Below are 135,830 nucleotides of genomic sequence, written 5' to 3'. Positions count from 1 at the left end.
TATGCATCCATGGTAACCCTGTGCAGTTCTGACATCTCTCTGTGCTCAGCCTAATCATTCTCTCCACTGAGCCTGCACACATCTCTAACCTTGTGTCTTCTCGAGACCCATTTCAGATGGACATGTTTCAGTCCACAATTTCCATTCAAATTTCTTAGTTCACACTCTGAGAACTGAGAAGACTTAAAACTTAAAAACTTAAACGAGAAAACTTCCCAACCATATATTGTTTCGGATATGTGTTTTCTAGCTCTCTCTCACGGTCCCAGATAATGTTCCTACTGTTTACCTATGCTTTGTTTTCATACCCCTTCCAGGTATCCTGGACATTTGCTCCATTTTAAAAAAATGAAGGGAAAAGTGTTTTGAGTTATTAAGGAGGTGTTTTAATACAAATTAAGAATTTGTATTAAAAGGGAGAGAGAGATGTACTTAAGATTCTTTTTTTTCCCTGTCACTCAGGTTTCTCACAAAAAGATAGTACCGTTTCCTTCTTATTTTTTAATCTTTTGGTTTTGGAAGACCAAGCTCATGATATCTGCAGCCACATACAGTCCACCAATATGCTGACCAAAGGCTTTTATATTCTATATGCTGCCCCCTCAAACACAGTATTTTTTCTATTCTATTTCAAAATGTCTGTGTCTCTGGTTACATTATCCCGGTGTTGTGTTGTCTATTTTTCTCCCAAAATGCTTCTAGCATAAGTGTTGTTGTTAAAGTTACTAGTGTGATGATTGCTGTGTCCTACATATCTACCTCTGCCTATGCTGTTTCCTTCAGCCTCTTCGCACCAGAGTGTTTGTTGTTTCTTTTAATTTCCAGTACTTGACCTTGTAAATTTTTTGTTGAGGGACAGACATGATTGGCTGAATATGAGGACTGGCAAATGAAATAATGAGGCTGGAGTAGGGGTGAGAGGCAAGAGGAATGTGGAGTGTGGTAAACACCCTTCAGGCTCCGGTGATGTAGAATAGTCCTAGTCAAAGATGATGAGAAGCAGGTCGCAGACCTTAAATCAGATCTCAGCCTTCATGTAAGACCTATGTTCGCTTAGATTTTATACTTCATTGTATACTTCTCAATTTCCAGTCTTCCCTGTGAGATGGAACAGGGTGGCAAGAGGGGATGCAATTAATATTTCCCTTTTCTATATAAAGACTTAGGGAGGCTCAAGTTAGTTAACCACCTCTGTTCTCCCCAAGGAGGGAAAAAAAACAAAAACAAAACACAACAAACAAAATCAAACAAACAAAACCTAGGGACAAATATCTCTGTAGTAAGATATGGATACCTTTGGGGTATATGCCCTATGGTGGAATAGCAGAATAATACGGTAGAGCTCTTTCCAGCCATTTGAGAAACACTCCAACTGATTTCCACAGTAGCTGTACCAGTTTGCACTCTCACCAGCAACTAAGAGAATGCTTCCCTCTCCCCACAGTCAACCCCTAACTGCTGACATTGGGTGTTTGTCTGTCTGTCTGTTTGTATGTATCTTATCTTATCCATTCTGATTTGGATAAGATGAAATCTCAAAATTATTTCAAGTTGTACTTCTCTTATGGGTAAAGATGTTGGACAATTAAAATAATATTTCTCAGCCATTTGTCTTTTATCTTTTGAGAATGCTTTGTTTAGTTCTGTGGCCTAGTTTTTAAAATTAGGGTTTTTTTTTTTTTTTGATGTTTAGTTAAATATATATATATATATATATATATATTCCAGACACAGAAATCTCTGTGAGATGTATATCTGGTAAAGATTTCATTCATTTGACAATTATTAGTATGAATGTCTGTGCAATGCCCGCCTTTTCTAGTTCGTTTGCTGCTCTATTCACAATAGCGCTGAAATGGAGAAGTCTACATGTCCACCAGCCTCTGGAATGGAATGAGCATGTGATAGATACATTTCCACAATGTAGTCTTTCAGCTCCTTTGGAAAAATGAAGTTAGAGGGTTCTCGGGCCAACGAATGGAACAGGACCATCCTGTGAGTGAGGTAGCAGGAATCCAAAAGGATAAGCATGGCTTGTCTCCCACCGCGGAGTCACTGTGAATCTTCAGCTTCGTTTGCAATTCTCAGAGGGCACTGGTAAGAACCCACTGCTAGAGACAGGGTCTTCCCATGGGAGAGGAAGATACAGTGACATAAAAGAGGAAAAGGAAAAGGTGAATAAGGAAGGATAAAATGGAGTAGGGCTTGGAGGAGGACAGGGTAAAGGGAAATGCCAAAAGTGATAACTGACATACAAGGCATCTCGGGTGGTGCTGCAGACGACTCACGTCTGTGCGACCGCTCACGTCTGTGCGACCGCTCACGCCTGTGCGGACCACTCACGTCTATGCAGACTGACTACTCACGTCTGTGCGACCGCTCACGTCTACTCACGTCTGTGCGACCACTCACGCCTGTACGGACTGACCACTCACGCCTGTGCGGACCGCTCACGTCTACTCACGTCTGTGCGACCACTCACGCCTGTACGGACTGACCACTCACGCCTGTGCGGACCACTCACGTCTACTCACGTCTGTGCGACCGCTCACGTCTAGCTAGCTGTTCTTCGCTACCCCCCAGTCGCCTGCCAGTTTTGCCTCCATTCGTGGTGCTCCAGGATTTTGCTTCTTTTTCTCTCCCATCTCTCTACCCCATCCTTGCATAAGGCAGTAGCTTCTTCAGCAGGCAGGCCACAGGACAGGCCGGCTTCTGGGGGGTCTTCCCATGAAATCTCAAATTATTTTAAGAAGAGAAATTTCATATGGAACTACTACTATAAGCATTCTTAAACATTTACATATATATATAGCTATAAACATATACATACCATATGCATACATAAATATACATATACATACAAACATGTACAAATACATAGATATATGCATGTATGTCATATGCATATTTATACATATACTTATAATCACATACATATACATATACAAACAAATGCATACACATACATACATAAATACATACTTATACACAAATACAAGTACATCATATACATACACATACATACAGCAAAACTTTTAAATGGAATTACACATTTGTGACTACTCTAAAACTGGAGCTAAAGCCTATCTTTTCTCTCCTCAGTATTTTTGCTACTCACAGTGGTACACATGCCAGCACACAGTATGGGTTCAATAATTTCTATTATTAAATTGCAAATGTAAATCAGAGAGGCTTTTTTTCTCTAAAGCCCTCTAAATATATCTCTGGCCTGCTGTGAGCACACAGACCTTTATCCCCAGGGTGAAGAAGGCAGAGGAAGGACAGTCAGCTCTGTGAATTCTAGGCTTGCCTGGTCTACATGGAAAGTTCCCAGCCAGCTAGAATTATATAGCGGAAACCCCATCTCTCTCTCCCTCCCTCTAAAGAACACCTCTCTCACTCCCTGTCTCCCTCCCTCCCTCCCTCTCTCCCTCTAAAGAATACCTCTCTCTCCCTCCTTCCCTCCCTCCCTCCTTTCTTCTCCCTCTCTCCCTCTAAAGAACACCTCTCTCTTCTTCCCTCCCCCTCTTCCTCTCTTCCTCCCTCCCTCCCTCCATTTGTGTGTGTATGTGTGTGTGTGTGTGTGTGTTCTTCATTATTTCCCTTCGGTAGAAACATTACTAAAGTTTTGATTCATTCTGTTTTTGATCCTGCTACTTTATCCTCTGATATTCTTTTAATACAGGGGGGAGGAAGACAGCAATTTCTTCTTTTTTTAAGATTTATTTATTTATTGAGTACACTGTAGCTGTCTTCAGACACACCAGAAGAGGGCATCAGATCCCATTATAGATGGTTGTGAGCCACCATGTTGTTGCTGAGAATTTAACTTAGGACCTCTGGAAGAGCAGTCAGTGCTCTTAACCGCTGAGCCATCTCTCCAGGCCCCTAGCAATTTCTTCTTATCTTGCTGATAGGTGAAGTTTTCCATCGGGGAGTTGAGAGAGATGTCCAGTCCCTCAATGTGATGCATAAGCAGTGCCATTGATTGTCATTACTTCTTGATAATGCAACAGAGCCATCAAAATGTACATTAGCGATAGTTTACTGTTTGCTCTGTACACTTCACTGAAATTCTCTTTGAAACCCTCGAAAATCACACTGAAAAATGGTATGCCCCATAAATTCAGGAAAACAGAGACTCTTTTTTGATTGGGCACTCGGATGAGATTAAAAAGTAATAAACTGATTAAAATAATATGCTATGTCAAATTCTGTGTAACGTACATCTAAAACAGAAAGCAACTGCTTTATTTTATTCTTTTCTTACTTCTTAGATAATTATGAAGAAGAGGAGGAGGTGGAGAAGGAGGAAGCAATTGCCAAAGTGGGCTGGTTTGACATAAAGCTGGAGGTGTCTTTCTTCTGTGAAGTAAAGTAGTCTAGAGTCTCCCCTTTGCAGTACAGCTAGAGCGGTGACTGAGGAAACAAGCTTTTTAAACCACCTGCATCCCCAGTACACACCATAAAGAATCCATGGAGCAAGGTGAGCTGGATTATCACATGTTCTTGCCTAGCATAATTCTCTTAAATAGTTTTACTGGTTTGCTAAGCTTTTGAGGAGAATTATTTATATAATTTCTTATAAACTGTTGGCGAGCAATGGTGCAAGTGTAATCCATATGCTGAGATTCATGGCCTAGATTCTAATATCTGTGGAGCTGGGCTAGAAACGTCTGAGCTTCTTCAAAATGCAATTAAACTTTAAGTAGTCTTGGGACTGGGCTCTTTGCCTCCAGTGTGAACAGAGACGGTGGGATGGACAGACAGCTTAACCATTCAGTGTGCATTCAGCTCCCAATCCAAAGCATCTAAACACAATTAACTGTCACGAGTTTGGCAAGTGCCCTCCCATGGGAAACTAATCTCTACCTGCCAATGAAGACAGAAAATGAATCACCAGCACTGACAGGCTCATCTGATTTTGTTTTAAAGTTTAATGACATTTTTTAACATGTTAACCCTTGATTCATTGATTAGCTTGAACTCGTTGACCATCGTATGTCATCATCTCTCGTGCCCTTGCATAGCTGGAACACAGTAGCTATGAGTTTTCAGTAATGGAACTGATAAGTAAAGGCCAGTGAACAGTTAGTGTGTTGGGCTGCTGAGTAGCCAGAGTGTACTCGAGGGTTGGTCACGGCCGCTTCCAGTGTCCATTTCACCCCTGGCCATGCTGTCTGATCCCATATCTAAGTGCAAAGTTTGAAGTTTAGACAGAGCAGTGCAGGCCACTGACTTGACATCCTTCCTGTCTTTCTATCTCTTTCTTTCTCATCACCTACTAACTTAACCTTCCTTTTAGCAGCTTCGGTGTTAGACACATTTTGGAAAAATGCAAACTGTGTGTCATCTAACAAGGACATAAGACTAAATAAAGACTGTGCCATTAGAAAAGGTTCAAGGTAGAAAATCCACACAAAAGTGCAAAGCTGTGTACTATTGATGGGAAGGGGGGGCAGTCCGGTCACTGGAAACAGAGAGAGTTTGTCCAACAACTAAAAATAGAAGTGCACAGACTCCAATATTCACCTCCACACTTATCAGTGTCTCCTCTGAAATTTCAAGCTATGAGAGTCTCAAATAAATAATTATAGACATAAAAATGATATGACCTGATTACATACGAACTTTCTTCTTTTTTTGATATGGGTTTCAGGACCCTGTTTTATTTTTCTCTTGAGGGAGGGACTTGTGTGTCACAGTGCAGTGCACACGTGGAAGTCAGAAGGCAACTTGCAAAAATGGTTCTATGCTTCCATGTGTGCATGCATGTCAGACAAAAGGCAAGTTATCAGGCTTGGAGGCAAGGACGTTTACCCACTGAACCATCTCATTCACATGAAGATGTCTTTAGAGTGATATACTCAATTGAAGTTTTAAATGACAGCCTTCTAGCCTGGACTCTCAGGGATTCGGTGAATATAATCCCAAGAGCTTTAGACCCACATTTTTGCCTGGTCAGTCATTCTCCATCTGTATAATCTGTATTTTCTTTGTAAATATCCTTTGAAAAATGTAGATTAATATCTCAGATCAACTTATGTCATTGCTAACATATTAAATATACTTTAAGGTATTTTCCCTGGTGATCATTACTGCTTCAAAATTGGCTCCTTCCATAATTTTCTCTTTATTGTATCTCTCTATCCCTGATACCTTACATAAGAAACAATACAAGGGTGTCCAAACACAGAGAACCACTCCACACCCTACATACCTAAACACGAATACATCCAAACACCGACACACATATATGTAACTATATTTAGTTGGTACAGAACTATAAATCTATGTATTGCATACACAGATAAAATGATAGTTTATTTATAATATTCTCTAAATGCCTAAAGCAATGAAAAATGTAGCCTAATACAATATATTTTCTGCTGAGGGAGAGTTACACCAAACAACTATGGGTATAACTGTTCCAAAAGGCTGATTGCAGTTTTTATTTTTTATATTTATTATTTTTTAACAAATACCACCTCTTACAATTGCATTTGTATTTCTTCTTCTTATTTAATTGAACAACTTTATTTTAAAAAACAAAGCCTTGTGCTATGCAGGCCACTCCAGCCAAGGAAGCAAGCAACCTAATCTTCCCCCCTCCTGTCTCTCCTCCAAATACAACCCCTCAGTCTTACCCCATCTTTGTAACAGACCACCTGGTGAGCATCCCCCTCCTCTGTGCCTCCATCCCCAGTGGATAACAAAGACCTTCTCCAACCTTACATTCCTCTTATTATTTCAGCCCCCAACTTCAGCAGGCTTTCTCGGGGCACCTGCCCAGCAAGCCTGGCAAAGAAGAAGCCAGCAGGTATGGGAGCTTTAGATCTTCATTCCTCCTCACTTTATTCATGAGTAGTTTCCACCTTCCACTAGTACTCTGTCCATCTTATTTAGATAACTTATATAACTTGTGTAGCATTCATGTTTGTTTTACTCTCTAGTTCAGTTCTTTACTGTTCATATCCATATGGGTCAGAATTTTTTTTAATGCTTAATAAAAAAAAAACCATCAACTTCTGACTAAAAGTTTATTTTAAAACATCCCCCAAAGTGATTGAGATTGTGTCTGTGTGTGATTATGTGCAGTTTTGTCCCCAGTAAGTCATCTAATCACAGAACTGTAAAAAAAAAAAAAAAAAAAAAAACAATAGAACAAAATGAATACTAAATTACATAGTGCAACAAGGTCATTTTGATTGATGAAGGGGCTTCCTCATCCAGAATATGGCTATGCTGAAATTGTTTCTAAATAAGGCAATGAAGTAATATATAAAAGATAATGATTTGACCCAATAGAAAAAGTTATTAGAGTTTGCATCAAAAATAATACTCCTCATTGAAAAACTAATTAAAAAAACTAATTCATGTGCTAAGGGCTTGATCTCCAAATGTAATGTTTAGTTTTAAAATGTGGAACTTTATAAGAAGTTCTTGGGCCATGAATTGTCTAACGTAATTAATTGAGGAATTCAAAAGTCAATGGTGCTATTGGGTGCTGAAAACCAAGAAGTGGGTCTATTTAAAGACATCAGGTTCAAATTTAAGCAAGAACAACAAAAGGTCATTGTCAGGGCTCTTTAGAGTCAATAGGAAACTGTCTATCCAGAGTAGTTTTGGAAAAGGTCTCTACACAAGCCAGGAGAAAGAGGAATGGGAAGGAGAGAAGAGAGGAGAAAATACCTTCTCAAATAGCACAGTATAATTAGCCCCTTCCAATTCTGCACACAGTTCTACCGAGCACACACTCTCAAACCTTGCACTTCATCCTTTAGACTTTTTAATCTATTGGGTTTTCTTCTGTCGTTGTTGCTTTAGTTTGCTTGCTTGCTTGATTTTCCTTGTGTTTCAGAGCTGGTATAGAACCTTGTCTTAAGCATGCTAGGCCAGCTGCTTCCCTAGGAAGCATCTGTTTAATAAATGATGAAATTAAACTAGGTAAGTCACTTCTAGCCTATATTGCAAATGTTGTCTTTTAGTCAGATGACCCCAATATAACCAACCTCCTCTAATATACTGGTAAAATTGAATTTTGAATATTTTCATATTCTCTTATACCTAATTGTTATTTCATGAGAGTTTTTTTAATTTTCAAAATTGAACTTCCTTAAGACCATCATTCCACACTCAGCAAATGCCCAAATGCACAGCACTTACAGGATGCCCAGACAAAGTGCCTCCCCCAAGAACGGCACTTGTCAGCTTCTAGACCAGGGATCCACCATGTTTAGCAGAATCCCAACAGAATTCTGTTCCCCTCGGCCGAAACCTGAATAAGCCTCTTTTTTTCCCCCTGAACTTCTGCCTGAAGCTCCAGACCGTCTGTGGAAATAATGACTGTGCCTCTCTCTTGTGTGGGGCTTGCTCTTAATGAGAGGGTAGGCTGTTCATTGGCACCCACACTCTCCATGACGCTTACTGACATCTGCAGTTCATCCTTCCTGGAGAACTGCTCCACAGCTCACAGTTCTTCCTAGTAAAACCATCCTGCAGCCACTAATAATCAATTAGCATTGGCATTCCAGATGGCACTTGCCATCCTAAGCCAGAGTGTCTGCTTCTTGTACCCTTCATCTAAAAGGACCCAAAAATAATCAGAAACCAGCATTTCTATTACCAGAGAACATGCAGTAAGTCCACAAGTATGTAGAAAAGACCATCTATCTTGAGTTAGCTGTCCTGTTTTCATTAAATAAATACAATTAGAGAGAATAAGATATTTTTTAAGTTAAGACTATTTTGTCTTCATGTTCAAACCTAGATTGTGCTCTAAAGGCATTTTTAAAGGTCCTGCTTCATTTTGTCACCTCTTTATCTAAATTATTATTAACTGTATAATCAGTTGTAAGTCCATAAATCAAAATTCTGATGCCTAATATTTAGCAGTAACTCAGGAAGGACTGGGCATGTTTCTGATGTCCGTTAAGATCCTACAAGAAATACTGCATTACCTGATCATAGCCATGTAGGGTACAGACAAAGACACAAGCATCTAAAACACACTGCATGTTGGTTGTCCTAGCTTTGTATTTCACATTGATTTTAATAATCACTTCGGTAAATGTTGTTAATAAATAGAGATCAGAAGTTGAAGGTAGGTAGCCCTCACGCTCAGGAGAGCTTCTGAACATGACTGTTTCCTACCATTGCTCACTAGTGCATGATTCCTCATAGGAAAGGCCATGAACAAAACTGTGTATTGATCAAGGTTTTTGTTTTGTTTAATCACTATAGTTGATCATCTAAGATAAAACAACACATGTTTACACCACCATCTGACAGTGTAAATCTGACATCACAAGGATTCCTGGATTTGGAAGTTCTGAGTATGTGAAACAAGAAAGATGAAAATGGTCGCTATTAAGAGAGAGTGAGAGAGTCAGAGATGCTGCTCTGTTCTTCCTCCAGGTAGGCACGCATGGCTCTACATCGGCCCTGTCCAATAACATGGTCAAGAGGCAACAGTGGTTCTTTGGTACTAGAAATGTGATTATCAAAACTGAAATGTTTTGTTAGTTTACATACTGTGTTTGGAAGGCTCATCACCAAAATATAAACAGTGCATTTCTTAGAACACAGGGTTTTTTTGTATCATATGTTAGGCACCTATAAGCTTTTCTGAACTCTGATCTTGGATAATTAGTGGTAATTATCAAACTCTGACTAGAGAGTTGTTGAGGCCCAGGAGTTTTAGCATGTAAACTTTAAATGGGTAGGATAAGGCAGCACAGGAGAGCATTCTACTTATACATCAAATATTATGTGAGGTTTTGTTTTTTGCCATTTTATAATGTAAAAGGGACTCAGTAACTTTTGCAAATTCACACTACAAGAAAGAAGACAAAGAATTCAGCCTGTCTAGTCTATGTTCTTGAACAGTTGACTGTGCTCTGTTCACACTAGAGAAGAATACTTTACTGTGATTGACACACAATTATGACATATGACATACTGTGTCATTTTAGAGCCTGGAAAGAACAATATCAAGGATGCACATGCATTTGCTTTTAGAATCCTCATCCTATGAAATAGGTACTACAGTTTCTCTTTACATGCTGATAAACCAGAGCACAGGTAAGCGAGGCATCTATCTCATGGAAACAAACTCTCAGCAAACAGATGTAACAAAGACAGACTGCTTCGGAGCCTGTGTTGCTATGGGAGCTCTTCTAAAGAAGATGCCATCAAACGCTGCAAATTCCACAGAAATTAGTAAGTTTAGCCCAGTGCATTTAATGCGGGTCCTCAGCATGTACACATATGGAGAGGAGTTTTCGTTTTCTTGAGTATAGACAACTTACCAGCGGCTACACCACTGAGAATTTTGACTTTGTCTACCAGCAACAACTAACTGTTTACAGCTTCTCAGAATGGGGTGAAGACATACAAGCTACCTCCTTACCCAAGATAGAAAGCTGACCCGCCCCATCTTGTTCAGGTAGCCATTCCGGCTGTGAGTTAATGGGTACCACAGCCACGTCACATCCAGAACAGAGCATCTCACAGCAGTCTTTCCGGATTCTGGTTCTTAACATTCTTTCTGCCTACTTCCTCCATGGTGTTCCCCCATCCTTGAAGGGGGCGGATATAAGATGTCCCATCTAAAGTTGCACACTGAAGAGTCCTGGATTCTGAGGCATTTGGATCAGTTATGAACCTCTGAATTAACACCAACCAGCTCCAAACAGATGTTTCTCTGACCAAGGCTAAGAGCTGCGCTCCTGCATGGATATTCACAGACATACTTAGAAGGTAAGTTGATACCGTGTGCCTTCAGCAAATCAAAGCAACAGTATTAGGTTCCCCTGGACAGTCTGGGACCTTCCTAGCCTTTTGATCAGACATGAGGGCTTAAATCCAATTAGAAGGCAGCATGGCAGGTTGGAATTGTGTCTCACGGGGTTCTCAGCTGAGGAGATCCACGGATTTCACAGTACCTTCTGGTGCTATGAAAGTTTTTTACTCTGTTCCAGTTTGATTTCTCTATGTCCTGTACCCAGCATGTGCAGATTCTTCAGCAATAGAGTTTTATCGTCTCCTTCCGGTGGACAAACAGCAACAATGGATATGGCCTCTATCTGAGAGTCTCCCAAGCTTCTTGTAGCCCAGAACATTTATATCAAGCACTTTTGGGATTAAGGCTCTGGACAATACCTCAAGAGTATGCAGTTTTGAGATTGACTTTCTCTTTGTGAAATCTCCTATCTGTGATCTTTCTCTGCACCTGTTTTACTGGTGAGCCTTTTGCTCTGCACACTAAGAAAGTTACTCATTACTCAAATTATAAATTCTACTTTAGTATCATTAAATTTCTTATGCATTCCATGTTGAGTTCTGATCTAGATAATTTTTCTTCCTTATAATCCCCTTTTATTCTGTGAATCTCCTTTTTAATTTTACTCTATTGTCAATCCGGCAGCTACAGCCTCCTTGTCCTTTCTAAAATGCAGCATAGGAGATATCACTTTTTTTTTTCTTTGTAAAATAGTATTCTTGGTACTAGCTTCCCTAAATTTTTCATAGACACCATGATTAATTCCTGTCCAGGTTGTGAACTCTTGTTGATAACAGTCATTTAGAAAATGAACTTATTAGCTTCACCTCTCACCCTCAGTCAGTCTTAATGATCTATAGTGGTGTAGCTAATAAGCATGTTCTTAGCTCCAGTCTAAATAAATAGCATTTAACCCACACAGTTCCTCCTCACTAAAGTGTGGCCTTCAACTGCCACCTTCTCTCTGGCTCTCCAGTACTTTTTTTTTTTTTTTTAAATGCTGGAGCTGAAAACAATGGAAACCACAAAAACAAATAAACAAGCCAAAAAACTAATGCCCTCAACTCTAGGAATCTCCATGAACTTAACCTGTGAGTACCGTAATTTTCTGTTTCTTCCTGATGTCCTTGCAAACGCTACAACTTCTGTACTCCTCTCTCTCTCTCTCTCTCTCTCTCTCTCATTTGTGTGTGTGTGTGTGTGTGTGTGTGTGTGTGTGTGTGTGTGTACATATGCCCAATGTGCAGCAGGTGTTAAAGAAAAGCTGTCAAAACATGTCGGTTGTCCCCACATGTCTGTTGGTTCAGTTTTTGTATTGTGCATGTCTTCAGGGCAAGGGTGACAAAAAGACTTGACATAGAAACAAAGCCATTTCTCTACTCTTTCAAATACACGAAGCAGCATGAGGTTAGGAGTCTGTCCCCTGTACTTAGAAGCTCTCCCCCATGAGTCTTTGAGTTACTGATAATTCCTCTCAGATTTTAGCACTAGGTTGAATGTCAGCCTCAGATTGTGACAATTCCCTTCTCTTTGTTCATATGAACAGAGAAAGTCAGTAGAGGCTGCAGTGAAAACTAGTTAGAGACCTTTTAAGCAAGAGTCTGCTAGCTCAACCAGTGCTAGATGGCTGATACTGTTAAAGGCCTGCAGGAATTGAATATAAAATACTTTTCACTTCACGTCATGATTTTTGATGTCTTTGAAGTTCAATAGAATAACAATTCACAGTGCTTTTGATCTATGATGTTGCTGCACAGTAACTCTCTGAACATGCTGGGTGAGATAATTTACATATCAACCCAAATAGCTCCAAATAGTCACGCAGCACTTTGAGGGCTGTTGGAGGCAGGTTGTCATTCAGTTCAGATCTGTGCTTCCTTTTGGCATCTCTGCTGAGTCACCTCATCTGCAATTGGGTTACCTGAAAATCTTAGCAATGGCATTTGGTTCCCCTGGTGGCTTTAATAGGACACTCAAATTGAAATAGCCTCTGTATTAAAGCATATTTCCCCGGTCATTATTAAGTTGGACCAAACAATATCACAGCACTATGAACAAGGGCATCCTGTGCTGATGGCCGCAGTCTGAATTTGCATTAGTAGGAGATACACAGGTGTGGCGCTTCCACTGCTGCCATGACAAATCAAGCATTTGCATTAGTAATGTTATATATTTGGATTCAAAAACAAATCTACTTCGAGGTTGTCATAATAGGAGGCTCGGGGCTACAAACTACTGCTATTCACTTGACAATTGCTGCATTTCAGTCCTTAAAACTACCTCCAAAAGCCTGGACTTTCTTGGAACTTACCTGCATCTACAACACTGTCATTCTAATGGTTCTTTAGTGGAACCTTCCCAGAAGAATCACATTCAAACATGGAACTGAATGGCAAGGCACAGGGTTTAAAGACCTGTGTTTCCCAAATCCACCCATGTGAGATCTCACCCCAAGGACAAGAACATTAAATTCCAGTTGAATGCTTTCTTAATACTTCAACTAGTAATATGACGTAAATGCACATGAATACATGAAAAAGACTTTAATTATTTTCACTCTTCATTACACTGACAGGTATAAAGGGAAAGACAGCAGAAAAGTACAAGCACGCAGACGCACTGATCAGCAGAGCGATGATCTTGCAGAGAAAGAAGCACAATAAAAAGCCAAGTTCGTTTTGTAATATATTTATTTACTGAAGATCGACTGTAAGTAAAATTATTGTGAACATCATAAGTCCTGCATTCTTCTAGCTACACTTTAGAAAACTGGCATGTTTTATGTGCGTAGTATGACACTAAACAGCTCGAGAGACTGAATAGATGAATTTTAAGCATCATATACATAGTAACTGTCGTTAGTTCAAAAAAAAAAAAAAAAAAAAAAAAAAAAAAAAAAACGTATTCCTTTCCAGCATTTCTCAGACTGTGTCTGCAGTTCATAGGAGGCATTATGTGCTATTTAGGAAAACTGGGAAAGAGAAGTAATGTCAAAATGAAAAATAAAGTCATTGAAGACAGTAACTTATGTAAATTGGGAAATAAAATAAAGCAGTAAAACCTGGTTCCCATTATACTAATGTGGCCATTCCTTTAGTCCCACATTTTACTTTAATTATGAATATATACTGTTGTATCTGCATGAAGATATACATCTTCCATTTACCATTTTTTCCTTATTATGTTTTAAGCTCTGCAGAGATGAAATGGAAGACATTTGTAACTTGACAAGCTTCCTCCTCCTTCACGGTGCTCTTTCTTGACATCTCAGATGCCCAGTTGGTGGGTATTTAAGAAATAAAAGCTCACTTTGAAACTCACTTTGGCACAGCAACCTTGGAAAAAGGAAAAGGCCGGGAAAATCCCAGTGTGTGTTCATCTCGGTTTTAAATCACGTGCTGCTACTTTGAATTATACATTCCAATTTGGGTGTAAAAGATATTATTCATATCATGAAACAGCTGGTGCCTCAGCAAGAGTCGGGCATAATGTTTTGTGCTGAAGTGGTTCTTTCTATCAGCAAATCAGGACTTTTTTCCTTACTAGTCAATTAAAAAAAAAAGGTATTTTACAGTTTGTAGAATTCTCATCACAACTTTACAAGCACTGTTTTCCATTTCAACATGCGTATTTTCAAAGCTTGTGAATTGGGTTTGTCTGCATTTTATTTTCCAGTATATTTGATGGAGTGATTGCTTTTCATATACACTGTACAAAAAAAAAATAATGTTGACAAGAGTAATGAATTTTAGATTAATCGTGCCTTTTTAGTTTTCTGAATTTCCTATACCTGGACATCTGAGGTCTTGCTGACAACAGAAGGGCAATGGGCTCACCAGTTAATAGGCCACACCCACCAGCCTCCTTTACTTAGGTGGGCCTTTATCTTCAGTACTCCCCTCTGCTTCCTGCGCTGTCACAAGGGGAGAATCTAGCTCTATCCTCCACCATTCAGAGCCCAAGGAGAGTGCCCACACTGCTGTTTCTCAGCCTGCTTGCCCTGCCTTACCTGGTCTTTCACAGAGAGACACAAAGGAAGGTTACTTCCTTTATTTTTCCATCACTATGCTTCCTGGCTAGCCCTGTGGGAACTGTGAATAATGAAGCATCCTTGTGATGTCAACTAGCATCCAATCTGGGGTCTTTGTCACACTTGAGTGTGATTGAAATTAAGGTGAGGGCAGGCACAAGATAAGGCATGGCCTGTGACTGGCGATGCAAAAGTAAGGTGGGGACACAGTTTTGGAAAGGAGAGAGAAGCCAAGAGAGGAGAAGACAAGATGGAGGAAGACTAGGAGGATCAATCTCCCTGTGCCTTTAATTAGCTTCAGGTAGCTATGAATATCTTATAAGGGATAGATCATTATAGGACAGTTTGTCTTATCTAGGTGATCGAATTATATCATATCAGTTGGATCTGAATTTATTGTGTGGATGTTTTATGGAGTGAGAATTTACTGAGATAAATCTGATTATTAAGTTAAAAGCCTCTACAGTCTTGATTTTACCAGGTTGCAAGGAATATAAACAGAGAGAGCCAGGAGGGCGGCCTCTGCAGGGGACAGAGTAGCAGTAAGTAGTATGGTGTAGCACCATAGAACCATTGGGCTACTGGGAATGTGAACTGGGTCCACAGCAGAGAGACCGCTGTGGGCAGAGACTAGCCAAGAGAGCAGCTGCTGCTAGAACCAGAGAGTTGCTGGCTGCAGACTGGGATGGAAATTGGGAACTTTGAGAGTCTGCAGAGTCTGGTTAACTGAGATGAATACACCACGCCGAAGCCATATGGCTCCACGATGCCAGCCATAGTGAGGGTTAAGTGATTCCCTTTTTAAAATAATCACCACAACACCTGAGTATAACAAAATCTACATTTTAAAACATAACTCAGCAAAGTCCAAACTGTTGTTTACAACAACTCCCTAGCCGCTAAGCAGTTCACAGTACAAAATTGGTAAAAGAATTTAAGGAATCAAGCTTTTCCCAGCTTAAGACACTGCCACCCATAAGACTCTGGCTGCCCTCTGTCAAAACAAGTACTAATATGCAGAGAGAGATTCACACTTCCCTGAGAGTTCAGACCTGAAGCCTGGAGTCTCCCAATTAACCTAACAAATGACTGTGGATGAACACACACCAAACACCTCTACCATAAAGATGAGGTGTTTGGCCAGAGCCACGATGCTAGAAATGTTTTCCTGGTACTATCATCATTTTCTGTATAAACACTAATTTCTTGCCCATAAAAAAAAAAAAAAAAAGGAGAAAGAAAAACAAAAAGAAAAAAGTCTAGACAGAAGCCATTGAAGAAAACTCTTAAAAGTAAAAAATTGTGATAGGAATGCTGAAGTGTAGCTCTTCATAGTTGATGGCTTCTGGCGGTGATGGGTATGGGGAAAGTGTAGGCTTAGATTTTTTTAAATCTACTTTTAATAAGGGTTCTCTCACCTCCTTCTAGCCCACTGCCCAAAGATAGAAAAAATGGTAAATAGGACAAGGGGATATGGACTTGCTTACAAGAAGTTCCTAGGGGCTATTCCAATCTATCTGTCAGGATACCGGCAGTGGCATAATCCAGCAGAAACTGCCAGGCATGCGCCTCAGTGGGAGTGACCAGCGGGGACACCAGGAGAAGTTCTGTGCCTTGCATCGATCAACGAAGTGAAGGTCAGGGAAGACAAAGATTCGAGACCAATAAAGCCATTCAATGCCAACTATGAGAGCCCTTGTCACTGTGCCTTGATTCCTATTTATAATCTCCAAGCATCACATGTCCTCCCATGGGTCTTGCCTCAGAAAAACACCACGTGAGTCTGTGTCACATGACATAGCCAGAAACTTCCACTTCAGAAAGGACTCAAGTTTTCTTTCAGAGGCTGGCCACTGGGAGTTTGACTGTACTCAGTGACTACATGAGCAACACAAATTAGACTCACTTTTTATTTTCCTTCTTTTGTCATGGTGACAGTCACAAGGGTTAGGAGTGGACCTGAGAGAACTGGGAAGTGAATGTGATTGGGGTACATAATATGAAATTTCAAATTAATTTTAAAAAAAGGTGTTTAAAGAGCTCACTAATTTCTCAAAGTAATTCTGAGTGTCTTAAAAACCAAAAAGAGCATTATGCTAAGCACCCCTTAAATGTTTGGAACAGGCTTACCATCCTGCCCCCCGGGGTTATCCCAGAAATGTACAAAATGCTGGCAACAGCAGAAGTTCCAGAAGATTTTCAGTTTCCAGCTTAATTCTTGACCCAAAATGGTGTTTACTTATCAATACAAGTGCTCCGCTAGGTTTTCATATTTGTTTTAAAGTGTCTTACAATGCCTTTTCACATTCAACATGAATTGAAACTGATTTTTACTGTCCAAAGTACCCTTTGTGTCTTTTCCAGTGTGTCCCAGCAAGCCTCTCTATCTATCCTTTAACTGACCTACTTGTCTTTCTAACGATGCACCACAGTCAAGGAGCTGTTTGCCTAGACAAATGATCCCTTAGTTGATGCTGCAGACATGAGACACTCGATGCCAGCACCGAATCACTGCGCTCACTTCCTTGCAAACAAGGCCATGTGCCACTGTGTACATTTCCTCACATCTCCCTATGCCTAAAGAAGTTGGTGCACCTTTTTCTTTGACCTTCAAGAACCAGGTAAAAACTGTACTGGAGGATCAGTTTACCGATCTGCGGTTGCCAGGGAAGGGTGTTTCCTTCTGTGCTGCCAGGGAGCCCTCAGTTACCATTCTTTCTTTCTGTTCCTTCTTTTTGTTTGTGTTAAAGGACTTAGCCAGCAGTGGGGTGATGGGCTCTTTCATTTCGTTTATCCCTTGCATTTGTCCTTTCACTCAGCGACGTGTTCTTCCCCCTCACTCTTCCTCCCTTGAACATCCACAGCCATCATTTCTTTTCATTCTCCTACTCTTCTGGCCTTGCTGTTTGCTATTCCAGTAGACACAGTCACCTCAGATTGCTTTCCTGTTTCTTTCCTCAAACAGCAACATGGTAGATGAGAGGCCTTTCTGTTGGCCTAAATTAGAAAGATATGATCCAGGAGACCATTGCAAGCCCTGGGAAAAATTGCAGTGATGAACTAATTTCATAAAGCTGAAGTGTCAGCTGTGCTGCACAAACATGGTTCATGTCACAACAGCCCAGGAAAATAATAGCTTTAGAAGATGGACCATTATAGGTGACTAAGAAGAGCATCTCGTGACACTTCAGGTTGGTGGCTCTCAACCTTCCTAATAGAGTTCCTCATGTTGTCACTACAACATGACCCACAATCATAAAGTTATTCCATTGCTACTTTATAAATATAATTTTGCTACTGTTACGAATTGTGAATATCTGGTATGCAGGATACCTGATATGTCACCCCGAAATGAGATTGTATCTACAGGTTGAGAACCAATGCTCCAGGCCCCAGAGAGTACTTATGTCAGTACTATGGGCAAATCCATTTTTGGTTTACAGTAACTCAAGTTAGAGTTCCGTTGTTACCCAAATACTATAACAGAGAAAGAGAGAAATCTACAAAAGCTAAAGGGACAAACATTAAAAATATATATATATCTTTGGAAATCTTTTATTCAAAATGATTTTATTAGCAAACATCAGTTACATATAATATTTCATTGTGACATTTCTATATCTGTGTATAATGTATCTATCCTATTACCCTCTTGTTTACCCTCTCACTCCTCTACTCCAATTAGCTCCTCATCTATACTCACCATTTTAAATGACCCATGATTTTTACTGGGGCTTACTATAGGAATATAGATGAGGGCTTGTTGACAGGATGGTGGACAACTTACCAATGGCTACAACACTGAAAACAATGTCTCCTTGTCTTATTTAGCCTTTCATTGCTACAAAGATACACCGTGATCAAGACAACACTTACTTAAAAAAAAAATGGGTCTGGTTCAGCCCATTGTCATCATGGTGGGAAGCATGGCCTCCTGCTTAGTGTTCCACATTCTGATCCAAAGGAAGCCAGAAGGAGACTCTTCCATAGTAGGTGAAGCTTGAGCATAGGATCCCAAAGCCCACCTACACAGTGACACACTTCCTCCAACAAGGCCACACCAACTAATGGGCCAAGCATATTCAAACCACCACACACTGCTTCTCCCATCGGTGACACAGACAATCCCATTTAGGATTGCTCATTCCAGAGTCACTTATTGTCAGCACTTTGACCCGAGTCTTGGCAGTTACTGCAGGGCACAGAAAAATGCAGCTTCTCTGACCAAATCTGGCAGCAGCACTGATCTATGGTTATGGACACAGTTGTGTAGAAAGGCGATTTGACTAGCACATCACATACATTTAGCAGAGCAATGAAAGCAGCTTCCCCACTAGGGCTTACACAACCTCTCCAGCTATGCTCTTTTAACTAGGTTTTATAGCACAACGTGTGAACACGCTCCTGTATAGTCAGCCTCAAGACCAAACCAAAAGTATTTGGTTACCCTCATAGTATACCAGAATTACTGAAGCAGTCGCCACATCCTGACTAACCAGTCAGGATCCATGTATTGAATAAGAACAATTTCTTTCAGTAGCCTGCCAAGCAACTCCTGGCACCTTGAAGGCTTGCCAGAAAGCAGTGCCATCTTTATTTCAGTGGCCAGATCATATGGTATCTTCAACAACTGGGTCTTAACAACTAGTTCTGGTGGACAACCAATAGGGTGTCATTTGTCCGTAGGATCTTAGGGATCTCAAATTAAAACCTGGCACTGTAGTATAATAAACTACAGCACATGTGAGTACATTTATCTAGCATATAGAGTACTTCCTCTTAAACTTTCTATTTCATTAGCTTACCCATCATCAACCTTTTCTGATGGCTCTCTCATATATTGTTAATTTTGGTTGATTTCCCTCCCATCCCTCTACCTCTCTTCTATCCCTGTCTTCAAGCTTAAACCTTCCAACCCCACTCTTGTCTCTTCTGCATTGTATCACATGCCCTTAAAAATCTTTTCAAATGAACACCATTTTAACAACGCTAACCATATGCAAGCATTCAGAACGTCAGCAGTTTCTAATCAAATGATTGCTGTTGACTGTCAACCGCATGTCAGGCTTGCAGAGGCAAAGTCAATACTTAAAAACTGCGTGTACAGAGCACAAGGTTTTGCTATGCAAATCACAAAAAAAATAATTGGTAGAGAATTTAGAGCTTCTTATAAAAATAATTTTAAGATATACCATAATTGTAGCTTTTTGGAACTTAAACAAAAGAGGGGAGAGGAAGAAAGCACTTGGTCATTGGCTTCCAAAAAGTCTGTGTCAAGAAAATCAAGGCAAATTACAAAGTTGGCTCTGAATTGGCCAACACTTTAAAATGTTAATGCCAAAAACTCTTAGAGCCTAAGGATAATTTGTAGTTCTGAAAGCAATAACTAGACTATATTGATTCTTGAAATTTTAAGGTCTGGCATATCCTCTCTAGATTTATATACAAATAGTAAAAGTTGTCTACAACTTGATTTTTAAAATTACATTCTTTGCATGTTATTCCTTCACGTGGATAGCCCACTGCAGCTTTTCATTAGGTAAGGTAACCTGCTCTTAAAGCAACAGACTGCATGCTCACTGGAAGTTGCAGATCCTATGTAATTTTTCAAATGGAAATTAATTCAGCAGTCTAGGGAAATACTATTACAAACAATGTCCTCCTGGATCTCATTAAATCAGTTTGGAAAGGCATATGGGTAGGGAGGTAAAAATAAATCAATAAGATTAAAAAGGAAGTATATTGCTTTGCAGGGGGGGGGTATAGTACATGGTTGCTAAGTAATAGGTTTTAAGTAAAAATTATCTCTCTTCCTTGTAGGAGAAAGCAGTTTTAAAGGCTGGAACTAAATGATGTTTGCATATGGTTCAATTTGATACAAACTATATTTCCCTCAGCAAAACCTAACTCCATCTTTAGAGAAAGAGAGAGAGAGAGAGAGAGAGAGAGAGAGAGAGAGAGAGAGAGAGAGAGAGAGAGAGAGAGAGAGAGAGAGATGAGCTTTCGCAGAGGAGCCGTTGCCTAGCAACAAGATGCTAAGAAGGCTAGCAGCAAGCCGAGTCTTCTCTAGAAACAGCTCCCCCTCTCCCCACCGTGCTGGGTGCAGCAGTGACCTTGAGAGAATCACCTTAACAACCAGAGAGCTTTCACGGAGGAGGTTCTGCTGAGATTCCCTCCAAGGTCGATGCTCTGTTTGTTCTGCAACACAGACACCGTGTTCATACCCTCTGCACTTCGCAGTTCACAAAATTGTGTTTTAAGCCTCTGGCTCGCATCAGCACTGAGCCCTATTGCTAACCCTTCCCCCCACTAACCACGGACCCAACCACTACCTACTCATCTAACACAAGTCTCTTGAGATATGAGATGTGCCCTGAGAAATTATTTTTGCTCTGGCCCAAAATGGTTAACTCCCACCCACGTCTTAAAACAGACAGGGTAGCAAATCCTTTAACCTTGTCACAGGTTACAAAAATAAACAAACAAACAAACAAACAAACAAACAAATACATAAATAAATCTGTTGATAATTCCTACCCAAATTACTGAAAAGAGATTCTAAGTACTCTTTTGTTTTATTTGGGTCTTTACTGAGTAGCTAGTACTCGGTGCTGGAAATCAAATCAAGGACATAGTTTCCATAGGAGCCAATAGGACATTACAGAAGTAAATAAGAGAATCTTCGAATGGCCAGAAAAACCAGGAAGCCTGTGTGGAGGTGCCTCCTCCACTCTGAGATCAGAGCGGCTTGGGATATTCCTCAGGCAAAAGAGTGGGTGGGGCTGAAAAGTGAGCTGGAGGCTGATGGGGGCGGGGCTCAGGAGACTTAAGGGTGAGAGAACAAAGGGCCCCCAAAGGACAGAAAGCCTGAGGCCTGAGGTACACAGAGCCTCCAGCCTTTGCAGTGCCCTAACACATTTTGTTCACAATATTCAAATTAACTTGGTATTTTTATTGCATCCTAAGATTGAACCCCAAAATATTGAAAGCTTTTTCATCAATCTTTTATTAAAACTGTATATAATAAAAGCTTGATTCCTTTCTATGGATCAAAAATGAAGCACCGTTACTTGGACTATGCTCGGAATAACTGTCTTTAAAGGGCTAGGAAAAAACATAATGGAGTGACTCCTAAGTACTCATTTATCAAACTGTGACCTCCCAAGGAAAATCAGGGAACGTGTTCTGGGCAAAGCAGACAGCACTGACAAAATCCGCATTGAGAGACACTCCCTTATAAGACGTAGGTCTGAGTTTTCTTTTGAAGAGATACGGGAATTTGAACTGACTGATGTTATTTTAAAAAGATATGATGTGATTCAATTTTTGAACCACGGCTTTGAAAACACTACGCCCAAAATTAAAGCTTTAGGAACCTCAGATCTGCTTCTCAGAGGGTCTTCTCTGCCTTTCTGCTGCCCTCTTGTGCAAGGATGGCGTATAACACTACAGAAGATCCTACCTACAAACCCATTGAATGGAAGGAAGACAGCAAACTCTGGCCTTCCCTGCAGATTCCAGGAATCTGCCTGTGCTCTGACTTAATCACTGTGCAGACGAGTTTCTATTAAATAATGTTACTAATCGAGGGGAACTTTTTCCTCCTCCGAAGACAGCTCAAGAATATTTTTAGAAATGGGAAAGACAAGGAGGCAGGATTTAATTGGCTAATTAAAGTTGCACGCTGGACAGTTAGAGAGCAGTAATATATCAAGCAAGGATTAAACCTTACTTTGTGCACATGTATTTCCATGTTAGGTGTGTCGATCACCCTTCCCCCGTGACATTTCAGACATCACGGATCTCTTCCTAGGATACAGGGACAAAATATAAATTGGAGACATACTCTCCTTGCCCAAGTTGCATAACATACAAAATGTGGAAGAAATATTTCTGATCTGAGTGTTCCTACTGTGCTTTTCAAATATGCTAATCTTTAACTTTCTGTTTTATTTTGTTTTGTTCTCATTCTATCTTGTGCCTTGGAGCTGTTACGTGATCTCCTGGTTCTGTAAGGCACTTCTGCAAATGATTTACCAATGGTTATCTAGATAGCTCACGTTCTGCGCATTAGTCTTTGAATGGCTCACTGTAATCTCAGAATAAGAAATGTTTTCCCTTTCTTCCCATCTTAACTCTTTTGTTGTTAAGAATAGTCTCCTTGTTTTTACTAACTTAGTACCCAAACATTATTTTTCATTTCTTTTATCTCATCCTTACATTCATTAGCCAGCTAGTTCAGATTAGAAACTCAGGGCATACGAGCTATTGGAGCTTCCTGAGGAAAAGAATTCATAAAGATTTACAGACTGAAAGAGGTCAAAAATGGATGGATAAAAAGAGTGGGTAGGCAGAGAGAGAAAAGTTTATATCTGACCATTAAAAAGCTGAACAGAAGATAAATGACAAGGTGAGCCTTAACCGGGAAATAGAATCTATGCGTAGCAAGACAACAAGGCGGTAATCAGGTATAAAAGCAAAAGCAAGTCAGACACAGAGAATGTCCTCCTTTGTGTAGGGAGGAGCCACTTATGTTCATAAAGCCACAGAATGTGCATGGGAGAAAACTGCAGGACCATGAAGAAGAGGTCACTTCGCAAGAGTCTCAGTTTTTCCTTCTCATTGCCATATATGTGCCCCCCCACCCTCTGTGTGTGTGTGTGTGTGTGTGTGTGTGTGTGTTTGTTAGAGATTGCCTATGGAGGCCACAGGAAGGCATCAGATTCACTGGAGTTGGAGTGATGATTATTGAGTTGCCCAATTTGGTTGCTGGAAACTGAATTCAGTTCCTCTGTCTGGAAAATGCAGCAACTGTGCTTTGATCTCTGAGCCACCACTCTGGCCCTCTTTTCAACTAAAAATTAATCTAAATGCCAATGCCTTTCAGAAGGACATGCAAATGTCCCTAGTTCCACAAAACACTGTAGAATGTCAAGGAAGTGGATAGATCATGCAACTATGTCAACTGCCTGTTCTACAGGTTTTGAGGTTGAAACTACATTTTACAGCCAATGTGATTAGAAAGCATATGCCAAGGGCAAAGATAATAGTAGAGGGATTTAACCAGTGAAGTTACATATGGGTATTTATGTTTAAAAAATACAGTGAGAACTTTTCTGTAACACAGCCTGACCCCAAAACATTTCATGATCATTATATAGTAAGTAAATGAAGTCACCATATAGACCTACCTAGGGTAGCAGAGTTTAGGGTGGGTTATCCAGAAGAGGTATCAAATTTCAGTAGGTAGGGTCTTGGATTTTGATTCAGTCCAGCCCTGCCTGTTTGTAGTTATTCACGAGCCATTAATGTTCACAGAGATGACTGAGCAGTGCGGGTGGGATTTCCCAGATGTGTTTTGTGTACATCAAAGAACACTGGACTGGAAAACACTGTAGAAGAACATTGCTAAAATTTGGATCCCCTTAACACAAAAAGCTCACCCTCACTCAAGAAGAGGGGCAGAGTGGGAAACAGCAGCCATTCACGAATCATGTTACAGCTCAACCTCTTAATTAGCACTGGCTCTTGTGCTGTTCAGGTAATACTCCAGCTCTCAGGTGGAAAACAGGCTGTAGGTGGAAGATGCTCTTCAGATATCAGATCATGATGAAGCAGCAACTGCAACAGCTCAGATAAGGGAAGGTGTGTTTTAGTCTGAAGGTCACAGCAGTAGATCAAAAGGGAACAGGGAGATTTAAGGGAAGAAGGAAATCACCTTCATCCAGTGATTGATGGGGTGTCAGGAATGCAGCAGAGAAGCACCTAAGGACACCTATGATTGCTTGGGTGCCTACCGGGGAAAATGGGCACCTGATATCTCAGTGTGCTCAATAGCCGAGAAGAGATTTTGAGAAGAACACGTTTAGTATTAAACATGTGGCATTTGCAATCCTATGAGAGGCTGGCAGAGACTCGCCACTCATATGAATAAACATGCATGCTCAGAGCTAAGGCAACATCAACTAAGTAGGTTAGAACCTTTGCTCATGGAGATTGCAAAGTGAGAGCTCAGGGGGAAGCCATCTTAGAAGTATGAAAAAACAGTAGATGAGGATACAGGGAGGATTGGGACTTACATGAGGAGAGTATGGTATTGACACCAAAGCTGTGCTGAAAGCTGTTTATAACTCAGCCCATTCAAGGTGAATAACTGTACGACACAGACTTGGGAAGCAATGGACCTCCGTGAGCACAAACTGTAAGGTTCAAGTAGAAGTGGGTCCCAGGTTGGAACAACTGCTTACCTTGTCTAAATATCTAACCCTGTATTGATAAAGAAATGTAAGCAGAAATTCTAGACTTCTCTTTCAAAATGTCTGGGACTGGGCTATTATTATGCAAGGAAATTTTGTTCCTTAAGACGGAAGATTTAAGAATGATTGATGAATGGCCCCACAAAGAGACCAACGGATGACAGAAGGCAGTACAGAATGTAAAGTTCTTAACAATCTGGAAATGACGCCATCTAGAGAACACAGGAGAGGCTGGCCTTCATGAGGTCTTCTGTTGTGAGTGGTGGGAGGGTTCAGACAGTGTTTCAGCTTTTGTGGTTCAGAGCATTCCTGTGTGATGGTTTCTGCTGATAATTTGTAAAGTCATCCATACTCACTGTTCTCAGTGTTCTGGAATTAGATGATCATCCTTCCCTCCTGTCTGGTACCTACCTCTGGCCTGCTGTCCTACTGTATGGCATTTAGCACAGTTAGTGCATGACTTTTATCATGAAGAAAGACTTCAAAACCATCCATTGTGTCTTTGTTTGTGCATCCTTAGCCACTTCAGAGAAGAATGCTAAAGTGAGAAGGGTAAACCATGAGTCAGAGGCAGGCGTGGTGGCTCACACTGGAATCCCAGCAGTTAAAAAACAAAACAGAATTTCTACCATTCAAGACCAACCTTGGCTACAGAGCAAGATACAAGTCTAGTAAACCAGAAGAGAAGAATGAGGAGAAGGAAAAAAATACTAAGAGTAATAAGCTAGACATGATGGTGCATGTCTTAGTCATACAGGCTTATGCCTATTATTACTCAGCAAGCTAGAGCATGATTGACACAAGTCTCAGCCAGGAGGCTAGGCTGTGATACTATGAGCACAAAGCTAGTCTGAACTGTAGATTAAGACCACATGTATGTATGTATGTATGTATGTATGTATGTATGTATGTATGTATGTATGTACATGTTAGAGACAGAAAGAAATGGAGGCCTTGCCCATACAATCAACTAAATGTCTTCACCCTCCTTCTCCTTCCCTGCCCACTAACTTTGGTCATATATTCTAGGCTCTCTGAACTGCCTCATGTCATGGCATATCATCCATAATCAAGATTTGATAGTGTCTTAGTTTCTAGTTGCATTTGACTTATTATGTGTATGGGGTAGTCCTGGAGCCCTGGAGGTTCTACCATGCTCTTTTCAAACAGTAACTCCTACTTGAAATTTCCACTGCTTTAGCCAAAGCTTCGAGTGACAGTCATAATGTTTTTACAGGGTATCATAACTGGGTACCTCTTATATACACCTTAGAATACACAGACTGTGTCCTAATAGTGACAGAGAAAACAGAAGGAAAAAGTCATTATACAAAGGTGTTGTGCTAAGATGGTCACTTAGGATGGTCTTTTTAAATTCTCTTTACATTCCTCAAACATCTTTAGGAACAATTGTGGATGAATAAGCATTTTGTGTCAATGGCTACCAATAGATAATGATCTTTAAATACATAGTCTGTTCCTTATATTTACTATAGAAGTAGGAGGGGGGAGAAAATTCTACAAGGCCTTTTCATTCTTTGCCTTGGGCAACACTGTCTTTTTGAGGCAAATCCATGGTCCCCTTCAAAAGATTTAACACAAAGTGGCTTATTAAGACATATCCTGACTGTATAGCTCAAGTTGTCATCAAACCCAGAATCCTGCTTTCTCTCTGTTCCCAGAGCTGAGATTACAACTGTGTGCCAACCATGTACAGCTTGGTACTTAAACTCTGTGAATTTTTTTATCCACCTAACTCAGAGAACAGAGTCTGAATGATCAATATTACAGGTCATTAGAGTATCATTAAGGCAAATGGTTTCAAGTTTTCACTTATTCTGACAGGCTGTCAAGCAAGTATCTTCTCATTTGAGAAAGTTATTCTGCATGGTAATGGAGAAAAAAAAAAAAGCAGTAGGTGTCATTTTCCAAAGCTTGTCATTCCGGTCTTTTCTCTCTGAGAGAGGATGGCACAATAGACACTCGGGGAAAAAATATTTCAAAACAAGCAGTGTTCGAAAAGGTAAATATAACTTCAGAACAGCTTTCATGTGTTTGTTAAAAGTAATCCTCAAAGCAGCTGGTATTAGAAGTTTCTACTTTCTGTCATCCAACAGTGTTATTTCATAATCATTAATAATTAATCATAGGTCTCTGATTCACTCTTGAGCACTCTAAAAATAGGATGCCATGAAGAGGGTTAGATCCTTAGCAACAGAATATTAAATTCCACCAGCTTAACCTGGCCACCTATTCACATTCCGGAAACAGATCCATCTCAAGACCGTGAGGCTGGAGCCGAAGTTCTTCCTGTCTGCAGTTGTTCATGGAGGTCGCACTGAAAGCCTCGATGTTGGGATGTTGGGGGGGGGTGGGAATCTGTACAATCTTCTCAATTGCCAGAGATACATACCCTCAGGTGTAAGACAGACAGACCAGCACCAGTCTGGTTAACCGATGGATTTGTGCTGTCTGTCATGTGACGGGCATTCTTGTAAGAAAATGGATGGCATGGACGCTGGAATTAACTGGAAACTTCTGTACCCTTCATTTTCATTTAACATATCAACAGACGGCACAAAGCACTGTGGCAACTTGGGGTCACTTAAACTTTTATAACAACACTAATGGGAAACTGATGCACAAGGCTCTATCCAAGAGTTCCACCCCTAATAAGTGGAGAAGGTGGAGCACAAACTTAAGTCAGTCTGGGTTCTAGATCTTAGCCTAAACTCTAGGCAACCCTCCAAATCAGTGAGGCACAGATAAAGCTAATAAGTCTATGCACAGCTTTAGGTTATGGCAGAACAAATATAAAGATGCGCTAAGGTGATAATGGGGTCAGTGTGAATTTATGCTTCTAGGTACTCAAAATATTTAATTTGCCAAGTTCTATGAATGCATTTAACTAGTATGATGTGTTTATCAGGGAATTGAAATGAACACAGATCTATGTATCATCGCTCAGTATGAAGTAGCAGAAACAACAAATGAAGGTCTTTTGTAGTTTATAAGAGACTAGACCTGAGCTTACCAAAGAATGCAAAGCAGCACTTTCTTCCTTTTCCAGCGGAACTAGACAGATGGAAGAAGATGACAGACAGGCAAACAGACAGACAGACCGATAGAAGATTAACAGATGATAGAAAATAGATGAATAGATGATGAATGGATAAATAGGTATGTAGGTATATAGATTGATGATAGATAAATAGATAGATAGATAGATAGATAGAGAGACAGACAGATAGATAGAATGATAGATAGAATGATAATGCATAATAGAACATTTACTTTCACCTTATTCTTTTTAATGTTTACTCTCTCCAGAACTAAACCCCACAATGTCTCCTTTGTGTCTAATATAATAGTCATGAAATACATTGACTATATAATTTAATTATGATAAAGAATTATAAATGCAGTTCCTCCGTTCATTTACCTCTGGTGGTTTTCCTTAGAAAGCTCAGACCCATCCATCACCACAGCAAATTTTGCTCTATAAAAACATGGTGGCCACTGTAAGTTGCATTTCCTAGAATTCATGCTGACTCATGTTCTCCGAGTTATTCTGTTTTGTGTCATCATATCGCTACACGATTAAGCAGAAGCAAAACGTCTGTTATAAACACCGGATTTGGCGAGTTTTCTCTTATCAGATATGGCCTTCACTCTGCCAGCTTTGCTTCGTCACATCACTGGCATGAGCCTCTGGATTTTTTCCAAGTGTCTTTTATATGACATCCTTCCAAGAAGCTTCAAGAAGACAGCTTGACATATGTGATTTTTTAAAGTTAAATATAATTACATAATGTATTTTTAACTGTAATAAAGACTTAACCTCACTCCACATGTTATTAAGTAAAAAAAAAAAAAAAAAAAAAAAAAAACTTTACCACATTATTTTCTATACTAACATGAATTCATATGAATTTCAGGATTTTTCCAAATGAAAAGAGCAATTTATGTATTTAAGTTCACTAATATATTATCAGTGACAGGAAGGTTAGGCCGCTGAATCAACAACTAAATAAATTTAGACAAAAAAAGACCCCATTGATGGTGAATATAAGAATAGATCACCCTTAGCTTCTGTTAGGAGACATTTCTGTGCTCCACAACACTGCTAAAACAAAAGCATGCTGGCTGTCACTGGTTGAGTTCATGGGTTGTTGGTGATTCCCTAAAATTAAATTTCTGCTCAGATTCTCCAAAACTTATACAGGTACAAAAAGGCAATGAATAAAATTCTTTATAACTTGTGTTCACAGAATAGTGAGAGACAGAGAATTCAAGAGATTTCAACCTTAAAACAAACAAACAAAAAGAACAAAAAACCAAAATTAAACAAAAAACAAAAAAAAGAAACACTATATGATTCAGCATTGCCACCACTGGGGATCAAGCCCAAGGAAAGGAAATCAGCATGAAAGAGACATGTCTGTTCTTGAATGTTTGCCCCTGAATGTTTACTTTAGTAGTGTTCACAATCACCTAGATAGTGTAGCAACGTAAGTATTTACCACTGGCTGCATGAATAAAGAAAACACATTAGAAAAGAATCATAAGTTCCAGCAACAAGAAGGTAGCTATAGTTAGCAATAATTCCTTGAATATTTCAGGATACCTGAAGGAAAAAAATATTCAGTTCTCTTCCGTAAAGAAATAACAAGCATTCTATGTGATAGATATGTTAGTTATTCTAACTTAATCACTGCAGCTGGATCTATGCTAACAAATATGTGATCAGTAAGTACTGTGATCTACCAACTACATTTCTAGAAATAAAATAAGTGAGAGTGGAAATGGAAGAGGATAAAACACTTCTAGAAGAGAAAAGCTCCCCCAGGAGTAAGCCAGCTCTGAGAGCAGGGATGAGTCACAGTGACCCTGAGCACTCACTCCTGGAGGAGTGGCCGACTGGTACTGGGAACAGGCAGTGAGCTGGGGAAACCGGGGGCTTCTGCAGAAGAGGAAGGACAGCAGCTGGGGGGCAGGCTGCACACATGCTCTGAACATCAGTGGCAACAAAAAGTAAGAAGGCAGGTTAAACATTTTTAAAGAAAGACAGAAAAAGAAAGAGAAAAAAGAAAGAGGAAGGAAGGGAGGGAAGAAAAAGAATATTAGGAGCAGAAAAAAAAAAAAAACCAGCTGCCCTTTCAAGAGCACTGTCTGTTTTAACAGCTGGACTTCACTGTTGTATCACGAAACCATCTGTAACCCCGAAAACCACACAGATGCTACCAGTGCACACACCCTCAAAGACAAAAGACATACAACAGGCTCGGGGTATTGGACACATCAGCTCTCCCTCAGGGATGGACAGACTGGAGGTTTTCTTAACAGAGAGGGATTGAGACATTTCAGGGCAGGTGCTGAACCACAGAGACAACATATGTTCTCCATGAGTTCATTAGTTATATACGTATGTATAACTCATGAGTTCATTAGTTATATACGTATGTATAACTCATTATGTATGCCTAATTGTAGATCAGAAACTGAAGAGGAAAAGATACACAAACTAACATGAGGCTGATGTAATTATGACAACATTAAAAATATACAACTGACAAATTGGAATATAAAAGACAAATGGAAAGAAAAATTATATATACTGAGGCTGGAGAGATGGCACAGTAGTTAAGAGCACTGGCTGCTCTTCCAGAGGTCATGAGTTCATTTCCCAGCAACCACATGGTGGCTCAGAACCATCTATAGGGGGATCTGATGCCTCTTCAGGCAGGCAGATATATATGCAACAAAACCCTCATGCATTAAATACATAAACTTTTTTAAAGAAATATACTCATCGATCATCATGGAGTGGTAGTGCTCATGAGTTTTAACAGACAAGCTAAATGGCAGAGGCCTACGTAAGAAGTAGAGGAATTACTTTAAATGCAACCACTAGGAAAATTACAAATATCCCTGCATATACAATACGCTGCCCCTCACTTCAAAAAGCAAGGAAACAGCAACTTGGCAAAATGCAACTATGAAAATATATCAGATCAGATAGAACAATGACCTCGAGGAAGCCAGCCATGCAGTAGTCAGCAATGTGCAGACAGGTTTCATGCTTATTAAAGAGACCCAACCCAAGGTGCTATACTATACCCCCCTTAAAACAAATTTAGGGACGATAAAAACGAAATGATGGAAAATGCTCCCCTGGATCAAGAGGCAGTGTTGACAATTTTAAAACTGGACTTAGCTGTAAGTCAAGGCAAAACAATAAGTAAGTAAAACAATAACTTGAGCGATGGAAATGGTGTTTTTAAATAATACAAACCATAGGAACTCTGGGAAATGCCAGAAGAAATGGCCAGAAACATGCTAACAACTTGGTCCTTGGAACAGCAGCCCTAGGCAGAGAAAAGCAAGCAAGCAAGCAAACAAACAAACAAACAAAAAAAAACAAACAAAAAACCAACCCAGAAAAGATATTAATACTACACAGAAAATAAAAAGTGCTTCTGAGTATACTGTAAATGTGTCATCAAAACTTACACATCCTCACACTGGCAAAATGGCTCACAGGGTAAAGGCATTTGCTGCCAAGTCTGACAGCTTGAGTTGGATTCCCAAGTCCAGTGTGGTAGAGAAAAACCAACTGCTGCACATAAGCACTGTAGCATGCATGCGCACCCCTCACATACACATACACACACACACACATACATACATACACAGAGAGAGAAGGAGAAATATGATATAAAAATTTAATTACCAGAGTATATTTATATAAACTGACTCCACATTATGTCAAATTGAAATTCTCAATATCCATAAAGTAGAAATATTCAAGACCACATAAACATAAAGTAATAAGGAGAATGAAAGTGTTTTCTCCAATTGAGAATGTGAAAACTCCCTACTTAGCACCTGGTACAAAGAGAAACCTACACAGAAGTGCAGATTTTCTATTAAAATAATAATCGCAAAATCATAAAAGAATGTCGTGCTTACAGGGAAATTCAAAGCCATGAGCATTTATACCAATAAAAAAATGGAAGAACAAAAATATAGGAATTGAAATAGCAACCCCAAATCAGACAAACAGACAATATAAACCACAAGCAAGAACAAGAAAGAAAGATGGCAAATAAAACTGAAAATGAATTACAGAAACATGGCTTTCCTCTGGGAAGGATGGCTGCTGCCACCACCACACCACCACCATCAACATCATCATCATCATCAACAACATCATCAACATCATCATCATCATCAACAACAAGGACATCATCATCATCAACAACATTATCATCAACAACAATGACATCATCATCATCAACATTATCATCAACAACAACAATGACATCATCATCAACAACATCATCATCAATAACAACAATGACATCATCACCAACAACATTAACAACAACAATGACATCATCATCATCAACAACAACATCATCAACATCATCAACAACAACAACATCATCATCAACATCACCAGGATTTTGTGGCTCAAGGCCTTAGAGGCCTTTGCACTAACCACTGATCCTCAAAGGGTACAAATTGATGTATGACAGAATTAGAGCTGTGACCACACTGAAATCCCAACATGCTGACAGGCACCAGAGTACAGTTGCAGAAGGCCATTTTGTCACACAATGCTGGGATCTCAGAGAGCGGTAGCTGAAATCCTGCTCAACTTGGGCTGGATACCCTGCTTCACTGAGACGGGGCTGTGTGTATGTTTGATATGGAGTATAGCATCATCCCTGTGCTGAATTTCTCGGGGTTCGCACATGCCTGCCTGTCTGTTTGTGCGTCTCTGAACCAGGCAGAATGGTTTAAGGCGTCTGCAGCCCATGAGGACCTCACCAGGTGATCTGACAAGTGCAGGTGGGACCCGCCACCTGTGCTCACGACACTGCTGTGCTTTGAGGGTAAGAGAGATCTGGAACTTGTCTGCAGTCTTCTGTCCCAACCATCCTGACTTGAGAGAGACCCTGGCAGGTTAGGACATGGACGGGCATCCTTCCTGTAAAGACATTTGTTGGCTTTTTTTTTTTTTTTTTAGTTCACCATGAAGATGAGATTGAGTAACTACTGGTTGAGGCAGCGGAGTTGGGTCAAGTTTGATCTGAACTCCAACCAACCCATGGCCACAAAGGCTTCCTTAACCTTCATCTGCCTATGCTCTCCACGGTCTCAAGCTTCCAACAGGAAGCAGCATGCTCTACATGAAGTAGCTACAGGAAATACAGATGCACTCAAAAACATTGCTGGTCTAGAACCGAGGGTCATGTACATAAATGCCTGTTCCGATTTACAGGGAAATGCAAAACCATCAATGTTTCTATTGACAGAGGGGAAATTATAAAAATACAGGAACTGCAATGTCAAGCCAAAATCCTAGGGAAAGGAAACAAAGTAAACAACAGGCAAAGGAGATTGAAGAGGGGGGGGGGGGGACGGGGGGGATAAAATGAGAGGAATCGGACGGGAGGGAGGAAAAGAATTATTAGAGGAAATAGAAAAATAAATTAAAATGCTTTGTTTTGGGGGAAATCACTAATTTACTTGGACATAAATTACCTACATGTGCAGAAAAGAAACAACCACTAAAGGATGCTTTAGAGACTAATTTAAGACTATTTTATACAACTCTATAAAACAACATAGAGATGAAATGATAGTAAATTTGATTGGTCAGATTTCATCCATTAATTATAATTAGTTCAACTCAACAAAATTCCATAGAAGGAAGTTACCTCATCCATGAGTCAACTAATCAGTTGACCTCACATGACCTCCAACATCAAATAGCCCTAATTCCATACGAATTATTTCAGAGCATAGAAAGTAGATTTTCTTACAAAGTGGATATGACACAGGTAGCTAAATCTAATGAGGATGACGTAAGAGAACCTTAATTACTGCTCCCGACAGAAATAGAAGCGGCTGAACATCTCATCTCTGGGACATAGTGTGGACTTGGCTAGAAAATCCCATGGGTCAGTTTACAAACACGGGGCAGGGGTGCACAATGCTGGGGATACCTGAGCTTGGGTAATTCACAACACTGCCGTCATGGGGTCTGGTACTGACGTGTCCAGGCATCAATACAGATTCCAGCAAGGAAGCTCAGCTGCTCGTCTTGGAGATGGCCTTATCTCCAGACTAAGGCCATCGCCGTATTCACACAAACGGAAGCAGCTGTGCCTCCCCACTAGCCACTTGTGAGTGCTCCAGGCTCCTCCGTATTCCTTCCTCTCTTCTGAATTATATGTAGAAAGTAGAAGGGAAGCGGCTAGAGAGCCTGCTGGCTGCACTGTCTGGTGAAACACACTTCTACTGATGAAAAAGAAAAGGCTTGACTGACTTACCTTTAAAACTCAACATTATTAAAAAGGAGCCCTAAAAAGCAAGGTCATAAAGTTATTCCAGAATGAATATGGAAACGTTATTTCAGGTTAAGGGTAGCAAACTGTAACCATGGGCTTTTCCAAATGGGTCCAAGTTCTATGAGATAAAAAAAACACTTGAGACTTCTTATATATGAATAAATGCCTAGGCCAATAGCTTTGGCTCATTTCGGCTAACTCAGAGCTCAGTCATCCGGCTTAAACTAGTCTAAGCCATGCCACGTGGCTAGTACCTCTCCTTCAGTTTCACGTTCCCGACTTCCTCCGAGTTCTAGTTGAAAGCTTGAAGCATGGCTCTATCCCAGAGTTCCTCTCTCTGTGGAAACTCCCACCTACTAGCTCCTGCCTCGGCTCATTAGCCAATCAGCTTTTACTTGATGCATGAAGCTTCCATTCAGTACAAGGGAGTCTCTCTTCAGTAAATGGTTTGATTTGGGCTTTAATCTAGACTTGTCAGTTTCCTGGTGGTTTCTTGCCAAGGAAACCCCTTACTAAAGTAGTGCTGTAGAAAAAGCTCTTGATGTGTGACTTTAGAAGCTGTTGTCCTTTGCTTCAAATCCCTGCTTCCCACAGATCAAGGCATCCCAGTGACAGGAGCTTGTGAGAAGCCCTTACCTCAAGCCTGAGCGTCCAGATCTCCAGAGCCTGGGCGACCGCGTTCAGTGAGAAACAGTACTCTAGATTCAAGACACCATCCAAATGAGAACACTGGGAAGGATGAATCTGAGAGGAATTGTGTCTCATAAAAACGATAAATGGGGATGGAGAGGTGAATGGTGGTGAGAGGCTTGGTGCTCTTCTAGAGGACCCAACTTCCGTCCCTACCATTCCCATTAGGACCACACACAGATGACTAACTCCACCTCCAGGAGATCTGGAACCCTACTCTTCTCTTAGAGTACCTGCACCCCCCACCCCCTTCCTCCCTCCCTTCCCTCCTCACATACACACACAAATATACATGATATGCATGCTTAAAAATAAGAATTTTTACCTCCCTAGCAATGAGCAGAGAGACGCCTTTTTAGTAGCGTTTTTCTTATATAAGGGGCAGAGCATATGGCAATCCTTTCTTTGTTCATTCTAGCTTGAGGACTGGCTTGGTGGCCAAAGCTGTTTTATGCCTAGGACAAATGGAAATCAAATCCAGCAGGTGCGGCCCGGGAGGAAGACAGACAGAGACAGCCGTGGACCACCATTGCCACCCACAGACCCGCCTTCCAGCGGATGGCACAGGTGGCTTGCTGCTGCTTCATGGAGCACAGATGCCGTCAGCCATGTTGCCGGCTTGCAGTGGGAGTCGCCACCATACACGCTATTTGCGATGGTCAGATGGGAGAGAAGTGGAACAGCTTGCGCATCAGGAAGAGCGACGGCACTGGAGACTTGAGGGTGGCCTGTTGTGTGTGCCCAGCCCTACCACCTGGGGCCATGGCGAGGTCCCAGCCAGAGATGCTGCTGAGGGCAAATCTGGGTCCTTGGCTACACAGTGGCAGGGGTAGTTGTGGATGTCCGTTGCTCACATTACCGCTAGGCATCCCTGGTCGAGGCAGCCTCTGGGGAGCATGTGGATGCCCAGGGTTCCAAACTGTCATGGTGTGGTATGGGCACAGTTAACACCCACCACCTCTGGAAGCTGGGGAGGATGCAGCACTCGAGAAAGCCCTCAGAGCACGAGGGCTGATCCGGTCTTCTGCCAGCGCTAGCATTTGGGTGGGCTATCCTGAGCAGTGCCGGAGAGCTCTCCTGGGTGTGCAGGAAAGGGAGAGCCAGCTCCCTGACCAGTTCAGCTAGCACACACACCGGCCAAGATCCAGAGCTCCGAGGTGGCCCACCCCAAAATCGATATCATCTGCAGATGGTTGGGACAAGTAAAAGCGCCAGTCCTGCTGATCCAAAGCTGCGGAATCTCCGAGACACGGAACGCCAACAGGGTAAGCAGAAGGAAGCTCAGTGAGGATTCGATATCAAAAGCCAGAGACCTTGAGCCAGACCAGTGACTCCTGGCAACGAACATTTCCAAGTAGCGATGTGTGGACAGAGGGGTACATCGTGGCGTGCTATAGCTTCCACCATGAGATGTTCTCTGTGCTTTCATCTGGTCTGGTGGTGAGACTGCAAGGGCGAAAGGAAGACACGAGGGGCCGGGGAGATGAGCAGGACTGGAGCGCATGGGTTTTAAGAGTGGATGCCTGCCTGCAGGGTAAAAAAACTGGGCCCCAAAGCAGCTCGTGGTGACTGGCAGTAGCTAATATTTCACAGCTGCATTGCTGTGTATGGCAGAATCATTTAAATTGGTAAATCATAGTAATGTTTCAATTAGACAAAAAGAAAATCAATAGAAGTCCTACTATTATGTCTTGAACTCTCCAAGATTCTTCCTGGCTGTGCTTTTAAATGAAGCTATCCATCCGATTTTCCATTTTCTCTCTTACAGTGTGGTAGATTTAGAGTCTCTCCCCAAAGTTTCCTTTGTTGCTAACCTGGGCATTTCTCCAAGCCCAAAGATAGTAGGGAAATTATACACTCTTCCTACATGCTTTCCTTTTTTAAGCAACTAGATCTGGCTTTCATCTTAACAAGTCTCAACCTTTTGCTATGTGTAGCTATGTTTTTGTTATTTTAAATACATGCACCCCTAAGTCTTAATCAAAACAGAAAGCCTTCAGGAAAGCCTGAGCTCATCAGTGTACAAATAAGACATGTTTAAATAATCTTCTTACTGAATATAGTCAGCATTTTATAAATACGTAATACACAGACAGAATTATATAAATGAAAAATACCTTAAAATTCCAACTCCAGAGAAAGCTGCCAGTCACCAATATAGAGAGCACTGTCATCTCTGCCAATGACGGGGACATGAAAACAAAAAATAACATATTAGATATAGGTGCTATACCTGTGGTTAAAAAAAAAAAAAAAAAAAAAAAAGAGAGAGAACCCCTAGCTATACCATTCCTGGGCCTATACCCAAAAGATGCTCCAACATATAACAAGGACACATGCTCCACCATGTTCATAGCAGCCTTATTTATAATAAGCAGAAGCTGGAAAGAACCCAGATGTCCTTCAACAGAGGAGTGGATACAGAAAGTGTGGTACATTTACACAATAAAGTACTACTTGGCTATTAAAAACAATGACTTCATAAAATCCGTAGGCAAATGGATGGAACTAGAAGCTGTCATCCCAAGTGAGGTAACCCAGTCACAAAAGAACACACATGGTATGTACTCACTGATAAGTGTTTACTAGCCCAAAAAGCTCTAATACCCCAGAAACAATCCACAGACCTTATGAAACTCAAAAAGAACAAAGGCCAAAATGGGGATGCCTCAGTCCTTCTTAGAAGGGAGAACAAAACACTCACAAGAGGAAATACAGAAACAAATAGAGGAGCAGGGATTGAAGAAAAAATCATTCAGAGACTGCCTCACCTGGGGATCCATCCCACATGCAGACACCAAACCCAGTCACTATTGCTGATGCCAAGAAGTGCTTACTGACAGGAGCCTCATATAGATGCCTCCTCAAAGGCTCTGCCAGAGTCATACTGAAACAGAGGAGGATGCTTGCAGCTAACCATCAGACTGAACATGGGGACCCCAATGAAGGAGCTAGAGAAAGACCTGAAGGAGCTGAAAGGGTTTGCAACCCCATGGGAAGAACAACATTATCAACCAACCAAACCCTCCAGGGCTCCCAGGGACTAAATCAGCAACCAATGAGTACACATGACAGACTCATCTGCTACACATGCTTCAGTTGCATCTGTAGCAGAGGATGGCGTTGTCTAGCATCAATGGGAGGAGAGGCCTTTGATCCAGTGAAGGCTTGTTTTCCCAGTGTAGGGGAATGCCAAGGCACTGAGTTAGGAAAGCGTGGTTGGGAGAGGGAGCACCTTCATGGAAGCAAGGGGAGGGGGAGGAGGGATGGGAGTGGGGGGAAGGGGGATAACATTTGAAATGTAAATGCAGAGAATATCCAATTTAAAGAAGAGACACAGAGAGAGAACCCCTTTGTGCATCACAAATGTGCCCACATGACTTACAGTTAAAACTAAGAAAGTTCACTTAATGCAGTCACTAGTCTGTTCTCTCTCAACAACACAGTAAGTGAGTTACAGCCATGCTGAACATTTATATATCTGATTAAAAACAGAGTAGTAAACACAATTAGGTTTGAGAGCTCTGAAAAAAAAATTAATGCCTCTTCAAACACAGAAAATGATAAAACCTCATGGGTTTTAAATTAAGATTTCAATAATCCCCCATTGTTTTTTGCATTATTGAGCCCAAGGCCTTGTTCCTGGTAGGCAAGAATTGCCCCCCATAAATTTTTACCTTATTCTACGTTCATAATCTACATTATGCCTGTGAATACCTTTTTTATTTACAAGGTTAAATTCCAACCTTTTAACAAATGTCTGAAGCTCACATGGGGACTGTCCCTGTCTATGCAAATGGACCTGAACAACTGGCTTCATCATGGGTGTGACTAAGGTGGAAAATGTGTCCCTTTCTCTCTGCTGAACTCATTTCTGATCCATTGCTCCTGCATCTTTGATCCATTGCACCTGCATCTGTGATCCATTGCTCCTGCATCTTTGATCCATTGCTCCTGCATCTTTGATCCATTGCTCCTGCATCTTTGTTAAAGGAGCATTATGCTCATTCCTTTGGGACATGCTTATTGTGAGCTAGTTCTCTCGATACATAGAGTAGCTACTTTGTACCAGTTTTTCAGAATATATGGTGCTTTGTGAGCTACAGTGATGTGTTTGCTAAAGAAAAAAATCTTTGCTTTGTATGACACAGAATGTATTGATTTTAAACAGTTATTAAAACTAGTCTGCTTATGGAACAATTAGAAATCCTTCACAAAGTAGTTTTAAAATTGCAGTTAAATAAACATTCCCCCAGAAGGGAACTTGCTCTCAGACCATAACTGTGTAATATAAAGTCTCAGCGGATCCTGGAAACTATAATTGGCCAAAGCAAAGAAACAAAATATGGATTGGCTCAGCTTCGGGACTGGAGGGTTGGAATTGTTGGGAAATTATTAGTTTTCAGTTTGTCTTAAGGCAAAGAAGAAGCTTTGAAATGTAATAAGGTGACTAAGGCACAGTGGCCTACGTTTATTCGTATGCTTATATAAAGTACACTCTAGGAGCATAGCTCAATTAGAAGCAGGTTACTTAATACAGTGAACAACGTATATATTTAAGCCAGATAAGGTGGTGAATTCCTATAATGCCAGAACTTAGGACCGTGAGTTCTAGGTCAGTGTGGGCTGCATAGCAAGATGCTATCTACATAAAAAAAAGCAAACCCAAACAGTTCTGCTTTTGCTTTCAAGGTCAAGACCCATGGGGGAAGCAGGAATTCAGCAAACAAGCACATGCATTATGCATGTCTAAGAGGATGCTATGAAACAGGATATGCGAACACTGCTTTAGACATGCGTAGGGAAGCTTGCAGCTCCATCAGAACACTAGTTTTCATTTGTTCCCTAATGTAGGCCCCGGTGAACCAAGATATAAAGCAGGACAGAACAGTGAACCCTAGAGAGGAAAATAGTATGTCTGTATACAAAATTATAGGCGTTCCCAGAGGCCGTCAGGAAATTCACCAATTAACTTTGCAGCTGGCCTGTCTCTGCGGTATTGTTTCCTACTGTGTTGGATTCAGGAAATTTTTGTTAAGCATTTTTCCTGACCCCTCTCTTGACTACAGTAGGAGACAAAAGAAAAATGTAAAATGTAGTCTCCATCCTCATTGCAATTGTGAGTAAACTGAGGCATTATACACATTACAAGCACACAGAACCACATTAAAAATTAAAGCTATACAAACAAATGGTAAAAAAAAAAAATGGAAAAGAGATGGGCAGACAGGGCAGATAGAATCAACTGATATAGTGAGGTCTGAGGATGTTAGCATTTTGTCTAAACTCTACCCCACAGTTACCTGGCAACAGCCAGATGTACCTGACCCACTATAAAAGGGGCTGCTTGCCCCCTCTGCTCTCTCTTGCTCTCTTGCCTTCTGTTCCTGCTCTGTCCTCTTGCCCCTTCCTTCTCTCTCCCTATTTCCCCCCTTCTTTCTTCACATGCTCATGGCCTGCCCCTTCTTCTCTTCTTTTCTCTTCTCTCCCCTCTCCTCCCCTTTCTTCCCCTCCCCCCCTCCGCCTTTCTCTGTCTCTACTACCCTCTCAGCTCCCTTCCCCATGCCTTGAATAAACTCCATTCTATACTATATATGTCCCTCAGGGGGAGTGGATGCCTCAGCATTGGTGGGCAGAAGCACCCCTCCCCCACACCTTTTTTGTGTGCAATATTGCTCAATGGGAGAGAATACGGTGGTTTGAATGAGAACAGCCCCATAAGCTCATGTATTTCATTGCTTTGTCCCCAGGTAATGGGACTGTTTGGTGTTTGGGAAAGATTTGGAAGTGTGGTCTTATTGGATGAGGTGTTTCAATGGATGGAGTCCAGGCTCTCTCTGTCTGTCTGTGTGTGTGTGTCTGTCTGTCTGTCTACTGCCTGCAGATCAAGATATTAGACTCTCAGCTTCTGCCCCAGCGACATGCTTTACTGTTTCCCACAGTGTTGATCATGAACTAGCCATCTAAAACCATAGCAAGACTCCCAGTGCTTTTCTTTATGAGACTAGCTTTGGTCATGATGTCACTTCAGAGCAATAGAAAAGTAACCAAGACAAGTGCCGCTCATCTGAAAGGAGAAGTTACAGCACAGTCTGCCTAAAACATGCCAATGCAGAGCTTCAGCCGCAGTTCCTGAAGTCTGTTTTATTCAGAGTCTCACCATTCTGACAACTCCACAGCCACAAAGACTAACAACTTGGCCAAGCTACCTAATTTTCTACCCAGAACGTGGAAAATGAACCACACAGAACATTTCCTTCCTCTCACTAAGATCAAAGAATAGCAGATTTTACTGAGGATTCCCCAAGACTCCATAAAGGAAACAGGCATTTTCCAAGTGTGCATTAAATCTCAAATGAAGCGAAATGCTCCCATCTAGTGGTTGATGTGCAAAACTTACACATGCAGACACCACCCTAAGATTCTGTTACCCAAAAGCCAACTAAGCTGGGGCAGAGTCCTAATGCCTGTGTCCATGGTCTGAGTGGAGAGCACAGTACTTCTGTAAGTTCTAAACCACACTACACTGAGATGTTTCTGTTTGCTTGTTGTCTTTTGAGGCAGGATTGCTCTGTGATGTCCCGGCTGTCCTCTGCTACCTCAGGATGTCTGGGGCCAGTGGATGTCTTGAAACTGTTTTCTCCCCATTTTAGATCTGTTTCTCCAGCCAACCAAACTGACAGAGACATATGCGGAGAGACACACAATAAACACCACCAAGGATGGACACCTCATAGACTAAAATTAGGGGAGCAAGAGACAGTCTCCCAGTAATCCCAGACACCGAATTTAGGGCCACATCCAGTCTTTCCTAAGTGTTCTTTGCTGAAGATGCCATAAACTGACATACCCCTGGAGGGGACAGATTCGGGTGATTTTTCTGTAGTTTCCCCTTTAGGCTGGAGGCTTTGGAGCCTCTAGTTCAACACAACAAGGGCAGGAAAAATTCCTGAGGCACTGGAAACATCTCAGGCATGCACTCCCTAGGAGTTATCCATGTTCCTTATCATAATAAGTGTAAGTCCCCATACTATAACAAGACTCCTACAATTTGATTATATGAAAAAGATAAACTCCAAATACTTCTAAGTACAAGAAACTTCCATTGAAAGAAACCAACAGAAGATCCAATATGGGGATTGAAAACTTTCTGCTGCTGAAAGGAATGGAGCACAGCTAGAGAAGAAGAAGTTAGACAGCCAAGAATCAGGCATGCTGGTAGAGCATAGGGCATGCAGTCAAACGGTTTTTCTATAACTATAAAAAACCATAAAGGACATATAATCCATATGGTAGGAAAAGGGTAATAATATATCTCAGAAGCACAATTTCATTAGGTATGCCTTATCCAACTTTCTCACAACTTCATTATAGGGGTGATTCTGATGTTCTGATGAGAAATCTGCATATGAACCCTGAAGGTCCTGTTTCCCAACTGGCTTTTTGTTTGACCAATACACTGCTAATGAGCAGGGCAAAGAAGGCAGGACTTGAAGTTTTCCCTCAGGCTAGCAGATGCAGGGGAGAAGGAAGAGATTTCGCTATGTTTGAGATAAAGAGAAAGCCATCAGCCACGTGAGAGCCAAGGTGAAGTGTCCATTAGCTGCTTCCCTGACTGGGTCTGGGGTAGCTTCCAGGGGGATTAGAAACTAAGCTGAGTGTAGATTTAGGGGGTTGAGTTAGGACTAAAGGTATCTAAGCAACTAAAGTTGAGGCAGATTTAAGACGCTGAGCTGGGAGTAAAAGGAAGGGCACAATCGTTTAGGAGGGCTTGGAAGAGCCTGGCTTTTGAGCTAAAGCCTATCAAAATTAAGCTAGTGTGTATGTGTATCTCTCATCCACATTGGAACCTGGGCGGGGCTGGTGTCATGGAGTGTCCAGAACGTAAGTGGGGTAGTAAAATCTACATGCTAGACTTCATGTTTGACTAGGAATTAGAACTCAGATGGTCAGGCTCGGACCACTAGACAGCAAGTGCCTTTTTTCCCCTGTGTTGTCATGCCAACCTCACTATGTTAATGTTTGAAGTAAAAAAAGTGACCTCCTTTTAGTAACACCATTCAGTGCATAATTACCATAATAATTACTGTCTCTTATCACTCTCGATCTCCTGATGTTTGCCTGCCTCTCCACAACCAGTCCCCCTTTCCCTCAGTTACTTTTCTGTCGCTGTGAGAAGACAGCATGGCCAAGGGAGCTTACAGCAGAAAGAGTTTATTTGGGACTATGGGTTCAGAGGGATTAGAGTCCAGTGTGGTACAGGAAGTGTGGCTGCAAGTGGCAGGCATAGTGGCCAGGCCAAAACCGGGTCTCATCTCAGCCAGAGCAGGAAGTTCAGAGCTCATATGCTTAACCACACACTCACACACGGGGGGGGGGGGGGGGGGGGGTTGTGCAAACTCAAGTGTAACTATCAAATGTTCTTAAAAACTAACTACAAAAACCCCCTTTTTTTCTTCTGTAGAATGCAAACTCCGGGGACTGAGTCCTAGATAATTCCTAAATCAAATGTTACACATACTCTGTAAATTAAACGAGATCAGGCACCACTAATATCTTTTTGGAAGATCATAAGCATCTAACAAACTTCTCCCGAAGGTCTTTGAGATGAAGAAAACAAGGAAAAAGACAAGTACATCACTGTAACAGCCCCCAGACCTTAGCACAGCTGACACCTTGATGGAAGTACCATCCAGGCCTTAGGACCCAGCACAGAGGCAGGTCCACCAGCCAAGAGGAGACAAAAGGCCTAATCCACCACCATCCGTGGTTACAGAAACATACCCAAATGTGCTCAACTTGTTCACTGGTTTCTGAAATTCTGCTTCTGGCAAACTGTTCTTGCTAACTGGGTTGTATCATCCCAGGATGCATTGTTTTGTTCTCGTGTGTGTGTGTGTGTGTGTGTGTGTGTGTGTGTGTGTGTGTGTGTGTGTGTACTATGTAGGTATGTGTGTAGGTATGTACTAGGATCCTGAACACCAGCAGGCTAATAAATGCTTTCTATTGAGTCAAACCCAGGTCCAAGTGGTCTTCTCTGTTAGGTAGCTCGCAAGTCCAGGGCATAGTTCTAATCCCAGAACTCAGGAGGCTGAGTCAGAAGGATTATGAGTTCTAGGCCAACCTGAATACAAAATAAGACTGTCTCAAAAAATAAAATAAATTAATAAAAAGAAGACATCATCAGCTATCTAGCTTTCTTGCTAAATGTCCTATGTAAATTTGAACATGAAAACCGAAAACCTATGACTGAGAACGAGTCACTTAAAAAGGAACCATCAGAAAGGCACTGAGGAGGCCTGGCCAGCTGCTGAGACTGGCTTCCCTAACAGTGGAACCCTGAGATGAAAAATGAAAAACTCATCTTCCAAGTGTTTCCTGGAGGAACAGCCAGGCTATGGCTCACTTGGAGCAGACCCCAGAGCATTTCTTCAGTCCCCAGGGCCATTGGTGAACTCAAGTGGTCCCATTAGCTGTTGCTAGGGAACAACAGTTCCAGCGAATGCCGTACATCCTGCAGTCTGTGAATCCATGCCCAAAAGGCTCTGATAGATGTCACAATTCCCTGATAGGGTGGAACAGACCTGTGTTCCCCAAGGAGGGGTAATCTCCACAAACAGAATGCGCAAGGCTTCATGTTTGATTGGATTAAGGATGTGAGGAGACAGCCACTGAGAGCAGGCATGGCCGGGACAACGGAAATATTTAAATGTGCCAGACACTAAGTATATTTTTGTCATGGTTAAAATTTGAATGCCATAGTTTTGCTGACACAGAGAGTGTCCACACGCGTTAGAAAATACTGATTGAAGAATTTCATCTTCAATTAAAGTGTGATGGAGTCTAAACTTTCTCACAGACACTTTAGTCATAAAGACAGTGTTAGTGCACATGTGGCCACATAAATACCACACATACATGTCAGCTTGTAAACACAGATGCTCATACAATTGTGTACACACATGTATGTTGTCTTAGTTAAGGTTTTAATGCTGTGAACAGACACCATGACCAAGGCAACTCTTATAAAAGACAACATTTAAATGGGGCTGGCTTACAGGTTCAGAGATTCAGTCCATCATCATCAAGGCGGGAGCATGGCAGTGTCCAGGCAGGCATGGGTTGGAGGAGCTGAGAGTTCTGCATCTTGTTCCAAAGGCAGCTACAAGACTTTTTCCAAGAAGCTCAGATGAGGGCCTTAAAGCCCATGCCCACAATGACACACGTACTCCAACAAGGTCACACATCCTAATAGTGCCACTCCTTGCCCCAAGCATATTCAGACCATCACATATGTGTGTACAGAGAATGGAAGAGAACATAGGGAAATAGAAACAGGAGCTGGCACTAAGCGGAAAGGTGACTGTGTGTCTATCATACTATTCTTACTCCCATCCTATACTTTTGAAGTTACTCAGGATAATAGTTCAAGAAATATTTAAGGTAATAATTTTTTCAAGAAAAAATGTATTTTCTAGTTTTATCACATTGCTAAAACAACTTTTGTGAGGGGAAAAAAGGTTTTGAAAAAAATGAAATACGATAGTGAAAGGGGGCATCTTCATTATCAATATTAGCAAAGATCAGTGTAGCGGCAGGAATTGATTGGTTGCTGCCTTTCTGACAGGGAACACTCAAGTTCTCGATTGTGAAAAATGGGTTCTGATCCCTTTTAACCATCCCTTTTAACTTTGTGATTCTTAGCCCTTCCAGTTCCAATTTTTTAGTGACATTTTTAAAGGGAAAAAAAAAAAAAATAAGATACCAAAAAAAAAAAAAAAAAAAAGTCACCAGTAAATTTGGAAGCTGAGAGATCACACCTTCAAACACAAACAGAAAGCAGGGGATGGGTTTCACTTAAAGAGGGAGGAGGCAAAAACTAGTGGAGACAGGCCCCATTCAAACCACCAGGTCAGCCATGATAATCCAGGTATGATTTAATCTCTTTTTTCCCTGTCCTTCATAGCAGACACAGCATTTACACGTGACACATAAATATAAGAGCTTTATGACGAGTTAAAATAATCAACAGCAGCACAGTTTGATCTAAGGAAGTAAAGGCAGCTTTGTTTTTGTTTTTTTAAAGACATGGTATCATACATAGCCCTCCCTGGATGTTCTGGACCTAACTGCATATAGATCAGGCAGGCCTAAACTCAGTAAGATCTGCTTGCCTCTTTCTTCCTGCTTTCCTAGAACTGGGATTAAAAGTGTGTGCCACTGTGCCTGGTAGAAAAATGATATTTTAACCGATCAAGAAACATACTTGAAGTACGTTTTCTCATGAGCTCAGAGTTGTTAGTACTCTCTCTGTGGAATACTTGATTAAATATGTGTAGTATTTAAAATAAAGTATCATCTTTTAATCCTAGCTTTCCTTTTGGTTGCTTTGATATTGTGCATATAATGGATATTATGTTATATGGAATGGCTACTTATAGTCTTACAAAAGATTGGTCTTCAATTTCTAAATTTCTGTAGCCATTATTTGTGACTAATAATTTTCTTTGTCCTACTATTTTGGTATTACAGAAATCAGGTAACCCTCAAGAATCATTTCAAGACATTATCTTTTCCATGGAACAAGTACTATTAGCAGGGATGGAAGTTAGAATTGTAGAAAACAGGATTCCAGCACAGCTAACTTATTTTTTTAATTCCATAGTCAGAGGGAGAAATGGGACTCTAGTAAGTGCCATTTTGTAATATTACCTGCTGACATTTTATTTGTAAAATATAGAGACTGGTTAATCCTTTAAATCTTACCTCGCTGTGTTATAGAGCACCTTACATACTACTTCATCAAGAGATGTGGAATAAATGTATGTGGTGTTTGAAGGTATAAAATGCCATGAATGCTGTCCTTGGAGATCCATGCCTGTTACACAATTTGGATAAAAAGTTTTAACCAAAACCTTCAGGCATCTTTTACAAGATGGAGGGGAATTAAAGGAATTGGAAGTTTGAGCATGCCGAAGGGCTCCCCATTAGCATTTTTAATATAAATAACAGAACAGAGTCCAACTGGCTGCACCCAGTCAACAGTCTTCCCTTTTGTCTTAGCTTCTTTGCTTTGGCTCTGAGAGTTTGGACATAAAATGGATATGCCTACCAAATGAAGCTCCTTTTGAAAAACTTTAAGCTTTTGCCAGTTTAAACATCGGGCCTTTTCTTCATCTAGATTATATTGAATAATGAGAATCCTTCTTATGGAAATCATTAAAACAGTCCCACCCCTTTTAAACATAAAATTGTGTATCAAGTAGCACAGAAGGGCTGCACGAGCCAACAGTCAGAACGTGCTCCATATGAGAACCCAGCACCGTCCTCATTTGTACTTTACCAAAACCAAATTTAGTGCTGTTACGGTTACTTACTCAAATCCCAAAGAAAATTTCTAATAACCTCAGACAATATGGACGGTAGCTGAATCTAAAGGAATTGAGAAATAAAGTAGGAAATGGTAGAAATGGTGTAGATGTTGCTGAAGGGGTTTAGAGTGATACTTAGGGGTACTCACGCGTCAAGTAACTGAAGATAAGACCTCAGGAAACTTTTCACCAAGTTCCACATGATTTTCAGAACTTGGCACAAGGTTGAAATGAGCAATGTGAATCTAAGAACACGTTTCCTTGCGGCTGTAACAGAGGAGACAGGAGACAGACATGGCGGAACACTTTCCTTCCAGGCTGGAAGGTGTCTTCAACGTCCAACTGCTGAGGTCGCCTGGTTTGAGCTCCTATTTTCCTGGTTCTTCTCCTTTCATTGTTGAAAAATTCTGCATCTGGTTCTTATTTTTAGGTATCTATGAGCTTGAAAAAAAACCCATTAAAATAGTGTAAAGTGTCTCCTTTATCAAAGATGGCTCATAAAGCCCTTTGACTTTTTTGTTGTTTTATAAGTAAATTATGTTTTCCAAAAGGTATAGACCTTAAATGATAGACACCAAGGGCTTAGTCTTGCACCAACACACCCTAAACAATTTAGTCAATTTGTTGGTTAGTGCCATTGCACATTTAACCAACCATCTAGTTTGTACTCACAGTCACAGTGAACACTCTACAACTGGCCAAAATGTTGAAACAGATTTAAATAGTTGCTTACATACCTCCTGTCATCCCTGTGTAATTTAGTATGAACTCCACAGTCAGGATAATTCTTTTTAAATGTGTCATTTATAATGACTATGTGTGGATGAGAAGTGTGGATGAGAAGTGTGGATGGATGTGTGAACATTTTAGTGCAGGGTTGGGGACCAGAGGATCTGTTTTCCCCTCCTACTTAAAAAAAATTGGCGTGTTTTGCTTGCATGTATGTATGTGTACCACATGTGTGCTTGATGCCATCAGAAGACAGAAGGCAGCACTGGATCTCCCAAAACTGAGGGTGTGATGATTGGGAGCCAAGCTGTGGGTGCTGGGATGGAACCCAGGTCCTTGGTAAGAGCAGTAAACTTCTTAATTGCTGAATCACCCAGCCATTCTCCTCTGTACTTAGCTGGGTTTAGAGGATTGAGGTCAGGTTCATAGACTGGTATAGCAAGCCCTTAGCCTGCTGAGTCATCCCATCAGCTCAGAATAATTGTTCTTAAATAAAAATTGTTTCTACTGCTATGATGTTAGATATTTGGCAAGTGAAGGTTTTTTACACAGTGAAAAATATATAATTGTAGCATTGAGATAAAATATGATTACCATGGAGTAGTGGCCTTTTCTTTTTCATCTTTCTCTTCTTTTATGAACACATTTTTGTGCCTGTTACACATGAGGGCTGTGGTTTTGGGATGGAGCACCAGATTTTCAGTAAAGCTGAAAGAGGAATTTCCAACAATGTGAAGGAGAGATAGAAACTTGATTAGAAACTGCCAAGTAATATGTAACCATCGAGATCCTATTTGGAAGATTCAAGAGCATCAGCAGAAAGAGATGATGTCTGTTTATCAAATGTCAATACAGCAGCACTAAAGAAGGTCATTTAGCAGCATGCCTACCCCAGAGATGACCATCCTCATCCCAGGGAAAATGAGAACAAAGAGAAGAGGACAGATGATATCCCTGGGACATCAAAGGTTTGCTTGATGTCGGATGTGGGACTGTTACCAGTATGACCAAGGAGAAGAAACGCCCTGAAAAGATTTACAAATCCCTTCAGACATCAAAGATGCTTTTAGGAAAGAGGGGGAAGCTTGGGTGTGCACAGAACCAGGAGTGTGAGGAGAGGTGCATCGAGAACCACCATTACTCAAAGCACCAGATTCCACTCTCTGCTCCCCACAGGCTTGCGGCTACATCATGCAGCAAATGGATTCAGTTCAGGCTCACGGGCCCCAGGCTTTCTGTCTCTGTGTTCTTTCAAAGCCTAAGGCCCATGTTTCTCTGAGACTCAAAGCAACCTCTTCCTTCCAACCCCCTATAAAATACAAAAGCAGATTCCATGCTTCCAACACAAAATAGCACAGAATATACATCTGGCACTCCCAAAAGGAGGAAAGGGGACATAGTAAGGAAATAGTGCAACAAAGAAACACTAGAACCCAGCAGGGAAAATAACATATTCAGAAGCTCCATGTCCCTTCTTAAAGGGCTTAGACAGCGCTGCCCTTCTCTTTGCTGCCTGCAACATAGCTTTCTCTTGGGTAGTTCCACTCCCTGTCTGAAGTTCTCTTTGGCAGCTATCCCATGATTCTGGAATGTCCTAGATGGGCTTTTTTAGTTAGACCTGATGACATGTGTTGTTTATGTCTTTTTTTTTTTTTTAAACATCTCAGTTTTGAATGTGTTGCCTAGAGACTGAGTTCACTTTCTAATTCATGGTTTAAGGGAAAATTTAACTAGACAAAGTGTTATTCAATTGTCAGCTAAAACACATAGAAGTACACATACACACACACACACACACACACACACACACACACACACACACACACCAGGCATTAAGTAGTCCATTTAAATAAAAATGATAACACATAAAATCTTGTTAGTTTTTAATACATTACTGAAAGCTGTCAAATGTATAAATATCTTATTACTGAAAACAAAGAATCTGCCCCCAGTTCTACACAGAGTATTGAATTCTGACCATAAGGATTTTCTTCATTAATTTATTACTTGTGTATTTTCAATGTTTATCCTGCATGTATGATTAGGTACCACATGGATGCAGTTGCCGTGGAGGACAGAGGAGGGTGTTGGGCTCCTGGAACTGGAGTCACAGATGGCTGTGAACTGTAACGTGGGTGCTGCGACTCAAACACTCTTTCTCTGGAGGAGCAGCCAGTGCTCTTAACCTCTGAGCCATCTCTTGTCCCAAGCCCTCAGAAGCATTACTAACTCTCAATACCTCGGTTTCACCCATGCCGTCTGCCTTTAATCAGGACTGTCTTCCTTTATCTATCTCCATCTTTAGCAATACCTTTAGGACAAAATCTCATTTTATCATTAAAAATATCCTTTGTCATCTGAAATCATGTCCTATATAACCTTCTTGACAAAAAAAATTCACATCTCTTTTTCTTACTTAATGATCTCCCCTCTTTGTAAATTTCTAGAAAATGTTTTCCTCTTTATAAAACATCTCTGTCCTAAATGAAAATCCAGAAAACCTCTGAAACACTTTGCAGTAATCAGACAGCAATGATTTGGCTTTTAAACATGACCATTTTTTCCCATGTAGTCCGAGTTTTTCAGACTTGTATCATACCAAGGTTTCACTAAGGCAAACCCTTGGAAAAGGTCTGGTTTTGTAAAAAGGAAGCAAAAAAAAGGGGTTAGAGGAAGAGAGCACAGGGAGCCAGGAAATAGTTTCTTGGTCAAACATCATAACTGGAAATTTAAAAGTCACACCGGTGCTGGATGGTGGTGCACACATTTAATCCGAACACTCAGGAGGTAGAGGCAGGTGGGTCTCAATACATTTCAGGCCAGACTTGTCAACAGAGTGAGCTCCAGGAAAGCCAGGGCTACATGGAAAAACCCTCTCCTGGGGGAAAATATTCATACTAGAAAGGGAGTACACAGTCTCTCTCTCTCTCTCTCTCTCTCCATACACACACACACACAAAGACACACATATACTCATGCACACACAACACACAAAGACACACATACACTCATGCACCCACACACACACACAAAGACACACATACACTCATACACACTCACACACACACACACACACACACACACACACACACACACATTAAACTAGGTATTTTTGGAAGAGCCATTCCTGCATGAGGAATGAAGTAGCCACCGATCTTACTATTCCGTTATCTGCAGGACTCTTAGGAACTGATTTTTTTCTATATTTTAGACTCAAACTGAGACACAGTTTGTGTAAACAATCACCACATGAGACTATAACCAGACTGCAGTCAGAGGGTACTTTCAGTAGAAACAGGGTACAAAGGCCATACCCCTGTGTCTGTGACACGTGAGAAAGGCCTGTTGAGATAAGACCATCACAGGCGAAGCTTGGTGAGTAGACTATGATGAGGTCTCCCGATTAGTCAGCAGAGGAGGATACCCATGTTTGGCTTCTCCACCAGATCGCCCAGTGGCAGCTTTTCCCATGTCGTGCCATTTTATCCTCTAGCTGCCCCACTTAGGTTAATCCCAGGAGCAGTGCAAGGATTCAGCCAAGTGGTACCAGACGGTGGGTAGAAAACTTGCATTGAACAGAGGAGGAAAAGCTCCTGGGAGACGCACACAAATAAAAGTTAAATAAATCGATAAAGGAAACGAAGGAAATTCTAAGCACCAGGTGAAATTCATAGACAAGCAGAAGTCTAGGGATTGGGCAGTTAGTTCTGTTGGTGCTTAGGGGAGATTTGGGGGAAACCACAAAAGTGGTCTGACAGGGAACTTGCCTTATGAGTTTTGGGGCTGTGCTCTGGAGGGATGCCCTTGTTTTTTCTGGGAGGGAGTGGATTTGTCTTGAACTAGACATAACTTGAAAAGAGAAAATAAACAAGGGGGGACTCCATTGTGTTTCCAGCTTTGTTTACAATTTAAATGCTTTCATGCTAAATTTGACTAAAAATGAGGGGTGTGTCGGTGACATTCTTTGGAGCACTGGGCAGTTGACTGCCCCACTTTCTGAATCAGCTGTGAGGACACCTGGCAAACTAACTGTCCAACAGTCTTCGCTGGTAGTTTGTCCCACCAAAGCTTGCCCTGTGTCAGAACCACCTTGTTACCTCCTGTAGGGATTCTGTAAACCCCACCCCTCAGTAACCTAGCAACAATCAGGTATAACCCACCCCTCAGTTACCTGGCAATAGCTAGGTATGCTCCAACCCAGTGACCTGACACTATAAAGGGGGCTGTTTGCCCACTCCTCTCTCTCTCTCTCTTGCTCTCTCTTGTTCTCTTGCACCCTTACCCCTCCTCTTCCCCTTCCCTTCCCTCATGGTCCCAAGTTATGGTTCTGGGACCCAAACCAGGAAAGTGCGAGACACCCACATAAATGAGAGTGTTTAATGTTCTGTGCGGTGTCTTCTCCCTGCAGGCATTTCCCTAAAGCAGGCCATATCTTTACTGTATGATTGCGTTGTTCCTGGAGACGAAGATGGAAGTGGCGAGCCCAGGGTGGGGAGCACAGCTAAGAAGAAGAGTGAGATTCCTCAGGACCAGTCTTCCCTTCTGACACAATCTGTGGAGTTTCCTTTATTTCCTATTGACTGGAGTCTGTTTTAACTGCATGCCATTTCTGAAACTCTTTGTAAAATCAGCAGCTCTGTCATTTCTTTTCAGTAGATGCTTTCAAATCCAAGTTAAAGATGACCCCTAAGTGTTATCTTCAACCCTACTGCCTAGAACTTCCAGTTAAGAGCAGGAAAGAATGCTCCCTCACTGATGGAAACACGTGCCAAGTTATCTTTACTTAGATTTATTTCCATTTGATGGCCAAATACTTGTTGAACCGACTAAATTGTCAGGATTAAAACCAGCCAGAGTTCCAAACTGTGCTTTATTTCCAAATATGTCCTCCTGCCTTGAGTCCCCGTTTCCTATTTTCTCCCTAAAACGCACAAGCTTCTCCTTGCTCTCTACGGGGATATGTGAGTTTCAGATCACACTGTTCTGTTGCTTTTGGAAGTATTGCGGTAGGCTCTCTCCTTGAGATCGGCTCCTCTCACTGAGTCTTTGGCTTGTCCTAATCATTTACAAGAGTGTGAGCATGTTCAAGACACTGGGTGATCGACTGTTTCGTGTGTGTCCCCAGGTATACCGATAAAGTCCTTCAAACTCAGGAGTACACTGTATGGGGGCTGTCTATAGAGTGATCATGGAGTGTGGAGTATTCCTCTTAAAACTTCAGCCCTGTTGGGATGAAGGAAGAAGGAGTCCTTATTTTCAGTATCTCTGTTATGATCAACAATCAAACTTGAGGTGGCAAGGTTGAAGAAAGCAGGAGAGGTCTCAAAAACTGCAAATCTAGATATGGAAGGGGTGTCAGAAGTAAATATTCTGAGAATCAACAAAAATGAATCTAATGTTCTGAAACCAAGGGCTCAGAATACAAACAAAATAGGATAAATAACCAAAATAAGATCCAAATCCCAGCTCAGCATGAAACATGGAGTGTAGAAAGAACTCATCGATACCCATTAACAGAGCGATCACCGGGAAACTGAAGACAAGGGGCCGGGCCTTGTACCTGGTAAACATCTGTATAACTCCTCTTATATACAAGCAAAAACATTAAAATATCATAGAAAAAAATACAAGATTATTGACTCAAGCCAAATACATTGTTTTTTACTATATTTTAACAACCTAATCTGAACTTCGGAAAATGGGACAAACATTTGAGAACTGTTAAAATATTTTGAAAAACACAGAAGAACTGAAAGGCTACCTACCCTATTTGGTGAATTTGAGATGTTTCCCGACTATTTAATCATAAATTCTTGTTAATTGTCCAAATGTAAATATCTCCCTGGAGACATGCAGCAGTGTGAGACTCAGAAGGGCACAGCTCTGAGGTAACTACTCAAAGTAGGCCTGTGCCTTTATGTAACAATTAAAACCAAAGAACTTCGCCTTCAGCGTTTAGCAGTGACCTTCTGTAGGACCACAGTAAAGGTTAAATGAGCCATTTAATAAGCTGCAGTGTGTGAGCTGTGTCAGGCATAGCTCAAGACACACACTGCACTATACACACACTGCAAGGCATAGTGCCAACCAGGTACCAAGTATCCAGTGAATTAATCCTTACTTCCTGTTTTCCTCATCCAAACCACTCATGACTAAGAAAAACAGAAACATTTTAAGACCTATCCCTCAACTAATATAAAACAGTCTTTTTTGGCCACACCCATCCATCTCTCACAACAATAGCTTATTTGGCAGCTATTTTTGTGATGAGGGATACCACACTTAGACATTACTTTTTATCTCTAAATTTCAAGACAGTTGCCAAGAACTGTGATTACACTACCAAAATACAGTATCTTAGACGAATAATGAACATTGGGCTATTCTACCCAGTGATTGAAGAGGCCTGGGCTCATCACACTCTGCAATTCAAGGAAAACCAGTGTATACAAAGTAGGGTCCATACTTCTGAGTACACAGCTGAGTTAATGTACTCTGTGACCATGGAAGAAGTGAATAATGATTTAAACTTACCCCTGGAGCTAAAAAATAAAACAAAACAAAAAAACCAAATCAAATTGTTTTCCTTTTTATCCCATCTAAATAAGAACAGAAAAAAGGTATTTGTGTTTCGTTTTATTTTTGCTTATTAAAAGATTAATGATAATGACTGGATGGATGTTTACACAGGTTTAACATCTAAGGCACAGTAGTATGCCTGCTTCCTGAATGTCTTTGTTTAAATAGGATTTTGCTGCAGGCAATTTTTATCTGGACTCTGAACCTTTAGAAACCAGGAACATTCAGAAAAATGTGTTTTGCTAGCTCTTTGATTCAGCAAATCATTTAAATGTTACTAATGCCTTGGTCTGAGTTACAGAGTGTCCCAGTCCATCAATTAGATGGACATGAACAGCTCATCTGAGTCACAGATAAATGCAATAACATGGCTCAGAGCTAATCTGAATTGCACTTTTAAAAAAGGCAACTCACTTCTGAATCAGTTAACCTTTCCTTGATTATCAATTAGTAATAAGGTAGCCACAAAAGATGCTACCCAATCCTATGTCTTCACTCAGCTATCTAGAAACTGTAATTTGTTTTACTGAGGGGAAACACATTTTAAAGAATGGTTAGATTGTCATCATGAAGCTACGTTTGTTCTGTTGAAGGGGAAGAGATAACTGTGGTAAATGTAATCGAGTAAAACACAAATTCAATAGAACGACATCGAGAAATCAATGTTTGAAATTTACCCTGCGTGTAGAAGGAGAATTCAATTGAGAAGGAGGGTATGTGTATTCGTATCATGTTCTGCTCCTACCTACACTGCTCTACGAAACTTGCCTGAAGTATATTCAGTAGGCAGAAAGGAACATACACTGTTCTTTTAAATTTTTGAGACCTGTCTTTAATTCTACCCATTGATAACTTTTGCAGTACCTTAGAAGTGCTCTGGAATAATTTAAAACTAACTCCATAAATTAGCTACATCTTCTGTATCTAATCTGTATCCGTCCAAACAGTATTTGTTGAGGGTCTTCTGTATGTTGGTTACTGTGTCTAAAAGACACCTTCTAAGAGTAAACATAGGCTGCCCCTATCATAACTGGCGAGCAAAACTGAAGATAAAACCAAACTTCCACATCACCCTGTATCCTTTAGATTTTCTGATATCTTACATCTGTCAACAACCAATACTGGGAAAGACATACAGTAGATGGAACCCCGTTTCTGATGCTCGTGAGATGGGAAAATAGTGCCATGCTAGAGTTAACCATGTATCTACCCTGTCACTCAGTAGCACTCAACTGTTAGATGTCCACCAGGAGGAAACAACTGCCAGCATAAGGACTCCAACATAAATGCTTACAGAGGCTTTTTACACAGTGACAGAAGACTGGAAGCAACTCAAACGTTTGAGTAAGTTAATAAGTAATTAGGACATATTAATTGTGGTATATTATTCAACAACAAAAATAAATTTAAAAAACTTAGTGACATGGGTTGATCATAAAATAATTAAATTAATGATAGGAACCATGGATAACCACTTACTGTCCGAGTTCATCTGTGTGATGATTTATAACAGGGAACCTGAGCTACAAAGATAGATGGCTGATTAGTAGCAACTTGTGTCAGAGGTAGAGGAAGACTGGCATCTGGGAGCAATAGAAAAGTCTGTACTCTTGTGGGTGAGAGGATGACAGGCAAGTGTACCATTTCCAAAAGCAGCAGAAGATACGGTTGGCATGTGTGCTGCCACATCTCCAAGCTCTTCTAAGAGACTGGCCAACCTTAGAAAAATGACAGAAATTTGAGTTTCATTCTAAAGGCCTTGTCTATACTTCCTTCTATGAAGTATGGGTGTGACAGAGGCAAATGTTCATATTTTAAATGGTCTCATGAGTGTGCCTTGTCAAGAGAGAGAAAGGGGGGGGTGGGAGGAGGGAGGGAGAGTGGGAGGGAGAGAGGAAGGGAGAGAGAGAGAGAGAAAGAGAGAGAGAGAGAGAGAGAGAGAGAGAGAGAGAGAGAGAGAGAGAGAGAGAGAGAGAGAAATTGGTGTCTTTTAACATCAGAGTTCATTTAATAACAATCAACCCATATGTTATGTCGTTTTTTTTTTGTTTTTTTGTTTTTTTTTTCTGGCTGGGACTTTACAAACAATTCTGATATCTTTTGATAGCCAAATACAAGCTCTTTCACTCAGCTCTTAACCACTAATAATTACTTTCATATCCCACAGAAAAACATCTATATGCTTGGGTATATATGGGCTACAGGATAGCTACAAAGGGCTAAAGAGGCCATAGCAAGGCTTAGGAAGTTCCAAAGAGACCCTAACCCTAACCCCATTAGGGTCTTCTTGAGACACTGTGGCAGAGTCCAGTTGAAGATTCAGAATTAAGCCTAGCCGCAGAGTGTGTCAAGCTACGGAAGTGGGGCATGAAGGTCACAAAGACAGAGGGCAGTTCTGGGTCCAGCTGGGAAAGTAGGCAAACAGATAAATAGCAAGTCCCAAAGGACAAATGTATAGATGGGCAGGTCCCAGGTCAGGAATGGATGGACAGGTACAGATGTAGCAGTGGGTAGGCCACACCAACAACAGGGAGCAAGCTAAACTGAAGCTTCTGGGGCAATGGGTACTTCTCTGCTCATGGGTCCCTTCATGCATACACTGGGTGATCAGATAGCAGGTTTTGGGAGACAACTGGCATCTCAGTGTTTGGTGTCTGTCCTCCTCCTTATGGGGTCCAAATGAGAGTACTGCATGCCTTCTATTGTGAGGATTGGTCAAGAGGTTCTTGGGCTTAGTTTTCTTTATGATTTTTAATATGACTTTATATTGTTTTAATATGTCAATTTATTCATATGGTCTAGTTCCAATTTACTTGGATAAATTTATAGGGTGGCACAAATTCTACTTTTAGGACTAACTTGTCAGTCTGTGCATGTTGAGTTGTACTGGACAGATGGTGCTATTTGTATGCCTAACAAGGTGCAGAGTTCTCCTTTCTCCTTGTGTGTACTCAAAATAAGGTTAAATGCTGCTTATAAAATAGATCTTAAGAACAGCCTGGAAAAATAACTGGTTTACGTAATATTGTATAGCTTAGAGCAGAGTGCAGCTTGAGAAAAGTTTAAGGACAGTGTGTGTGTGTGTGTGTGTCTGTCTGTCTGTCTGTCTGTCTGTCTGTGGTACCTGAAGGAACAGTTAATGTGAAAAAGAGGCTTAGTGTAGTGACACTCAGTAGGGTGAGAAAGGTAGATCTCTGTGAGTTCTAGGCTAGCCTGGTCTACACAGTCAGTTCCAGCTAGCCAGGACTACAAAGTAAGACCCTGTCTCAACAACAACAAAGTCAGTTTTCTTCTTCATATAACAATAAGAATGCTCCATAAGAGAAAAGTGATTAGACACTACCCCACCGAAAATGAACTTGGGGCCTCTGGGAAGGAAGAATAGCTTAAGAAAATTAGTGAGGGGAAGGGTTTAAAAGGAAAATAAAACAAGACATGGACTTCTTAGGTTTCTCTCTAAGATAAACAGCATTTGGACAGACTGAGATAATAACCAAACAAAAGAACAAACACAAACACCCATTCACCACTGTCCAACGATGCTGTGTGGTCATTGGCATGTGGTCTAAAGCCACTGTAAAACTGGTTTCTGGGGCTTGGTCTTCCCATTGTTTGAATGATGAGGGCTACAGACAGCCCAAAATGTGTTGAGAACTTCACAGTTAACTAAGACCAGATTCCTGACTGTGTGCAGTTGCACCTCGAACTCACCGAGGGAGATAAGCTGCCTTGCCTAAGTGTTGTTGGTGACGTGCTAGACAATAAAGACTGATTTTATGGGGAAAGTAAGGTCAGAGAAAGGGAGAGATAAGCACGCCTGTCATGAATGGGTTCTGGGAAAATTAATTTCAGAGCTTGTTGTGAAATAGAAAATCATTTCAAAAGAAAATGTCTAAGAGGGGATGATGCTTCACATCAGAAAGGGTAAATGAGAAAAACATGTAGTTGTTTGTCCTTCCGACTGCATAAATGAGGAGTTAAATGCCTGGGAGCCACCGGCCAGCCAAGTTAAAAGGGGAATAGAAACCTCATTTGTTTTCACTGTGTGCCAAAATAGAATGTGCTCTGCAAGAGCTGGGGCATAAGAGACACTGAATTTATCAGATAGCTCCAACGTTACCCCCAAAGCTACTAAAGATCAAATGCATAGACTCTTAGTACAACACCCTTTGCGTCCCCGCACCCACACTACAGAATTTCACGGTCAGCCTGTCCTCTGAGGTTATGTTGTGCCTCTTCTCAATATTCCATATGTCCAATCTTTCCGTTCACAACCTCTCTTAAAATTTACATTTTATTTCAATAGGCTTTACATATTTCATAAGAAGGAAGATTAGCATTTTCTTCCTCTGTCGTGGGCACATGTAAAGCCAGGCCAGGAAGAAACATGAAGAGATTTTTTTCCACCCTGTCCTTCCCACATCTGGACAGACCCCTGGGAAGAGAGGTCGTGGGAGTGTGGCTGGACTGGGACATTCCTTCTCAAGCCTGTAGGGAGTTGCAAGTTCCTTTAAAGGGGCAAGCGCTGCTTATGAAGCCGGATGGAGAATAAAGAAAGTGGCGGTGCTTATTACAAATCCAAGCTGGGCCCTTCTCTGTTTAGGGTTTAGTGTGGCTTCTTCAAGTCAGGCTTAGCTCCTGGCTGCCTGCGTGGTCCCTATGATGCTGTCTTAGAAACGTCTTGGAGTCTTTGGCCAGCAGGAAATAGTTTGTAGCCGCCGTAAGACAGAAACTCAGATAAGAAGAAAAAAAGATTAAAATGGAAAATTAATGCCCCCCCCCAAAAAACAATATCACAGAAAAAAATCTTCCTTTTTAGCTTTTAATTTTTTCAATGTTTTCTTTATTTACATTTATTTGTGTGTGTGTGTGTGTGTGTGTGTATGTGTGTCTGTGTGTGTGTGTGTTGCAATGTTGCCACAATATGTGTGTGGAGGTCAAAGGACAACTTTCTGGAAGGAGTTCTTTTCTTCTCCTATGTAGGGATCGAACTCGGGTCATTAATTCGGCTTAGCAGCAAACACCTTTACCCTCTGACCCATAGGCCCTTTTCCTATATGGTTTTCAGTGGGAAGAAGTAACAATGAAGACACTTAGTACAGCATGTTAAGTTTAACGCACCACATCAGCATTTCACATTTTCAAAGGTTCTACTTATGCAAATTGGGAGCCCACACTACTTCTTTGTCTAGTCCTTTGCCCATTGGACCTTGTCAGTGAGGAAAAAAATATATGGAAAAAAAAAAAACCCCAAAAAACAGTGTTCCAAAGTGAGAATAAGAACAATCATTAAAACTGGGCAGGACTCACATTTATAGGGTTGAAGCAGCCTCTTCCTGTTCATTGCTTTTCTTGCTACAATAACCCAGGGATTTGCCATGTCCTCTGTATGTCCTTCCTGGGCTTGCTCTTAATCACTGCATGTCTATTTTAATCCTAGCCTAGAAATGGGGAGTTCTGTGGTCCAGAGGAAATGTACAGCTGTCCAGAATATCAGTTTCCTGCTCATGGTATAGCCAGGTCTCCACTTCCACTCTGCCTGCGGATTAGAGAGCAGGCTTGGTACCTTCATCAGCCCAATGGTCCATCCATCCCTTGCATAATACTGAGCTCAAGCTGTGATCACCCTTTGATGGTTTTATTAATCACTCTCCTCTTCTTCTAGATATCCAATATATCAAGAAGAATGAGGGGAAGGAGGAAGAGAGAAGTTGGCTGCTCCCATTGAAATTCCAATGGAGCAGGAGGCCAAGAAGGTAGTAACTACCTTGCTTGAAAAAAAAAAAATGCCTAAGGCTTTTAGTAGTTCCGGGATATCTGGTTCATAAAAGACTGTGTCTGCTTTAGATTCCACTATATCCAGTAATCCATGGGAAGAGGCTGCCTGCCACAACACTGAAAGTTTCTCCTGTGGCTGCCCAACTCACCAGACCTTGAATCAGCAGCTACCCACTGACTTAGAATAGCCCACAGCTATAGATCAAGGAGGATACCAGCAAAAGCAAGACTTGGCTCCTGGGGGACTGCACAGGTGTGAATTCCCCACAGCTGGCTCTTTCATTCACTGTGTCTTTGGGAGTTCCCAACAGCATTATTGAAGAAGACGTAGGCTCTGCCCCTAGAGGCATTGCAAGTGCGGCTGCTGTGTCTCATGTGCTTCAGTAGGAGGCAGAGAGGATATGTCTCTGCTCAGTGTTCTGACCTGTTCATAGCGTAGCAGTGTTCATAAACATCTGAATTATTAGGAGCCTAACATCCCCTGAGAAAAAGGGAGTCTGGGATGACCTGCAGTCAAGCACTGCAGTCTGTGTGTGTGTGTGTGTGTGTGTGTGTGTGTGTGTGTGTGTGTGTGTGTGTGTGTGTTTTGGCACCATGATGTATACGAAGGACGTAACACTCCTGAAACCACTCCTGAGACCACCCTTGATGTGATCCCGAACAATTAGAGATCCCAGATGATGCCACTAAAAGAAACAAGAAAATGTTGGGGAAATGGAAGAGAGAAAAAGTGAAGGATGTAGGCACAATGAAGAGAGACAGAACTACAGAACTGTAGCCTTCAGGGTAGCTGAGGAACAGCCTGAGTGAGAAACAGGTGATGCCAACAGGAACCATAGTGGGGTCCTGGCCTGTGCTATCATCGGGGCCCACATCTGGGTCCTTGGCCCTGAAGCAATAAGTGTCTGTTACCACCACAGGCCAGGTGGATGTCCCTGGTCTGGGCTGCTGCCTGGTAACATGTTGATGTTTGAGGGATGCGCTGAATTGTCCTCACCCTCACCTGGACATTGAGGGTTGGGGGAGAAAGTTGACACAGGGGGCATGAAATCAGAAGAGCTGACCCTGGTCCTATCCAGCTACAGTAACTCAGGAGAGTTTCCTCCACCTTAGACCCTCCCCTCCCTAAACCCCCTCCACCCCCTGTACACTGTGGGATTTGAGTGTCAGTTGGTCTCAGGACACAAATGTGAGAGACATGGCTCTACCCATGTTTCCCATGCATGGAGACACGTGCACATGTATACAGGCAGGCAGGCACATAGGCCAGTTTCCACCTTATATCTATGTGTAGGAATAGAATTTTACATCCAACATCAGGATGTTCTATTTGTCTATTCATCTTTATCTTTGCTGAGCTAGAGGAAGAGATAACCTCTTCCTCTTCACCCCTTACCACCAGCTGCAGGCAGGAGACCTGATCCGAGAACAGAAGAGCTGTCCCTGCCCCTCACCTACTACAGCACTTTGGAGAACAAGCCCTGTACCTCTCTTGGGCAGCAGAGTAGAGCTGGCCTGGGTTGCAGGAGTTTGCAGGTGAGCTGGCCCAGAGGGTGAGAGAGCAGGAAAGCAGGTGGTCTGACAAGCAGGTAGTCTCTCTCTGTGTAGGCTTAGATTATTCAAACTGTACCTTTAATAAAGGTTCACAAACAATCTGACCCTCACTCCTTATAGCCCACGGTCCAGAGGTAGGGAAGAAAAGATGTTAAGTAGGACAAGGGGATGGGACTTGTTTAGAAGTTGTTTCTTTGGGGGTAATTACAATCTCCCTTTGTCGGGATACAAGCCGTCCAATCCAGTAATGTCAGGATACTGAACACGAATCAGCAGCAGTGGCATGATCCAGCAGAAACAGCCAGGCCTCTGCAGAAGCAGCAAGAGTTAGGAGATTAGCCAGGGCCAGCAGGGAATGGCAGAAGTTCTCTGCCATGCTTCTCTCAATGAACTAAAATATCAGTAAAGATCAGCAATGATCAGAGACGACTGGAGACCAAAGAAGAGTGTCATCACTGTTGAGTCCAATTTGTAACATCGTATATCCTCCCACAAGTCTTGCCTTTAGCAAAATACTATGTGAGTCTGAATTATGTGACATATCTAGAAACTTCCATTGCACCTCCCAGGCCCAGATCCAGGACTTTGAACTGGCTCACATCAATGTTTACCTCACCAATGAACTGCTGGAACACACGAGTGAACTCGTACTACTGATCCAAGTTACAGAATCTCCATGGCAAAGGGCAACAATAGGAGATCTGAGAGGAGTCCTGTGAGGCTCCAGTATTGAAGAAGCCAGGGGGACTCGTTCCAGGCCCTGTACCACTGCAAAGGACTCATTGCAACGAACATCTGCAAGCAAAGAAATGTGGACAAAAGGATAATACACTGTGGGATGGGATGGGACATCACATGGTGACACAGCTCCACGGTGAGATCGTTTGCTCTGCTGGGGAGGATGTTACAGGTGTGGAAGGTGAGTATGGGGGATGGGAGATGAGAGGGACTGGGGTGCATGATGGGAAATCCACAAAGAGCTATTAAAAAGTAAAAAAGAAAGATTCTAAGGGAAAACAGAGAGACTGACAGACAGAGTAGGTAGTGATGTTCAGTCTAAAGGAAGACGTGCACCACCATGGTTTATATATACGTAATTCAGAGAAGGAAGCTCCAGGACCAGCTGTAGCTGCAAATGATGAGACTGCCAATGATATCCAGGCAACATCTCAGGGACTTACATCTGTGGCCTGCTGGAAAAGCCACAGTACCAAACTAGGAAAGAATCCATCACTAAATAAGGCTCCATGTACACTAATTTTCCTGTAATGATTCATTTTTTATGTATTTATATTTTTGTTAGTTTATATATGTGTGTTTTGTTAGTGTGTATATGTGTGCAGTAATGCACACATAGGTCTGTTTTCACCTTATACCTCTGTATAAGAATTGAATTTTATTTCCAATGTCAGCATATTATATTTGCCTGTTAACTTTTATCTTTGATAAGCTTGATCTTATCCTTTAAGTCTTCAGTGTCCCTGACCACCTATCCCAGGCTCTCTTGATCACATGTTTCTTTAGAATGTTCTATTTTAGTTACTTGCTATATTACTAGCAGTACTTAATACATATCAGCCTAGCCATCTCTTAATGAAGGTTGAGTCCAAAGGATAGACTAGCATACCATAATTTTAGAACCTATATCACACTATATTAGACAATATTACCTGTAATACCAGTACTCAGCTTAAGGGAGATAGGTTATGAGTTTGAGGCTGTCCTTAGCTACATAATGAGACACTTTCTTGGAGAAGAACTGTTATGGTCTGCTGAGAGCTGACAGAATTAAGAAATTCCCTTAGCTTGAGTAACTCCATTTTACATAGATCTCAGCCTAGGTTTCTATTTCCCACAGTAAAGGTCTTTTCCCAGAAATTAGGTGATCTCACTTTGGTCAGGCAGCTAGCCGAGTAGAACGGTCACCCAGACAACGGATCCTGCTTGGCAGAACATTCCCTCCTGCACCTAGGTCATCCCCCTCCTCAAGTAATTCTTCACAAAGGGTATTGTGAGAAATCCTTTAACCAGAAAGTTCCCTTAGTTCCATATCTTACTTTCCCATGCCTTATTTCCTTCTACCACCTGTATAAAACTAGCATGTGAAAAAATAAAAATTTGTCAGCTTGATCAGACCATTTGACTTGCTGGCCTTCTTCGCCCCTCTTGTTCCCCCATTCTCTCCTAGGTGATCCCACGTTCCCGTTGACTGTCCTGCGGGTCGGGACAGGGGCCAAACTTGATGGTCAACTTAATAGGATCTAAAATGAACTGGGAGTCTTGCACCTGTGTAGGTCTACAGGGTATTTCTTGAAAGAACTGACTGAGAGGAGAGAGCACTTCCCCACGTGGACAACAAACTCCATAACTGCCCAAATATAAAAAGGTCTGATTGAAAAGCAGAATTTAAGGAGAATACATGTAGGGGGCCTTGGCTCCACATACATACGTAACAGAGGACGGCCTTATCTAACACCAGTGGGAGGGGAGGCCCTTAGTCCAGTGGAGGCTTTGGTGTCCCAACGTAGGGGGATGCTAGAGCAGTGAGGTGGGAGTTGGTGGGTGAATGGGTGGAGGAGCACTCTCATAGAGGCAAAGGGAAGAGGGGGAATGGGATGGGGAGTTTGTGGAGGGGTAAATGGGAAGGGGGATATCATTTGAGATGTAAACAAATACAATGATTAATGGAAAAAAGAAAAGCGAAAAGCAGAATGTGTTTGCTTGCCTGCCCTCCCCTTCCTCCTGATGTGTGCATCTGCTTTGCTGCTGCTTCCCTTCACTGACATCAGAACCCTTCTTCAGCTCTCCAGTTCGGTCAGAAGACAAGCAGATCTTCAGAAATCTCTTGGTCCTTCTGCACCATCATATAGCAGATTGAGCAACTCATGAATCTCAACCACCATTGTCTATTACCCAGCTACATCATCTAAAATAGTCTAATCCATAGCCTGGTAATATATATCCATTCTCTTGGTTATGTTCTTCTACTAAATTTCAACTGATTCAACTATTAACTAACAATTATTTTTAAAACACCAATTTTAGATGTATCCAGGGGACCCTATGATGTTTTCCTGTCAATGGTTGGTTTTCCTAGACCTGTGACTACAGTGGGTTGGTCAAGAGGAACTATTATATTTTTCCAACTTCTTACACGGAAAACAAGTCGTTAAGACCATAGACATGTGATTTATAACTTCTGTTATAAATCATTGGGCATCATTAGTTCTTTTAAAGTATGTTTCTACTTTAAATTCTAAAAGAAATGACCTGCACAGAAGGTTGAAAAGAGCCATTGACTTCAGCTTTCAATGCCTGAAGAATTTATATCTATAGCTACACAGGATAAAATTAAAATACTGCTTATTCATAAGCAAGTCTAAATGCATGTCCCACTATACTTACTCCATATTAAGGCATTGTGAGTGAAGAAGACATTTTACCATATTCTGTAGGGAACCGAGGAAATTCTAAATGAATGTGTACTGTTTGACAAGGGTGTGGCCATATCAAAGAGCAATGCCTCAGCCCCAAGGGAGTGGCAAAGCCGTCCCCAGGTGAGGCCCAGGGATGGCAAAGATTCCAACTGTGAATGTTAACAGTGTATGCAGAAAATGTCCACCACAGTTTTCTGCTTCTAGATGGTTTACATAAAAACTGCTCTCTTACAGAGACTGCTCCTCCCAAGATTAGTTAAGCCTGCCTTTGTGCTCAGCTGTATATAATAATAACCCCACTTCCATGCGAAATGGTATATAACAAACACAGGGAGCTTCTGGTATGCTATGGCCCCTCCATCAGAGAGCACAATCTATCTAGCAGCTGATTTACTTTGTCTGTGTGTTCAGATATATCTGTCCTTTCCACACTTCCTGGACATTCACATTCCTGTCCATCTCCAGAGACATGGGAATGCAGCAATATCCTCTCGTTTTTGTTTCACTAACAATGGATTTCCATTATGTTTGAGTATGTAACATTACTCAACATTAACCTATTAGTTGGAAATATTTAAATTGTATAATTAATGATTTTATATTACCCTCTCCCAGTTTAAAAATATTTGGAGACAAAGTCTCTTGTCATAGTTGTGGTGGTTTAAATAAGAGTGCTCCCCCAGCCTCATTTATTTCAGTGTTTAGTCAAAGAACTGGACCTGTTGAAAGGGATTAGAAGGATTAGGAGGTGTGGTTTTGTTGGAGAGTTGTGGCTTTTTTGGAAGAAGTGTGTCACTAGGGATCAGCTTTGAGGTTTCAAAGTCCAAGCCAGCCCACCCAGTCTCTCTCTCTCTCTCTCTCTCTCTCTCTCTCTCGTCTCCCCCACCCCGCACCTGAAGATTAGAGTGTAAAGTTCTTAAACACATCTCCAGTGCCATGTGTGACACTGTGCTCCCCACTGTGATAATGAACTAACCACTGAACTATAAGCAGGTGTTCAATTAAGTGTTCTTCCTGTTGTTTGTTGTGTTAGTAAGAGTTGCTTGGCCATGGTGTCTCTTCACAGCAATAGAACCGTGATTAAGACAGTAGCCTGGGCTAATCTCAAATTCACAACAATCCTCCTACCTCAATCTTCCAAGTGCTGGAATTTAAGATTTTATACACTGTGTATGGATCTGTGACTTTTTCTAAAATGTATCTTTTGCACATACCTTCAGTCTCAGTACCTGTGAGGCACAGGCAAGCAGATCTTGTGAATTCTAGGTAATCCTGATTGCTGATTGCCTAGAGGGAGTTCCAAGCAAGCTAGGGCTGTATGATCAGTCCCTGTTCATCCACTCCCCAACAGAGAGAGAGAGAGAGAGAGAGAGAGAGAGAGAGAGAGAGAGAGAGAGAGAGAGAGAGAGAGAGAATAAGTTATCTTTTAATACTTGGTGTGTGTCAATAAAATAGGCATTTTTCTGCCTCTCAACAGAGACCCTAGAGGCATATGAGTTTACAGTTCTACAGTTCAAGTGTTCTCCTGGTGGTCCTTATTGCTGTCTACACTAAATTTACTGCCACTTTATGCCCACAATTTTTCCTGGATAATTCCTCAGAGAACATTTCTTCTATTTGATGTATTTTTTTAAACTCATTTATTATTTGTAAAAGGAAATTCACAAATCCAACACAGACTTGGCAAGAAAATGAAGTTGTATTACTTTTGGGTGGTTCCTAGTGGCATATGCCCTTTTTAAAAATAAGTTTTATTATTTGAGATTATACTATAATTATGTCATTTCTCCCTTTCCTTTCTTCCCATTTTCCCTCTTTATCTTGTTTAAATTTATATTTTTTTAAAGATTGTTTAAATATTTATATTTATATATATGTACATATAATTATATATATATATATATTTATAAATTTAGGATATATAAATATATACACACATATTATACATTTGAATATACCTAACCCAATTACAGATCTCTTGGTTATCACAAAGATGTGCATGCCACTACCACATTTCTAGGAATACACACACACACACACACACACACACACACACACACACCTCTTCCTCAGTCTCTATAATGCTACCTGAATATATGTTTTCAGGGATGACCATTTGGTATTGAATCAGAAATTGGTGTTCTTTTTCTTGTAGAAACTATGTTGCCGACTCCCAGCATTTTTTACTTTCTTGTACTGACTTCTGTATGTGGCCTCATGGTCTTTCCCAGTTCACTTTGGCATGTCCACTTTTGTCCGTGTTTGGATCATGTTTAAGCAGTCATGTTGATGAGACATCAAGAGTATTCCTTCTTTAAAGAAAAAGATATGCCTACAGAGGAGACTTTCAGTTCAGCTCGAACATGAGTCTTCTGGGACCTGTGTCTGAAGTGTATGGCATCTTCCATAGGAGGCAACTTGACAACAGCAGTTGATTATAATGTTTCGGGAGTCTCTTGGACATTCCTGACCAACAGCTCAAAAGAGATCTTCTCATTTCTGATGTTAGATTTGTTAGAAAGTCTATGGCTCTTGCGGGAGCATTGTCAGCCCAGATAGGAAAATTTCATCTAAATCCTCTCCCTCTCCCCCTCTCCCCCCTCTGTGTACATGTATATTCACTAAAATATATTATGGGTATTTTAGATAAATAGGTAATATGCTTTCTTATGACTTTTCCAGATATCCTTACTATTAATCTCCTTGATCCACTATTAATCTCCCTCTCTCCTCTTCTTGTTTTACCCAATTGCCACTTCAGATCATTAGTACACTGCTGTTTCCTTTCTTTGCTCTCTAACACCTCACTCTGCAATGGACATTAGTCATTTTTATTTTCCCATTTCTGCTTCTTCAGTTCCTCTACATTATATATTTATATCTGAAGATTTGGAGCTAGGAGCCTCAGATGAGAGCACAAAATATTTGTCATTCTGGATCTGGGTTGCCTCACTTAATATCTCTTCTGGTAATATTTCATTTACCTTAAAAATCTCATTATTTCATTTTTCATCACAGCTGAAAAGTATTCCATAGTGTGATGTACATTTGGTGCACTTTTTAATGAGCAACAGTCAGGATATGAATCACCACTGCGTGGATTGATGAAAACAATTATAATCTGCATTATAAATCCTTCCCTCAGTAGAATTACTATTCCCACAGACATGACCACACATACCTTTAGCATGAAGTAAAAGAATGAATTAATACAGTTCAGGAGTAAACAAAATTACTCAAATTCAGAGAGAAGAAAATTGTTTTGATTTTAGCTCCTCTGATAAAACACTGGCCAAAAGCAGCTCCAGGAACAAAAGATTTATTTCATCTTAAATTTCCACATATCAGTCCATTGCTGAGGGAAATCTAGATAGGATCTCTTCAGGAACTTGGATGTAAGAACTGAGGCAGAAGTCATGATGGAATGATGCTTACTGGCTTGCTCTGTTAGGTTCCTTATACAAGCCAGGAGCACCTGTCCAAAATTGGCAACATCCACAGTAGTCTGGGCCCACCCACATCAGTCATTAGTCAAGAAACTTCTCCACAGACATGATCCCAGGCCAGATTGATGGAGACAATTACTCAGTTAAGGTTCCCTTTTCCCAGAATTCAGTTTCTGTCAAGTTGATAAAAGCTAACAAGCACACAGATGTACACACAATTTAGAACTCTGGGGAATGCTCACCCCATATGTCTGTCCCTGGGAAGACTTGGGGTTGTAGTCACACGGTTCTTTGGCCTCTTTACTCACATCCCAGTTTTAGCTCCACTTGCCGTTCTTGATGACAAATGTGTTCTGGCAAATATCATGTATGAGAAAACAATGCTCTACTCAGAGAAGATGTAGCCACAAGTGTCCCCAATCTTCTATTCCCAGAGCCCCACAGCATACTGCCTCACTTTCATTATTTTAGCTGAAGTCTACTCTCTTGTGAATTCTTAACCATCCCATCCTAACAGGTAATAATATCCTTTTGTCTAGTCCAATACTCCTAAGACTAAAATGTCGCAAATTAAACTTTATTACATCAGAAGGAGATGTAGGGATAAGCATTCAGTTCGTGAGCTCTTAATTATTTTGGTTTAACGACCATAGAGACATTTGACTGAGAGATACTCAAAACCACACAACATCAAACTCCATTCCTTCCATCATATCATTTTGTGTGTGATGAAATAAATTATTAATGAAGAACAAAACTTAATATTTTTAAAAGCAAATTTGTTTTCTCACATATTAGTTTGTGTGTGGTAGTGTTTTAGTCAGGATTTCTATTCCTACACAAAACATAAGGACCAAAAAGCAAGTTGGAGAGGAAAGGGTTTATTCAGCTTAAACTTCCACATTGCTGTTTATCACCAAAGGAAGTCAGGACTGGAACCCAAGCAGGTCAGGAAGCAGGAGCTGACACAGAGGTCATGGAACCTTACTGGCTTTCTTCCCTGGCATGCTCAGCTTGCTTTCTTAAAGAACCCAGGTCTATCAGCTCAGGGATGGCACCACCCACAATGGGCTGGGTCCTCCTCCCTTGATCACTAGTTGAGAAAATGCCTTACAGGTGGATCTCATGGAGGCATTTCCTCAACTGAGACTTCTTTCTCTGTGATGAATCCAGCTTGTGTCAAGTTGACACAAAACCAGCCAGTACAATTGTCCCCTTGTCAAATTGACACAAAACCACATCACTATAAAGCCTCAACCCTTACTTCCTTATGCATCTCCAAAATCCAAATAACCTTAAGAGTCCCACAGTCTTTATAAAACTTACATATTAAATTTTCAATTCCTTTAAAATATCTACTCTTTTAAAATTTATAGTCTTTTTGCAATTCAAAGTTTCTTAACTGTGGGGTTTACTAAAATACTTTCTTCCTTCAAGAGGGAAAAATATCAGGGTACAATTCACAATCAAAAGCAAAATCTATCTCTAACCACCCAATGTCTAGGATTCACTCACAAACTTCTGGGCTCCTCCAAGGGCTTGAGTCACTTCTCTAGCTTTGCCCTTTGTAGCACACATCTTGTCTTCTAGGCTCCAGAGGCCTGTTCTCCACTGCTGCTGCTGTTCTTGGTGGTCATCTCATGGTACTGGCATCTCCAAAACACTGCTGTCTTCTACTGCAAGGAGGCTTCACCAATAGCTTCTCTTAGGCTCTCTTCATGGTTCCAAGCCTCAACTCCTTTTCATGACCCCCTTCAGTCCTGGAGCATTAATTGCAACTGAGGCTGTATCAATGGTCTTCCATGATCTCTCACAGTGCTGAGCTTCAACTGCTCTTCATGATCTTTTCATTCTTTCAAAACTAGTACCACCTAGGTGATTCTTATACATTACCAAGTCCAGCCACAGCACAAGGTACAACCTTGGCTATCTCTGGAACACAGCCTCTTTGTGCTCTCAGAAGACACTTCCCATAAGATTTCACCTCAGTGATGCTGGTCTCTTCTTAATCACTACTAATTTCTTAGTTCCAGCTGACCAGCATCAATAGTCTCAGTAATGCAAAGGTTTTGCTTTAGTAGTTATGGTACCTTGTTAATCACAGCTGATTCATCAGCCCCAGCTAACCAAAACCACAGAATCTTCACAATCAAAACAGCAACAACCCTGATAAGAGTCTTTAATTTTCCCTCAGATATTTCACAAGCCAGGCCTCCATCTTCTTCTGCACTGTTTTTAACATTATCTTCCAAGCTCCTACAGACATCCTACAGAGCTCTTATATCTCAATGGCTCTTCTAGCTCTAAGTTCCACAGTCCTCTCCAAAACATGGTCAGGTTGTCACAGGAATACCCCACTATGCTGGTACCAATTCGTCTTAGTTAGGGTTTCTATTCCTGCACAAAACATCTAACCAAGAAGCAAGTTGGGGAGGGAAGAGTTTATCACCAAAGGAAGTCAGGACTGGAACTCAAGCAGGTTAGGAAGCAGGAGCTGATGCAGAGGCCATGGAGGGATGTTACTTACTGGCTTGCTTCCCCCCGGCTTGCTCATCTTGATTTTTTTATAGAACCCGGGTCTGCCCGCCCAGGGATGGCACTACCCGCAATGGGCTGGGTCCCCCCCCCACCCCCCCGGCCTTTGATCATTCGTTGAGAAAATGGTACAGCTGGATCTCATGGAGGCATTTCCTCAACCGAGGCTCCTTTCTCTGTGATAACTCCAGCTTGTATCAGGTTGAACAAAACCAGTCAGTGCAGCTAGTCACCTGAGAGTGAGCCTCAAATACCAGGTATCCATCTCAACTCCTAGAGGCTAAGAAATGTTCTATCACCTTTCAATGGAAAGAATTAAACTATAACAGGAAAAATTAAATGAGTTCAGATTACCTATAGAAATACTTCACACACATAAAGCTGTAATCTCCATCTCTACAAGACAGTCATAGCAACACAGCAGCTGACACTGAGAACCCATTTGCCAGATCAGAGTTTTCAGTTTCTTCAAGTCAGACTCATATCCATAGTGTGTAATATTTCTCAGTACATCCCAATCCAAGACCTGACCAAGTTTCTCAGCTAAAAACCCACGTATGACCTGCAGATGGGGATCCAGGTGGAACCTGCAGAGAGTATTCTCCCAGCTTTGGAGGCCAGGAGTTCTTACCAGTTTGTTGGGGAGGCAAAACTACACACCTCAGAATTCCGTAGTTCACAGTTTATTACTGATGGGCCATTTGTTTTTACTAACATACACTTTAAGAAAACAAACTGAATGTTCCTGTGGCGTTTGAAAGGAATTCTATTAAGGAAACTTACCTGCTACTACACATGTAGAAATGCCCAAAGAGAAAAAAATCCTGTTTGACTGTTAGGATTATAATAATTAATATTATAATATAATAAATATATAATATAATATAAATATTATAATATAATATTAATTAGTATATTAAGAGATGAATGAACGAATGCAAATGATGGAAGGCCTCAGGTTAACTCTAGTTAAGACAATAATGAATTAATTTTTTCGAAACCTTGCATAGCTATTGAACATCCAGATAGTTACCTTATTATTTTGTTATCAACTTGGTATGGAGTTTCCAGGAGATGGCTGCATCAGAACAACACTCCCACTCTGGACATCAGTCCTGTCTCTGAACTTCACTTACGAAGAGCAGAGAGGAAAAGGTGTGAGCATCCTTCCCTTTCAGAACTCCCTTTCCACCTGCATCTCCATGTGCCCATTGCCAACTGCAGGCGAAGACAGAAATTCCAACTCCCCTGAGCGATTCTTAGAACATCTCAGAGGCACTCTTGGTGGAAGGAAAGGAATCTGATTATGCTGATTGTTTTTAGTCAACTTGGTACAAACGTAGACATAGCTGAGAAGAAAGACTCCTAACTGAGAAAATGCCTCGCTAAGTTAGGCCTGCAGAGTATTGTCTTGTAGGTATAATGTTGCTGAGGACTATGGAAGGGTGATCCTTGTATCATTCAATCACTGATCTATCTCTCTGCTCCCATTATCTGACTGCAATCAAGACATGGCATTGTAAAAACCTTATTCTAAGAATCACTGGTCAGTCTCAAAGTTGTGTAAACATTGCTCCACATTTTCTCTGATTTGTCAATAAAAGCTGATCATCCAATGGCTGAGCAGAAGAGAGAATAGGGCGGGACTTTCGATTCCAGCCAGGGGAAAGGTAGAGGAGCAAGACTGATTCTCCACGAAGAAAGAGTCCAGGTGCCGCCATGGGAACACACCTGAAGCAGAGAGAGCCAGATCAATACCAAAATGCAAGTATCTCAAGGATTTTGGCTGGGAGGTAGCAGATTATCTTAGAGGAATACAATAGATTACAGCTACTGTGCTGTAAAGCTTAATTTTAAAAAATCTTAGTCTCCGTCTCATTTACTTGGGAGCTAGTCCAGATAAAGAACAGATTATAACTTTTAAAACTGTATGAACATTCTCTTGATCGATGATTGATACAGTAGGACCGGGCCCACCGGGGCAGTGCCATATCTGGGCAGATGGTCCTAAACGGTACAAGAAAGAAGCCAGCAAGCGACTCTCCTCCTTGGCTTCTGCTTCAACTCTTGTGTCCAGTTCTCAGCTTGAATTGCTGCCCTGCCCCCCCTTCAGTGACAGATTGTTACCTGGAAGAGTAAGATGAAGTAAATCCTTTTCTCCCCAAGTTGCTGTTGCCTAGGATATTTTTTATCGCAGCCATGGGAAACCCAACTTAAGACATAGATGCTTTGAGCTAGATAACAGCTGGACAGTTTTAGCCCAACGAAGTTTTTTTTTTTTTTTTTTTTTTTTTTTTTTTTTTTTTTTTTTTTTTTTTTTTGCTTAAGTACAGCAAACATTTATGAAGGCTTTATTATAGACCAATTGACAATCCTTTCCTTACTCACACATTAATACTGTCAGAAAAGGGTCAGATTAACCATTAGGAAGAGCTTTCTACATCCAGACTTCAGCCTGGGTGGACCTTTGTCCATGATTTGTAAGAAAGCTGGGGGCCATCAGAAGTTAACTAGCCTGGCTTATAATGAAAGAAACCAGAAAAACAATATCCTACATGAGCAAAGTATATGCTTTATATAATTGCGTGATTCTATAAAAAGCTCAAATTCAGGCTTTCTATATTCCTGAAAGTCTGGCTTTCTGGCCTCAGTCTGGTGCTCCAACAGACAGACTCAATAATATTGGTGGCTGTTTTTCAGTTTGCCTGAGACTATGCACTTATCCTTCCGAGAAAGCACTATATAATCTGTCTAAACCAGAGGGTTCCGGAGCATTAGTTAGGGTTAGCTCTGTGGGGAAGGGCTGTCAGTGATTCTATGTTGACTTCAGATTCTCCTTGTGAATCTGGGACTCCTGAAATTATACTAAATAACAATAATTTTGAAATCATGGAAAGATTCATTAGAAAACGTCACTAGATATGTGTAGAAAAAAATTCAACAGTTATTTATGCATATATAAACCAATATGCATATATACATACTCTCACACATACATCTTATGTCTAGCTTATCTATTTCTTTGTAACAAACAGTTACAAAATTAGTGCTCTACCTAGAAAATTAATACACTTGTTATCTGAAATTTTCTGTGTATCAGGAATTTAGGAGCAATTCTTTTGGGCAGCCTGGCTCAGGGTTTTTCATGGAGTTACAGTTAGGTTGCTGTGAGAGACTGAGAGCTTTATGTGTCAGCCACATGACACTGTAGCATCCCTGATCACGTGAGCCTCTCTGTACACAATTAGAATTCCTAACATGACTAAAGAAACAGCAAGTGGCCACAGACACTTCTGTGACTTGGTATCTGAAATGCTGCACAATTCTGTTGTCAAAAGCTGGTGATCATAGAACGAGGTCAATGAGCCTTGTCCAGCCACAAAACTGAATGAATGAATGAATGAATGAATGAAAACTAAATGGCTTTTCGAAGGGAATATCAGAGAGAGACTTTGTGGACACATTTTAAAACTCACATACTCTATGTTCTGCAATAGAAAAATAAATAAACACACAGACAAGCACACGCAGTTTTCTTTATCTTAAGGTTATCTCTGGAGCAGAAATAAGACAAGTTGCAAAACATTCTGTGTTTTATTTTTTGTTTTCTGTTCCTTTAAAATGTTAGTTATTGGGGCGGGGAGGCAAACGCACATGCACATCAGGGGGTTCTTGGGGAGGCCAGAGAACATCCTCCTTGTCATTTCTCTCTTTCAACCAAAAATTGCAGCAATGGATTGCAGACCACCAGACTCACGTGGCAGGCACCTTTACCGACAGGAGCCATCCTGAAACCACTCCACTTTCTGACGTGGGTTTTTTAGTTAGCACAGGAAGCAACAGTGTTGTGGTACCGTGTTCTTACTTGATTTCCTTTATCCTGTTCTCCTCTGTCCTTCCCCCTCCTCCTCCCTCTGGCTCTCTGCTTTCTTTGCCCTTTAACTTTAGGCTTCTCAAAAACGAAAATTTTCTTTGTGATGGAAGAGTTAAGTTTTACAAAACGTTTCGGTTTCTAGTCTCAATTATATGTGGAGCACATGGTTGAATTAATTGTTAACTAAACTTAGAATTGATAACCTTAGAGCATCTAACCTTTCTGTTAATGAATACAGGATATCTATCTGCTTATACCTTATTTAGTGTCCCTTGAATGTCATGATAATCTCTGAAGAGATTATATACAGTTGTCTACTTTGCTGCATTAATTATAAGGATTTTTTACACTTATTACTATATTGTATACCTATTAACTGGTAGTATTATGTTCTTGTATATTGTATCTGATTGTTTATTACTGTGGTATGTAAATTAGCATATACTTAAGCTAATGTTATATTTTGTCATTGCTCTGTTTTCTTTCATCAAATCAAATATTTTCTCTAATTTTGTAAATTGAAACATTACAGTGTTGAATGTGGTTTACAACATTATAGACCATTAATGGTGTGTGTGTGTGTGTGTGTGTGTGTGTGTGTGTGTGTGTATCTTACTTATGGTTACAAATAAATACTTATGAATGACAGATGGAAAAGTATTGGAAACTTCGTGAATTGATTGACTCTACACCTGTGAGGAACAAGGAAATGAGATGTCAGTGGGGTTTCTATGGTAACACTGAGTGTTCACTTTTACAAACTAAAAGCAAGGGCAAAAGTTGAAACTTCTTAAATTAATGGTACAGAGTAGTGGATTTTTTTAAAATAACTGTAGTTTTTCTAAACTTTTATCTTTCTTTGGCATGTTGCGTAGGTATGTGTGGATGTCTACCTGTGCAAGTGTGAAGGCCCAGGGCTAAGACTGAGGTTCTTTCCGTCATGCTTGCCCCTTTTCCCGTTTAAAAGGTTCATTACCTAAATCTTTTAAAAGTATCCATCTACCTTGCCTTTCTCTTAAGGTCTCCTTTTCTGAAGTTTCCAGGGCTCATTGAACTAAGGTATGCACCGGAAACTGACTAAAGTTCCAGGAACAGTGGTTTATTTTGCTTTCTGTTTATTTCTTTATGAGGCTTCGAAATTCTACTCAATATAAAAAGTCCTAACATTTCACTGTCCTTTTCTATCCAAGAAGAGGTGTAGGGGGGAGGAACGCCAGGTAGAGAAACCTCACTCCGTGGAGAACAGTGTGGCTAAGTTGCTGGGGTCTTAGCTGGCTTCAGACTCTGGCATAGGAACAGGGAAAGTGCTGTGGGACGAACAGGTTGCACTTTCTCACAGTTACAGGGAGAGAGAGATAGGTGCTGTGTGGCGCGCCCTGAGTGAGGGGAGTCTGGGTAACAGGGTTGGAAATGTCCCCACAGCATCCTCGCCAGCAGCAGGCAGCAGGGTGTGCCCCGCCCTGAGGAGGCGGAGACCTCTGAGCTGCAGCCAAGCGCCCAGAGTACCCAGAGACCTGCTGCACCGGCTCCGTCTGTCTGTCTGGAGAACCTGATTGCAGGCAAAACGGACAGAGGAGCTTGGCCAGGTGGGAGCCTGCTTCTCAGCCCTAGAACCTTCCCTCGAGCAGACATGAGCTGCCAGCAGCCACAACTGAGGGGTCCTCTCCAGGTAAAACTGGCAACAGGGGCAGGAACCGAACGACTTCCTTAGGTTTCAGGCTGGGGTCTTGGTTTGGCCAAAAGGGGTAGATCTGACGTAATCTGACCTATGCCTACGTGGCAAACACTTTTCAGTAACCTCAGCCAACCTCTTTAATTTCATGAAACCATGTGGTTGATTCCTAACAGACCCTGGAGTTGGGTCAAAGTAGTTGGGCAGCTGTAACATGGAGACTTAAGGATAGACTTTAAGTTCTTCTGGATTACTAGCCATTCTTGTTTTCCCTTCTTACTGACGTATTATTAACACTGTAGCGTAACTTGGTGTCATTACTGTTTGAATCCTGGATTGCTTACTCTTCTGACACTTTTCATTTTCAAACTAGTGAATGTTTAATTATTATTTTAATCTATTAAAATAGAGAGAGACAGACCCAAGTGACAGAGAAAGCCTGGTCTCCGGACATGAACACAGAGGGAAATCGAGTCAGTCTACAGCTGTTTTCAATGTAGTCAATTCTGTTATAGGATCTGGGATAATAGGTAAGGCGCCTGTGTCTGCTTGGTTCTGTTTGTGAAGACCAGCTTTTCAAAGTCTTGTCACTATTTTGCTAGCATTTGCTTAAACTTCAATGGGGGAAATCGCTGGTTTTCTTCCATAAAAGCCTTTCTATTTGTTTTTCCATCATACTAATGTTCCATCCTCTTTATTTGGAAGATACACTGTTTCCCTCCATGGCAGGCAATAGCATCTGCCAGTTGGGGAGAGCGGCTGCAGAGGGGCCGGGGAAATTGACTTTTCCTAGATTGTCTGGTCAGTCCATCTTCTGAAGTAGAATCTATTACAAAAATCCTCTCAGCATCAGTGTGAAACGTGCAGATGCTTGCGTATGCTATGCGCACAAAAGTTGAATGTGAGACTTTTAAGAATCCTATGAAAATTTAACTATATAATATCTCCTTATGCACCTATATGATCTTAAATTAGGAAATATTTTTCAGTCTAGTCATTAATATAGTTCATTTGCAACAGTGCATACAATTGGTAAAGATAGTCCATGTCACTGCACTAAGTTAGAAGCAAGGGAAAGATTCTGAAAAGTAAAACCTTTTAAAGGTATGTCATTCCATGAATAGAAGCAGTATTTTTAACCAGTGTTTATTATTCTTTTTGTAGTTGGAAACATTCCTTTTCAGAAAAGGCAGGGGAAACAAAAACCTATCTACTGCAATGCCCACCAAATATGTAACCTTTTAACTTTCCAGATATATTAAAATTCCCAGATATTAATTTATTTCAGAGTGTAAGTTTAACAAATGGGTTGTTTTTAATTTTTATTTATTTATTATTTCATTTTATGTGCATGTGTAGGTGTGTTGCCTACATGTCTATATACGTATGTATGCCTGGTGCCCACAGAGGTCAGTAGAGGGTGTCGGGTAAACCTGGAACAGGAGTTCCAGGATGGCTGGGAGTCGCCATGTGATCGATGGGAAATGGGTAAGAGCAGCTGGTGCTCTTAACTGCTGAGCCACCTCTCTAGCCCCTAAGATAATTTCTTGATTTTTTTTTCACAAGGTGCTGTGATTTCTGGCTTTACATTAATCCATATACATATTTATAGATGAACAATATGAATTTGGAGGTTCCTGAGGTGAGACAGAAGCAGGCAGGGACACTTGCTTGTTTAGAAGCCTATCTCCATGTATCACGGGAGTATGGACAGGTGAAGCTGGCAGAATTCTAGAATGTATTCCTGATGTGAACACTTTCCAGGTTAATCCAGGTCGGCAATGTCAAATGTTCCCCTACACTGCCCTCAGCAAAATCATTTAAAAGAGAAATCTTTTTTTTTTTTCTTTTTTGTAAAAGAAATGTTCTGGGTAGAAATGCTTACATTATATTATTTTGGATACTTTATAGTCTAAAATTACCCATATGTATAAAACAGTAAAAAAAAAAAAAATGTTATAAACCCCATTTAGCCTGAGACAAAGTAACTTTGTTTTCCTGTTCCTCCACGTCCTCTCTAGTTTTTACATGGTTCCCCCATTTTGGCTCCTAAATCGGTCTTCCCTAAGATCATGCAACTGTTCCCTGGTGCCTTCCATGGCAGCATGGAAGGGAGAGGGAAGGGGTCTCCATCCTCCACAGAGTCCAAGGCACTGTCACCCCGAGATAGGCATTGTTTGTGTGGCATCGGTTTCTCATTTGCTGCTTTTTAATTCTTCTCCTGTCCTCTTACGTGCTTGCTTTCTTGATAGGTCCTTAACTTAATGGCATTCCACTCTGAAATAAATGCTAATATGCTGACATTTGGACTACCCTGTCCCATGTTACAACTTTTAAACTATATGTCTTTTTAATGTGAGGTTGGGGCCTTTTGTGTTTTTCCAGGATTGCCTTATTCAATGAAGCAAGCTGGATTCCCCTTGGGAATACTGCTTTTATTCTGGGTCTCATACATCACAGGTAAATAGCATACAACTAACTGCATATCCCTACAATTTAAATTGTGCAGCGACTACTTACACAAATATACCCTGCAATTGGATTTTCTACTTAATTAAAAAGCGCATCAAAGCATCCTAAGGAATTTAAGCACCACATCAGAGGAGATTTGCTTTATTTCCTAATCCTTTAAACAGATTAGTAAAAGTAGCATGTTATATCACAAGCCTAAAGCCGGTCATGTGCCTTTTTTCAAGCAGAACTTGGTGGATGAGGAAGTCATTTCCAAGACTGATTGATTGTAGCTGGGAGGTCACTGTTGCACGGTGCACGTGCTCAGTGGGGTGGTGGCTAGATGGAGGTGGGCAGCCATTGTCGGCTGTGTTTGTGTGGGTGATGCCGGGGTTTGGGTGTTCACGTGGCAAGGCTGGCCCCTTCTCTCCAGTGCTGCCGGTGTGGGCTCTGTCTGCCAGTGCCTTCCTGCCTGCACAGCTTCTAAATCGCTGTCTCTTCTGCTCCCCACTGGTGCCATATTCAGCACTCAGACCATCACTTCTTTCTGTAATCCTCAATTCAGCCCGTCCGGCTTACTTTGTGAAACTTTCCTCTGGCTTAGGATCGCTGTGAGAGAGCCAGCAATCATTAAGAGGTGCCGGAGGCTTTGTTTACGTTTTTTTTTTTTTTTTTTTTTTTTTTTTTTGTTTTGTGTTGTTGTTTTGCTCTGGTGACAGTTGTTAGCAGTTAACCTAGATAGATGCCTTGTAGCAACTAGTGCAAAACCACTCAATGGTCCCTTCTCTGAACCTGTGGCCTGGGCCTCAAGAAACACTTCCTGTAAATGTATACATTTCCCCTAATCCCTATTTTCACAGGGGATCCAGGCAATTCCTATGGACAATCCAAAAACTAGTAATGTTTGTTGCCACCATGGGGAAGGGTTAGGGCAATGGGAAGTACACTTGGAGCCCCAGAGATACACCAGCAGTCCTGGGGTGTTCCTAGTCTCTGTATATTGCTGTCTCTAAGTAGGCAAGGGCAGGTGACAGACAAGGCTAGAGCCTGCGATTGCACAGTGGAAAAGGAGGGCGGGCTGAGAGTTTTTGAGAGGTGGGAGAGATAGGAGATACTGATGAAGGAAGATGGAGGAAGAGAAGGACGACCCACATCCATGTGGCTTTAAATAGCCGCAGGTAGCTATGAATATTTTATAAGGGATATATTATTATAGGGCAATTTGTCTTATCTAGGTGGACAGTTTAGCCAATACCAATTGGCTCTGAGTTTACTGTGTGGACATTTTGTGGGGGAGGATTTACTGATATAAATCTGACTGATAAATTATAAGCCTCTAGAGTTTTGATTTTACCCAGTTACAGGGGTTTGTGACAGTTAACCACAAGATGGGTGGTCACTGTATGGGGCTATTCACAGAGGCAGTGAGATGGCTGGGGTGAGAGAGTATCCTGAATTAGCATGGCATGGTGTCCATTCTTTATTATTATTATTATTATTATTATTATTATTATTATTATTATTATTATCATTTTTTTATTTTAACACAACAAGTCTCTACCCAAGACTTGACACCTGTTTCCTTGCCCTATCCACTCATTCCATGGAGAGAGAGAGAGAGAGAGAGAGACCCATGGAGTTTATCTACAGTAGCTTGTATGAGCAGAGGCAGAGGCAGGGGTTATTAATAGAACACGGGCAACTTACCATTGGCTATACCACTTAAGGAAATGATAACCTTTCTTGCTGCCCAGGCACCATTAACTGTTCATAGGTCCACTAGGAAGGGTAGAGTCTCATGAGCCTCTCCCCAGTGGGCATGATGGAGTGCTACCGGACCCTGTCTTGTGCAGGTGGTACAGAGTTCATGAGTACATGTATCGGGTCATGTCCAGAAGACACGTTTCACAGCACCTTCCCTTCTGCTGGCTCCTACATCCTTTGGGTCTATGTTTTACAATATTTCTGAACTATGCAAGGAACAAGAAATATGCCCCCACTTAGGGTCAAGCACTCAATTGTGATTCTACGCATCAACTGTCTCCCACCGCAAAATGCAGCTCCTCTGGCCAGGCCTGAGAGGATATAAGTGTCTCTAAAGCCTGGTCATTTTTTAATTTCCTGCTTCCCAGTTAGTACTGACAAATATTTAATTTTCTCCCAGGTGTATTACCAATAGCTTTAGTGTATTGTAAAGACATAATTATAACTCAGAAGTCAGAGAAAATTATCTCACCTGTGAGTCACAATTGGAAGAAAATGAATAGTTTAGTAAATCTACATCATATTACAGGTAAATAATGGAAGTCGCATGTTCCGTTGTTGATCTACCCACGATGTACAATGTCACCAACATCATGCATTATAAGCTGACTATCAGCAGTAATGATTAATAGCATCCAAATCCTTAAATAATTTTAATAAAGCCAAGATTCCCTTTACAGAAGTCAAACAATTTATATCTCATATTCATTTTCTTTCTTATGTTTTAAGAGCAAAATCTACAAGTACAGTATATTAATTGTTTTAATTAACACTAACATTGCTTTTTAGTGGAATCAGTCTTTGTTTAAAAAGATGCAGCTCTATTGGACAACATGGTAATTCAAATCTTAAGTTTTCAAGTTAGGCTGCAGTTTAAATCCTATGTCCTTAACCCTGTGGCCCTTATTAGCCCTTTGACCCTATGGAGATTAACTTAGGAACACTACAGTTAAATGGTGAATTATCTCTAGATTTCTTTGAGACAAAAATCTCATTTCCAGGCTGGCATCAAACTTGCTGTGGGGTAAAAGCTGACCTTGAACGTCCTATTTCCTCTCCCTCCTGAGTCCTGATATTGTAGGCCCGAGGCATCGGCCTAGTCTACACGTTGCTGGCAATTACACATATGATTTATGTATGATAAACATGTGCTCTACAACTGAGCTACATCTCCGCACATCTGCGGTTTTTCTCTTGCCTGTGTCTATTTCACTAGACTTCACTGCAGTGTTCTGGCTGCCCTGAAACTTGCTATGTAGACCAGGCTGGCCTCAAACTCACAGAGATCCTCCCATCTCTGCCTTTCGAGTGCTAATGTTAAAGGTGTTCAGCATCACATCTGGCCTCTTTTGCTTTCCTGAAGCCTCTGATAAAGCATTCAGATCAACAGGTAGTAGATGTTGGTCGTTCTTCTGCCGCTAGCCTGATGGAGCCTCCTAACCTCAGTCCTCTTGGCTGCCTGGGATGAGCATGAGAGCGCATTCCCACAATTCCATTCTTGGACCATGCTCCAATGTCCCAGCATTGTAGTACAATCTCAGCACTCAGGAAGTTGAGGCAGGGAGATCAGGAGTTCACAGTCATCCTTGGGATGTATAGCGAGTCTGAGATCGGTCTGGTACACACGGATGTTACACACCGTTCTCTTGTTTCCTAAGACAAATCAGTTGAGGCTCGAAAACGATTTGTGTCAAATGCTTTCACCAAATGCATTTTAGATCAAATGATTTGTGTTTTGTTTTGTTTCACTACAGACTTTTCCCTGGTTTTATTGATAAAAGGAGGAGCCCTCTCTGGAACAGACTCCTACCAGTCTTTGGTTAACAAGACCTTTGGCTTTCCAGGGTACCTGCTGCTCTCCGCCCTCCAGTTTCTCTACCCTTTCATCGGTAAGGTGGCTGTGAGGACAAATGCTTCAATAGTTGGTACCAGCACAGACTTTTTTGAATGGTTAATAGTGGCCTTAACAGACACTTGAGGATCCTCAAAGACAATTAGTAATTCTAGTGTCCAAATGAAGTGTTTGCATATTAACTATTTTCTTCCTGATTTTCTGGTACTTTCAATCTATTCTGTGAACATTTTTTTTCTAAAAGGAGTAAGTGGGCATGCTCCCACAGAAATATAAAAATACACTCCCTTCAAAAGCCTTGCATTTCGATTGAGGGTATTTTGAGGGAGGGTGTGCCTTTAAATTTTATTATGGTCATTTGATTTCAATTTAAGCAGCACACAAGTGCTCCTGAAAAGGTGTTTGGAAACTAACCTCCAACAACAAAATAAATCACATTTTAAATGAGTGTCAAACTCAATATTTGAGAACATTCTACTATGAACCAATTGTAAAGTGAAAATCTTCCTGAAGTTCAAGTTGACACTGATGTAAATCCATCAAGTGTAGTATGAGCGATTTAAGCTTATTCCCGACTAGCTTACAAAGAAATGCGACTCCGACTGTGGTTATTTTATACAGCTTTGACAATTACTAGGTAGTCACCCTAATTTACTCTTCTAACTGCTGGCCCGGCTACCTCCCCAGTGGTGCACCCCAGATACTTGCTGGTTCTCTGGGCCCTGTGCTCATCTTTAATCTCACCTCATGGCGGCTTCCTCTCTCTGCTTCCTCCTCTTCATCTCCTTTCCCCAACCAGGTCACTCCAAACCCACCTTATTCCCGTCAGGAATTGGCTGTAGCCAATTTTCTTTAACCAATAGTTTTTGATGAAGAAACAAGGTTTGCACAACGAACCCTGGTAAACATGAGAAGTCCCTCATAGTCCTAGACCTTTGGGTATAGAATTTAGCATTACATACATAGCAACAGAACGACAGAACTCAACAACCCAGTTGTCTTTGATCTGCACAGACTAGGAAGTATGTGTAATACGTGTTAAAATATGTAAAAAAAATATTCAAAAACGAATAACTTCTGGTCTTCAGAATCTGCAAGATAAAATGTGTACAGGCTTATTAATGACCATTCTTGTCACTGTGTTTTCAGCTATGATAAGTTACAACATCATAACTGGAGATACTTTGAGCAAAGTTTTTCAGAGACTCCCAGGAGGTAGGTAAGAATAAGAAAAAGTGATGGGTTTGCGTAAGCTTGTGTGGCATAGCTGTCATATAGTTTATAAACATTTATAAATAAAATATCTGAGGAAGGGTTATAATACCTCACAGACTTCCCAGTTCCCATGACCCACAGCTATCCCAAGCCACAGGTCTATATTAGCTTTTAAGGAAATTTTTTAAGAGTCACTATTTTTCTCAGGACACAGAGGTACATGGCTTTACTAATTTCAACACTCCAAAGGCAGAGGCAGATGGAGGTCTCCAAGTCCAGGACAGCCAGGACAACACAGAGAAACCCTGTCTCGAAAATAAATACATTAATTAATTAATTAATTAGTTAATTAATTAATTAATTAGTAGCTAGTTTTCATAAGCTCATTTTTTTGTAGTTTTGATTTTTTTTTCCAGATTACCAAGTACATGCCACCAAAGAACATGTAGTTTTTGGGTCTCGCTTCTCACCCTCAGCAGGTTGTATATAGCTGAGATTTGTCACTGTCTGCAGCTCTATCAGGAGTCCGTTAATATTTCTGTTGTTAGCACTATTCCATACTATGGAAATACAAAGTAACTAGTGTGCCACTCAGCTAAGGAACGATTGTACTATTTCCATTGTGGGGCAATTGCGCATGTATCACAAACCCATTTCTTGTTCAGCACGTAAGCATGTCCGGGTTATGGGAGTGATTCCGAAGGCATGTGCATGCTTGCTGGTAGTACAGGAGCAGAGAAACTGACTTTGCGGCTATTGGGGCTGAAGACATGGCTCCCTGGTTAAGAGCATTGCTGTTCTGGCAGAAGACCAGGGTCCAATTCCCAGCACCTACATAGTGGCTCACAAGCATCTGTAACTCCAGTTCCAAGGGATCCGACACCCTCTTCTGGCCTTCCTGAGCACTAGTCATGCATACCAATCAGAGACATATATGTATGAAAACAGGCTTACACATTAAATAAATAAATACATTTTTAAAGAGGCACTTCATAGAAATGACATCATATGAAATACAGGCTCACTTTGGGGTTGTTTTGTATTTATAGTTTGTGGTATGTTTTTATTTTAACATGTTTTTTTTGTCTATTAACTCAAAATCATTTTTATATATGGTTTATGTTTTTTAATTCATTGTTTGTGATGAAAATGTTTAGGTAATATGCTAATATGTCAGCAGTGTGTTATCTATAGCTGAAAACTAAATAATATTTACTATATTTTAGTTGATCCTGGAAGTTGGTTTATTAGTCGACACTTCATTATTGTGGTTTCAACAGTGACATGTACTCTGCCATTGTCGCTGTACCGTGACATAGCAAAGCTTGGAAAGGTAATTGTTACATTTTAAGATTTAATTATTTTTGGTTTATATGTATACAAATGTTCTGCTTGCATGTTTGTATGTGCATCATGGGCTTACAGGAACCAGGAGGCAGCAACAGAGCTCCTGCAACTAGAGTGTTTACAGAGGGTTATGAGCTTCCTGTGGGTGCTGGGAATCCATCCCAGGTCCTCTATAGGAGCTACCAGAACTCAACCACTGAGCCATCTCTCCAGCCTCAGTTTTACATTTTAAATAGCTCGTAGCTTTATGAATCTACAGCCTAGATCAAGTTACAAGCATGCTTGTATACAAGTATACTAGTATACTCGAGCAAACTGATTAGCTCATTTGAAAAAACTGGTGGTTAATGTGAATAAAATAAGTTCTTCCTTTTTTCTTCACTAAAGTAGGTAACATGACATCAGACAATGGTTTTAAACTTAGAAAACATAGAGAACTATGTTTAGAGCAAGTCTACTTTATTAGGAAGTGTACCATCCCTCTCATCGATAGTTTAAACAATTAGACTAAGCATGCCAAAGCAAGGATGAGTGTTTGAAGACATAAATGCTTAATCTCAGTTAAGCATTGTCCAATCTATACATGTAGCATTGTTTCAATCTTTATATGTAACATTGTATAATATTTGCATTTAATACTGTACAGTCTATACATGTAACATTGTACTATGCATGAGCCTTGTACTGTCTATGTGTGTAACATGTACAATCTATGCATGTAACATTGCACAATCTATACCTGTAACATTGTACAATATAAGATGTAACAAACTTTGTGTGGTACCCTACATTGTTATGTTTTGTGTATCAGTCAAATTTAAAGGTAAGTCAAAATATCCCTTAAATGATATAAAGTCTTTTTATTTACAAATTACAATGTCTATTATGCACATTTTGCACTCAGTGAATTTAAGTACCAATTTTTTGATTGACCACTTGTTGAGAATTTGACCTATAATACTAAATATTTTTAAAATAAAATTGACTAAATAATTACTTTTATATACCCATAGAAGCTTATTTATATCAACTATCCATTATCTGTCTGTATATTTTTAAAATTTATTTCATGTATATGAGTACACTGTTGCTGTCTTCAGGCACAGGATAAGAGGGTATCTGATACTATTATAGATGGTTGGAACCACCATACAGTTGCTGGGAGTTGAACTCAGGACCTCTAGGACAGGAGTCAGTGCTCTTAACTACTGAGCCATCCCTCCTGCCCCATCTATCTGTATTTTATTATCTTATTGCCAAGTAATGTTTCTATTCTACCCAAAATATAATTATTACTATAGCTACATGATTAAACATTCTGATAATGATTAATTATGAGATACTTTTACAATCTGTTTTGGAAACTGCAACCATTAAGCATATCATATGCCTTGCTTTCATGTTTGACATAGTGTAACCAGTGAGGAAGCCTCTTCTTCCAGGCAGATCTGCACAGAGTCACACTCCAGAGTGTTTTTACCACCAGGCTTCCCATCCCTAACATCCATCCAGAGATGAGAAAGGATGTATTAAAAGGCAGGCCAGACATGGCAGCATATACTTTAAATCCCAGAATTAAGAGCTGGAGGGAGAGGCAGGAAAATCTTTGTGACTTTGAAGCCAACCTGAGCTACCTGTAATTCTAGGCCAGCCAGGACTATAGAATTGTCTTGTCTCAAAAAAAAAAAAAAAAGAAAGAAAAAGAAAAAGAAAAGAAAAGAAAGAAAGAAAGAAAGGAAGAAAAGAAAAGAAAGAAAAAGAAAATAGTGCATCAAAAGGAAAATTTTTATGTGTCAGTTATTATATAAATGAGTAAGCAATTTTCCCTTCACAAATTCACTATAAATACACAAATGTTATCTTCTGAGAGCAGAAAGGAAAACATTTTTGGGAAAATGGTACTACTAAACATATTAATTACCTACACGTCCCCTGAAGATGTCATACTGAAATCCCAACAAACAGAGCACAGTGCTGGCTCTCTCTCTGGAATATGCCACTGACATTTGAATACCACCACTATTGCTGTCTAGCCATGTGAACTTCAATTTGCTAAATTTCCTTCCTGTTCTTCACAAGACCAGGAACTCATCATAGACATTTATTTCAAATTAAACATTAAAAACTTAGAACCCAATGTTAATGAGAATCACATGAAATAAAAGCATTCTGAGACCTTTTTTTCCTGCTTGTCATAGGAACCGTCTCAAATATGCTTACTTACTTTAAATGAAAACTCAAAACACAGAGCGAATGGAATAAGTGTACGTACAGAGCAGAACACATGCACACACCCGCTTGCTTGTGGTTTAACCAAATAGGCATAGTGCTGAGAGAAAGACAAAACACAGACTGAGAAACAGAGCCAAGGGCAAACTGCACCAGGCAAATAGACTGACTGAGTCGGGGACGGAAGAGGACATTTCAGGCATTAAAAAGCAATGGAGATGAGTGTGTGTGTGTTGTGTTGAAAAAGGGGGGGGGGTGATAAAAACAGAAAAAGCAATTATAAATAGAAAGCCCCTAAAATCACTACTAAATCAAGGCCTGAAGAAAACAAGATAATTTCACTTTTACTTTCCCAAGTTTACTTTTCCAAGTTCTCACTTTGGCTGGGCAATAGTGGTTCCTGCCTTTAATCCCAGCACTTGGGAGACAGAGGTGGACAGATCTCTGTGAGTTCAAGGCCAGCCTGGTCTATAGAGCGAGTTCCAGGACAAATCCTCACTTTGTATCCTATGCCCGAAATAAATAAAAACCTTTAATGCTTTGTTGCAAGATCACATTGAACAGTTGATCCTCTGTTTGTGGCTCAGGGATGAAAATCATGATATAATAAGTATTTACATGTTCACTAGTGTAGAGACTGGTCTATATGCTTATAAACCACTTGGGAACTGGATAAAGAAAATCCATGAATAAGTTCATACATGTTTTTAATGGTGCACTATTTTGCGTGAATTATCTTCATCCTACACTGATGGTGTCTTCGAATTTCCCTTTGCAGATCTCCTTCATCTCTACAATTTTAACAACTGTAATTCTTGCCATTGTAATTACAAGGGCCATTTCCTTGGGGCCAAACATGTAAGTGTTGTTTTTATCTTTGATTTTATATCACGATTTGCTTAAATATGGCATATTCAGGAACATAGTTAAAATATAGAAGTGAAAAGATATAGCCAGATATGGTGTCTCATGCCTATTAGTCCAGGGCCCAAGAAGAGAAGGTAGCCAGGTAAAGATTTCAAACTCATTTTCAGCTATGTAGCAAGGTCAAGGCCAGACTGAGACCCAGGAGACTCAGTTTCAAAATAGGAAATCAGTAAGGAAAGAAGAAAGAAAGAGAGAGAGAGAGAGAGAGAGAGAGAGAGAGAGAGAGAGAGAGACAGAGACAGAGACAGAGAGACAGAGAGAGAGACAGAGAGAGACAGAGACAGAGACAGAGACAGAGACAGAGACAGAAGCAGAGAGAGACAGAGAGAGAGAGGAAGGAAGGAAGGAAGGAAAGAAGGGAGGAGGGAAGAAAGGAAGAAAGAAAGAGAGAGAAAGAAGGAAAGAAGAAAGAAAGGAAGGAGGGAGGGAAGGAAGGAAGAGAGAGAGAGAGAGAGAGAGAGAGAGAGAAAGAAAGAAAGAAAGAAAGAAAGAAAGAAAGAAAGAAAGAAAGAAAGAAAGAGGTCATATATACACAGCAGTAAGAAACACCATATAGTTAGTACTTGGGAGAGTCAGAGAAAGACAGTCAGTAAATGCACTCACTGAGAGACCTGCAATGTACTAAACAATACAGAAGTTAACTTTTTTAGACAGTTAAGTGGATAAAAGGCATCGTGGGTTCCATCACTGTGCACATGGAAACACATGGGTGTGTGGCCAGTTCTACTGCTGATCCTTTGGTATTTATTGTGCTGATGCTACATTCCATCCTGGTTTTCAAAAACAGAGGCACAGAAACCAGAAGATAATCAGTGCATTAAATAATACAATAAGCAATATTTTAGGCAAAATGATGATAATATGAGAGAAGTATAATGACAGACGCTTTTAGACCAAGAAGTGAATCTAAGCAATATATGTACAATATATGTACATACATACACACATACATACATACATACATACATACATACATATATATATATATATATATATATATATATATATATATATATCACTGTGAGACAGTATCAAAGAGGGGAAAGGGAGAGAGACTTGACAAGTCGATCGGAACTCACTTATGCTCCAGGAGGAGCACACAATGCTCCCCATCTCTACTACAGGTTATACCAACCTGACTAACTTAAATGATTGACATTCCAGCGCCCCACCCACAGTGCCTACTTAGGGATCCGGCAACTGCTCCCCTTATGGAACAATTAGAGTCCATGAGCCAGGAGTTAGAAAGAGCCTCTGACCCAGATCAGCTGCACCCCACTCCCCCACATGAACTCAGGACTTTTTGTTTCTTCTCTATGGCCCATGGTTGATGGTTCATTCTTCATCTGTGTTTTTCAGTATTTATTGTTATGTGGAAAGTGTCATGTGACAGAATATTTTGAAGACAAAGAGAAATAAAATGTGTGTAATCAAGGTCTCCCTGCTTAGTGGGGAAATAACGCTGTGTAGATAACTCTCAGGGAAACTATCAGGAAGGGACGTTCCCTTCCTGTCAGGTTAAATGAGCTCGTTTTGTGTCTAACAGGCTTCAAGAGCTGTTTGTTTGTTTGGGTTATAAACAAAATGTAGCCTTAATTTCCTCTACTGATGATCTAATATGCTAAGGCTGAATTTTTACAATGATGGGGATTATTTATTTAACTCTTCCAATATTTGGATGTATAAGAAGTGTGTCTTTTCATATGGTACCGCCTTTCGTTTCTGTTTGAATAGCTCTGCAAACAGCTTCTGCTTGCCCCGTTTATAACCAAGCTAATGAAATCTCTGTAGGTTGGCACAGTAGCTAGTCAAGCAGGCCTCTTTCTGAAAATAAGACAAGCAAGGACGCTTATCATCCATAAAACATGAGAAACCCAACACACCATGTGTGTGTTTCTTCATCTTGAGCTCAGACGAGTGGTCAAAAAACCTGGGGATTCCTCTCTCCCTAGTTCTTCTAAAATGGCATTTGAAAAAAGATCTTTAAACCCACTGTCAGGAGAGAGGCGGGTCTGTGATGGTTGCTGGTATTGACCTTGTTACCATGGAAACACCTTTTTAATAGTTGTGTTTTAAAAATAAAACACAATTCAATTTCCTTTTCCATAACTCAAGGGGTCATAAATTCTGTTTCTGGTGTGATTTCAAGTAGCCACAGCCCAACAACTTTCAATTCCTCTCGGAAATTAAGTTCAGTTCTAGTGTATTTTCTAGGTCTTTGCTTTATAAAAATTGGGATATCAAGGCAATTTAATTGTTTTCCAGAAAGGGCAAAGGTATAAAAATGCAATAACACGTTTTTTTTTCTATTTTTTTCTAACTTAAATAAGAGGCATTTAAAAATTCTTTATTTGGAATGTGATTAATTCATATCTTACAACTAGTGTGTAAATAACATGTAACCAAATTTAAAACTTTTCCTTCATATGACATCACTGTCATAGTATTTTCATCAATTCCTTAGCATTCTAAATGTAACTGGAGTATGTATGTCTGTACTTTATACAGATACCATAGAACCCAGCAAGCATTAATTTTCTTACTCTACCCATTCTAAGCCCAAAACTCTACCATTTAATAAACTAGACAGGATTCAAGACATAATGGGAAAAAATAGATAAAAATATGTAAACATGCATATTTGAGGAAGAGTTCTGACTAGTTCTGACAAGCATCAGTCACTTAACTCTTATGACATATGAATTGTTTCTGTTTTTGTTGTGACAATGACCAAGTTGTAATCTGACTGAAGTCAAAGACAATTTTTTAAATGAACCAAGGGGTTCAAGGTTTGTTGCTGGGTACAGTTATCAGTATGGTAGGTTGTATCCAGAAGCTCAGTTAATAAAGTCAGGCATGGCTCTTCTTTATGCCCATCTCTTTCTCCTGCTCTTGTTTGAAATGCCTGCTTACTGTCTTACGATAACAGCAGGGAGTCTGAACTTGTATCTATTCAGGTCTAAGTCCAAAAGAGAGAAAGAGTGTTCTCTTTCAGGTGCTTATATCTATTTGGCTCTGTTGAGGATCTATAAGGATTCCTACCCCAATGATCTGTGTTGCTTGTGATCTGGTCCTTAGCTGCCCACTCTTGGAGCCAAGAACAGGCTCACACGGAGTATGTATCCAGACTGAATAGAAAAATGAGTGTCCCCAAAAGACAGCAAAGCAGTCATAATTGGAAATGTGGAGGGGCCAGTATGCCATGCAAATTATAGTGCCCATTTAGGTTATAAGGGTTTCATTACATGGTTTGTGAAGAACACACAAAAGAATTTAAGATACACGTGAAAATATCCTCATGGAAAAAAATAATCTTATCAGAACCTGGAGAAATGCTTTAAAAAGAAAAAAAAATCCCATAATATATCTAGCAAAGTATTTCTTGTCACTTATACAGTCAGAAACCATATGGTATAACAATGTTCAATAAGTTATTTCATTAGTAAACATGCATTTAGACATAGCTTGCTTTCTTCTTCTGTCTTCCCAACCTCCTTATTTGATAAACGGTATAAGATGGGTGACACTGGCTTAAGGGAGAAAAAGAGCTAAAATACCTTATTTCATTTTAAACATAGGAACTATTGGGTGAGTTATAGGTCAAATCAAAAGATGCATCTAAAAGTGTTATACTAACACATTTTGGGAGGATACAGGGTTTCACTATTTAACTCTGGCTGTCCTGGAATTCAGTATATAGACCAGACTGACCTCAAAGTTACAGAATCTGTCTACCTCTATCCCTGAAATTCTGGGATTAAAGGTGTGGGCCACCACACCTGGCTTCTGGGAACTCTTGAAGGCATTTGGGGCATTGTTTTCGTGGTCCTTAGATAGAAGCTGGGATATTCATTCTTCAAAGTATAGCCTAAGGATACAGAGAGGAACACGTGGGTTTGTTTTGAAGATTTCATACCAGGAGCCTCTGTTGCTGTCCTGGAGTGGTGATCAGAAATGGATTGAGAACTTGAGTATTTTGGCTTTGTAAATTTAGAGCTTTTTACCACAAGGAATTGAGAAGAGTTCTCTACTTAGAAATAAAATGATCATGTTTCCTGTTGAATTGTCTCTCTTCATCTCGTAGGCATCTTCTTTCAGGGTACTTTATATCTTACATCTTGCTTCAAGTACCTGGAGAACAGAGGTCACATCTGCTCTTTCATACTGTATGCTCAGCTCTTCAGAGTGGTCAACACAGACTTTGGTGTTCAGCCGAGAGTTTCCAGATCATCAGTTGGACATCTATCATATGCCTTCTGGCTTTGGTCAGTTCATCTCAGAATTGGCTGAACACAATTTTGATATAATTAAAGAATAGGAATCAACCCAAGACAATGAAACTTTCATATAAAAAGCACTTACTATCAAGGAAAACTTTTCAAAGTTGACTTTCAAACCCGGATCATAATGACCAGTGACCCACACTTTCCTATCACCAGCTTTCCCTATGACATAGATCCTGTGTTTAAGACATAACTAGAGTTTTGTTGATTCTGATTCAAGTCTGCTGGGAGTGTACAAAGAAATGGTTTGCTAAACCAAGATGAAGGGAGGGCTTTGCTACAGTGTGAAAATCTTGTCTTGTTGTTTAGCTGATGGACAGTGACAGTTCTGAAAAGGAAGAGTGGTCAGATGAAGCTCCCGTTTTAATTGGGCTCTTCTTTGTCCGAGGTCAGGGTAAACAGAAGCCTGGCTATCTATGGCAAGAGTCCAGGCACGGGATAACTGTTACAGTATATGTACATGGATAGTAGACAGATATTAAGCTGATAAAGTTAATTTGACTTAGTGACTACGTGAAGGGGCTAAGAGAGCAAGAGTTTCATATGGTGATGGTTGACACCCAGGTTTTTAGCTTGAACAACTAGGTTCCTTGGTATTCCAGAACTCAGTACCAAAGTCTGAAATAGAAGTGTCTGGTGTCAACCAATTAGAGCATGTGTTAAATGCCTTTTGAGTCAGTTGTTCTAGGTCGTGGGGCTACAAAGGGAGGTATAACCCAGTCCCCCTCTGTGGGCCCATTAAAGTTCATTGAGAGTAGAGTTGGGCATATAACCATCAGAAATCCAAAGAACATTCATAATTCTAGCAAATATTTATAATACTAAAAAATAAGAAGGCTGGGGAGAGATGGTTCACTTATAATGTACCTGAAGCACAAACAAGGACCTGAATTCACATCTCCAGCACCACTTTGTAAAGCCAACATTGTGGATGCTTGTGATGCCAACATCGGGAAAGTGGAGACAGGAAGCTTGCTGGGCTTGCCAGCCATCCGGTATGAACCAATCCAGGTTCACTGGAAGAGCTACCCTCCACCCCCCAAATAGATAGTAACATCCTAAGCAGAAAACCATTGAAGAGACTTCTGAAAAACTGTGATAGGGTGATGAAACCTTGCTCTCCATAACAAATGGCTTCCAGCAGGGCTGCGTTTAGGGAAAGACTGAGCTCTATTGAAGGGGCCAGCCACTGAGAGTCTGTGCAAACTCCAGAAAGTATATAGATAACACAAGTTGGACTTTTTTCTTTTTGCTAGGGAGAGGGTCATGAGGGAGGGGGCTGGACAGGGAAGGACTTAGCACTGAATGTGATAGGGGTATGTGTTATGAAATCCTCAAAGAAGAAATAAAAATATTGTGTTGGGGGAAGAAGGATATGGTGGAAAAGTGACTGAGGAAGACACTAGTGTCCTCACCTTTACACGCTCATGTTCTTACACACACCCATAATGGTGTTCTTCAAATGAACACACAAAACACACACCAATAACAACAATGATGAAAATAATGGTAATGATAAATATTTTTTAAGTAAGATCCTGCCATTCTCCCTCCCACCTGCTTGTTTGTGTAAAATCAACCTAGCAACAGCACTTTGGGAAGAGTCTGCAGGGGGAATCAAAGAAGAGATGATAGTCAGAATCACTGGGAGTTGATATCTCAAGCGACAAGACATCTTCATGATCACATGACTTGTTTCATGTGGCTTGTTTTTCTCAGAGCAAAACTAAATCCTGCCCTTGCCCCCAAGTCAGCACTAAGTTTTCTGAAAATAAAGTCAAAATTTAAAAATTGTATTTAAAGTAAGTGAGTCCATTTTGACATTGGGAGTAATCACAAGGGAGGCTTTTTTTTTTTTTTTTTCCTGGCAGCTCATGTCAAACACAGATCTGTATCACCAAGGCAGACACAAATGGGCTGGGAGGAAGCCATGGCTGAGGAGCCAGCTGATGCTGAGCTTGGGGAAGTGGTCAGGTCTGCCTGTCACTTAAAGCTGTGCTGTGACAGAAAACAGGAAATGCTGAGCTACGCCTAGGGCTGTTCAGAGCATTTAACTCTGAGCTGTGTCTGATTGAAGCAGTTAATTTAGAACAGGTTCTGCCCACACTGGATTATCTGGAGGTCTCCTGTGCTCTGCTCAAGAGTTTGAGTGTGAGCTACCAGAAGGTAGATGGAGTCCTGAGCCTCCTGACCCAGAGGTGCAGTGTCCTGAGACCCAGTAGCAATACCTTGAAGCTTAGTTGTTGTTTGGTTGTTATTTATTAGGAACAAGGACTCAATATATAGCCCAGGCTAGCCTGAAATTTGCTTTGTAGACCAGGCTAGCCCTCAGTTTACAGACATCCACTTGCCTCTGCCTCCTGAGTGCTGAGATTTCAGGTGACACACCATGACCAGCCTGGAACTTGTTTTTATCACTTTCTGAAGACAGGTTTATTTGGTAGGACAACAGCTGATTCCTCAGCCATTAGGAAGATAACAAATTTAAATTTTCAATCAATATGAGATGCCTGAGTCCAAACCATCACCCCATCTGGCAGCTCACAACCAGCTGCAAGCCCAGTTCTAGAGGATCTTATGTCTTCTTCTGGCCTCTCTAGGCATACCCTCTCATGGCATATACTCTCCCAGACATACATAGAAAAAAAAAGGATTAAACATAAATCAATTCTTTAAAAGCATACAAAACTATGTATAGCTTTATGGGTAAAGTGCAGGAAAACTTATGTAATTAATATTGGTTAAAATGCTTTTTATTTAAAAGAAGCAATCATTTCTTTTTGAAGATTGCAAACTGCTCTGTGCCAGGCCCTAAATGATCTTTTCTCTCTTCACACCTAATTCACAGATACTAAAGTTCTCAAAATTAAGTCCCTTTCCTTCTCTTACACTTCCTTCCTACCCACTTCTCTTTTTCCTCAGCTTAATTCCTGTTTTCAGGTTTGTTTGCTGGTTTGTCCTGCTTGACTTGATCCCTTTTGTTAACTTTCTTTCAGATGCTCACACTGGTAAGATAATGGATCACCCTGACTGGCCTCCAAGAGAGATCAGCCTCTCAGTTTGTGCCCACACCCTACCCCCACTCCCCACACTCCCCTATACCTCACCTCTTTCTTGTTCCAGACACTCTCCAGGATCTCAGAGAACTCTGTTTTCTTTGCTTTCCCCCTTTTCACTCCCATGGTAGCTCACTGGTGTCTGAGCCCCACCCACTCTCAGCTGGCGTGACACAGGCTACTCCTTCTCATGATGTGTGTCTTTTATATGATTCTCCACAGTTATAACTTCAACATACAACTTCCTTTCACAAAATATTTTCTCCTCGGATGTCTCTTCTGGGACCATACTCTGCATCAGGAACCATTTAAATTATTTTAGTGGAATCTCAGGAGAGAAGGGAAACCCATCTACTCCTCTTGCTCAGTTAGATAGACAAGTATAGATGTGCATACGCATGTGCATGCGTGTTTTTGTACATGTGAAGGCAGAAGAGGTCCAGTATGGGTCCTGAGAAGAGCACTGGAATATCATCTGGAAGAGTAGGAAGTGTTTTTAAGTGCGAAACCATCTCTCTAGGCCCAGATTAATTTTCTACCAGCTTTATTCTGAGTCCCTTCTTTACTTACCAGTACCTAGTCTCTATTACTTTATAGGTAATCCAAAGTTTAAAAAGAGAAAAAGTAAGAAACATCAGTGTTAGTGTTTAGATAAAATCCTTGGGAAGAAATCTATGAGAATCAACCCTTAAAAATATTCTTTCACATAAAACCACAAATTGGGTATTAAGTGCATGCGTCTGTTTAAGTATCCCACAAAGTTTGATTTGGTAAAATTGTAGAAAACTAACAGCTTGCTTGGTATGCCTATGCAAATAAATACTGAATCATATGCTTTTGTGTATGTGCTAAAATTCATATGCTTTCCCACACTAATCTGTTAATTAGGTAAATGCACTAACAGATGTTTCCATGAGACCAGCCTGGCATTGGTTATGAAGGCCATTTTGGTGATGTGTTAATCACACAAATTTCTTGGGTATGTTGCTAATAATTTTGTATTTAACCTTTGTTGTCTAAAGACAGAAAGACCATAACTTCGTTGGTTTTCAGCTAGGGTGGGTATCAAGTTTGTGCCATCTCCTAGATTATACCAGGAGGAGAGAGCCATTCCTTCTTTCTCTTTTCCTCCCTCCACCATGTCCCTTTTTACCTCTATTGTCTACCTATATTTGGGACAAATTGCTTACTCAGAACATAGCAGAAACGTAGGGTCTTCTGCTAACACGGCCCAGCAGGGATCATGTTGTAAGTGTGTTGAGTAAGTGTGCACATTTCAGTTTTGCTCATTAAGGCTGGCATTTGCCAGGCTGACTGGAGAGACAGCCGTGGAGGCAGCAGGTGGCAGTAGCTCCCACTCAAAGAACAAAGATTCCCAGCAGGTCCAGAGGAAATGGTGGGAGCCCTCCCTCTCAAGCTAGCTTTTCAGAAAGACAGTTTTTCCCCCCTGAGAGCCGCTCAGTTCATTTATAGAAAGACGATATATGGTAAAAAACTCCACAGACTCTGACCAAACAAATGGAATTCATCTGTGTCCTCTTCAGACAATGCATAACAAACATGAAAGTTGAGTTTTCATCTTGAGAATTTCCCTTTTTATTTAACTGTGTGCTCTCCCGTGGGCTCCTTGTCTACCTCCATACACTCCTTTGGGTCTCATTCAACCTGTTTATAAGAGCGTGTCATGCTTGTGGATGTTTACCTGCCTCTGAACACTTAAGAAAGGATACTAACCAAATATTAATAAAGAGTGCTAATAAAACAGACTATATATTGAATATATACTGTCTTACAGTTCCTTGATTAGAAGATTCACATCCCCTATCTCATTCTCTCTGTAAAATAGCTCAAGGAATTAAATAATATGGTCACGCCCATTTCACAAATGCAGAAATTGAAATAGGCAGGCTTTAGCCAATATATAGAAGAGGCCAGAGGGACAGACCCAAGACCTGTTATGCTCATTATCACTGGAGGTAGAGAGAAAGGTATGTATTAAGTAGGGCAATCTGCTGATGCTGGATGTTTTAATTCCACGACGATGTGTGCCGTTTGAGAATTTAAAGGGTGTAAATGGACATGAGGAAGTGACGCTTTTAATCCCAGAGCTATAAAGGCTGAGGCAGGAGGATCACAAGTTTGAGCTCTGTCTCAAAGCTAACAACTGAGCAAAACATAATTTTAAAAGTGTATGTGATGAAACCTCCCCTTGAGAAGTGAACCAACAGGTAGAAACCCAAGGCAACGCACGAGAAGATGTTGTACGAGAAACACCAGGGAGCAAAGCAAACAGGATCGTGAAGCAGAGGCTTCCCCTATATTAAACGGGTGTGTGGCCCTGGATGACCTGGAACTCAGTTTGTACATCAAGCTGGCCTTGAATTCATAGAGATCCACCTGCCTCTGCCCACTAGGGACTAAGGTTAAAGGTGTACACCACTATGTCTGGCCTAAGTGATGAGAATTCTTGAATGTCCCTGCAAGAAGAAAATGAAATAACACAGTATATCTCCCCAGAAATAGACAGTATACCTTCAGTTGGTATCTCTCGTGTACCCTCCTCAGTGAACTGCAGCTCCCATTCCGCCTCTCAGGGGGATCGAACCAGAAAAGCTGAGGAGAAGAGTAAAAAGCAGTCTGGGATCCTGGCAATTTTAGGTTTCCCTTAGGACCTTGAGTGACGACTCCATACTAACATTTGTGGTTATATCAAGTGAGCAAACGGATTACCCAAATCACACAGTCAGTGAGTGTATTACATGCATAATTAAACACAGAATCTGTCCAACTGTTCAACCCCAAGGAAAGGTATGGTGATGAGATGAATGGAAGCCACTTATTATTTTTTTCTTTCTCTTCTCAGTAGGTTATTTATTTTATATGGGTATTCTTGTCTACAAAAATTGTTCTCTCTCTGACTCTGTCTCTCTCTCTCTCTCTCTCTCTCTCTCTCTGTGTGTGTGTGTGTGTGTGTGTGTGTGTGTGTGTGTGTGTCATGTATCTGGTGCCCAAGGAGTTCATAAGAGGGCATTCAACCCTGGAATTGGAGTTACAAATGGCTATGAGTCACCATGGGGGCACTAGGCACCATACCTGTGTCCTCTGCAAGGGAAACTAGTACTTATAAACTCTGAGATGTTTCTCCAGTCTATTTATTAAGTTCCTATTGAAAGAGTCTCAGCTTTTATGTATGATGCTATTTCTTATTCTCTAATAAGCTTACTGTTACACCTGTTTAATAATGTATCTAATTAACTGATTTTCTTCTAGACCTAAGACAGACAATGCTTGGGTGTTTGCAAAGCCCAATGCCATTCAGGCTATTGGCGTGATGTCTTTTGGTGAGTACCTGGTTTCAAAACCCTTTCTCAATATGACACATCTGCTCTGTGAAGAGGTTCTGGTCCGTGATTGTCCATAGAGGGTATTCTACATTTAGATCCCCATTAGCAGCATAAAATCAAGTTCCTGTTGATATAAAATCGGGCTCAAGACTTTCTTTCTCATTCATCACTAAATTTTGCTTCTAATTGGAGAACAGTGCTTCTGTGCTGGACATTAATTATAGTAGGTAGCAATCAGGCACATCCCTGGCCACCCCAAAGAGACCCTCATGACAATGTTAGCAATCAAACACCTCCTTGGCCAACCCTGTGGGACTTGGCAACAAGTCATATCATCACTGGCTGCCCAGAGGTGAAACAATTCCCATCATTGCCCCCATCACATGTCTTCCTGCGCATGTGTCATGGCTCCAATAAAAGCCACTTCTTTCCTACCCCCAAACCACTTCTTCTTCCTTTCCTCCTCTCAAAGGCAGCCTCTGTGTCCCTGCACCCCTCCTTTTAATAAACCTCCCACGTGAGATCTGTGGCATGGTGTGATTTTTGTCAAACCCACCTCCTAGTTCAATGGTTAGCGAGTTTCCTAACTTGAAACCCCAGCAAATGTCATGGACTTCTTTAAAGTCTTGGCAGAAATGATTTAAGATTTGGCTAGATATTTATAATTCCCTTATGTCCCAGCTGCCAAATAAAGTGAGGTACAGATTTTCTTGAAGATAAGAAGGGGAAGAGGAAAAAGCGGGAGAGTTGTTGGACAGGTCTGATTTGTGCTGAGAGTTAACATGAAGTTACTAGGCAAGCTTTCTGTGAAGTTCCTTGTATGTAAGCCTTATGTTCTGACTTAATTAATGTATGTTCTGCTGTAAATTAATATATTTTTCATTTTAGATATTTGGTATTCTAAGGCAGTATATGTCTCTCACCTTCTCAAGTTAGAAAACACAGTCCTGCTGTTTCCCTGGTAATGAGGTTTTCTTTTTTGTTACAGCGTTCATTTGCCACCATAACTGCTTCCTAGTCTATGGCTCTCTAGAAGAGCCCACAGTAGCGAAGTGGCGGCGGATCATCCACACCTCCATCTTGGTTTCGGTGTTCATCTGTGTGCTCTTTGCTACGTGCGGGTACTTCACCTTTACAGGCTTCACTCAAGGTAAAATGAGAGACGAAACCACAGCCAGCCCATCTCCCCATCTCGGTGCACTTATGCACTGGCGCAGGCGCATTAGTGGTCGGCTCGTTTCCGGAAGAGTTTTCCCAGGGGGCTATCCCACACCATCCCTCCTGCACGTCCTCTCTGCTCTCTCCTCCAGCCCCGTCTATTGTCTGCTCCCAAATTTCTCTCTTCTTAACCTCTCAGGTTTAGTTCTGTGATTCGTACTCTCTGCTCCCGGGCACATGTGTCTGCTCGTTTCCAGACATGGACTCTGGCTCCTCTCTCGACTGCCACTCAGTGCTTTTCCCTTCCTGGGTACTAATAGCCTCCCGATGAAGCTGATAACCACCGTTCTGCTTCTGGTCCCTTTGAAGTGCTCTGAGTCTGTCCGCTGCCTGCCTCCCACTTAAGGAAAGAATGACTATTACAGCTTTCCTTTCCCTGCGCTAATATTTTTGTTGCTGTTGTTTTCTTCCTCGGGCCTTTCTAATCCCCCACCCCACACAGAGATTGGGGTCCTACTTTTTATTGGCAAATACTCTGGGTGGGTGATCTTTCCATTCCCCGTGAAACCATGTAGAACGCTTTGCTTCACTGGCGCATTCTGGACTACATTGTAAACATCATGTTTCCTATAAAGGCAGCCCTTTTCCTCCCCACATTCAAAGTGACTTTCCTTGTCTTGTATCTCTTGGTCCCAGTAACTACGTGGTCCTCTTACTGCTTTTGACTCTTTCATCCAATCATTAAGGGTTTAGTGCTCAGGGTAACCTGACAGCAGCCGGGTGCTATGGAGCATGTATTCTGTCCACAGCTTTTGCAGGTCTAGGATCTCACTTGACCTTTCCACAACCCTTTGAATGTAAGTGGAATAACTGGTTCTACTTCCTGCTCACACAGAAATAGAAGTAAATGGCCCCAGCTGGCTGCCAGTACCCAGTATGCCCCACTACTGATGCTCAAGTTCAGATATTCTCCCGCCCCTTTGTCTGCCTCTCAAGGTTTAACCAGCACAGCCCCTAATAGTCTCTTAGTCTCCAGCTCCTCTTGGCTTAGTTTTCTGTGACACTGTGGTACACTTGGGATGCCTTGATCTGAATAGATGTCATAGGTGGCCATGATTATATATATACATTTCTCAGAAAAGGACTAAGATTTTTTAAAAAAACTGAATGAATAATGTGATGTCAATATAGTAATATATATAATAGAGACACATATAGAAAATGTACATATATGCAGAAATACACACACACACACACACACACACACACACACACACACATGTTCTACATGCTCCAGGATAGTATAATCAAAAGCAACCTTGAAAGTCTTGATAAGAACTTTTTCAAACACTACCATGTACCAATCACGATTACTACATAGTGTGCCAAGCTGAATGGCCTGAGGGCTCCTGCATACATGGTAACCTTGGTTTGTAAATATCTCTCTGGTTTTGCTAGCGACATCTTCGAAGTGTTTTTAGCATTGGTAATTGCCATGCTGAATATTTATGACAGCTGTATGTAGTCACTAACATCTGTAATCCCAACACCACAAACAGGAAGGTAAGGCAGAGGATGGGTAGCCTGTGCTATGTAGCAGTACTCTGTCTCATAACAAGTGTGACAGGGGCTCTTTAAGTTGAGCGTAGCCACATGGAAAGGGAAACTACTTAAGGGAGAGCTGTGCAGAAAAGGAGAGAAGGCAATTTTCCCGGGGCAGTTGTTCAGAAACAGGTTGTAGAAAAAGTACAAGCGGGACACAGGTGAAAACAGAGCAAGGCAGAGAATGTGAATAAGCCAAAAGATTAGAATATATTGGCAAAGTTAGTGTGAGGCCAAGCAGAGCAATCCAAGGGAAGCCAAGAGAACCTAGATCGAATCAGTCAACGTGGAGAGGCATTTGAGCCAGAACAGCGGAGTTGAACCAGCCAGCCAGAGATCAAAAAGAACTAGGAAAGGGCGAGCTTATTCAGCAGCAAAACTTAGAAACTGAAAACATAGTCTAGGCCTAGATAAGATTGTAGAGAGCCTAGAAGCTTCCAGGACTAGCCTAAGTCAGAAAACTGAGAACGTAAGCCTTGAAGACGCAATTATATATGGCAAATAAACTATACTTTTACATTCCATCTTGTCTTCTTTGGGTAAACTACACACTCCACTGTTTATCGGGTAAATTTAAGCCACTATGGCCGTGGGAAGTCTAGAGTTGCTAATCCCTGGGACTTCAGAGAAGATGCAGGCCCTGCCTAGTTATTAGTGGTTAGCAATGGGAACCTCTGTTCTTGGGTTTCTCACAGTTTTGACCCCCTCAATCAAGTGGCAGCAGCTTGTTTTCCGCCACTACTGCTTTGTACTGTTATCTTTTTTCTATCCAGGAGGGGCAGCAGAAAGGTAACACACATCTGGTGTCCTTGGTGGAGGGAAGGGACATGGACACTTAAAGTGTGTCTCAAAAGGAGGATATGCACGTAGGTTCCCTCCTCACTCTTTAATAAAAACAAGCTCTTCTGAAACAGGGTCGTAAAGTATGCGGCTTCCGTCTGACTTTCGAAGTGGTTTAATTCAAAAAAGGCAACTGCTGTCTGCACACTAAACCATGTTATGTTCAGGAAATAGAGGGACCTGAAAGCTGTGATCAGCAAGTATGATCTGAGAGCAGAGCTCTGTGTTTCTTCATACACTTCAGAAAAGAAACAGGATCTCCATAAGATCTAGTATACAATATGTGTGGTGTATTACTTGATTTGAAAGTAAAGTAAATGTCCTTTCCTGGAACTATCCCTTTTTTAAGTTTTGAACCAGTGAAATATCAAATGTAGTGAAAGACCGTGTGTCTTTGGAATTCCTTGGTGTGGTCCTGGGTTTGTGATCAGGACCTGCATACCTCAAGGGCAGGAAACTCAGTTCCCCACATGCCCTGCTTCTCCTTTTCCTTGTGGGGCTGTCCTCAAGCTAAAGATAGCATTTCAAAGAGAAATTGTTTATTTTAATAGACATTGGTTAAAAATAATACAGTCACCAGAAACAAAGACCAGAAGCCATTTATAAAGACTAGCCCATAAGAATTTAGGGAGTTGATTCTGTTATTAAAAGAAAGAGAAAAAAAAAAAAAAACCAAAAACAATGGACAAAGTATATTTTCAAAAGTTGGCACAACTTTAAGGTAAGTGTACCAAAAACAAGTAAGAACTCTATCAGTGAGTTTACCTTCAAGTGGAACATATACTAGTTTTAATATCAGTGAATAAACCTAGGGCTCCTAAAGGCAGCATGTTATACGTAGACCTGGCAATCTATGTATTTAATGATTATATGTATTTTTATACAAAGGCATATCTCATTTGTTAGTTATCCCCAATACCTTGCAAATAAATACATCTTATCTTGTTCTCCAGGAGACTTGTTTGAAAATTACTGCAGAAGTGATGACCTGGTGACCTTTGGGAGATTTTGTTACAGCGTCACTGTCCTTCTGACTTACCCAATTGAGTGCTTTGTGACCAGAGAGGTAAGCGTAGGTTCTACTGCACATACGAAAGCACAGATAATTCAATATGCAAATTCCCAAACACAGGATGACAGGGGAGAGACTCTTGCAGCCTTCTCTTTAAGCTATAAAGTATCAGAATCTACAGATGAATATCCTTAGGTCCCAATGAAACCTGGGACAAAATGACTAACCGAGGTGCCTATTAACATATTAAAGCAGGCACAGGCTGCCAGACTGTCTCAGAGTTTCTCACAGAATGCTGGCTACTCTGTGCAAGTTTCCTCTCCTTACTTCTCACCCTAACCCCCCAACCTCAACCTCTCTAGAGCCTGAGATTCACTCCACCCCCACTTCACCCCGCACACCCCTATGCAATCTAGTCGTTTCAGTCACTTGATTTCTTGGTCTCTTGGTCCTTGGCTCCTCCCTTGGTCTGCTTGCTCTCTTCTCTTCTCTCCCCTCTTTCTTGTTTTCTCACCCTTCTCTCTCTCCTCTCATGGCCCTGTTCAGTCTACTGGCCATGATTAGTGCGTATCTTTCTCTCCCTGCTCTAACTCTTTAAGATGCTTCTGGCTGTTCTTTCCCTTGTATCCACAGTAAAAATGTTCTCCTCAGCCATGCCTAGGGGTGCCCATGTCTTCACTTTTCATTCGAATACATGTCAAATAGTCACAAAATAAAACGTTTCACATGTTGTAACTAGAAATCATGCTTCAGGCTCTGGCCTATGTTATTATGAACACAGATATACCACTTCGTTCCTAAGTGAGTAACAGTCTTTAGGACACCGAAATCAAAGTAGCTGCTTTTCTTTTTAAAGGAATGTCAAAAAATAAAGGGTAAAAGTTTAAAGATATTGTTTCCAAAATTGTATTTTGCCAAGATGTTGCATAAGTCATTGTTTCTTTACCATTAATTGGCTTTATTTTGTACTTAATATATAATAACATGTATTTATATAATATAGTATCATGTTATATAAATATTGTATAATATATAAATAATATATTTATATATTTAAAATGTAATAATTCATAAGGAATCAAACTTCAACTTAAACTTATGTCTACAGACGTATTTTGATATTTTTACTCATATAAATGTTTTATATAAATTTTACCTAATTACAAATAGAGGTGCTTAAGTAGACAGAAGAGTCTCCATCCTTGTGTAAAACTGGGTTACATGGCCTGTCAGAAATCTCTTATGCTATTGGCTGGATATGCAGTGTGCTGAGTAGCGCACCCACCATCCTGACTCACAGAGCCTCTTTCAGAGTCAGTGTGAAAAGGGCTTAGTCAGGATCTATTCCCCCAGGCTGTTCACACAGTGCCCTGTGTGAATGAGTGTAATGTAGGAAGCGAGCCTCCAACAGAGCCTTAAATTCCCTATCTAATCCGCAGGCTTCTCACAGCCTCTGGTTTCTCACCATAGGCCAGTTCCGGCAATGACAGGCAGTGCTGGGACCTGGCAGGGGATGTTCAGTACTGTGCATTCTTCCCCGTCACACCCAGGTTCATGGATGGCATAACCCAAGGCTAAGGTCTTCCTTCACAGAAGGGAGGAGTGAACCAAGGCTTACTTTCTCGGGATTTGAAACTTTCAGATGGCTTCCAAAGCTTTGCTAGCTAGTCAGCCCAGTACTTCCGGTTCAGATCGGACCTCCAGATTAACAGGAACAGATGGTTCAGGCTTAGATGGCTTCTGGCCAAGGGTATGTGGATGGTGTGAGTCACTTCACCTAAAGCTTCTTTCTGTCTTTCCTATGGGAAAAGGACTTTCTACTCTAGCTGCCATGACAGGAAAGCCGAATAAAGCCAAGATCTTTGCCTTGGTAGCAAGTACCATGCAGGGCGCCATATGAATCACAGTAGTTGTTGGTGCTGTCTGCACACATACACACATAGAACCAACATGAGCACAACTATTTCTCTTCATAGGTCAAAACTGCCAGGCACATCTAAAGAAAATAAATAAAAAAAAAAACCTCTGCCCCGATATATATACCCTTCGCTATCCTGTCTAAGTGGTTATTTTAGCCTCATAATCTCATTTTATAGGTGTATGGAAGAGTTGTGTTTAAAGAAGATAAATTTGGGGGAAACATCAAACTCATATCATCTATAGTTATTATTATCACCTTTAGGTCTCTGCCAGCAGGGCTGGAGCAGCTGATCTGTGGGGAGATCATCTATCTGGGTGATTCTTCAACACATGTCATCTTCATGGTACCTGGTACCTGGCTCTCTACCCCCACTGACAATTCTTGTTTCTCTGGGATTTTATACATGGTCACCACATTGTTCAAATGCTTCTTCCTGTCCTCCATAGATAACGTCCTATTTTTTTCTTCTCTGTTGCCTTTCTGTCCACGGTGACTTCGGCTTGTATTTCAACTCTAAACTTTATTGGTGCCACAAGCTCAGACAGGTCACTCACGTTTCAGCATAAAGAGGAGTACTTCTTAGGGAGACTGTCACATTTGTGTGCCATGGTTCTAAAATCCCGCCTGGGGTGACATGGGAATGAAGAAATACAAACACACATGTAGGAAAGCTGGAGTTGGGTGGGATGTGCCTGCTCTGATGGAAGGCACTTACTATGACTAGCCTAGAAACTAATATGTTTATGATATACAGGGTAAGGAGAAGGGGTTAGGTAGTCCTGAGGGAGGTCTCAGACAATAGACATCTGGATAGAAGAACCTGAGACAGAGTACACTTTTTGTGAACAATTGCACATGGGAAGGGTTGGCCAATCCGATTGGTCTGAGACATTGGGGTCCTTGCTATGGCTGTGTCCAAGTCAAAATTCATCTGCTCCTTACATGTTCATTTAGGAATTTCTCAACTCCCCACACTGGACCATTCTAGATAATGAGAACGCCTTCTAAACTCTAGTTAGTCTTTTTTTATTGTGCCACAAACTGTTCTCTATTTGTTTCTTTCTTTTTTTTTTAACAAACAAAGATAAATGTACAGATTTTAAACATTTTTTGCTTAAAATTATACATTTTTGTCAGTACTGTTTTTTCAGACATTAAAATAATTTTTACATAAAACCATGTGAATATATTTTTTTTAGTCAGTACTTGATTTTTTTCAAGGGCTTGACAGTATGCATTGAAAACCTAATAGTTACAATAAGCGTAAAGTACATGCAAAACAAAACGCAACATGGAAATAGTCAAAGTGTTCTTGTTTTGTAAATATATGTATATTTTTTTGTTTTCTTTATTTCTTGGACTTCATACAGTCTGTGAGTTTTTTCTGGGGGAGTGCAAGCCTCTGGGGTTAGCATCCCACTATCAGTGACTGCATATTATGTCTGTTCTTTTGTGACTGGGTTATCTCACTCAGGATGATATTCTCTAGATGCAGCCATTTTCTTAAGAATTTGGTTAAGTCATTGTTTCTGGTGGCTGAGTAGTATTCCATTGTGTATATGTACCACAATTTTTGTATCCATTCATCTTCTGAAGGACATCTGGGTTCCTTCCAGCTTCTGGCTATTATAAATAGAGCCGCTATGAACATTGTGGTGCATATATCTTTGTTGTGTATTGAAGTGTCTCTGGGGTATATGCCCAGAAGTGGAATAGCTGGGTCTTCAGGTAGTACTATATCCAATTTTCTGAGGTATCGCCAGACAGATTTCCAGAGTGGTTGTATTAGCTTGCAACCCCACCAACAGTGGAGAAGTGTTCCTCTTTCTTCGAAGCCTCGCCAGCATCTGCTGTCATCTGAGTTTTAGATCTTGGCCAATCTGACTGGTGTGAGGTAGAATCTCAGGGTTGTTTTGATTTCCATTGATGGTGATTGATAGTTTTGCTGGTTATAGCAGCTTGGGCTGGCACTTGTGCTTTCTTAAGGAGTGCATGATGTCTGTCCAGACTCTTCTAGCTTTCATAGTCTCTGTTGAGAAATCGGGTGTGAGTCTGATTGGTCTGCCTTTATATGTTACCTGACCTTTTTCCCTTACTGCTTTTAGTATTCTTTCTTTACTTTGGGCGATTGATGTTTTTACTATTATGTGTCGGGAGGTATTTCTTTTCTGGTCCAACCTATTTGGAGTTCTGAAGGCTTCTTTTATGCTCGTGGTCATCTCATTCTTGAGGGTAGGGAAGTTTTCTTCTATGATTTTGTTGAAGATATTTACTGTGCCTCTTAGTTGATACTCTTCTCCCTCTTCTATTCCTATTATCCTTAGGTTCGGTCTTCTCATTGTGTCTTGGATTTCCTGGACATTTTGAGTTAGGAGCTTTTTGTTTTTTGCATCTTCTCTGGCTGTTTTGTCTATGTTTGCAATGTTGTCTTCTGCCCCCGAGATTCTCTCTTCGATCTCTTGTAATCTATTGGAAATGCTTGCTTCTGTGACTCCTGATTTCTTTTTTTGGTGTTCTGACTCTAGGGTTATCTCTTTTAGTGTTTTCTTTATTGTGTCAATCTCTGTTTTAATTTCCCTCTTCCATTCCTTTATTTTTTTGGTTCTGTTTTCCTCTAGTTCTTTGAGTTCTTTGAGTGTTTTTCTTGTTTCTTCTTTAAAAGCTTCTGAATCTTTTTGCTTTTCCTCCCTTTCTTGTTTAAGTAACTCTATCAGCATCTTGAGGAATGATTTCAGGTCTGTGTCTTCTTTTTCTGGAGTGTTTGGAGTTCCGATGTTTGCTGTTATGGGAGAGCTGGGCTCTGGTGTTGCTAGATTGTCTTGGTTCCCTTGGGATATACTCTTTCTCTTTCCTCTTGCCATTTTGTTGTCAGTGATATGTTCTTACCTTTCCCTTGTATCTGGTCTGTGTCCCTGGTTCTCCACTGGTTGAGGTGTCAGATGGGTAAAGCCCTGTTTTATGCCTCAGAGTAGTCGGGTGTGAGCAGAAGTTCCAACGTTCTGTTTCTGTTTGCTGGATCAGGCACGGCAGGGCAGGGCAATGCAGGGGGTGCACTTTCCTGGTGTACTCCACAAAGATCTTTCTGCTCCCCTGTAGCCCAGGTCTCCCACCCACCAGTTGCTCAGCCTCTACGAGCCTCCGTTCCAGGTAGCAGGTAGGCCAGGCTCTGCTCTGCGTCCTGAAATCGCCTCCGGGTGGAAACAGAAGTTCTAATTTTCTGTTCCCAATCGCTGGATCGGGCAAGGTGGGGCAGGGCAAGTTATGGTGTGCACTTTCCGTGTGCACTCTGCAGAGATCTCTCTGCACCCCTTCAGTCTTGGTCTCCCACTAACCAGTTGCTCAGCCTCTATGAGCCGCCGATCCGGGTGGCAGGTAGGCCAGGCTCCGCTCTGCGTCTGGAAGTCGCCTCCGGGCGGAAACAGAAGTTCTAATTTTCTGTTCCCAATCGCAGTTGCTCAGCCTCTATGAGCCGCTGATCTGGGTGGCAGGTAGGCCAGGCTCCGCTCTGCCTATTTGTTTCTTTATATAAGTTATGGGTCTTCTTTTGGGATGTCAATTCTTGAGAACAGGAATCATCCCTTATTGTAAATCATCTTCTTATTGTAAGTGTATCAGACTGGGACACATCCAGTAGGTAACTAAAGATTACCTTCCTGGCCTCTGTGTTCATGAAAAACAGTGATGAACTTGTCTTAGTTTACCTTTCCTCTTGTAGGTTTTATTTGTATAGCATAGATTTCCTATTAATAAAGGATAGTGTTCATCCAGTATCATGACAAGGGTAGATCCCAACACCTTCCTTAGAGGCCATTAAACAATCAGTTAGTATTCATAGCTTGTTTTAGTGGTTACCCTACCAGCTCAAGAAGGATAAGGCAACAACCCAAGAGCCTTATTACCCTAAAAAAATATGTATGTATGTATGTATGTATGTATGTATGTATATATGTGTATATATATATATATATATATATATATATATATATATATATATATATATACATACACACACACACACACACACACACACACACACACATAAACACTAGTGTGCCATGCTCTGGGTCTACAGCATAGGACACCAACTGACAAAGAACTTAGTAAAGAATTCTTATTATTGCTATGTGTGTGGATATGTAAATTAGAAAGATAGAAATGTTCCTAGTGGCCTAAGGTTTGATGAATTGCCTCACTGGTAGTGTTTGACACAGTCATACTGCTACTGTGAAAGGGTCACAGCGATTCCAGCTACCTTAAGGGCATCTCTCAGTCTGATCTGTTTCTTTGCCAGGTAGTTGCCAATGTGTTTTTTGGAGGGACTCTTTCATCACTGTTTCACGTCATCTTAACCGTGGCTGTTGCTACAGCAGCCACACTGGTATCATTGCTGATCGACTGCCTTGGAATAGTTTTAGAACTCAATGTAAGTACATTGAATGATTTGCTCCCTCCTTTCTTAAAATGATTTTCATTTTTTTAAAAAAAGTATCGCCTTATGAAGAGTAATGAAAATCTGTTTACAACATAATAATAAATATTGGCAATGATGATATTCTGCTGTTTATGGACCATATATAGTTTGTAGCAGAGCTTCCATGGTTGCAAGTTCTGTCCCTGTACTATAAAGGTATTTCTCAAGTTGACTAAATCCTTTATTGTATGTGAATATGTAAATATCTCATAAACTTGTTGGAGTTATAGAAGGAAGAAATTTTTATACCAATCATATAATTGCTTTGGATAACCCAATTTTCTTTTCCTTTAAATACTTTTTTTTTTCTCTCCCCAGACTTTTGTCATCTCTAATACACTCAGATGTAGGTCTCTATTGTGTCCTGTCTGAATTGATCCATTTCTTTCAAAGCAATTGGAAATGCTGTTGTCCTATAACCCAGCCCTTGCCTTTATGGAAACATATTTCCAATGTTCTTCTGCGAAGGCTCCCTTAGCTGCTGGGTTTATTTTTAGCCTGTAACTATGCTGCATCGATTTTTCCTCTTGTCCTTTGCCTTATCTGTTTTTCCATTTGTTCCTTCTCCTGCAATGATTATTTTTCGATGTCTGTCTAAGTCTTACAAAGACTATTGCCAAGTGCATCTTCTAACTCATTTAGTCATTGACCAAGAAGTAATTGAGCGATGCTCTGTGTTACACAGCAGAAATACAGTGACAGAAGAAAATTAGGGTAGAAAAAAATCTAACCGTTCTCATCAACATGAAAGTTTAACTGCTGTGTAGATGATGAAGAACATACAACACACAACTAGCACACTTTGACAGACTCCATAGGGAACGTGGAGGGACAGAGAAGCACATCAGAATAATTCCACTCTATCTGGTTCAGCTAGGACAATGGTGCCCTTTGACGAGGTAGCAATGAATGAAAGCCACCACCTCAAGGTCATTATTCTTCCCTTACACGAACTAGCCTTACAAGGTTTCTCATCAGAAGAAAATGAGTTGGCACTTTCTGGTCATGTGCCACAGGGATAACAGTTACCCAGGAGAGGCTGCAGTCCATCATACATTCCCGCCATAAGAATTGTGGGATAACTGAAGGCCGATTCTTCATACTCACTTCACTATGCTGTCACAATGCCAATGTGACTACAAGTTCCGGATGAAAGGAGAAAAATAGTCTATTGAGCAGCAAATAATTTGGACTTTTCTTATATTTGATAACATGGACTCTCCATTTCCCTGAAACCCCAGACTCTAGGGATCCTAGGGGATCTTCCATTACACAAACCACAGGAAGAAAACCTTCCTTTTGTATGTGGATGCAACCCTGTAGTCCCAGCTAGTTAGCTTCTCAAAAGACTAAGCAGGTGGACCTCTTAAACCTAGTCTGAGCTATGTGGTAAGACCTCATCTATAAAACAATTGTCAGAAATCAATTGTAGTCTTAATTCCTGTGAATGGTTTCCATTTACCCTATGAAATAACTTTTATATAAGATCTTAGAACACATAATATTTGTACTGTCCATGAATTATCTTTACTTACCAAACTGTAAGCTCTTTGAAGACAAGCATACTTAATGACTTTCATGATAGTCCTCCACACTGGGTACTATGTTGAGAACGCTGGGCTCAAATTATTACATAAGTGATTATGTCTTATGACCACAGTTTAGGACCTTGTTATGTAAATATTTAAAGACAAAAAGCACCCACTAGAATGGAAACAGGAAATTAAGGAAAATACATATATCCATCACATATCATACACACATACATACCACACACACAAACACACACACACACACACACACACACACATATATAGTCTTAGTCACTGTGATAGTTTGTATATGCTTAGTGGCACCATTAGGAGGTGTGAACTTATTGAAATAGGTGTGTCATTGTGGGAATGGGCTTAAGACGCTCACCCTAGCAGCCTTCAGAAGAAGATGTAGAATTCTCAGATCCTCCTGCACCATGCCTGCCTGGATGCTGCCATGCTCTTGCCTTGATGATACTGGACTGAACCTCTGAACCTGTAAGCTAGCTTCAACTAAATATTGTTCTTTATAAGACTTGCCATGGTCATGGGTCTCTTCACAGCAGTAAAACCCTAACTAAGACAATACCCTGGGGACTCGGGTATTGCTGTAATAGGGCTGACCACGCTTTTGTTTAGAAGAACAAAATTTTGGGACTTTGGATTTGGAAAATCATGGAATGCTTTAATGTGGCTTAATGGGCCAACCTAGTAGGAATATGAAAGACAGTTGTGCTGAAGGAGGGTCATTTGAACTGTGTAGACCTGCTGGCCCAAGAGGAGAAGAACTTTAATATGTGGCCAAGAGACTGTTTTTGTGATGTTTTGGTGAAGAGTGTGACTGCTTTTTGCCATTGTCTGAAAAGACTATCTAAGACTAAGGTAACAAGTTTTACATTAATTGCGTCAACAAAGGAAGTCTCAAAAAAGTCCAACAGAGACTTCAATCTCTGGTTAAGTCTGATGAAGAACATTTTGAACAGATGTAGCAAACTGAGAAAGGAAAAAAAATACAAAAATATACTTTGAGTATTAAAGGAACACCAGGGTGTGAAATGGAGCTGAGTCTTGCATCAAAGGATATTAAATTAAATTAATAGAATAATGACCTTCAGGTAAGAGCCTATTCAGCTAAATTTAGGGCCAAGTATGGCAATACAAACCTTTAATACCAGGAGGCAAAAGCAAGCATATCTCTGAGTTCAAGGCCAATCTAGAACAGAGCAATTTCTAGATGAAGAAAAACTTAAATTCAGGCTTGGTGGACCACACCTTTAATACCAGTGCTTAGGGGACAGCCTGCAGATCTCATGTTCAAAGTCAGTCTCCAAAGCAAGTTCTAGGACAGCCAAGCTTAGGCCATGAAGGAGTTGGAAAACAGAAGGTTGGTGATAATGTAATAGAACAAGGGACCATGTTCCAGCTCCAGCAAGCAGCAGATTTTGGCAGCTTCGGCCATGTGGCTCTGGCTTTAGAGTATAGAAGGACCACTGGGACTATTGATGCTGGTCAGGTGGAGCTAAGAAATTAGTGGTTATTGAGAAGAGACCAGCATCACTGAGGTGAATTCTTCTGGGAAATGTTTTCTGAGAGCCCAAAGATACTGTGTTCCAGAGATAGCCGAGGTTATACCTCATGCTGCAGCTGTACTTGGTAATGTGTAAGGATCGTCCAGGTGGTACTGGTTTTGAAGGCATGAAAGCGTCATGAAGAGCAGCTAAGGCTTGGCACTCTGAGCGGTCAGTGAAGGCCACTGTTGAAGATGCAGCCTCAGTTGTAGTTGAAAGCCCAGGACTGAGGGGGTCATGCAAAAGATTTAAAGCTTGGCACCATGAAGGGAGCCTATGAGAGGCTATTGGTGTAGCCTAGTTGCAGTGGAAGATCCCAGCATATTGGAGATGTCAGTACCATGGGCTGATCACCAAGAACAGCAGGGGCAGTGGAGTAAATCAACCTGAGCTACAGAGGGCAGAGCTGCAGAAGTGATGCCAGCCCTTTTGGAGGAGCCCAGAAGATCATTTGTGGATTCCAGACATTGAAACAAGATGCCAGAGACATGGGATGGCTATCTGCTGAGGAAAGCTGCTAAGAGGGAGTGTAACAAGCCCAGGAGAAAGAAGTTTGTTGGAGTCCACAAAGAAGAAAAAGGAGTTGGAGATCTGAAGACCACTTTGACATCAAACATGGAGATGTTTGGAGTGTACCAACTGGTTTTCTGTCTTGCTTTAGGAATTACAGTTAACTGATGGGATGGATCTTAGAAGAGACTTTGAACTTTGGACTTCTAACACTGTTGAGGCTGCTATAGACTATGTAGACTCTGGAAGGTGGACTAAATGTAATTTGCATTATGCTATGTTTAGGTATGGCCCCCATAGCCTCATGTACTTGAACGAGCCTATGGGAACCAGGGAGTGGAATGTGATGGTTTGTATATGCTTGTGCCAGGGAGTGGCACTATTAGGAGGTGTGGCCTTGTTGGAATAGGTGTGTCACCGTGGCATGGGCTTAAGACCCTCACCCTAGCTGCCTAGAAGTTAGTCTTCCACTAGTAGCCTTCAGATGAAGATGTAGAACTCTCAGCTCCTCCTGCACCATGCCTGCCTAGATGCTGCCATGCTCTTGCCTTGATGATACTGGACTGAACCCTGAACTTCTAAGCCAGGCCCAATTAAATGTTGTTCTTCATAAGACTTGTCATTGGTCATGGGTCTCTTCATAGCGGTTAAACCCTAACTAAGACAGAGTTTCTATTCCTGTACAAACATCATGACCAAGAAGGAATTTGGGGAGGAAAGGCTTTATTCAGCTCACACTTCCACAAGGCTGTTCCTCAACAAAGGAAGTCAGGGCTGGAACTCACGCAGTCAGGAAGCAGGAGCTGATGCAGAAGTCATGCGGGATGTTACTTACTGGCTTGCTCAGCTTGCTTTCTTATAGAACACAAGACTACCACCAGCCCAGGGATGTCACCACCCACAGTGGGCCCTACCACCCTTGATTACTAAATGAGAAAATACTTTACAGCTGGATCTCATGGAGTCATTTCCTCAAGGGAGGCTCCTTTCTCTGTGATAACTCCAGCTTGTGTCAAGTTGACACACATAAAACCAGCCAGTACACGGGAGTGCATGTACACGCACACACATCTCACAGTGTAAGTTAGTAGCATTAACATTTCAACTATAGTTTAGAGATGTCCAAAATAATGAGCTCCTATAGAGTTACTTTTCTGTTGCTATAATAAAATACTCAAAGCAAGTTAAGAAAGAAAAAGGTTCATTTTGGCTCTCAGTTCATTATGACTATAAGCCACAGCAGCAGAAGGATGAGGCCAGTTGGGCATTCAGGAAGCAGACTGATCACATTTCATCCACACATACCAGAAAAAGAAAGTTGGGGAGGGAAAGAGAAAGGGATGGAAGGAGAGAGAGCAGAAAATGTGTCCAGGGCTACAAAACCCCAAATCCTGCCCCCAATCCTGTATTTCCTCCAGCAAGGACATATCTCATAAAGGACTCATGACTTTCCTAACAGCAGCATGAACTTGGGACCAATTTTCAATCTATGGGCCTAGTTCTCACGCAAGTCACAATGCTACCATCCCGGTTTTTGTCGTTTGATCTCCTTGGCTTTATGACTTATCTGATTTGTTTACTCACTATGCAACTATGCATACATTGTGTGTGTGTGTGTGTGTGTGTGTGTGTGTGTGTGTTTAAGAGAGAGAGTGAGAGATGGTGACCAGAAGAGAGCAAGCAGGCACACGTCAGCCATTGCATACATACATAAATAAGTGTCATCAGGCAATGTTTTGGGAGTTGGTTACCTCCTGCGGCCATGGATTTGGAAACTGAACTTATGCTGTCAGATTTGTGCTTTTACCCACTGGACCATATTACCCAGTCACCATTTTTTTAAATTTATTTTTATTTATTTTATGTGTATAGATGGTTCACCTGAATTTATATAAATGGATGTATGTCTGGTACCCTCAGAGGCAAGACTGGGTTGGGTGATGGGTGGGCACCAAATCTGAAACTAGATATAGAGCCTGCTGTAAGCTACCTTGTGGGTGCTTGGAATTGAATCTGGGTTCTCTACAAGAGCAGCAAAGTGCTCTTCCTACAACATCACCCCTCGGGCCCCAGCAGGTTCTGAAATATCAAGTTTCAGGTTCAACTGAGAGACTCCCTGAAACAAGGGAATTCGGTAGAGACTGATATAACAGGAAGCCCAAAGTCTTCTTCTAACCTCCATAGACATGATGTGCCGACATGCATGTAAATATATGTAACATTCATCACGTACAGAATCTAGGGATCTAGCTCAGGGTTTCATTGCTTTTCTAACTTATTCAGGGGTCTGGAGCCTATCCACAGCACAGAAAAAATAATGACAGGTACAGGAATTAAGAGAGGGGAAGATTAAATTTATCTTTAAATACGTTTTAATAATAATCCATGCTACATAGGAAATGATTTTCACTGGGCTAAAGTAAATATCAGGCTGAAAGTAAATTGGAAGTAAAGATTTTTGTGTTCATTCTTTGGTTTGTAGTTTTCATATTGATTAATAGAATTTCTGTGACTAGATGCGAATGGCCAGAGCCTTGTCAGGTCACTAACTGTAGTGTTTTAGAAACCCTTCTCTATTGTGGCTTTTTAGATATCACAATCACCCACAGAGATGAGGTAAGTGCTAGAGTCAGAAAGTGCATAATTAGGAAAATCCTGTTATTGGTAAAACTGAATAAATACAAGGTAACGTATTTGTGTTACCTGGTCAAATTCAAAGCCCATTTAGAGTATCACCTTTGTTTTATTGTTTTCCTAACAGAGAACAGCAATGACATATTCTCAGAGCAGAGATAGTCTCAATCCTAAAGAATCCATTTTAGAGGGAAAGAAAAAGTCCTTGACCTGTTTTGTTGTGAGACTCCATCCAGCATCTTAGTGAGATATTGCTGTTAGGGGAAAGAATGTATTTGCAGTAATTGGGCCCTATGGGTTTCTACTTGCAGTACAAAGAGGGGGGAAAAAAGAAAGAAAAAAAGAAACCACTGGTTCTGTGGCCACAGAAACCAGCCCCCAAAGCACCATGTACTGCTTGCTTAGCGGAAGAAAGCAGCCACTGAGAACCCAGACAGAGAAACATAATCAGTGGGTGAGAAAACCACAGTCCAAGTTGGCATATTTCCTAGAAGGAAACCTTTTATTTTTTTCCTAAGCTAAGATATAAGTTTAATGAGTATCAGTTGATCATAAAGAAGAAATTTAAAAGATAGATGATATTTTGTCCTTTTTCTCCCCATCTCTGCTTTTAAATATTCGTAGCAATGGAGGAGGAAGAAGGCAGGGGCAGGGATAAGAGAAGCTCTAGGGACCCAGGGAGATCCAGAAGTACTCCTTGGAAGAGCCAAAGGAAACAGAAACAGAAACAAGACAAATATGAACTCTGCAGGAGGGGCCAGAGCCTGCGGGCCATTGTAGCCCCCATTAGGTATACTCTGGAGCCTGAAGGGGAGGCTTGCTAGGAAATCACGGACCAATAGCAAGGAGAAAGGGGCATCAGAGAAAAATCTCATCTTTAGATCACCATCTGTCATTTCATATACCTCCGGCCTGATTTTTCTCTCTAACAAGCAAGAATCCTGTCCTTCTGTCCTTCGTCCCTCTCTGGCTACTAGAGAGGAACAGCTGGTAGGCTGGACCCTGCAGGGCCTTTGATGATCTCAGAAGCTGTGTCTCCATAACCAAAAAAACCATATACCTCGCTGCCTTGAGGGGTAAAAGCAGGGACCAAGGCAGGGACTATCAGAAGTGGGTCATGGTTGTCACCCTTGTCACTCCTAAGGGTCTGGGCATCTCTCTTCAGTGCAGTCACCCAGATAGGACTGATGAATAAGACTGGAGGGACCATGTCTACAAATCCTGCCACCTGAGGCCTATGCCAATGGATCCAGTCTGAAAGGCTGATTCTGCTACCTAGGCAACAGCAGCAGCAGCAGCAGCAACAGCAGCAGCAGCAAAGGGCCTGTTGAGATCCCACCCTCATCCCCATCACTGACTCCCACCCATCATTTCCACAATATTTCCCACAACTTAACTCAAAATATTTGCTGACAGTTCACAGTTCATTTAGTTTCAGCTATTTGATAACTTAATTTTTCTCATTTGCTATGTGCCTTTCATAAATACATATGATTATTCAAGTGCTAGATGGCAAAACAGCCTGTCTCTCTCTCTCTCTCTCTCTCTCTCTCTCTCTCTCTCTCTCTCTCTCTCTATATATATATATATATATATATATATATATATATATATATATTTATATATATATATATATATTTGTGTGCTGGGATTGGTACAACATTGAACAGTTCTGTATTGGGGAGGGGAATGAGGATGACTATAGGAGAGATAGAAGAAAGATGCAAGAGACAAGATATGGGAGGGCTGGAGGACATTACCATGACAGGCCCAAGTGGATTTCTCATATTTCTTACACTACAGTACCATGGGAAGCAAAGCCACAAGCTAACAAACATCTTTGCTGAACTATACACAAGACATTTGTTCTTGCCCCCCAAATCCCCCAATCCTTCCACCAAGGTCAATAGAACCCTCAACTTGAGCCTCAGGCACACCTCCTCTTATCATTCCAAGCCTCAGCAGGCCAGGAAGTCTGCCAACAGACCCTGACCTGCCTTGACTCTTGCCTGGCAGGCAGGCAAACTTTCACTCCCCCCCCCCCACACACACACACACACCTTTTCCCTCTGCTGCAGAGAAGAGGCAAAATGGCTCCGGACACTTTTTCTTTTAAAGGTGTACTTATTTACTTTTAATTATGTGTCTGTATCTGATGGCTGATGGGAGTATATGCCCAGCAGTGCAGGTGTTTAAGGAGGCCAGAGGCATCAGATTCCCTGGAGCTGGAGTTACAGGTGGTTGTATGTCACATGACATGGGTGCAGGGAATCAAACTCAGGTCCTCTGGAAGAGTAATACATGTTCTTTAACCACTGAGGCATCTCTCAAGTGCCCACAGTTTTTATTGTTTTCTATCTCTCTCTCGCTCTCTCCCTCTTTGTGTGTGTGTGTGTGTGTGTGTGTGTGTGTGTGTGTGTGTGTAGTACAAGTGTATATATGTATGTTTGCATATATGTGAGCACATATGTGTTTGTGCATTCACATTCACATTCACATTCACGTGGAAATGTTATCTAGGCAAACATCCCCAACTGCTCTTCGACCTTACTCATTGAGGCTGGGTCTCTCAATCAAACACAGAGCTTGCCAATATAGTAAGGCTCTAACTGGCTTGTTCTGGAGTCCTGTCTTCATCAGGTTAAGATTAGTTATAAGTGGACCACCACGCCTACTTGGTATTTATATGGGTTTGGGGAAGGGGTCAGAACTCTGATCCTCACACTTGTATGAAGTTTAGTGACTGAACCATCTCCTCAGCTCTATATATTTTAAATTAGGATGCTCTATTGAACCTCTTAGTATTTTCCTATTCTTGTATCTTTTACGATGGAAATATTTACTAGGCACTGTGATCTCTACCATTTTTCCTCAGAGTTTTAGATACTACCTTGGATCATCTGATCCACAAAGCCATCTATCTGTCACTACTTTCTTTTGTAAAAATTTGAAAGGCAGTATATAATTGAAAGTTTCTAGTTTAGAGATAGAACGTAGTATGAAACATAATTTTATTGGACAGTGCTGAAAAACTTGTTCTTTTACTGATGTTTATGGTATAGTCTATAATTTTATGTCACCTAGTTTCAAACTCAGTTCGCATTGGTTAGTCCTGGAGAATACCTTCAAAAGTGTTGTACAGCTAATGAGATCTTGTTTCAGAAGTAAGGAAATAAACAAACAAATAAGTAGATACATAAACAGATGAATAAGTAAGAGCCAGGCATGGTGGACATGTATTTAATCCAAGTACTTATTCAGAAAGAAGAGTCAGGCAGATCTCTGTGAGTTAGAGGACAGACTGATCTACATAGTGAGTATAAGCCAACCAGGGCTAAGAACCTGGCTTTGAATAAATAAATAAGCAAACAAACAAACAAACAAACAAACAAATCGACCTCCAGGAAAACATAAAAATGGATGGCAGGTATAAAGTTCTCAGAAAACTGCAGGTTAAAGCCACCATTGATAAACCATTACACACTTGATTAAGAGCTACTATCAAGAAACACGAGGAAACAAATGTTAGCAAAGGTGCATCCTCGGAGGGAACAGAGCTTGTCGTCTATTATGGAGAAAGTTCCAGAGGTTCTTGAAGCAATTCAAAAAGCCACTACCGTGGTGTCAGCAGTCAACGTTTACTGACTCACTGCGCATCTCACATGAATATCATGTTGGCATGTTCACTGCAGCTTTATCTGCATCTGTTAAGAACAAAGACAGCCTAAATGCCTATCAACAATGAATGAGTGAAGAAAACAGATCTTGCATACACAATGGTATATGATTTGGCTTTACAAAGACAGAAAAATTGCATCTCGCTAAGTGAAACAAGCTAGACACAGAATAATAATAATAATAATAATAATAATAATAATAATAATAATAATAATAATGGTAATAATAATAATAATAATAATAATAATAATAATAATGATCATGCAATGATCTTGCTGATTATGTGGAATTTGATTTTTAAATAGAAATGCAAAGAGAGTCAGAGGCAGGAATGTAGTTACTGGGGTGAAGGTAGAGAGAAAGACAGAGTTATAGAAGATGCAGAGTTACAAAAGATCTTAACAAGTCTAGAGGCTGAACAGACAATGACAAAGCTGATAGCACTGTGCTGTACTTGAGAATTAGGATAAATAATGGATATTCAGTTATTCTTTTCATATATGCAAAAGTAATTGATTTTCTTTTAAAACTGTCCCATCACGGTAACATGTTATCCACCTGGGTCCCATAGCGCCCTGTTGGAAGCCCTTAATATATACAAGAAGATTTACTTACAAAGAAAATTCTTATAAAGTATGAAAAATGTTTGTGAGAAATTTTTAATGTTTTAGGTAACATATAATATTAACATGGTGGTTAAAATGTGTTGCCTAAAATACAGTGAATTTGAATATTTACAGCATTTGCAAAGTCTCTAGTGAGAATGAGTTCTATTGAAAGGGAAAATCCCTTTCCCTTTGAAGTCATTGTGTATCTGTGTTTTTACAATAAACAACTCTACTACCCCTAATTTTCCGACCTGAGTTTGCCCTTAGGTTGGATTTATTGGCAACTAGTTGGGAAGGGTAGCAAGTTACTGTTATTTAGTTCTCCTGTCTAGGGTAATTAATGCATTTAACTTTAGTTGAAAGGCAACTTAGAAATGGGATTTCATGGTAAAGCCTGGGGGTGAATTTTTCCTTCTGACACAAAGGGGCACTAGTTTCAGACAGACTCAGATGAAGAGAAAAGAGAAACGCCCATTCAATTTTCTCATGCCTTCTCTCTACACAGTAGCGAAGAAGTCTCCCCATGTCCCTCTTTCTACACAAATGGCATCTAGCCCACACAGATTCGAAGGGCGCTGTAGATATACAGGGATTTCTAGATGGTATTAGGAAAGATGATGTGACTAAAACACCCATCTTGTTATCTGTCCTTAGGCATGCTGCACATTATACTGGGGTTTTGTTTGTTATTTGTTTTTCATTTGCAACTATCCCATTGCAAAGGAAAAACTTAGATGGTCTTTTCTACACATTTTGTTGGTTTTTTTTTTCTTTCTTTGTCTCTATTGAACCAATGAAACTTTTTAATATATGCAACAAAAAGTATTTTTAAAACTGGACTATTTTAAATTTTTCTACTTACTATTAGTGTGTGTGTGTATGCACGTGTGCATGTGATATAAAGATGGAAGGTGGCAGAGCACATGTGCCATGGCCTTATGTCTAGAAAACAGGACATGTCTGGAGGCTTGGTTCCCACCTTGCATCTTTGTGTTGGTTCTTGGGATGGAACTTAAGCCACCAGAGTTGTGTTTTAGAGAGGCAAGTACCTTTACCTATTAAGCCATTTGCCCCTCTCCTCCAAAAATAAATGTTTCTATAATTTTTTTAAACTAAATGTACATGTCTGTAATCCTGGTACTTGGGATACTGTCTTAGGGTTTGACTGTTGTGAACAGACACCATGACCAATGCAAGTCTTATAAATGACAACATTTATTTGGGGCTAGCTTACAGGTTCAGAGGTTTAGTCCATTGTCATCAAGGCAGGAGCATGGCAGCATCCAGGCAGGCATGGTGCAGGAGATGAGAGTTCTACATCTTCATCTGAAGGCTGCTAGCAGAAAAATGACTTCCTGGAAGCTAGGATGAGGGTCTTAAAGCCCACACCCACCGAGACACACCTACTTCAACAAGGTCACACCTATTCCAACAGGGCCACACCTTCTAATAATGCCACCCACTGGGCTGAGCATATACAAACCAGCACAGAGGCCAAAGCACGAGAATCCCTGGCAATTTGATGTCAGACTTTAATACACAGTGAAACCCTGTCTCAGTAAAACAGAACACCATAATGACTACGCAAAAAATGCATCTCTCTAACATTAATTTATGTCTTGTCTTCAACACACAGGGTGTGCTCTGTGCGGCTCCTTTGATCTTTATCATCCCCTCTGCGTGCTATCTGAAATTATCAGAAGAACCGAGGACACACTCGGATAAGATAATGGCCTGTGTCATGTTTCCTGTTGGGGCGGTGGTGATGGTGGTAGGGTTCGTCATGGCTATCACAAATCCCCAGGACTGCACCCATGGGCAGGAAATGTTCTACTGTTTTTCTGACAACATCTCCCTTACAAACATCTCCTATTCTCATCGTCAGCTGACAACACAGCTTTCCCTTCAGAACCGCAGCATCTTTCAGTGAGCTGGCTGCTTTAAACAAGAGGCACTTATGTTTGTTCCCCTGTCGAAAAATGACCACGGATGCACATCAAGACTTGCTTGTCCTTACTCTTTATGGCAATGTGAAAAAATTTTATAAAATGAATATATATTTCATTTTAAACAAGAACAGACATTTTATTCTGACTGTACTAATTAAGAAAGACCAGTGAAGTCATAAGTACCTGCTTTCAGCCCCACAATTATTATTATTATTATTATTATTATTATTATTATTATTATTATTATTATTATTATTATTGTCTTGTATGTGAGTCAATGTTTTGTGCTCCCAAATAAGTGAGTATAGGTTAGAACTGGGGATTGGCTTCTTCAGGAAAAACAAAATGTTTAAGGGTGTATAAAGTTGGAGGGAGAGGAAAATGCAACCCTTGGATAGGATAGCTAACCCAGCAGCAAAAAGAAGGTCTCTATTTTAACATAGAGGGTAGCCCTTGTTTAGGGGGATGTGGGTCTCTGGATCAACAAGCAACACCATCCCCAATTATAAAGCACAAGTAATAAACTGGATAGGCAGAGAAAGCTCTGTGTCAGATATCAAAATTATCTGTAGGCTTTTGCACTTGTGGGAATTGGATGAACAGGCTATTTTAAAACAGAAGTACACACTCTTGTTCTGAGACATTAGCCTAACACATCAGTTACATTTCTGATCCAGACTCACCGAGACACCAGCCTGGCAGGAGCCGAATCTAGAGACTAAAAGCTTACCCTGAATCTGGGCTCCCCAATGGAACAGACATTCTCACTGTCCCGGCCCTCTGGGAACAGTTGGGAGTTTTTGTAGATTTAGGTGTTATAGATTAGGGTGTTTTGTTTGCTTGCTTGCTTTGTTTAGGGAATGTTTGTTTGGACTGGTTTCTTTGTTTCCAGACAGGTTCTCACTTACATGATCCTGACAGGCCTGAAACTATGTAGACCAGGCTAACTTTGAACTTAGGGTGATCTGCCCGTCACTTCCTCCTGAGAGTGCCGGGGTCCAAGGCATGAGAAAGCCATGGACAATGACTAGGTAGCAGGTGCTAACCTGGGGGGTCATACAGGGTATTTTCTGGAAATGCTGATAGTAGCAAAGAGGAAGGAATTGGAGCTGAGGATGAGAAGCAGAACTCTAATGCTGCTAAGCCACAGAGCTCGCCCTGTTAAAGTGCTGTTGCCTCCCTCCGGAGTGCCTAGATATGGCTGCTAGGGAAGAATGGGGCCTGGGCCAGACGCTGCTTGCAGCCCAGCAAACCGTAAAGAGGTAAGAGCCAGAGGCTAGGCATCTATAGCATTTACTGTCAGACATGCCTGAGAGGAACAGCTGAGCCTACTACAGGCAACCTCCGTTTTGAGTAAGGATTTCATGTCTTCAACTCCTTTAAGATCTGTAATAGGTAGAGGGAAATCAGGATCAGCTCAATAGTTTCCTTATATCAAGTACCACCAGGATGGTCATTTTTACCTTTTCATCCATGTTTTAACCATCCTGATGCTAATTCTGAGACAGTATGAAATTCATGCAGGCATATTTTGAAAACATAATACACAGGCCAGATATTCCCTAAGATCTATATAAAACTGTCCCATAGTAGCATCACTCAAGTGGTCAACGTTAAGTCATCAAACAACACAGTAGGCCTAGCAATGGTTTTCAATCTTTCTAGTCTATATCTCTTTAACACAGTTTGTCATGTCGGGGTGAGCCTCAACCATAAAATTATCTTCATTGCTACTTCATAACTGTAATTGTGCTATTGTTTCTAATTGTTCTGTAAGTAACTAATATCAGATATACAACTTTCGTGAAAGGGTTGCTCAGCCAACAAAAGGGGTGGAAACCCACAGGTTCTGAACCTCTGGCCTAAAGATGGTAGATAGGTGGCTCAGCATTAGGAGCACTCACTGCTATTTCAGAGGACCAGAGTCACTTCTGAACACCTACATCAGGCTTCTAATGGCCTCCTTGAACAACTATGCTGATATGCACATACCCAAACATGCACATGATTAAACAGAATACAAATACATCTTATATAAAGAAATATCCAAAGAAGCCCCGGAAACAGACACTAAAAGGCCCAAGGGGCTGGTGTTGGGTTTTGTTTCAGTAAATCATCATCCATGTCACTGGGGTAATAAAAGCTCTGTTGACTATATGGTTTTGCAATATTTAACTTCTAAATTTTTTACTGTCCCACCAAGAGTCATACGTCTAAGCCATTATGCCATCTTAAGAATAAGTGCATGCTTTGAGAATAGTGAATATCAAAACAGTTATGAGAATACTTTCATCCCATGCTACTGAAATGTCAGAGACGTTTGCAGCAGGTTATGCGTAGGTCACTGAAGACAGAGAAGCCCTGGCCCGCCACGCGCTTATTAGATAATGCCATCAGAGGTAGAGGAGAGACCCAAGAGTGAGCAGAGGGCATCAAGGACAGTGCAATTTAATACTTAGCAATCTATCATCTTGTACTTTGGGTATTGCTTCAGACATGTTAATCTGGAATCTGCAACCAGATGAAAAGAATCCCCTGGTAGGAGCCAAAGGCATCTTTACTCTCCAACAGATGTGTGTTTGTTTGTTATCAAACAAACGGAAAACAAAACCACCTTTGACCCAGTTATCAGGAGCATCATTGCCAACATTCTTCACATTGTGATAGGATAATGTTTAGGGACTTAGCGTTGTTTTGTAGAAATGCAGAGCAGCAGCCTGGCCAAATAAAGCCCGACCTCCATCTCCACGAGCCCTGCCTTCTCACGGTATGAGATCACTCCGGAAGTTCATTCCGTCCACGGTGCCCACAGAGCAACTCACAGGCTGTCATTTAATGCATAAAACACTTTAAACTTCTAAATGCTTTCCCTTATACAGGTTGCCTTGGTCATGGTGCCTCTTCACAGCAGTAAAACCCTAAGACACCAAGAATTCTTATACTCTAAAGAGTGCATGCAGAATTTAGCAGAATAACAGACCAAACATGCAGAACAGAGCAGAGACGCTATCAGCAGGAAAACACATTGACCAAAATACAGTGTGAGTTAGCCACAAAAGCAATCGCTTTCAAACTTCAACATCTGCCAGAAATCACATGGAAGACTTCATTGAACACACAGTACAGCCTCTCCCCAAGGTTTCCTTCTCTGTAGTGGGGTCTGAAAATTCACAATTTTGAAAAGTGGCTTTGATGCTTGGTACTGTTGGTAAAGGATGACATTTTTTATAAGCTTAGTGTTTGGGCAAAGAAAGTGCTAGATGAAGACATCTGCTTACAGGCTGAAAGTGTCAGAAAGAGACATCTGTTTAGGAGTCAGGACAAAATGCCAGCAAGATATAGGGAGAGGCAAGGAATTGAGAACAAGGGGGCAAAACAGACTATAACCTAGTCAACACAGCTATAGTAGTAGGGCACCTGAAAGCCTGGGTCTTAGCCTACCAACCTCAGGGAAGTCTGACCTTCGTAGCCCTCACTGGGACACAGAAGAAAACACACCAGTTCCTCAAAAGGATAGAAAGTTACCCAAGGATTTACATTTTCAATAGAATAGACTGCCTCAAATAGTTTGTGAACTGTATAAGTAAAACACACTGGGAAGTGGGAACACTGTTCTTGATGAAATCATGCAGATGAAGAATTCATGCTCTCATTTTTAACTATTTTTCCATGAATGTAGGCTCATCTACAATGAAGATAACCAGTAGGCATTTTTAACCAATTTTATTGGATATATTTTATTTACATTTCAAATGTTATCCCCTTTCCCAGTTTCCCCTCCATAAACCCCCATCTCCCCTCCCCCTGCTTCTATGAGGGTACCCCCCACCCTCCCACCCCTTCCTACTCCACCTCCCTGACATTTCCCAACACTGGGGCATTAAGCCTTGACATAACCAAGGGCTTCTCCTCCTTCTGATGCTCAACAAGGCCATCCTCTGCTACATGTGCAGCTGGAGCCATGGGTCAGTCCATTTCTACTCTCTGGATAGTGGTTTAGTCCCTGGGAACATGGTTGTTGGTTGGTATTGTTGTTCTTATGAGGTTGCAAACTCCTTCAGGTCCTTCAGTCCTTTCTCTAACTCTACCACTGGGGACCCCATTCTTAGTTCAATGGTTGTCTGTGAGCATCTGCCTCTGTATTTGTTATGCTCTGGCAGATCCTCTCAGGGGACAGCTATATCACGCTCCTGTCAGCATGTACTTCTTGGCATCAGCAATACCAATAGGCATTTTCATTGTATTATTATTCACTTACAGCAATGTATAACTGTACCATTAAAGCAAAACTGCACTGGCCAACGAGCCCTGAGTTCAGTCTGTTCCTTGTTTTTAATTGTTGCCTGAGATTCCAATCTTTACAAAATTATATTCAGACACAAGCAAGTTCCCAAACTTCGTCTTCACACTCTTGTTTCTCTAAAAAATTAATTTGTGTCTCACCTCAAGAACCCCCTAATTAAACTTGCTTGCTCAAGATCTTTCCTGGACTATAGTACAAATTCCAGTGGGCTGTTCAAAATTTGTACAATGTGGCTGCAATGTTCTTGTGCAGCCGCATGGACCATGACGACAAGAGAACAATCCCATCTTCCTGACATCAGTAGCCATTTCTCTGCACTGAAACTGTTCTGCATACATTTCAGACTTGCTTCTGACATCTTACACTTTTCCCATCTAAAATGCCCAACCCCCCACCAAAATTCCATTAACCCACCAGTCCCTTCCAAATGCCACCCTCCACAGCCCCAACTGACTCCTTACTCCTTTGTAATTCTGTAATTATTGTCACATCCCTAATAGAAAGGAGTCTTATATAACCAACAAAGCTAACAAAAAGAAAAAAAGACAAAAAAAAGTCATTGGAAACAATGGGTTTGATGTTTTCTGCTGCCTCAAAACAGTGCAAAGTGAGTTCAGTGCCATCCCATTTTTGTTTTGTTTTCTCTTTGATTTGTTTTGAGACAGGGTCTTACTTAGACCAAGCTGGCTTCAAGCCTGCTATGCAGCTGAAGATGACCTTGGCCTTTCTGGTCTTCCTGCCTCTACACTTGAGTGATGACGGAATTATGGGCAGGTACCACTGTCCTAGGGACACTATTCCAGAAACACTGATGAACCTGTATGTGTCTTTCCATAAGGTCAGAATGTACTGAGTAAAAATAGATTTGGAAAGCTTAACAGTTTCAGTGACACTGATTTGGCATAGAATACCCAGCTTTTCCAAGGTGAATGTAAGCTCTTTTATTCCGAGTTTAACTAGTGATGACTCTCATATCACACAGTAAATACATCTATATGTCTGTATTCATATGGATGGTTTACGAGATGAATCCAGACTTTAGCAGAATTCGTGGGGTTTCAGAAGCGAGGAACAGGCTATCACAAGGTAACAGACAAGCCAGTGCCATGAAGGGGTGGCTTTCAGAGCTCAGATTTAAGAAGGAAATGCAGAGTTGAGCTTCAAGGTGAAACATTGGAGGTAGAGCAGCAGCAGGAAACTGCAGATAAGGTCCAGGTCTAGACAGGCAAACAGTGAACCTGTGGGCAGACAAGCAGTCAGGTAGGCTACTTTAACAACAGGAACTAGCCGAAGTCAAGGCTCCAGGAAAAGTTGGGGAGTCCTTAGAACTTGACACATACCAGGTTGCAGATGAAAGGTTTGTATGAAGTCATATTATCATAGAGTAAGGTGTCTGCCATTTTGTGAGGTCTACATGATGGAGTACACATCCTTTTCTTGGTCTCATCTGTCTATAAGGTCTTGTGCCTGGTTTCCCAGATATGATTTCAATATATGACCTCCACAACTCCCAGTTTACCCCTTTCTACTTACATGGTAGCTACCTTTCTATCTCCAGGAATAAGTCATTTATCATTCTATGTTGAGTGAGTGGGTGGTGAGTCATCCCTCTTTCTCAATATTTGTTCAAAATTGCTTGAAAATGGAGTTTTCAAGGGCAAAGCCCGGCCTGAAAACCCACATTTTATACAACATGGAGTAAATTAGAATGGGCAAGACATTCAAACAGTTATTACACCAAATTTTTTAGTTTAGTTTTTGCTTCAAGCTTTAAAAACAGACAAGAAGAGTAGGTATAAACCCTGAGGGAAATTGGGAGACGAGAGCCCAAGGTTTGTTGGAGGGGCTGTTTGAGTGCAGAAACACAGCAGGAGATGTTTAGGAGACCATATGACCTTTCGAAGTACACTTTGAGAAAAAGCCATTAAAATGTTAGATTCATGTAAAACGTTTCCTGGGAATAAATAATTTGCTAAGTGTACCTTAAATGTAATCCGAGGATGCCTGGTCCCTGGATGGTTTACTTAAGCTTTATCCTAAACCCCATCCTACAGGTCAGAGAGGACTGCACTGTAATTTCTGCAAATCTTCTGACTTGCTTCCCACACTTTCTTGGCTGCTGTAGAACATAACTGCTCTTTCATTTGCATGAATCTTCACAATACTCTTGACCAGGTTTTCTCCTAATACTGCAACCCTTTAATACAGTTTTTTATATTGTGACGAGTCCTCCCCCAACACAAAATCATTTTTGTTGCTACTTCATAACTGTTATTTTGCTACTGTTATGAATTGTGATGTAAGTATCTGATATTCAGGATATCTGATATATGACCCCTACGAAAGGGATGGCAACCCGCAGGCTGGGAGCTGCTCTTCTAGACAAGTACATACAACTCTCTCTTCCTTTCCATAAAAATGCAGTCACTTCAAGCAGCATATACATCTTCTCTACTTCTCATTGCCTCTTTTGAAGCCTGAGTCCTTCAGAGGTCCCCCCACCAACCTGCAGGCTTTGCCATCCAACTTCCACCTTTACTCTTTCCACTTTTCCATTTTTGAAATGAACAAGGAAATACTTTTCTCTACCTTCCTTAGAGGGCCCCCTGTACTTGCAGCCTCTAGAAGCTCCCCAACCCTCAGCACACCCAAAAATTACTCCACACTTTGTTTCTTTCTCTTCCCAACACAAAAGGTATTATTCTCCTCTTAGGAATGATCCCAATGTAAGCTGTCGACAGGACTGGTTTCCATTCTCTGACATATATGTTCTTGGTCATTTGTATTCTGAATTGCATTCTAAGAAATGAGAAAACCAGGCTTGAATTTATATGAAAGCAAAACTTGGGCTCTCAGATTTAAGTGGGATCTTCTCCACTCAGACAATAATGGGTAGATCCTACAATGTTGACGTCATGTATTGGCTTGGCCCACATAGTTTAAACCATGATTAAGGTCTATCGGGCCTTAATCACTTTTCTTCAGCTATTCTACTGTTTCATCTAATTCTCTCTCTCATCTAACTCAAGCTGCATGTCTGCCTGCTTTGCCCCTGGATAAAAATAGCTCCTCAGAGCTACTGCAGCTGTAATGGATCGACACATATTATAATAGGCCTGCGCTCTCTAAATTCATCTGCTTTTCAAAGTTATCATCTCTGGAATGCTATTATGGTATTGGACAGATTGTTAATTTCTTTGTTTAGAGCAGATACATCTGGGCTGTGGACGTAGCTCAGTGACAAAGCCATTGTCTAGCAGTACAGGGCCTGGGGTTCAATCTGCAACATAGCAAAATAAAATTGAAAATTTTAGAGAGGGTATGAAATATGTACCTTCATTAACATTGGAGAATAAGTTGGAGGATAAAAACTAATCCTTAGGAAATCTGATTCTAAGAAAACAACAATAGTGCCTTTTCCTCCCCATCACCCCAGACTCTTAAGTTGATGCCCATACCTCCTCCTCTCTGAGGGTTCCTTAGCCTTTGCAGCAGATGATAACCTTTCTTCCTCTGCAGTCTGGATATCCCATGCAAGTGACTGGAAAGGAACAACCCAGTGTGAATAGACATTCTGATGCATCATAACTGATTGAGGTCACTGTGTGATACTCCTTAACTTAGTGACCCTTCTGTTATGGGTAACTTGGAGGTCTGACAGGTGTGATGTCCACATAATAAATGTAATACCCTCAAAGCCCTGCCCCTTGCTGGGCTTCTGTCTTCTGCCTAGTGTGTCTGTTGAGATAAAATACAGCTGCTACTTCTGGTTGTGTGACCTTTAAAAAGTACATGGTTAAACAAAAAGTACACAGTGCTTAAACATCCAAGAACATGAATCATAGCCATCCATGCTCCCTTCCTTCCTTTCTTCCTTTTATGCATTTATGTGTGTATGTGTCCATGTTTGTTTATGTGCACAAGAATATACGTGTGTGTGTGTGTGTGTGTGTGTGTGTATGCATGTGTAAGCTGGAGGTGAACTTTGGGATATTTTTTCTTTGGACAACTGTCTTTTTTTAAGTATGTTTTTTAAAACATATTTTTTTATTTTGTTTTAGTGGCAGAGTCTTTAACTGAAGCCTGGAGTTTTCAGGATTAGATGAGGCTGGCTTGTCAGTGAATTCTAGCTGTTCTACTATCTCTACCTCTCCAGCACTAGGACTGTAAGCAGACAACCCTCTCTCGGCCTGACTGCTCATCTCTGCCTTTCTCTGCCTCTCTCTGTTTCTCTGTCCTTCTGTCTTACTCTTTTCTTTCTATCTCAGCTCTCCTTCTCTTCTTCCTTCATTTCTTTTTTCTTTCTTTCTTTCTTTCTTCCTTCCTTCCTTCCTTCCTTTCTTTCTTTCTTTCTTTTTTTCTTTCTTTCTTTCTTTCTTTCTTTCTTTCTTTCTTTCCTTTCTTTGAACACCTTAGTAAGTAGCCCAGGCTAACTTTGAAATCCTGGCTCTTCCATCTCAGTCTCCAAAGCACTGACTATCTTATAACCCCAGTGACAGGGGATCCAATGACTTCTGATCTCTGCTCACAGCAGAAAGCAACATGGTACACAGACATACATGTATGCAAAACATTTATACACACAAAACAAAATAAATCTAAAAATAATTAAGAACTTGGACACAGGTTAAGGAAAATTTAATGAATTTTTATAGTGTCTTTACCCTAAAATTGAACTGGAAATATCTGCATAAATTTAAATTATTTTGTCATCAAAAGTTGTAAAAACATACTCTCTAGTTATGTTTATTGCAATAACCTAGAAACTATAATAAATGCATTGAACCCATCATTGAACACATGACCAACACTTTCATCTACAAATATCTTTCTCTAGAATGCTTTGGAGAAATTGTAGACATGGGGCAGGAAAATATGATATGAGAATTTATAAGCATTCAGTTAAAGAAAAAAAAATATGCCCGCTGGTGATGAATTCGTCAATCAACCAAAAGGAGCAAACAAAAGATGGAGTACCGTGAACATCAGTCAGAATAATAAGTGTTTTAAAACATAGCTTATACAGTTTTTAAAAGCAAAACTCATTATATTTTGAGGATTAGCAGAAGCCCATGTGTCATTGGAAAAGTGATTTCAAGGGAAAAATTCAAGCACAGTCCTAGCCTTTCCTCTACATGTTGATGGGAACAATTGATGGAAAAAGTTTTCCTCCATTCAAATAATCAGATTAGAAGTGAAAAGAGAGAGAGAGAGAGAGTTAAATACCACCATTTTATGGTTCTCTGATTAGTAGACCTAAACACAGATCATCAATTGTTGCATATATCTATAACTATATATCTATATCTATCAAATATATATATATATATATCAAAGCTTGATATTACGAAGAGAAGGTGGTAACTCATATATGGTAATATAAAAATAGAGGACAACATTTTAATTTAATTTAGTCTTTCAATCTAACTTTCAGTGTCGGTGTGTGTGAGCCATAATGATAGATAGATGGAAGTGAACCTGAATGTTAAAGAGTCAAAGATGTGCTGATGATCACAGCAGATTATTAATCTGATGTAGACCACAATTAAGACAAAGAGTTGGGAAACGGTGCTGAGAGCATATGAGGATCTCAGAACTCATCACTCAATGCTCTTAAAGGCTTGTTTCAATCTTTGTATATCAAAGTGAGATTGCGATTCTGTTGGGTGAAGGAACTGTCTTCCCATACACACCATGGCCTATTTGTGGGCACAACAATATCTGAGATTTTATCTTACATAATGCAGAAACAATATAGGCAAGGGCATAAATGTAACAAAAGTGTTAGTAATGAATGGGCTGTGAAGCTGAGTGACAATAACAGGGGGGTTATTTTATTATGCTTTTCTGTAGATGGCTGACATTTTCAACAATACTTAAAAAAAATCAAAATACTTTGGGAAGATCACTCAGAAAGGTATGAATGTAATGAAGCAACACTTCAGGACCATAGAGAAGAATTTACATTAAGGCACAGTCAGCAGGTACGGGCACAATTCTTTTGCTGACTTTAAAAACATGTTAGCTCATAATCTTCGGTCACTGTAAAAGAAATGTTCTCACTCATGGAATACATGTGCCCTGCTTAAAAAAGAATGATTGGATAGCCATGGCTCTTGGAATGGATGTGATACTTTTTTGGCTACCAAAATTAAATAAATGCAATTTTTATTAGATTTTTGGTTAGCACAAAATGAATGAGTTTCACTGTAATATTTTCATGCATTATACAGAATTTGTCTTTGTTTTTCCCTGCTCACCTCCAGTTTTTCCCTGCCCCCAACTTCATGCTGATTCTCATCCTCCCCACAAAGAGCAGCCTCTTCTGCTTCATGACAGAGTATCACTCTTTCATGTTCACCCTTTCTCCTCCTGTAGACTTCGTATCCTCATGGTCTTCTTTCTGGTTTCATGTGCTACCCACAGCTACACACATACACTCAACACAAATGTAGATATTATATGAGAGAAAACATGTCATTTTTCTTTCTGAGCCTGGCTTATTTTCCTTAAAACTCAATAATTTTTTTTTCTTTTCTATCACCTGTGTTGAGGTAAAACAGAGTATCCCCTTTCTAGCCACCAGCTGTTAGAAACTCACTGAACAATGAAGGTAACCTTTGTACATTCTGTGAGAAGCCCATGGCCACAGAAGTAGCCTCCAGTGCTCTGATTAAAGAGTGGAAGGGTTATGTGGTCTGAATAAGTAGCAGGAAGGACAATCAAGGGTTCCCCAAGAAGTCAGATATCTCAACCCAGGGCAGAGTGCAGTGGGTTTCTGTGACCACCACGACCAGCAGAGTAACAGTCAGGAAGGTAGTTTGCTTCAACACAACTAAGTAATTGGTGTTGGTTCAAACTTTGAGAGTCAAACCCTGAGTAGTTTATTTTAGGCATATTTAAGAACTTTCCTAGTGATAGTTAACTCAATCTTGTGTGCACAGTCAAATTTAAGACATGACTACATCAAAACTCTTTATAAAGTACTAGTGACACTTTCAGTAAAGACAGATTCTATAGATTGACAAGCTCATGATATGGATCTGGAGAAGGACTCAGTGTGGTCTGGTCTCTATCACACCGACAGCACAAAGGTTACCAGGCTATCAACCATGTCTGTTCTCAGCCTCCTGGAGAGAAAACAGATTCTGCATTCCCCCTTTGAAGAGGATGCTGTGTGTTTTTAACATTCCTGGTCCCCCTGGTGCTTATCTGTGAGATGAAGGCCCTCCTTGCCTCCTACAGTAGCATCTGCTTGCTGTTTCGTAAGCAAAATTCTTGTCACAGATGAAGAACTGGATAAAGGAAGCCCAAGTCTGTTTGAGGATGCACAGTAGCTAGTGTTCTCAACCTGGTTATTGTAAAGAAAGGAAAGAAGGATATTCGTGGACTGACAAATATTACTGTGCCTCAATGGTGTGTCCACTAAACAAAATCCTGATGCTCTCTACGATGATGTCCACCAATATGTTGTCAGAAAGCCCTTTAAAAAGAAGGTCAGAAGCCCAGGACCAAAGCAGTCAAGATTCAGCGTCTTATTACTTCATGTGTTTTGCAACTCAAATACTGCTGCGTTACTTTGAAGAAACAACCAGAAAAAGCTCAGAGAGAAGGCTGCAGAATATGCTGAATTTCTGCCAAAGAGAATGAAGGACACCAAAGAGAAATACTGAAAGCAGAGTGCCAGGAGATGTGGCTGTTCTCACTGAGAGCTTCTACTTCTAAATCTGATCCCAGTCAAACGTCACTTAAGAATAACAAGTAAACAATCACACCTTGAAAAGAGAAAACTCAAAGAAAACTACTAGATTAAAAATGGTCCCCAAATAGATACCTCACAAGTAAAGAGGCATATAGATTGTATAGATATAAATTTCTTGTGGTTTTATGTCATCAGGGAAACACAAGCTAAAATGAGATACCATTCCACACCCACTGGGCCAAACCTTATGACAGCACCACTGTAGATAAAGATGGGGAAGCTCTCATTCACTGCTGCTGAGAACGCAGATGATTCACTTTGAGAGACAGTTTGGCAAGCTTCTTACAGAACAAAGCATGCACTTACCATAGTATCCAACAATTGCATGTTCCCTAATAATTACCCAAATACCTTGAAGAGTTATGCTCACACAAGACCTGTGCTTAAATCTCTATAGCAGCTTTATTGACAATTGTCAAAACTGTGGAGCAAATATTCCTTGCACTGTTGTAGATAAATCAATAAGCTAGGGTGCGTATGATTTAATTGTAAATTGGGACGTTTCATTTAGTATTTGGAATTTTATTCAAGGGTAAGAAATGAGCTTTTGAGTAATGAAAATGCATGGAAGTAACAAGTTCACACTGTGAAATAAAAGAAGCAACCTGAAAAGGCCACATACTGTATGACTTCAATGGTGCTGTCAGAGCTATAGAAACAGCCAGCAGGTAGTGGGGATGAAGAATTCATGAAGAATTACAAAGGAGAGGGGATGACC

The 135,830-nt window shown here is 40.9% G+C and overlaps 1 protein-coding gene across 2 annotated transcripts; it reads left to right on the top strand.

The window, feature by feature from the left end:
- Positions 1-77,054: 77,054 nt before the first annotated feature.
- On the top strand, positions 77,055-123,028 carry SLC38A11 (solute carrier family 38 member 11; the record flags this gene model as incomplete). 2 transcript variants are annotated; one of them, XM_080927172.1, is made up of 12 exons in its annotated part: positions 77,055-77,093; positions 77,506-77,626; positions 79,482-79,556; positions 83,066-83,200; positions 84,313-84,378; positions 85,605-85,711; positions 88,733-88,812; positions 99,491-99,561; positions 100,553-100,714; positions 104,118-104,230; positions 110,389-110,520; positions 122,735-123,028. In XM_080927172.1, 12 exons carry the CDS (start codon positions 77,055-77,057, stop codon positions 123,026-123,028), a joined length of 1,395 nt encoding a protein of 464 aa, XP_080783298.1. The 2 variants fall into 2 exon arrangements, with proteins under 2 accessions (XP_080783298.1, XP_080783299.1); XM_080927173.1 differs by lacking the exons at positions 77,055-77,093; positions 77,506-77,626; positions 84,313-84,378 and having other exon boundaries at positions 79,496-79,556.
- Between the last annotated feature and the right edge of the window lie 12,802 nt (positions 123,029-135,830).

This window comes from Micromys minutus (genome assembly GCF_963924665.1).
Source record: "Micromys minutus genome assembly, chromosome: 13".
NCBI lineage: Eukaryota > Metazoa > Chordata > Mammalia > Rodentia > Muridae > Micromys > Micromys minutus.
The sequence above is the reverse complement of the archived record's forward strand: the minus strand, read 5'-3'. Positions and strand labels throughout refer to the sequence as shown.